Source organism: Capricornis sumatraensis, chromosome 17, assembly GCF_032405125.1.
Source record: "Capricornis sumatraensis isolate serow.1 chromosome 17, serow.2, whole genome shotgun sequence".
NCBI lineage: Eukaryota > Metazoa > Chordata > Mammalia > Artiodactyla > Bovidae > Capricornis > Capricornis sumatraensis.
In genome coordinates, this window is record NC_091085.1 from 4333387 (window position 1) to 4477565 (window position 144179).

Here is a 144179-nt window from a genome sequence, read left to right on the forward strand (position 1 = left end):
GGCACGTGGGACAGCCCTGTGGGAAAGCCTCGAGGGAAAGCCTCGAGGGAAAACCACAGATGCTTTGATCCACGCGAAGGGAAGCGTGACATTGCTGCTACAGCCTGGAAGGAAAGCGCACGTGCATGCCCCCACTCGAGACGAGGCCTGACTCCCCTGTGGAGACTCCAGAAGTACCCAAAGATCCATGTCAGCCCCTGAGAGGAATCCTCGGTCCCGGCCCTGACTCCACACAAGGTTTTTGGCCCCGGTATCGACGGGAGAGGAATCCCGAGAGGCCCCCTAGCAACTCGCATGGGGACTGGCCTCTCCTGAGGCCACCAGGGCGGGTCCCTAAGGTCCCCGTCGTAACTCCAGAACAGCTGCCGCAACTCGAGAAAATCCAGGAAGTTCTCCCTTCCAGGCGAGATTAGGCCTATTTCCGATGAGGCGTCTGGAGACTAATGACACCTAACCTCTGGAAATTCGAAAGGGTCTTTCACACCCTTGCTGCGACTCAAGAAGTTCACCGCCATACCCGTCTCCACTCGAGAGGAAGCACGATGGTCCCGCCCACATCCAGAGGAGCCCCGTTTCCCCCTCGTAGCTCGAGATGAGGTATCCTTTCCCTGCTTTCAACGGGAAAGAATTCCCGGCATTCCCGTCGCATCTCAAGAGGAGGCAATCTCAACAGGAAAGGCGAGAGGAACTCCATGGTCGTACCACCATTCCAAGAGTCCCCCAGATGTCTCAGTCCATTCCAGAGGAACCTCTTTGCACAGCACTGGCTCATCTTTCACGCCGAGGATCGACTCACACCACGGTGGCACGTGGGACAGCCCTGTGGGAAAGCCTCGAGGAAATCCTCGAGGGAAAACCACATATCCTTTGATCCACGCGACGGGAAGGGTGACATTTCTGCCACAGCCTGGAAGGAAAGCGCACGTGCATGCCCCCACTGGAGACGAGGCCTGACTCCCCTGGGGAGACTCCAGAAGTACCCAAAGATCCATGTCAGCCCCTGAGAGGAATCCTCGGTTCCGGCCCTGACTCCACACAAGGTTTTTGGCCCCGGTATCGACGGGAGAGGAATCCCGAGAGGCCCCCTCGCAACTCGCATGGGGACTGGCCTCTCCTGAGGCCACCAGGGCGGGTCCCTGAGGTCCCCGTCGTAACTCGAGAACACCTGCCGCAACTCGAGAAAATCCAGTAAGTTCTCCGTTCCAGGCGAGATGAGGCCTATTTCCGATGAGGCGTCTGGAGACTAATGACACCTAACCTCTGGAACTTCGAAAGGGTCTTTCACACCCTTGCTGCAACTCAAGAAGTTCACCGCCATACCCGTCTCCACTCGAGAGGAAGCACGATGGTCCCGCCCACATCCAGAGGAGCCCCGTTTCCCCCTCGTAGCTCGAGATGAGCGATCCTTTCCCTGCTTTCAACGGGAAAGAATTCGCTGTGTTCCCGTCGCATCTCAAAAGGAGGCACTCTCAACAGGAAAGTTGAGAGGAACTCCCTGGTCGTACCACCATTCCAAGAGTCCCCCAGATGTCTCAGTCCATTCCAGCGGAACCTCTGTGCCCTGTACCGGCTCATCTTTCACGCCAGGATCGACTCACACCACGGTGGCACGTGGGACAGCCCTGTGGGAAAGCCTCGAGGGAAAACCGCAGATCCTTTGATCCACGCGACGGGAAGCGTGACATTGCTGCTACAGCCTGGAAGGAAAGCGCACGTGCATGTCCCCACTCGAGACGAGGCCTGACTCCCCTGGGGAGACTCCAGAAGTACCCAAAGATCCATGTCAGCCCCTGAGAGGAATCCTCGGTTCCGGCCCTGACTCCACACAAGGTTTTTGGCCCTGGTATCGACGGGAGAGGAATCCCGAGAGGCCCCCTAGCAACTCGCATGGGGACTGGCCTCTCCTGAGGCCACCAGGGCGGGTCCCTGAGGTCCCCGTCGTAACTCGAGAACACCTGCCGCAACTCGAGAAAATCCAGGAAGTTCTCCCTTCCAGGCGAGATGAGGCCTATTTCCGATGAGGCGTCTGTAGACTAATGACACCTAACCTCTGGAACTTCGAAAGGGTCTTTCACACCCTTGCTGCAACTCAAGAAGTTCACCGCCATACCCGTCTCCACTCGAGAGGAAGCACGATGGTCCCGCCCACATCCAGAGGAGCCCCGTTTCCCCCTCGTAGCTCGAGATGAGGGATCCTTTCCCTGCTTTCAACGGGAAAGAATTCCCGGCGTTCCCGTCGAATCTCAAGAAGAGGCACTCTCAAAAGGAAAGGTGAGAGGAACTCCGTGGTCGTACCACCATTCCAAGAGTCCCCCAGATGTCTCAGTCCATTCCAGAGGAACCTCTTTGCCCTGCACTGGCTCATCTTTCACGCCGAGGATCGACTCACACCACGGTGGCACGTGGGACAGCCCTGTGGGAAAGCCTCGAGGGAAAGCCTCGAGGGAAAACCACAGATCCTTTGATCCACGCGACGGGAAGCGTGACATTGATGCTACAGCCTGGAAGGAAAGCGCACTTGCATGCCCCCACTCGAGACGAGGCCTGACTCCCCTGGGGAGACTCCAGAAGTACCCAAAGATCCATGTCAGCCCCTGAGAGGAATCCTCGGTTCCGGCCCTGACTCCACACAAGGTTTTTGGCCCCGGTATCGATGGGAGAGGAATCCCAGAGGCCCCCTAGCAACTCGCATGGGGATTGGCCTCTCCTGAGGCCACCAAGGCTGGTCCCTGTGGTCCCCGTCGTAACTCGAGAACACGTGCCGCAACTGGAGAAAATCCAGGAAGTTCTCCCTTCCAGGCGACATGAGGCCTATTTCCGATGAGGCGTCTGGAGGCTAATGACACCTAACCTCTGGAACTTCGACAGGGTCTTTCACACCCTTGCTGCAACTCAAGAAGTTCACCGCCATACCCGTCTCCTCTCGAGAGGAAGCACGATGGTCCCGCCCACATCCAATGGGGACCCGTTTCCCCCTCGTAGCTCGAGATGAGGGATCCTTTCCCTGCTTTCAACGGGAAAGAATTCCCGGCGTTCCCGTCGCATCTCAAGAGGAGGCACTCTCAACAGGAAAGGCGAGAGGAACTCCATGGTCGTACCACCATTCCATGAGTCCCCCAGATGTCTCAGTCCATTCCAGAGGAGCTTCTTTGCCCTGCACTGGCTCATCTTTCACACCGAGGATCGACTCACGCCACGGTGGCACGTGGGACAGCCCTGTGGGAAAGCCTCGAGGGACAGCCTCGAGGGAAAACCACAGATCCTTTGATAAATGAAACGGGAAGCGTGACATTCCTGCTACAGCCTGGAAGGAAAGCGCACGTGTATGCCCCTACTCGAGACGAGGCCTGACTCCCCTGGGGAGACTCCAGAAGTACCCAGAGATCCATGTCAGCCTCTGAGAGGAATCCTCGGTTCCGGCCCTGACTCCACACAAAGTTTTTGGCCCTGGTATCGACGGGAGAGGAATCCCGAGAGGCCCCGTAGCAACTCACATGGGGACTGACCTCTCCTGAGGCCACCAGGGCGGGTCAATGAGGTCCCCGTCGTAACTCTAGAACACCTGGCGCAACTCGAGAAAATCCAGGAAGTTCTCCCTTCCAGGCGAGATGAGGCCTATTTCCGATGAGGCGTCTGGAGACTAATGACACCTAACCTCTGGAACTACGAAAGGGTCTTTCACACTCTTACTGCAACTCAAGAAGTTCACCGCCATACCCGTCTCCACTCGAGAGGAAGCACGATGGTCCCGCCCACATCCAGAGGAGCCCTCTTTCCCCCTCGTAGGTCGAGATGAGGGATCCTTTCCCTGCTTTCAACGGAAAAGAATTCCCGGCGTTCCCGTCGCATCTCAAGAGGAGGCACTCTCAACAGGAAAGGCGAGAGGAACTCCATGGTCGTACCACCATTCCAAGAGTCCCCCAGATGTCTCAGTCCATTCCAGAGGAATCTCTTTGCCCTGCACTGGCTCATCTTTCACGGCGAGGATCGACTCACACCACGGAGGCACGTGGGACAGCCCTGTGGGAAAGCCTCGAGGGAAAGCCTCGTGGGAAAACCACAGATCCTTTGATCCACGCGACGGGAAGCGTGACATTGCTGCTACAGCCTGGAAGGAAAGCGCACGTGCATGCCCCCACTCGAGACGAGGCCTGACTCCCCTTGGGAGACTCCAGAAGTACCCAAAGATCCATGTCAGCCCCTGAGAGGAATCCTCGTTTCCGGCCCTGACTACACACAAGGTTTTTGGCCCCGGTATCGACGGGAGAGGAATCCCGAGAGGCCCCCTAGCAACTCGCATGGGGACTGTCCCCTCCTGAGGCCACCAGGGCGGGTCCCTGAGGTCCCCGTCGTAACTCAAGAGCACCTGCCGCAACTCGAGAAAATCCAGGAAGTTCTCCCTTCCAGGCGAGATGAGGCCTATTTCCGATGAGGCGTCTGGAGACTAATGACACCTAACCTCTGGAACTTCGAAAGGGTCTTTCACACCCTTGCTGCGAATCAAGAAGTTCACCGCCATACCCGTCTCCACTGGAGAGGAAGCACGATGGTCCCGCCCACATCCAGAGGATCCCCGTTTCCCCCTCGTAGCTCGAGATGAGGGATCCTTTCCCTGCTTTCAACGGGAAAGAATTCCCGGCGTTCCCGTCGCATCTCAAGTGGAGGCACTCTCAACAGGAAAGGCGAGAGGAACTCCATGGTCGTACCACCATTCCAAGAGTCCCCCAGATGTCTCAGTCCATTCCAGAGGAACCTCTTTGCCCTGCAATGGCTCATCTTTCACGGCGAGGATCGACTCACACCACGGTGGCACGTGGGACAGCCCTGTGGGAAAGCCTCCAGGGAAAGCCTTGAGGGAAAACCACAGATCCTTTGATCCAGGCCATGGGAAGCGTGACATTGCTGCTAAAGCCTGGAAGGAAAGCGCACGTGCATGCCCCCACTCGAGACGAGGCCTGACTCCCCTGGGGAGACTCCACAAGTACCCAAAGATACATGTCAGCCCCTGAGAGGAATCCTCGGTTCCGGCCCTGACTCCACACAAGGTTTTTGTCCCCGGTATTGACGGGAGAGGAATCCCGAGAGGCCCCCTTAGCAACTCGCATGGGGACTGGCCTCTCCTGAGGCCAACAGGGCGGGTCCCTGAGGTCCCCGTCGTAACTCGAGAACACATGCCGCAACTCGAGAAAATCCAGGAAGTTCTCCCTTCCAGGCGAGATGAGGCCTATTTCCGATGAGGCCTGTGGAGACTAATGACACCTAACCTCTGGAACTTCGAAAGGGTCTTTCACACCCTTGCTGCAACTCAAGAATTTCACCGCCATACCCGTCTCCACTCGAGAGGAAGAACGATAGTCCCGCCCACATCCAGAGGAGCCCCATTTCCCCCTCCTAGCTCGAGATGAGGGATCCTTTCCCTGCTTTCAACGGGAAAGAATTCCCGGCGTTCCCGTCGCATCTCAAAAGGAGGCACTCTCAACAGGAAAGGCGAGAGGAACTCCATGGTCGTACCACCATTCCAAGAGTCCCCCAGATGTCTCAGTCCATTCCAGAGGAAACTCTTTGCCCTGCACTGGCTCATCTTTCACCCCGAGGATCGACTCACACCACGGTGGCACGTGAGACAGCCCTGTGGGAAAGCCTCCAGGGAAAGCCTCGAGGGAAAACCACAGATCCTTTGATCCAGGCCACGGGAAGCGTGACATTGCTGCTAAAGCCTGGAAGGAAAGCGCACGTGCATGCCCCCACACGAGACGAGGCCTGACTCCCCTGGGGAGACTCCAGAAGTACCCAAATATCCATGTCAGCCCCTGAGAGGAATCCTCGGTTCCGGCCCTGACTCCACACAAGGTTTTTGGCCCCGGTATCGACGGGAGAGGAATCCCGAGAGGCCCCCTAGCAACTCGCATGGGGCCTGGCCTCTCCTGAGGCCACCAGGGCGGGTCCCTGAGGTCCCCATCGTAACTCGAGAACACCTGCCTCAACTCGAGAAAATCCAGGAAGTTCTCCCTTCCAGGCGAGATGAGGCCTATTTCCAATGAGGCGTCTGGAGACTAATGACACCAAACCTCTGGAACTTCGAAAGGGTCTTTCACACCCTTGCTGCAACTCAAGAAGTTCACCGCCATACCCGACTCCACTCGAGAGGAAGCACGATGGTCCCGCCCACATCCAGAGGAGCCCCGTTTCCCCCTCGTAGCTCGAGATGAGGGATCCTTTCCCTGCTTTCAACAGGAAAGAATTCCCGGCGTTCCCGTCGCATCTCAAGAGGAGGCACTCTCAACAGGAAAGGCGAGAGGAACTCCATGGTGGTAACACCATTCCAAGAGTCCCCCAGATGTCTCAGTCCATTCCAGAGGAACCTCTTTGCCCTGCACTGGCTCATCTTTCACGCCGAGGATCGACTCACACCACGGTGGCACGTGGGACAGACCTGTGGGAAAGCCTCGAGGGAAAGCCTCGTGGGAAAACCACAGATCCTTTGATCCACGCCACGGGAAGCGTGACATTGCTGCTACAGCCTGGAAGGAAAGCGCACGTGCCTGTCCCCACTCGAGACGAGGCCTGACTCCCCTGGGGAGACTCCGGAAGTAACCAAAGATCCATGTCAGCACCTGAGAGGAATCCTCGTTTCCGGCCCTGACTCCACACAAGGTTTTTGGACCCGGTATCGACGGGAGAGGAATCCCAGAGGCCCCCTAGCAACTCGCATGGGGACTGGCCTCTCCTAGGGCCACCAGGGCGGGTCAATGAGGTCCCCGTCGTAACTCGAGAACACCTGGCGCAACTCGAGAAAATCCAGGAAGTTCTCCCTTCCAGGCGAGATGAGGCCTATTTCCGATGAGGCGTCTGGAGACTAATGACACCTAACCTCTGGAACTACGAAAGGGTCTTTCACACCCTTGCTGCAACTCAAGAAGTTCACCGCCATACCCGTCTCCACTCGAGAGGAAGCACGATGGTCCCGCCCACATCCAGAGGAGCCCCCTTTCCCCCTCGTAGGTCGAGATGAGGGATCCTTTCCCTGCTTTCAACGGGAAAGAATTCCCGGCGTTCCCGTCGCATCTCAAGAGGAGGCACTCTCAACAGGAAAGGCGAGAGGAACTCCATGGTCGTACCACCATTCCAAGAGTCCCCCAGATGTCTCAGTCCATTCCAGAGGAATCTCTTTGCCCTGCACTGGCTCATCTTTCACGCCGAGGATCGACTCACACCACGGAGGCACGTGGGACAGCCCTGTGGGAAAGCCTCGAGGGAAAGCCTCGTGGGAAAACCACAGATCCTTTGATCCACGCGACGGGAAGCGTGACATTGCTGCTACAGCCTGGAAGGAAAGCGCACGTGCATGCCCCCACACGAGACGAGGCCTGACTCCCCTGGGGAGACTCCAGAAGTACCCAAAGATCCATGTCAGCCCCTGAGAGGAATCCTCGTTTCCGGCCCTGACTACACACAAGGTTTTTGGCCCCAGTATCGACGGGAGAGGAATCCCGAGAGGCCCCCTAGCAACTCGCATGGGGACTGGCCTCTCCTGAGGCCACCAGGGCGGGTCCCTGAGGTCCCCGTCGTAACTCAAGAGCACGTGCCGCAACTCGAGAAAATCCAGGAAGTTCTCCCTTCCAGGCGAGATGAGGCCTATTTCCGATGAGGCGTCTGGAGACTAATGACACCTAACCTCCGGAACTTCGAAAGGGTCTTTCACACCCTTGCTGCGAATCAAGAAGTTCACCGCCATACCCGTCTCCACTGGAGAGGGAGCACGATGGTCCCGCCCACATCCAGAGGATCCCCGTTTCCCCCTCGTAGCTCGAGATGAGGGATCCTTTCCCTGCTTTCAACGGGAAAGAATTCCCGGCGTTCCCGTCGCATCTCAAGTGGAGGCACTCTCAACAGGAAAGGCGAGAGGAACTCCATGGTCGTACCACCATTCCAAGAGTCCCCCAGATGTCTCAGTCCATTCCAGAGGAACCTCTTTGCCCTGCACTGGCTCATCTTTCACGCCGAGGATCGACTCACACCACGGTGGCACGTGGGACAGCCCTGTGGGAAAGCCTCGAGGGAAAACCGCAGATCCTTTGATCCACGCCACGGGAAGCGTGACATTGCTGCTACAGCCTGGAAGGAAAGCGCACGTGCATGCCCCCACTCGAGACGAGGCCTGACTCCCCTGGGGAGACTCCAGAAGTACCCAAAGATCCATGTCAGCCCCTGAGAGGAATCCTCGGTTCCGGCCCTGACTCCACAGGAGGTTTTTGGACCCGGTATCGACGGGAGAGGAATCCCGAGAGGCCCCCTAGCAACTCGCATGGGGACTGGCCTCTCCTGAGGAAAGCAGGGCGGGTCCCTGAGGTCACCGTCGTAACTCGAGAACACCTGCCGCAACTCGAGAAAATCCAGGAAGTTCTCCCTTCCAGGCGAGATGAGGCCTATTTCCGATGAGGCGTCTGGAGACTAATGACACCTTACCTCTGGAACTTCGAAAGGGTCTTTCACACCCTTGCTGCAACTCAAGAAGTTCACCGCCATACCCGTCTCCACTCGAGAGGAAGCACGATGGTCCCGCCCACATCCAGAGGAGCCCCGTTTCCCCCTCGTAGCTCGAGATGAGGGATCCTTTCCCTGCTTTCAACGGGAAAGAATTCCCGGCTTTCCCGTCGCATCTCAAGAGGAGGCACTCTCAACAGTAAAGGCGAGAGGAACTCCATGGTCGTACCACCATTCCAAGAGTCCCCCAGATGTCTCAGTCAATTCCAGAGGAACCTCTTTGCCGTGCACTGGCTCATCTTTCACGCCGAGGATCGACTCACACCACGGTGGCACGTGGGACAGCCCTGTGGGAAAGCCTCCAGGGAAACCCTCGAGGGAAAACCACAGATCCTTTGATCCACGCGACGGGAAGCGTGACATTGCTGCTAAAGCCTGGAAGGAAAGCGCACGTGCATGCCCCCACTCGAGACGAGGCCTGACTCCCCTGGGGAGACTCCACAAGTACCCAAAGATCCATGTCAGCCCCTGAGAGGAATCCTCGGTTCCGGCCCTGACTCCACCCAAGGTTTTTGGCCCCGGTATCGACGGGAGAGGAATCCCGAGAGGCCCCCTAGCAGCTCGCATGGGGACTGGCCTCTCCTGAGGCCACCAGGGCGGGTCCCTGAGGTCCCCGTCGTAACTCGAGAACACCTGCCGCAACTCGAGAAAATCCAGGAAGTTCTCCCTTCCAGGCGAGATGAGGCCTATTTCCGATGAGGCGTCTGGAGACTAATGACACCTAACCTCTGGAACTTCGAAAGGGTCTTTCACACCCTTGCTGCAACTCAAGAAGTTCACCGCCATACCCGACTCCACTCGAGAGGAAGCACGATGGTCCCGCCCACATCCAGAGGAGCCCCGTTTCCCCCTCGTAGCTCGAGATGAGGGATTCTTTCCCTGCTTTCAACGGGAAAGAATTCCCGGCGTTCCCGTCGCATCTCAAGAGGAGGCACTCTCAACAGGAAAGGCGAGAGGATCTCCATGGTCGTACCACCATTCCAAGAGTCCCCCATATGTCTCAGTCCATTCCAGAGGAACCTCTTTGCCCTGCACTGGCTCATCTTTCACGCCGAGGATCGACTCACACCACGGTGGCACGTGGGACAGCCCTGTGGGAAAGCCTCCAGGGAAAGCCTCGAGGGAAAAGAACAGATCCTTTGATCCAGGCCACGGGAAGCGTGACATTGCTGCTACAGCCTGGAAGGAAAGCGCACGTGCATGCCCCCACACGAGACGAGGCCTGACTCCCCTGGGGAGACTCCAGAAGTACCCAAATATCCATGTCAGCCCCTGAGAGGAATCCTCGGTTCCGGCCCTGACTCCACACAAGGTTTTTGGCCCCGGTATCGATGGGAGAGGAATCCCGAGAGGCCCCCTAGCAACTCGCATGGGGACTGGCCTCTCCTGAGGCCACCAGGGCGGGTCCCTGAGGTCCCCGTCGTAACTCGAGAACACCTGCCGCAACTCGAGAAAATCCAGGAAGTTCTCCCTTCCAGGCGAGATGAGGCCTATTTCCAATGAGACGTCTGGAGACTAATGACACCAAACCTCTGGAACTTCGAAAGGGTCTTTCACACCCTTGCTGCAACTCAATAAGTTCACCGCCATACCCCACTCCACTCGAGAGGAAGCACGATGGTCCCGCCCACATCCAGAGGAGCCCCGTTTCCCCCTGGTAGCTCGAGATGAGGGATCCTTTCCCTGCTTTCAACAGGAAAGAATTCCCGGCGTTCCCGTCGCATCTCAAGAGGAGGCACTCTCAACAGGAAAGGCGAGAGGAACTCCATGGTGGTAACACCATTCCAAGAGTCCCCCAGATGTCTCAGTCCATTCCAGAGGAACCTCTTTGCCCTGCACTGGCTCATCTTTCACGCCGAGGATCGACTCACACCACGGTGGCACGTGGGACAGACCTGTGGGAAAGCCTCGAGGGAAAGCCTCGTGGGAAAACCACAGATCCTTTGATCCACGCCACAGGAATCGTGACATTGCTGCTACAGCCTGGAAGGAAAGCACACGTGCCTGTCCCCACTCGAGACGAGGCCTGACTCCCCTGGGGAGACTCCGGAAGTAACCAAAGTTCCATGTCAGCACCTGAGAGGAATCCTCGTTTCCGGCTCTGACTCCACACAAGGTTTTTGGACCCGGTATCGACGGAGAGGAATCCCGAGAGGCCCCCTAGCAACTCGCATGGGGACTGGCCTCTCCTGAGGAAACCAGGGCGGGTCCCTGAGGTCCCCGTCGTAACTCGAGAACACCTGCCGCAACTCGAGAAAATCCAGGAAGTTCTCCCTTCCAGGCGAGATGAGGCCTATTTCCGATGAGGCGTGTGGAGACTAATGACACCTAACCTCTGGAACTTCGAAAGGGTCTTTCACACCCTTGCTGCAACTCAAGAAGTTCACCGCCATACCCGTCTCCACTCGAGAGGAAGCACGATAGTCCCGCCCACATCCAGAGGAGCCCCATTTCCCCCTCCTAGCTCGAGATGAGGGATCCTTTCCCTGCTTTAAACGGGAAAGAATTCCCGGCGTTCCCGTCGCATCTCAAGAGGAGGCACTCTCAACAGGAAAGGCGAGAGGAACTCCATGGTCGTACCACCATTCCAAGAGTCCCCCAGATGTCTCAGTCCATTCCAGAGGAACCTCTTTGCCCTGCACTGGCTCATCTTTCACGCCGAGGATCGACTCACACCACGGTGGCACGTGGGACAGCCCTGTGGGAAAGCCTCCAGGGAAAGCCTCGAGGGAAAACCACAGATCCTTTGATCCAGGCCACGGGAAGCGTGACATTGCTGCTAAAGCCTGGAAGGAAAGCGCACGTGCATGCCCCCACACGAGACGAGGCCTGACTCCCCTGGGGAGACTCCAGAAGTACCCAAATATCCATGTCAGCCCCTGAGAGGAATCCTCGGTTCCGGCCCTGACTCCACACAAGGTTTTTGGCCCCGGTATCGACGGGAGAGGAATCCCGAGAGGCCCCCTAGCAACTCGCATGGGGACTGGCCTCTCCTGAGGCCACCAGGGCGGGTCCCTGAGGTCCCCGTCGTAACTCGAAAACACCTGCCGCAACTCGAGAAAATCCAGGAAGTTCTCCCTTCCAGGCGAGATGAGGCCTATTTCCGATGAGGCGTCTGGAGACTAATGACACCTAACCTCTGGAACTTCGAAAGGGTCTTTCACACCCTTGCTGCTACTCAAGAAGTTCACCGCCATACCCGTCTCCACTCGAGAGGAAGCATGATGGTCCCGCCCACATCCAGAGGAGCCCCGTTTCCCCCTCGTAGCTCGAGATGAGGGATTCTTTCCCTGCTTTCAACGGGAAAGTATTCCCGGCGTTCCCGTCGCATCTCAAGAGGAGGCACTCTCAACAGGAAAGGCGAGAGGATCTCCATGGTCGTACCACCATTCCAAGAGTCCCCAGATGTCTCAGTCCATTCCAGAGGAACCTCTTTGCCCTGCACTGGCTCATCTTTCACGCCGAGGATCGACTCACACCACGGTGGCACGTGGGACAGCCCTGTGGGAAAGCCTCGAAGCAAAACCACAGATCCTTTGATCCAGGCCACGGGAAGCGTGACATTGCTGCTACAGCCTGGAAGGAAAGCGCACGTGCATGCCCCCAATTGAGACGAGGCCTGACTCCCCTGGGGAGACTCCAGAAGTACCCAAAGATCCATGTCAGCCCCTGAGAGGAATCCTCGGTTCCGGCCCTGACTCCACACAAGGTTTTTGGCCCCGGTATCGAAGGGAGAGGAATCCCGAGAGGCCCCCTAGCAACACGCATGGGGACTGGCCTCACCTGAGGCCACCAGGGCGGGTCCCTGAGGTCCCCATCGTAACTCGAGAACACCTGCCGCAACTCGAGAAAATCCAGGAAGTTCTCCCTTACAGGCGAGATGAGGCCTATTTCCGATGAGGCGTCTGGAGACTAATGACACCTAACCTCTGGAACTTCGAAAGGGTCTTTCACACCCTTGCTGCAACTCAAGAAGTTCACCGCCATACCCGTCTCCACTCGAGAGGAAGCACGATGGTCCCGCCCACATCCAGAGGAGCCCCGTTTGCCCCTCGTAGCTCGAGATGAGGGATCCTTTCCCTGCTTTCAACAGGAAAGAATTCCCGGCGTTCCCGTAGCATCTCAAGAGGAGACACTCTCAACAGGAAAGGCGAGAGGAACTCCATGGTCGTACCACCATTCCAAGAGTCCCCCAGATGTCTCAGTCCATTCCAGAGGAACCTCTTTGCCCTGCACTGGCTCATCTTTCACGCCGAGGATCGACTCACACCACGGTGGCACGTGGGACAGCCCTGTGGGAAAGCCTCGAGGGAAAACCACAGATCCTTTGATCCACGCGACGGGAAGTGTGACATTGCTGCTACAGCCTGGAAGGAAAGCGCACGTGCATGCCCCGACTCGTGACTAAGCCTGACGTCCCTGGGGAGACTCCAGAAGTACCCAAAGATCCATGTCAGCCCCTGAGGGGAATCCTCGGTTCCGGCCCTGACTCCACACAAGGTTTTTGGCCCCGGTATCGACGGGAGAGGAATCCCGAGAGGCCCCCTAGCAACTCGCATGGGGACTGGCCTCTCCTGAGACCACCAGAGCGGGTCCCTGAGGTCCCTGTCGTAACTCGAAAACACCTGCCGCAACTCGAGAAAATCCAGGAAGTTCTCCCTTCCAGGCGAGATGAGGCCTATTTCCGATGAGGCGTCTGGAGACGAATGACACCTAACCTCTGGAATTTCGAAAGGGTCTTTCACACCCTTGCTGCAACTCAAGAAGTTCACCGCCATACCCGTCTCCACTCGAGAGGAAGCACGATGGTCCCGCCCACATCCAGAGGAGCCCCGTTTCCCCCTCGTAGCTCGAAATGAGGGATCCTTTCCCTGCTTTCAACGGGAAAGAATTCCCGGCATTCCCGTCGCATCTCAAGTGGAGGCACTCTCAACAGGAAAGTCGAGAGCAACTCCATGGTCGTACCACCATTCCAAGAGTCCCCCAGATGTCTCAGTCCATTCCAGAGGAACCTCTTTGCCCTGCACTGGCTCATCTTTCACGCCGAGGATCGACTCACACCACGGTGACACGTGGGACAGCCCTGTGGGAAAGCCTCGAGGGAAAGCCTCGAGGGAAAACCACAGATCCTTTGATCCACGCGACGGGAAGCGTGACATTGCTGCTACAGCCTGGAAGGAAAGCGCACGTGCATGCCCCGACTCGTGACTAAGCCTGACGTCCCTGGGGAGACTCCAGAAGTACCCAAAGATCCATGTCAGCCCCTGAGAGGAATCCTCGGTTCCGGCCCTGATTCCACACAAGGATTTTGGCCCCGGTATCGACGGGAGAGGAATCCCGAGAGGCCCCCTAGAAACTCGCATGGTGACTGGCCTCTCCTGAGGCCACCAGGGCGGGTCCCTGAGGTCCCCGTCGTAACTCGAGAACACCTGCCGCAACTCGAGAAAATCCAGGAAGTTCTCCCTTCCAGGCGAGATGAGGCCTATTTCCGATGAGGCGTCTGGAGACTAATGACACCTAACCTCTGGAAATTCGAAAGGGTCTTTCACACCCTTGCGGCAATTCAAGAAGTTCACCGCCATACCCGTCTCCACTCGAGAGGAAGCACGATGGTCCCGCCCACATCCAGAGGAGCCCCGTTTCCCCCTCGTAGCTCGAGATGAGGGATCCTTTCCCTGCTTTCAACGGGAAAGAATTCACGGCGTTCCCGTCGCATCTCAAGAGGAGGCACTCTCAACAGGAAAGGCGAGAGGAACTCCATGGTCGTACCACCATTCCACGAGTCCCCCAGATGTCTCAGTCCATTCCAGAGGAACCTCTTTGCCCTGCACTGGCTCATCTTTCACACCAAGGATCGACTCACACCACGGTGGCACGTGGGACAGCCCTGTGGGAAAACCTTGAGGGAAAGCCTCGAGGGAAAACCACAGATCCTTTGATCTAGGGACGGGAAGCGTGAAATTGCTGCTACAGCCTGGAAGGAAAGCGCACGTGCATGCCCCCACTCGAGACGAGGCCTGACTCCCCTGGGGAGACTCCAGAAGTACCCAACGATCCATGTCAGCCCCTGAGAGGAATCCTCGGTTCCGGCCCTGACTCCACACAAGGTTTTTGGCCCCGGTATCGACGGGAGAGGAATCCCGAGAGGCCCCCTAGCAACTCGCATGGGGACTGGCCTCTCCTGAGGCCACCAGGGCGGGTCCCTGAGGTCCCCGTCGTAACTCGAGAACACCTGCCGCAACTCGAGAAAATCCAGGAAGTTCTCCCTTCCAGGCGAGATGAGGCCTATTTCCGATGAGGCGTCTGGAGACGAATGACACCTAACCTCTGGAATTTCGAAAGGGTCTTTCACACCCTTGCTGCAACTCAAGAAGTTCACCGCCATACCCGTCTCCACTCGAGAGGAAGCACGATGGTCCCGCCCACATCCAGAGGAGCCCCGTTTCCCCCTCGTAGCTCGAAATGAGGGATCCTTTCCCTGCTTTCAACGGGAAAGAATTCCCGGCATTCCCGTCGCATCTCAAGTGGAGGCACTCTCAACAGGAAAGTCGAGAGCAACTCCATGGTCGTACCACCATTCCAAGAGTCCCCCAGATGTCTCAGTCCATTCCAGAGGAACCTCTTTGCCCTGCACTGGCTCATCTTTCACGCCGAGGATCGACTCACACCACGGTGGCACGTGGGACAGCCCTGTGGGAAAGCCTCGAGGGAAAACCCCAGATCCTTTGATCCACGCGACGGGAAGCGTGACATTGCTGCTACAGCCTGTAAGGAAAGCGCACGTGCATGCCCAGACTCGTGACTAAGCCTGACGTCCCTGGGGAGACTCCAGAAGTACCCAAAGATCCATGCCAGCCCCTGAGAGGAATCCTCGGTTCTGGCCCTGACTCCACACAAGGATTTTGGCCCCGGAACCGACGGGAGAGGAATCCCGAGAGGCCACCTAGCAACTCGCATGGGGACTGGCCTTTCCTGAGGCCACCAGGGCGGGTCCCTGAGGTCCCCGTCGTAACTCGAGAACACCTGCCGCAACACGAGAAAATCCAGGAAGTTCTCCCTTCCAGGCGAGATGAGGCCTATTTCCGATGAGGCGTCTGGAGCCTAATGACACCTAACCTCTGGAACTTCGAAAGGGTCTTTCACACCCTTGCTGCAACTCAAGAAGTTCACCGCCATACCCGTCTCCACTCGAGAGGAAGCACGATGGTCCCGCCCACATCCAGAGGAGCCCCGTTTCCCCCTCGTAGCTCGAGGTGAGGGATCATTTCCCTGCTTTCAACGGGAAAGAATTCCCAGCGTTCCCGTCTCTTCTCAAGAGGAGGCACTCTCAACAGGAAAGGCGAGAGGAACTCCATGGTCGTACCACCATTCCACGAGTCCCCCAGATGTCTCAGTCCATTCCAGAGGAACCTCTTTGCCCTGCACTGGCTCATCTTTCACACCAAGGATCGACTCACACCACGGTGGCACGTGGGACAGCCCTGTGGGAAAACCTTGAGGGAAAGCCTCGAGGGAAAACCACAGATCCTTTGATCCAGGGACGGGAAGCGTGAAATTGCTGCTACAGCCTGGAAGGAAAGCGCACGTGCATGCCCCCACTCGAGACGAGGCCTGACTCCCCTGGGGAGACTCCAGAAGTACCCAACGATCCATGTCAGCCCCTGAGAGGAATCCTCGGTTCCGGCCCTGACTCCACACAAGGTTTTTGGCCCCGGTATCTACGGGAGAGGAATCCCGAGAGGCCCCCTAGCAACTCGCATGGGGACTGGCCTCTCCTGAGGCCACCAGGGCGGGTCCCTGAGGTCCCCGTCGTAACTCGAGAACACCTGCCGCAACTCGAGAAAATCCAGGAAGTTCTCCCTTCCAGGCGAGATGAGGCCTATTTCCGATGAGGCGTCTGGAGACGAATGACACCTAACCTCTGGAATTTCGAAAGGGTCTTTCACACCCTTGCTGCAACTCAAGAAGTTCACCGCCATACCCGTCTCCACTCGAGAGGAAGCACGATGGTCCCGCCCACATCCAGAGGAGCCCCGTTTCCCCCTCGTAGCTCGAAATGAGGGATCCTTTCCCTGCTTTCAACGGGAAAGAATTCCCGGCATTCCCGTCGCATCTCAAGTGGAGGCACTCTCAACAGGAAAGTCGAGAGCAACTCCATGGTCGTACCACCATTCCAAGAGTCCCCCAGATGTCTCAGTCCATTCCAGAGGAACCTCTTTGCCCTGCACTGGCTCATCTTTCACGCCGAGGATCGACTCACACCACGGTGGCACGTGGGACAGCCCTGTGGGAAAGCCTCGAGGAAAGCCTCGAGGGAAAACCACAGATCCTTTGATCCACGCCACGGGAAGCGTGACATTGCTGCTACAGCCTGGAAGGAATGCGCACGTGCATGCCCCCACTCGAGACGAGGCCTGACTCCCCTGGGGAGACTCCAGAAGTACCCAAAGATCCATGTCAGCCCCTGAGAGGAATCCTCGGTTCCGGCCCTGACTCCACACAAGGATTTTGGCCCCCGTATCGAAGGGAGAGGAATCCCGAGAGGCCCCCTAGCAACTCGCATGGGGACTGGCCTCTCCTGAGGGCACCAGGGCGGGTCCCTGAGGTCCCCGTCGTAACTCGAGAACACCTGCCGCAACTCGAGAAAATCCAGGAAGTTCTCCCTTCCAGGCGAGATGAGGCCTATTACCGATGAGGCGTCTGGAGACAAATGACACCTAACCTCTGGAACTTCGAAAGGGTCTTTCACACCCTTGCTGCAACTCAAGAAGTTCACCGCCATACACGTCTCCACTCGAGAGGAAGCTCGATGGTCCCGCCCACATCCAGAGGAGCCCCGTTTCCCCCTCGTAGCTCGAGATGAGGGATCCTTTCCCTGCTTTCAACGGGAAAGAACTCCCGGCTTTCCCTTCGCATCTCAAGAGGAGGCACTCTCAACAGGAAAGGCGAGAGCAACTCCATGGTCGTACCACCATTCCAAGAGTCCCCCAGATGTCTCAGTCCATTCCAGAGGAACCTCTTTGCCCTGCACTGGCTCATCTTTCACGCCGAGGATCGACTCACACCACGGTGGCACGTGGGACAGCCCTGTGGGAAAGCCTCGAGGGAAAGCCTCGAGGGAAAACCACAGATCCTTTGATCCACGCGACGGGAAGCGTGACATTGCTGCTACAGCCTGGAAGGAAAGCGCACGTGCATGCCCCCACTCGAGACGAGGCCTGACTCCCCTGTGGAGACTCCAGAAGTACCCAAAGATCCATGTCAGCCCCTGAGAGGAATCCTCGGTTCCGGCCCTGACTCCACACAAGGTTTTTGGCCCCGGTATCGACGGGAGAGGAATCCCGAGAGGCCCCCTAGCAACTCGCATGGGGACTGGCCTCTCCTGAGGCCACCAGGGCGGGTCCCTGAGGTCCCCGTCGTAACTCGAGAACACCTGCCGCAACTCGAGAAAATCCAGGAAGTTCTCCCTTCCAGCGAGATGAGGCCTATTTCCGATGAGGCGTCTGGAGACTAATGACACCTAACCTCTGGAACTTCGAAAGGGTCTTTCACACCCTTGCTGCAACTCAAGAAGTTCACCGCCATACCCGTCTCCACTCGAGAGGAAGCACGATGGTCCCGCCCACATCCAGAGGAGCCCCGTTTCCCCCTCGTAGCTCGAGATGTGGGATCCTTTCCCTGCTTTCAACGGGAAAGAATTCCCGGCGTTCCCGTCGCATCTCAAGAGGAGGCACTCTCAACAGGAAAGGCGAGAGGAAATCCATGGTCGTACCACCATTCCAAAGTCCCGCAGATTTCTCAGTCCATTCCAGAGGAACCTCTTTGCCCTGCACTGGCTCATCTTTCACGACGAGGATCGACTCACACCACGGTGGCACGTGGGACAGCCCTGTGGGAAAAGCCTTGAGGGAAAGCCTCGAGGGAAAACCACAGATCCTTTGATCCAGGGACGGGAAGCGTGAAATTGCTGCTACAGCCTGGAAGGAAAGCGCACGTGCATGCCCCCACTCGAGACGAGGCCTGACTCCCCTGGGGAGACTCCAGAAGTACCCAACGATCCATGTCAGCCCCTGAGAGGAATCCTCGGTTCCGGCCCTGACTCCACACAAGGATTTTGGCACCGGTATCGACGGGAGAGGAATCCCGAGAGGCCCCCAAGCAACTCGCATGGGGACTGGCCTCTCCTGAGGCCACCAGGGCGGGTCCCTGAGGTCCCCGTCGTAACTCGAGAACACCTGCCGCAACTCGAGAAAATCCAGGAAGTTCTCCCTTCCAGGCGAGATGAGGCCTATTTCCGATGAGGCGTCTGGAGACGAATGACACCTAACCTCTTGAACTTCGAAAGGGTCTCTCACACCCTTGCTGCAACTCAAGAAGTTCTCCGCCATACCCATCTCCACTCGAGAGGAAGCACGATGGTACCGCCCACATCCAGAGGAGCCCCGTTTCCCCCTCGTAGCTCGAGATGAGGGATCCTTTCCCTGCTTTCAACGGGAAAGAATTCCCGGCGTTCCCGTCGCATCTCAAGTGGAGGCACTCTCAACAGGAAACGCGAGAGGAACTCCATGGTCGTACCACCATTCCAAGAGTCCCCCAGATGTCTCAGTCCATTCCAGAGGAACCTGTTTGCCTTGCACTGGCTCATCTTCCACGCCGAGGATCGACTCACACCACGGTGGCACGTGGGACAGCCCTGTGGGAAAGCCTCGAGGGAAAGCCTCGAGGGAAAACCACAGATCCTTTGATCCACGCGACGGGAAGCGTGACATTGCTGCTACAGCCTGGAAGGAAAGCGCACGTGCATGCCCCCACTCGAGACGAGGCCTGACTCCCCTGGGGAGACTCCAGAAGTACCCAACGATCCATGTCAGCCCCTGAGAGGAATCCTCGGTTCCGGCCCTGACTCCAAACAAGGATTTTGGCCCCGGTATCGACGGGAGAGGAATCCCGAGAGGCCCCCTAGCAACTCGCATGGGGACTGGACTCTCCTGAGGCCACCAGGGCGGGTCCCTGAGGTCCCCGTCGTAACTCGAGAACACCTGCCGCAACTCGAGAAAATCCAGGAAGTTCTCCCTTCCAGGCGAGATGAGGCCTATTTCCGATGAGGCGTCTGGAGACTAATGACACCTAACCTCTTGAACTTCGAAAGGGTCTCTAACACCCTTGCTGCAACTCAAGAAGTTCTCCGCCATACCCATCTCCACTCGAGAGGAAGCACGATGGTCCCGCCCACATCCAGAGGAGCCCCGTTTCCCCCTCGTAGCTCGAGATGAGGGATCCTTTCCCTGCTTTCAACGGGAAAGAATTCCCGGCGTTCCCGTCGCATCTCAAGTGGAGGCACTCTCAACAGGAAAGGCGAGAGTAACTCCATGGTCGTACCACCATTCCAAGAGTCCCCCAGATGTCTCAGTCCATTCCAGAGGAACCTCTTTGCCCTGCACTGGCTCATCTTCCACGCCGAGGATCGACTCACACCACGGTGGCACGTGGGACAGCCCTGTGGGAAAGCCTCGAGGGAAAGCCTCGAGGGAAAACCACAGATCCTTTGATCCACGCGACGGGAAGCGTGACATTGCTGCTACAGCCTGGAAGGAAAGCGCACGTGCATGCCCCCACTCGAGACGAGGCCTGACTCCCCTGGGGAGACTCCAGAAGTACCCAAAGATTCATGTCAGCCCCTGAGAGGAATCCTCGGTTCCTGCCCTGACTCCACACAAGGTTTTTGGCCCCGGTATCGACGGGAGAGGAATCCCGAGAGGCCCCCTAGCAACTCGCATGGGGACTGGCCTCTCCTGAGGCCACCAGGGTGGGTCCCTGAGGTCCCCGTCGTAACTCGAGAACACCTGCCGCAACTCGAGAAAATCCAGGAAGTTCTCCCTTCCAGGCGAGATGAGGCCTATTTCCGATGAGGCGTCTGGAGACGAAAGACACCTAACCTCTGGAACTTCGAAAGGGTCTTTCACACCCTTGCTGCAACTCAAGAAGTTCACCGCCATACCCGTCTCCACTCGAGAGGAAGCACGATGGTCCCGCCCACATCCAGTGGAGCCCCGTATCCCCCTCGTAGCTCGAGATGAGGGATCCTTTCCCTGCTTTCAACGGGAAAGAATTCCCGGCGTTCCCGTCGCATCTCAAGAGGAGGCACTCTCAACAGGAAAGGCGAGAGGAACTCCATGGTCGTACCACCATTCCAAGAGTCCCCCAGATGTCTCAGTCCATTCCAGAGGAACCTCTTTGCCCTGCACTGGCTCATCTTTCACGCCGAGGATCGACTCACACCACGGGGGCACGTGGGACAGCCCTGTGGGAAAGCCTCGAGAGAAAACCACATATCCTTTGATCCACGCGACGGGAAGCGTGACATTGCTGCTACAGCCTGGAAGGAAAGCGCACGTGCATGCCCCGACTCGTGACTAAGCCTGACGTCCCTGGGGAGACTCCAGAAGTACCCAAAGATCCATGTCAGCCCCTGAGATGAATCCTCGGTTCCGGCCCTGACTCCACACAAGGTTTTTGGCCCCGGTATCGACGGGAGAGGAATCCCGAGAGGCCCCCTAGCAACTCGCATGGGGACTGGCCTCTCCTGAGACCACCAGAGCGGGTCCCTGAAGCCCCCGTCGTAACTTGAAAACACCTGCCGCAACTCGAGAAAATCCAGGAAGTTCTCCCTTCCAGGCGAGATGAGGCCTAATTCCGATGAGGCGTCTGGAGACGAAAGACACCTAACCTCTGGAATTTCTAAAGGGTCTTTCACACCCTTGCTGCAACTAAAGAAGTTCACCGCCATACCCGTCTCCACTGGAGAGGAAGCACGATGGTCCCGCCCACATCCAGAGGAGCCCCGTTTCCCCCTCGTAGCTCGAGATGAGGGATCCTTTCCCTGCTTTCAACGGGAAAGAATTCACGGCATTTCCGTCGCATCTCAAGAGGAGGCACTCTCAACAGGAAAGTCGAGAGCAACTCCATGGTCGTACCACCATTCCAAGAGTCCCCCAGATGTCTCAGTCCATTCCAGAGGAACCTGTTTGCCCTGCACTGTCTCATCTTTCACGCCGAGGATCGACTCACACCACGGTGGCACGTGGGACAGCCCTGTGGGAAAGCCTCGAGGGAAAGCCTCTAGGGAAAACCACAGATCCTTTGATCTACGCCACGGGAAGCGTGACATTACTGCTACAGCCTGGAAGGAAAGCGCACGTGCATGCCCCCACTCGAGAAGAGGCCTAACTCCCCTGGGGAAACTCCAGAAGTACCCAAAGATCCATGTCAGCCCCTGAGAGGAATCCTCGGTTCTGGCCCTGACTCCACACAAGGATTTTGGCCCCGGAACCGACGGGAGAGGAATCCCGAGAGGCCCCCTAGCAACTCGCATGGGGACTGGCCTCTCCTGAGGCCACCAGGGCGGGTCCCTGAGGTCCCCGTCTTAACTCGAGAACACCTGCCGCAACTCGAGAAAATCCAGGAAGTTCTCCCTTCCAGGCGAGATGAGGCCTATTTCCGATGAGGCGTCTGGAGACGAAAGACACCTAACCTCTGGAACTTCGAAAGGGTCTTTCACACCCTTGCTGCAACTCAAGAAGTTCACCGCCATACCCGTCTCCACTCGAGAGGAAGCACGATGGTCCCGCCCACATCCAGTGGAGCCCCGTATCCCCCTCGTAGCTCGAGATGAGGGATCCTTTCCCTGCTTTCAACGGGAAAGAATTCCCGGCGTTCCCGTCGCATCTCAAGAGGAGGCACTCTCAACAGGAAAGGCGAGAGGAACTCCATGGTCGTAGCACCATTCCAAGAGTCCCCCAGATGTCTCAGTCCATTCCAGAGGAACCTCTTTGCCCTGCACTGGCTCATCTTTCACGCCGAGGATCGACTCACACCACGGGGGCACGTGGGACAGCCCTGTGGGAAAGCCTCGAGAGAAAACCACATATCCTTTGATCCACGCGACGGGAAGCGTGACATTGCTGCTACAGCCTGGAAGGAAATCGCACGTGCATGCCCCGACTCGTGACTAAGCCTGACGTCCCTGGGGAGACTCCAGAAGTACCCAAAGATCCATGTCAGCCCCTGAGATGAATCCTCGGTTCCGGCCCTGACTCCACACAAGGTTTTTGGCCCCGGTATCGACGGGAGAGGAATCCCGAGAGGCCCCCTAGCAACTCGCATGGGGACTGGCCTCTCCTGAGACCACCAGAGCGGGTCCCTGAGGTCCCCGTCGTAACTTGAAAACACCTGCCGCAACTCGAGAAAATCCAGGAAGTTCTCCCTTCCAGGCGAGATGAGGCCTATTTCCGATGAGGCGTCTGGAGACGAAAGACACCTAACCTCTGGAATTTCTAAAGGGTCTTTCACACCCTTGCTGCAACTCAAGAAGTTCACCGCCATACCCGTCTCCACTCGAGAGGAAGCACGATGGTCCCGCCCGCATCCAGAGGAGCCCCGTTTCCCCCTCGTAGCTCGAGATGAGGGATCCTGTCCCTGCTTTCAACGGGAAAGAATTCCCGGCGTTCCCGTCGCATCTCAAGAGGAGGCACTCTAAACAGGAAAGGCGAGAGGAACTCCATGGTCGTACCACCATTCCAAGAGTCCCCCAGATGTCTCAGTCCATTCCAGAGGAACCTCTTTGCCCTGCACTGGCTCATCTTTCACGCCGAGGATCGACTCACACCACGGTGGCACGTGGGACAGCCCTGTGTGAAAGCCTCGAGGTAAAGCTTCGAGGGAAAACCACAGATCCTTTGATCCACGCGAAGGGCAGCGTTACATTGCTGCTACAGCATGGAAGGAAATCGCACGTGCATGCCCCCACTCGAGACGAGGCCTGACTCCCCTGGGGAGACTCCAGAAGTACGCAAAGATTCATGTCAGCCCCTGAGAGGAATCCTCGGTTCCGGCCCTGACTCCACACAAGGTTTTTGACCCCAGTATCGACGGGAGAGGAATCCCGAGAGGCCCCCTAGCAACTCGCATGGGGACTGGCCTCTCCTGACGCCACCAGGGTGGGTCCCTGAGGTCCCCGTCGTAACTCGAGAACACCTGCCGCAACTCGAGAAAATCCAGGAAGTTCTCCCTTCCAGGCGAGATGAGGCCTATTTCCGATGAGGCGTCTGGAGATTAATGACACCTAACCTCTGGAACTTCGAAAGGGTCTTTCACACCCTTGCTGCAACTCAAGAAGTTCACCGCCATACCCGTCTCCACTCGAGAGGAAGCACGATGGTCCCGCCCACATCCAGTGGAGCCCCGTATCCCCCTCGTAGCTCGAGATGAGGGATCCTTTCCCTGCTTTCAACGGGAAAGAATTCCCGGCGTTCCCGTCGCATCTCAAGAGGAGGCACTCTCAACAGGAAAGGCGAGAGGAACTCCATGGTCGTAGGACCATTCCAAGAGTCCCCCAGATGTCTCAGTCCATTCCGGAGGAACCTCTTTGCCCTGCACTGGCTCATCTTTCACGCCGAGGATCGACTCACACCACGGGGGCACGTGGGACAGCCCTGTGGGAAAGCCTCGAGGGAAAGCCTCGAGGGAAAACCACAGATCCTTTTATCCACGCGACGGGAAGCGTGACATTGCTGCTACAGCCTGGAAGGAAAGCGCACGTGCATGCTCCCACTCGAGACGAGGCCTGTCTCCCCTGGGGAGACTCCAGAAGTACCCAAAGATCCATATCAGCCCCTGAGAGGAATCCTCGGTTCCGGCCCTGACTCCTCACAAGGTTTTTGGCCCCGGTATCGACGGGAGAGGAATCCCGAGAGGCCCCCTAGCACCTCGCATGGGGACTGGCCTCTCCTGAGGCCACCAGAGCGGGTCCCTGAGGTCCCCGTCGTAACTCGAGAGCACCTGCCGCAACTCGAGAAAATCCAGGAAGTTCTCCCTTCCAGGCGAGATGAGGCCTATTTCCGATGAGGCGTCTGGAGACTAATGACACCTAACCTCTGGAACTTCGAAAGGGTCTTTCACACCCTTGCTGGGACTCAAGAAGTTCACCGCCATACCCGTCTCCACTCGAGAGGAAGAACGATGGTCCCGCCCACATCCAGAGAATCCCCGTTTCCCCCTCGTAGCTCGAGATGAGGGATCCTTTCCCTGCTTTCAACGGGAAAGAATTCCCGGCGTTCCCGTCGCATCTCAAGAGGAGGCACTCTCAACAGGAAAGGCGAGCGGAACTCCATGGTCGTACCACCATTCCAAGAGTCCCCCAGATGTCTCAGTCCATTCCAGAGGAACCTCTTTGCCCTGCACTGGCTCATCTTTCACGCCGAGGATCGACTCACACCACGGTGGCACGTGGGACAGCCCTGTGGGAAAGCCTCGAGGGAAAGCCTCGAGGGAAAACCAAAGATCCTTTGATCCACGCGACGGGAAGCGTGACATTGCTGCTACAGCCTGGAAGGAAAGCGCACGTGTATGCCCCCACTCGAGACGAGGCCTGAGTCCCCTGGGGAGACCCCAGAAGTACCCAAAGATACATGTCAGCCCCTGAGAGGAATTCTAGGTTCCAGCCCTGACTCCACTCAAGGTTTTTGGCCCCGGTATCTTCGGGAGAGGAATCCCGAGAGGCCCCTAGCACCTCGCATGGGGACTGGCCTCTCCTGAGGCCACCAGAGCGGGTCCCTGAGGTCCCCGTCGTAACTCGAGAACACCTGCCGAAACTAGAGAAAATCCAGGAAGTTCTCCCTTCCAGGCGAGATGAGGCCTATTTCCGATGAGGCGTCTGGAGACTAATGACACCTAACCTCTTGAACTTCGAAAGGGTCTTTCACACCCTTGCTGCAAGTCAAGAAGTTCACCGCCATACCCGTCTCCACTCGAGAGGAAGCACGATGGTCCCGCCCACATCCAGAGGAGCCCCGTTTCCCCCTCGTAGCTCGAGATGAGGGATCCTTTCCCTGCTTTCAACGGGAAAGTATTCCCGGCGTTCCCGTCGCATCTCAAGAGGAGGCACTCTCAACAGGAAAGGCGAGAGGAACTCCATGGTCGTACCACCATTCCAAGAGTCCCCCAGATGTCTCAGTCCATTCCAGAGGAACCTCTTTGCCCTGCACTGGCTCATCTTTCACGCCGAGGATCGACTCACACCATGGTGGCACGTGGGACAGCCCTGTGGGAAAGCCTCGAGGGAAAGCCTCGAGAGAAAACCACAGATCCTTTGATCCACGCGACGGGAAGCGTGACATTGCTGCTACAGCCTGGAAGGAAAGCGCACGTGCATGCCCCCACTCGAGACGAGGCCTGTCTCCCCTGGGGAGACTCCAGAAGTACCCAAAGATCCATATCAGCCCCTGAGAGGAATCCTCGGTTCCGGCCCTGACTCCTCACAAGGTTTTTGGCAACGGTATCGACGGGAGAGGAATCCCGAGAGGCCCCCTAGCAACTCGCATGGGGACTGGCCTCTCCTGAGGCCACCAGGACGGGTCCCTGAGGTCCCCGTCGTAACTCGAGAGCACCTGCCGCAACTCGAGAAAATCCAGGAAGTACTCCCTTCCAGGCGAGATGAGGCCTATTTCCGATGAGGCGTCTGGAGACTAATGACACCTAACCTCTGGAACTTCGAAAGGGTCTTTCACACCCTTGCTGCGACTCAAGAAGTTCACCGCCATACCCGTCTCCACTCGAGAGGAAGCACGATGGTCCCGCCCACATCCAGAGGATCCCCGTTTCCCCCTCGTAGCTCGAGATGAGGGATCCTTTCCCTGCTTTCAACGGGAAAGAATTCCCGGCGTTCCCGTCGCATCTCAAGAGGAGGCACTCTCAACAGGAAAGGCGAGAGGAACTCCATGGTCGTACCACAATTCCAAGAGTCCCCCAGATGTCTCAGTCCATTCCAGAGGAACCTCTTTGCCCTGCACTGGCTCATCTTTCACGCCGAGGATCGACTCACACCACGGTGGCACGTGGGACAGCCCTGTGGGAAAGCCTCGAGGGAAAGCCTCGAGGGAAAACCACAGATCCTTTGATCCACGCGACGGGAAGCGTGACATTGCTGTTACAGCCTGGAAGGAAAGCGCACGTGCATGCCCCCACTCGAGACGAGGCCTGACTCCCCTGGGGAGACTCCAGAAGTACCCAAAGATCCATGTCAGCCCCTGAGAGGAATCCTCGGTTCCGGCCCTGACTCCACACAAGGTTTTTGGCCCCGGTATCGTCGGGAGAGGAATCCCGAGAGGCCCCCTAGCACCTCGCATGGGGACTGGCCTCTGCTGAGGCCACCAGGGCGGGACCCTGAGGTATCCGTCGTAACTCGAGAACACCTGCCGCAACTCGAGATAATCCAGGAAGTTCTCCCTTCAAGGCGAGATGAGGCCTATTTCCGATGAGGCGTCTGGAGACTAATGACACCTAACCTCTGGAACTTCGAAAGGGTCTTTCACACCCTTGCTGCAACTCAAGAAGTTCACCGCCATACCCGTCTCCACTCGAGAGGAAGCACGATGGTCCCGCCCACATCCAGAGGAGCCCCGTTTCCCCCTCGGAGCTCGAGATGAGGGATCCTATCCCTGCTTTCAACGGAAAGAATTCCCGGCGTTCCCATCGCATCTCAAGAGGAGGCACTCTCAACAGGAAAGGCGAGAGGAACTCCATGGTCGTACCACCATTCCAAGAGTCCCCCAGATGTCTCAGTCCATTCCAGAGGAACCTCTTTGCCCTGCACTGGCTCATCTTTCACGCCGAGGATCGACTCACACCACGGTGGCACGTGGGACAGCCCTTTGGGAAAGCCTCGAGGGAAAGCCTCGAGGGAAAACCACAGATCCTTTGATCCAAGCCACGGGAAGCGTGACATTGCTGCTACAGCCTGGAAGGAAAGCGCACGTGCATGCCCCCACTCGAGACGAGGCCTGACTCCCCTGGGGAGACTCCAGAAGTACCCAAAGATCCATGTCAGCCCCTGAGAGGAATCCTAGTTTCCAGCCCTGACTCCACACAAGGTTTTTGGCCCCGGTATCGACGGGAGAGGAATCCCGAGAGGCCCCCTAGGAACTCGCATGGGGACTGGCCTCTATTGAGGCCACCAGAGCGGGTCCCTGAGGTCCCCGTCGTAACTCGAGAACACCTGCCGCAACTCGAGAAAATCCAGGAAGTTCTCCCTTCCAGGCGAGATGAGGCCTATTTCCGATGAGGCGTCTGGAGACTAATGACACCTAACCTCTGGAACTTCGAAAGGGTCTTTCACACCCTTGCTGCAAGTCAAGAAGTTCACCGCCATACCCGTCTCCACTCGAGAGGAAGCACGATGGTCCCGCCCACATCCAGAGGTGCCCCGTTTCCCCCTCGTAGCTCGAGATGAGGGATCCTTTCCCTGCTTTCAACGGGAAAGTATTCCCGGCGTTCCCGTCGCATCTCAAGAGGAGGCACTCTCAACAGGAAAGGCGAGAGGAACTCCATGGTCGTACCACCATTCCAAGAGTCTCCCAGATGTCTTAGTCCATTCCAGAGGAAGCTCTTTGCCCTGCACTGGCTCATCTTTCACGCCGAGGATCGACTCACACCACGGTGGCACGTGGGACAGCCCTGTGGGAAAGCCTCGAGGGAAAGCCTCGAGGGAAAACCACAGATCCTTTGATCCACGCGACGGGAAGCGTGACATTGCTGCTACAGCCTGGAAGGAAAGCGCACGTGCATGCCCCCACTCGAGACGAGGCCTGTCTCCCCTGGGGAGACTCCAGAAGTACCCAAAGATCCATATCAGCCCATGAGAGGAATCCTCGGTTCCGGCCCTGACTCCTCACAAGGATTTTGGCCCCGGTATCGACGGGAGAGGAATCCCGAGAGGCCCCCTAGCACCTCGCATGGGGACTGGCCTCTCCTGAGGCCACCAGAGCGGGTCCCTAAGGTCCCCGTCGTAACTCGAGAGCACCTGCCGCAACTCGAGAAAATCCAGCAAGTTCTCCCTTCCAGGCGAGATGAGGCCTATTTCCGATGAGGCGTCTGGAGACTAATGACACCTAACCTCTGGAACTTCGAAAGGGTCTTTCACACCCTTGCTGGGACTCAAGAAGTTCACCGCCATACCCGTCTCCACTCGAGAGGAAGAACGATGGTCCCGCCCACATCCAGAGAATCCCCGTTTCCCCCTCGTAGCTCGAGATGAGGGATCCTTTCCCTGCTTTCAACGGGAAAGAATTCCCGGCGTTCCCGTCGCATCTCAAGAGGAGGCACTCTCAACAGGAAAGGCGAGAGGAACTCCATGGTCGTACCACCATTCCAAGAGTCCCCCAGATGTCTCAGTCCATTCCAGAGGAACCTCTTTGCCCTGCACTGGCTCATCTTTCACGCCAAGGATCGACTCACACCACGGTGGCACGTGGGACAGCCCTGTGGGAAAGCCTCGAGGGAAAGCCTCGAGGGAAAACCACAGATCCTTTGATCCAAGCCACGGGAAGCGTGACATTGCTGTTACAGCCTGGAAGGAAAGCGCACGTGCATGCCCCCACTCGAGACGAGGCCTGAGTCCCCTGGGGAGACCCCAGAAGTACCCAATGATCCATGTCAGCCCCTGAGAGGAATTCTAGGTTCCAGCCCTGACTCCACTCAAGGTTTTTGGCCCCGGTATCTTCGGGAGAGGAATCCCGAGAGGCCCCTAGCACCTCGCATGGGGACTGGCCTCTCCTGAGGCCACCAGAGCGGGTCCCTGAGGTCCCCGTCGTAACTCGAGAACACCTGCCGAAACTCGAGAAAATCCAGGAAGTTCTCCCTTCCAGGCGAGATGAGGCCTATTTCCGATGAGGCGTCTGGAGACTAATGACACCTAAACTCTGGATCTTCGAAAGGGTCTTTCACACCCTTGCTGCAAGTCAAGAAGTTCACCGCCATACCCGTCTCCACTCGAGAGGAAGCACGATGGTCCCGCCCACATCCAGAGGAGCCCCGTTTCCCCCTCGTAGCTCGAGATGAGGGATCCTTTCCCTGCTTTCAACGGGAAAGTATTCCCGGCGTTCCCGTCGCATCTCAAGAGGAGGCACTCTCAACAGGAAAGGCGAGAGGAACTCCATGGTCGTACCACCATTCCAAGAGTCCCCCAGATGTCTCAGTCCATTCCAGAGGAACCTCTTTGCCCTGCACTGGCTCATCTTTCACGCCGAGGATCGACTCACACCACGGTGGCACGTGGGACAGCCCTGTGGGAAAGCCTCGAGGGAAAGCCTCGAGTGAAAACCACAGATCCTTTGATCCACGCGACGGGAAGCGTGACATTGCTGCTACAGCCTGGAAGGAAAGCGCACGTGCATGCCCCCACTCGAGACGAGGCCTGTCTCCCCTGGGGAGACTCCAGAAGTACCCAAAGATCCATATCAGCCCCTGAGAGGAATCCTCGGTTCCGGCCCTGACTCCTCACAAGGTTTTTGGCAACGGTATCGACGGGAGAGGAATCCCGAGAGGCCAACTAGCAACTCGCATGGGGACTGGCCTCTCCTGAGGCCACCAGGACGGGTCCCTGAGGTCCCCGTCGTAACTCGAGAGCACCTGCCGCAACTCGAGAAAATCCAGGAAGTACTCCCTTCCAGGCGAGATGAGGCCTATTTCCGATGAGGCGTCTGGAGACTAATGACACCTAACCTCTGGAACTTCGAAAGGGTCTTTCACACCCTTGCTGCGACTCAAGAAGTTCACCGCCATACCCGTCTCCACTCTAGAGGAAGCACGATGGTCCCGCCCACATCCAGAGGATCCCCGTTTCCCCCTCGTAGCTCGAGATGAGGGATCCTTTACCTGCTTTCAACGGGAAAGAATTCCCGGCGTTCCCGTCGCATCTCAAGAGGAGGCACTCTCAACAGGAAAGGCGAGAGGAACTCCATGGTCGTACCACCATTCCAAGAGTCCCCCAGATGTCTCAGTCCATTCCAGAGGAACCTGTTTGCCCTGCACTGGCTCATCTTTCACGCCGAGGATCGACTCACACCACGGTGGCACGTGGGACAGCCCTGTGGGAAAGCCTCGAGAGAAAGCCTCGAGGGAAAACCACAGATCCTTTGATCCACGCGACGGGAAGCGTGACATTGCTGTTACAGCCTGGAAGGAAAGCGCACGTGCATGCCCCCACTCGAGACGAGGCCTGACTCCCCTGGGGAGACTCCAGAAGTACCCAAAGATCCATGTCAGCCCCTGAGAGGAATCCTCGGTTCCGGCCCTGACTCCACACAAGGTTTTTGGCCCCGGTATCGTCGGGAGAGGAATCCCGAGAGGCCCCCTAGCACCTCGCATGGGGACTGGCCTCTCCTGAGGCCACCAGGGCGGGACCCTGAGGTATCCGTCGTAACTCGAGAACACCTGCCGCAACTCCAGAAAATCCAGGAAGTTCTCCCTTCAAGGCGAGATGAGGCCTATTTCCGATGAGGCGTCTGGAGACTAATGACACCTAACCTCTGGAACTTCGAAAGGGTCTTTCACACCCTTGCTGCAACTCAAGAAGTTCACCGCCATACCCGTCTCTACTCGAGAGTAAACACGATGGTCCTGCCCACATCCAGAGGAGGCCCGTTTCCCCCTCGGAGCTCGAGATGAGGGATCCTTTCCCTGCTTTCAACGGGAAAGAATTCCCGGCGTTCCCATCGCATCTCAAGAGGAGGCACTCTCAACAGGAAAGGCGAGAGGAACTCCATGGTCGTACCACCATTCCAAGAGTCCCCCAGATGTCTCAGTCCATTCCAGAGGAACCTCTTTGCCCTGCACTGGCTCATCTTTCACGCCGAGGATCGACTCACACCACGGTGGCACGTGGGACAGCCCTGTGGGAAAGCCTCGAGGGAAAGCCTCGAGGGAAAACCACAGATCGTTTGATCCAGGCGACGGCAAGAGTGACATTGCTGCTACAGCCTGGAAGGCAAGCGCAAGTGCATTCCCCCACTCGAGACGAGGCCTGACTCCCCTGGGGAGACTCCAGAAGTACCCAAAGATCCATGTCAGCCCCTGAGAGGAATCCTCGGTTCCGGCCCTGACTCCACACAAGGTTTTTGGCCCCGGTATCGACGGGAGAGGAATCCCGAGTGGCCCCCTAGCAACTCGCATGGGGACTGGCCTTTCCTGAGGCCACCAGGGCGGGTCCCTGAAGTCCCAATCGTAACTCGAGAACACCTGCCGCAACTCGAGAAAATCCAGGAAATTCTCCCTTCCAGGCGAAATGAGGCCTATTTCCGATGAGGCATCTGGAGAGTAATGACACGTAACCTCTGGAACTTCGAAAGGGTCTTTCACACCCTTGCTGCAACTTAAGAAGTTATCCGCCATACCCGTCTCCACTCGAGAGGAAGCACGATGGTCCCGCCCACATCCCGAGGAGACCCGTTTCCCCCTCGTAGCTCGAGATGAGGGATCCTTTCCCTGCTTTCAACGGGAAATAATTCCCGGCGTTCCCGTCGCATCTCAAGTGGAGGCACTCTCAACAGGAAAGGCGAGAGAAACTACATGGCCGTATCACCAATCCAAGAGTCCCCCAGATGTCTCATTCCATTCCAGAGGAAGCTCATTGCCCTGCACTGGCTCATCTTTCACGGCGAGGTCGAATCACACCAGAGTTACACGTGGGACAGCCCTGTGGGAAAGCTTCGAGGGAAAACCACCGATCCTTTGATACACGCCACGGGAAGCGTGACATTGCTGCAACAGCCTGGAAGGAAAGCACACGTGCATGCCCCCACTCGAGACGAGGCCTGACTCCCCTGTGGAGACTCCAGAAGTACCCAAAGGTCCATGTCAGACCATGAGAGGAATCCTCGGTTCCGGCCCTGACTCCACACAAGGTTTTTGGCCCCGGTATCGACGGGAGAGGAATCCCGAGAGGCCCCCTAGCAACTCGCATGGGGACTGGCCTTTCCTGAGGACACCAGGACGGGTCCCTGAGGTCCCCGTCGTTACTCGAGAACACCTGCCGCGACTCGAGAAAATCCAGGAAGTTCTCTCTTCCAGGCGAGATGAGGACTATTTCCGATGAGGCATCTGCAGACGAATGACACCTAACCTCTGGAACTTCGAAAGGGTCTTTCACACACTCATTGCAACTCAAGAAGTTCACCGCCATACCCGTCTCCACTCGAGAGGAAGCACAATGGTCCCGCCCACATCCAGAGGAGCCCCGTTTCCCCCTCGTAGCTCGAGATGAGGGATCCTTTCCCTGCTTTCAACGGGAAAGAATTCCCGGTATTCCCGTCGCATCTCAAGAGGAGGCACTCTCAACAGGAAAGGCTAGAGGAACTCCATGGTCGTATCACCATTCCAAGAGTCCCCGAGATGTCTCAGTCCATTCCAGAGGAACCTCTTTGCCCTGTACTGGCTCATCTTTCACGCCGAGGATCGACTCACACCACGGTGGCACGTGGGACAGCCCTGTGGGAAAGCCTCGAGGGAAAGCCTCGAGGGAAAACCACAGATCCTTTGATCCAGGCGACGGGAAGCGTGACATTGCTTCTACAGACTGGAAGGAAAGTGCAAGTGCATGCCCCCACTCGAGACGAGGCCTGACTCCCCTGGGGAGACTCCAGAAGTACCCAAAGATCCATGTCAGCCCCTGAGAGGAATCCTCGGTTCCGCCCCTGACTCCACACAAGGTTTATGGCCCCGATATCGACGGGAGAGGAATCCCGAGAGGCCCCCTAGCAACTCGCATGGGGACTGGCCTTTCCTGAGGCCACCAGGGCGGGTCCCTGAGGTCCCCGTCGTAACTCGAGAACACCTGCCGCAACTCGAGAAAATCCAGGATGTTCTCCCTTCCAGGCGAGAAGAGGCCTATTTCCGATGAGTCGTCTGGGGACTAATGACACCTAACCTCTGGAACTTCGAAAGGGTCTTTCACACCCTTGATGCAACTCAAGAAGTTCACCGCCATACCCGTCTCCACTCGAGAGGAAGCACGATGGTCCCGCCCACATCCAGAGGAGCGCCGCTTCCCCCTCATAGCTCGAGATGACGGATCCTTTCCCTGCTTTCAACGGGAAAGAATTCCCGGCGTTCCCGTCGCATCTCAAGAGGAGGCAATCTCAACAGGAAAGGCGAGAGGAACTCAATGGTCGTACCACCATTCCAAGAGTCCCCGAGATGTCTCAGTCCATTCCTGAGGAACCTCTTTGCCCTGCACTGGCTCATCTTTCACGCCGAGGATCGACTCACACCACGGTGGCACGTGGGACAGCCCTGTGGAAAAGCCTCGAGGGAAAGCCTCGAGGGAAAACCACAGATCCTTTGATCCACGCCACGGGAAGCGTGATATTGCTGCTACAGCCTGGAAGGAAAACGCACGTGCATGCCCCCACTCGAGACGAGGCCTGACTCCCCTGGGGAGACTCCAGAAGTCCCCAAAGATCCATGTCAGCCCCTGAGAGGAATCCTCGGTTCCGGCCCTGACTCCACACGAGGTTTTTGGCCCCGGTATCGACGGGAGAGGAATCCCGAGAGGCCCCCTAGCACCTCGCATGGGGACTGGCCTTTCCTGAGGCCACCAGGGCGGGTCCCTGAGGTCCCCGTCGTAACTCGAGAACACCTGCCGCAACTCGAGAAAATCCAGGAAGTTCTCCCTTCCAGGCGAGATGAGGCCTATTTCCGATGAGGCGTCTGGAGACGAATGACACCTAACCTCTGGATCTTCGAAAGGGTCTTTCACACCCTTGCTGCAAGTCAAGAAGTTCACCGCCATACCCGTCTCCACTCGAGAGGAAGCACGATGGTCCCGCCCACATCCAGAGGATCCCCGTTTCCCCCTCGTAGCTCGAGATGAGGGATCCTTTCCCTGCTTTCAACGGGAAAGAATTCCCGGCGTTCCCGTCGCATCTCAAGAGGAGGCACTCTCAACAGGAAAGGCGAGAGGAACTCCATGGTCGTACCACAATTCCAAGAGTCCCCCAGATGTCTCAGTCCATTCCAGAGGAACCTCTTTGCCCTGCACTGGCTCATCTTTCACGCCGAGGATCGACTCACACCACGGTGGCACGTGGGACAGCCCTGTGGGAAAGCCTCGAGGGAAAGCCTCGAGGGAAAACCACAGATCCTTTGATCCACGCGACGGGAAGCGTGACATTGCTGTTACAGCCTGGAAGGAAAGCGCACGTGCATGCCCCCACTCGAGACGAGGCCTGACTCCCCTGGGGAGACTCCAGAAGTACCCAAAGATCCATGTCAGCCCCTGAGAGGAATCCTCGGTTCCGGCCCTGACTCCACACAAGGTTTTTGGCCCCGGTATCGTCGGGAGAGGAATCCCGAGAGGCCCCCTAGCACCTCGCATGGGGACTGGCCTCTGCTGAGGCCACCAGGGCGGGACCCTGAGGTATCCGTCGTAACTCGAGAACACCTGCCGCAACTCGAGATAATCCAGGAAGTTCTCCCTTCAAGGCGAGATGAGGCCTATTTCCGATGAGGCGTCTGGAGACTAATGACACCTAACCTCTGGAACTTCGAAAGGGTCTTTCACACCCTTGCTGCAACTCAAGAAGTTCACCGCCATACCCGTCTCCACTCGAGAGGAAGCACGATGGTCCCGCCCACATCCAGAGGAGCCCCGTTTCCCCCTCGGAGCTCGAGATGAGGGATCCTATCCCTGCTTTCAACGGAAAGAATTCCCGGCGTTCCCATCGCATCTCAAGAGGAGGCACTCTCAACAGGAAAGGCGAGAGGAACTCCATGGTCGTACCACCATTCCAAGAGTCCCCCAGATGTCTCAGTCCATTCCAGAGGAACCTCTTTGCCCTGCACTGGCTCATCTTTCACGCCGAGGATCGACTCACACCACGGTGGCACGTGGGACAGCCCTTTGGGAAAGCCTCGAGGGAAAGCCTCGAGGGAAAACCACAGATCCTTTGATCCAAGCCACGGGAAGCGTGACATTGCTGCTACAGCCTGGAAGGAAAGCGCACGTGCATGCCCCCACTCGAGACGAGGCCTGACTCCCCTGGGGAGACTCCAGAAGTACCCAAAGATCCATGTCAGCCCCTGAGAGGAATCCTAGTTTCCAGCCCTGACTCCACACAAGGTTTTTGGCCCCGGTATCGACGGGAGAGGAATCCCGAGAGGCCCCCTAGGAACTCGCATGGGGACTGGCCTCTATTGAGGCCACCAGAGCGGGTCCCTGAGGTCCCCGTCGTAACTCGAGAACACCTGCCGCAACTCGAGAAAATCCAGGAAGTTCTCCCTTCCAGGCGAGATGAGGCCTATTTCCGATGAGGCGTCTGGAGACTAATGACACCTAACCTCTGGAACTTCGAAAGGGTCTTTCACACCCTTGCTGCAAGTCAAGAAGTTCACCGCCATACCCGTCTCCACTCGAGAGGAAGCACGATGGTCCCGCCCACATCCAGAGGTGCCCCGTTTCCCCCTCGTAGCTCGAGATGAGGGATCCTTTCCCTGCTTTCAACGGGAAAGTATTCCCGGCGTTCCCGTCGCATCTCAAGAGGAGGCACTCTCAACAGGAAAGGCGAGAGGAACTCCATGGTCGTACCACCATTCCAAGAGTCTCCCAGATGTCTTAGTCCATTCCAGAGGAAGCTCTTTGCCCTGCACTGGCTCATCTTTCACGCCGAGGATCGACTCACACCACGGTGGCACGTGGGACAGCCCTGTGGGAAAGCCTCGAGGGAAAGCCTCGAGGGAAAACCACAGATCCTTTGATCCACGCGACGGGAAGCGTGACATTGCTGCTACAGCCTGGAAGGAAAGCGCACGTGCATGCCCCCACTCGAGACGAGGCCTGTCTCCCCTGGGGAGACTCCAGAAGTACCCAAAGATCCATATCAGCCCATGAGAGGAATCCTCGGTTCCGGCCCTGACTCCTCACAAGGATTTTGGCCCCGGTATCGACGGGAGAGGAATCCCGAGAGGCCCCCTAGCACCTCGCATGGGGACTGGCCTCTCCTGAGGCCACCAGAGCGGGTCCCTAAGGTCCCCGTCGTAACTCGAGAGCACCTGCCGCAACTCGAGAAAATCCAGCAAGTTCTCCCTTCCAGGCGAGATGAGGCCTATTTCCGATGAGGCGTCTGGAGACTAATGACACCTAACCTCTGGAACTTCGAAAGGGTCTTTCACACCCTTGCTGGGACTCAAGAAGTTCACCGCCATACCCGTCTCCACTCGAGAGGAAGAACGATGGTCCCGCCCACATCCAGAGAATCCCCGTTTCCCCCTCGTAGCTCGAGATGAGGGATCCTTTCCCTGCTTTCAACGGGAAAGAATTCCCGGCGTTCCCGTCGCATCTCAAGAGGAGGCACTCTCAACAGGAAAGGCGAGAGGAACTCCATGGTCGTACCACCATTCCAAGAGTCCCCCAGATGTCTCAGTCCATTCCAGAGGAACCTCTTTGCCCTGCACTGGCTCATCTTTCACGCCAAGGATCGACTCACACCACGGTGGCACGTGGGACAGCCCTGTGGGAAAGCCTCGAGGGAAAGCCTCGAGGGAAAACCACAGATCCTTTGATCCAAGCCACGGGAAGCGTGACATTGCTGTTACAGCCTGGAAGGAAAGCGCACGTGCATGCCCCCACTCGAGACGAGGCCTGAGTCCCCTGGGGAGACCCCAGAAGTACCCAATGATCCATGTCAGCCCCTGAGAGGAATTCTAGGTTCCAGCCCTGACTCCACTCAAGGTTTTTGGCCCCGGTATCTTCGGGAGAGGAATCCCGAGAGGCCCCTAGCACCTCGCATGGGGACTGGCCTCTCCTGAGGCCACCAGAGCGGGTCCCTGAGGTCCCCGTCGTAACTCGAGAACACCTGCCGAAACTCGAGAAAATCCAGGAAGTTCTCCCTTCCAGGCGAGATGAGGCCTATTTCCGATGAGGCGTCTGGAGACTAATGACACCTAAACTCTGGATCTTCGAAAGGGTCTTTCACACCCTTGCTGCAAGTCAAGAAGTTCACCGCCATACCCGTCTCCACTCGAGAGGAAGCACGATGGTCCCGCCCACATCCAGAGGAGCCCCGTTTCCCCCTCGTAGCTCGAGATGAGGGATCCTTTCCCTGCTTTCAACGGGAAAGTATTCCCGGCGTTCCCGTCGCATCTCAAGAGGAGGCACTCTCAACAGGAAAGGCGAGAGGAACTCCATGGTCGTACCACCATTCCAAGAGTCCCCCAGATGTCTCAGTCCATTCCAGAGGAACCTCTTTGCCCTGCACTGGCTCATCTTTCACGCCGAGGATCGACTCACACCACGGTGGCACGTGGGACAGCCCTGTGGGAAAGCCTCGAGGGAAAGCCTCGAGTGAAAACCACAGATCCTTTGATCCACGCGACGGGAAGCGTGACATTGCTGCTACAGCCTGGAAGGAAAGCGCACGTGCATGCCCCCACTCGAGACGAGGCCTGTCTCCCCTGGGGAGACTCCAGAAGTACCCAAAGATCCATATCAGCCCCTGAGAGGAATCCTCGGTTCCGGCCCTGACTCCTCACAAGGTTTTTGGCAACGGTATCGACGGGAGAGGAATCCCGAGAGGCCAACTAGCAACTCGCATGGGGACTGGCCTCTCCTGAGGCCACCAGGACGGGTCCCTGAGGTCCCCGTCGTAACTCGAGAGCACCTGCCGCAACTCGAGAAAATCCAGGAAGTACTCCCTTCCAGGCGAGATGAGGCCTATTTCCGATGAGGCGTCTGGAGACTAATGACACCTAACCTCTGGAACTTCGAAAGGGTCTTTCACACCCTTGCTGCGACTCAAGAAGTTCACCGCCATACCCGTCTCCACTCTAGAGGAAGCACGATGGTCCCGCCCACATCCAGAGGATCCCCGTTTCCCCCTCGTAGCTCGAGATGAGGGATCCTTTACCTGCTTTCAACGGGAAAGAATTCCCGGCGTTCCCGTCGCATCTCAAGAGGAGGCACTCTCAACAGGAAAGGCGAGAGGAACTCCATGGTCGTACCACCATTCCAAGAGTCCCCCAGATGTCTCAGTCCATTCCAGAGGAACCTGTTTGCCCTGCACTGGCTCATCTTTCACGCCGAGGATCGACTCACACCACGGTGGCACGTGGGACAGCCCTGTGGGAAAGCCTCGAGAGAAAGCCTCGAGGGAAAACCACAGATCCTTTGATCCACGCGACGGGAAGCGTGACATTGCTGTTACAGCCTGGAAGGAAAGCGCACGTGCATGCCCCCACTCGAGACGAGGCCTGACTCCCCTGGGGAGACTCCAGAAGTACCCAAAGATCCATGTCAGCCCCTGAGAGGAATCCTCGGTTCCGGCCCTGACTCCACACAAGGTTTTTGGCCCCGGTATCGTCGGGAGAGGAATCCCGAGAGGCCCCCTAGCACCTCGCATGGGGACTGGCCTCTCCTGAGGCCACCAGGGCGGGACCCTGAGGTATCCGTCGTAACTCGAGAACACCTGCCGCAACTCCAGAAAATCCAGGAAGTTCTCCCTTCAAGGCGAGATGAGGCCTATTTCCGATGAGGCGTCTGGAGACTAATGACACCTAACCTCTGGAACTTCGAAAGGGTCTTTCACACCCTTGCTGCAACTCAAGAAGTTCACCGCCATACCCGTCTCTACTCGAGAGTAAACACGATGGTCCTGCCCACATCCAGAGGAGGCCCGTTTCCCCCTCGGAGCTCGAGATGAGGGATCCTTTCCCTGCTTTCAACGGGAAAGAATTCCCGGCGTTCCCATCGCATCTCAAGAGGAGGCACTCTCAACAGGAAAGGCGAGAGGAACTCCATGGTCGTACCACCATTCCAAGAGTCCCCCAGATGTCTCAGTCCATTCCAGAGGAACCTCTTTGCCCTGCACTGGCTCATCTTTCACGCCGAGGATCGACTCACACCACGGTGGCACGTGGGACAGCCCTGTGGGAAAGCCTCGAGGGAAAGCCTCGAGGGAAAACCACAGATCGTTTGATCCAGGCGACGGCAAGAGTGACATTGCTGCTACAGCCTGGAAGGCAAGCGCAAGTGCATTCCCCCACTCGAGACGAGGCCTGACTCCCCTGGGGAGACTCCAGAAGTACCCAAAGATCCATGTCAGCCCCTGAGAGGAATCCTCGGTTCCGGCCCTGACTCCACACAAGGTTTTTGGCCCCGGTATCGACGGGAGAGGAATCCCGAGTGGCCCCCTAGCAACTCGCATGGGGACTGGCCTTTCCTGAGGCCACCAGGGCGGGTCCCTGAAGTCCCAATCGTAACTCGAGAACACCTGCCGCAACTCGAGAAAATCCAGGAAATTCTCCCTTCCAGGCGAAATGAGGCCTATTTCCGATGAGGCATCTGGAGAGTAATGACACGTAACCTCTGGAACTTCGAAAGGGTCTTTCACACCCTTGCTGCAACTTAAGAAGTTATCCGCCATACCCGTCTCCACTCGAGAGGAAGCACGATGGTCCCGCCCACATCCCGAGGAGACCCGTTTCCCCCTCGTAGCTCGAGATGAGGGATCCTTTCCCTGCTTTCAACGGGAAATAATTCCCGGCGTTCCCGTCGCATCTCAAGTGGAGGCACTCTCAACAGGAAAGGCGAGAGAAACTACATGGCCGTATCACCAATCCAAGAGTCCCCCAGATGTCTCATTCCATTCCAGAGGAAGCTCATTGCCCTGCACTGGCTCATCTTTCACGGCGAGGTCGAATCACACCAGAGTTACACGTGGGACAGCCCTGTGGGAAAGCTTCGAGGGAAAACCACCGATCCTTTGATACACGCCACGGGAAGCGTGACATTGCTGCAACAGCCTGGAAGGAAAGCACACGTGCATGCCCCCACTCGAGACGAGGCCTGACTCCCCTGTGGAGACTCCAGAAGTACCCAAAGGTCCATGTCAGACCATGAGAGGAATCCTCGGTTCCGGCCCTGACTCCACACAAGGTTTTTGGCCCCGGTATCGACGGGAGAGGAATCCCGAGAGGCCCCCTAGCAACTCGCATGGGGACTTGCCTGTCCTGAGGCCACCAGGGCGGGTCCCTGAGGTCCCCGTCGTAACTCGAGAACACCTGCCGCAACTAGAGAAAATCCTGGAAGTTCTCCCTTCCAGGCGAGATGAGGCCTATTTCCGATGAGGTGTCTGGAGACTAATGACACCTAACCTCTGGAACTTCGAAAGGGTCTTTCACACCCTTGCTGCAACTCAAGAAGTTCACCGCCATACCCGTCTCCACTCGAGAGGAAGCACGATGGTCCCGCCCACATCCAGAGGAGCCCCGTTTCCCCCTCGGAGCTCGAGATGAGGGATCCTTTCCCTGCTTTCAACGGAAAGAATTCCCGGCATTCCCATCTCATCTCAAGAGGAGGCACTCTCAACAGGAAAGGCGAGAGGAACTCCATGGTTGTACCACCATTCCAAGAGTCCCCCAGATGTCTCAGTCCATTCCAGTGGAACCTCTTTGCCCTGCACTGGCTCATCTTTCACGCCGATGATCGACTCACACCACGGTGGCACGTGGGACAGCCCTGTGGGAAAGCCTCGAGGGAAAGCCTCGAGGGAAAACCACAGATCCTTTGATCCACGCGACGGGAAGCGTGACATTGCTGCTACAGCCTGGAAGGAAAGCGCACGTGCATGCCCCCACTCGAGACGAGGCCTGTCTCCCCTGGGGAGACTCCAGAAGTACCCAAAGATCCATATCAGCCCCTGAGAGGAATCCTCGGTTCCGGCCCTGACTCCTCACAAGGTTTTTGGCAACGGTATCGACGGGAGAGGAATCCCGAGAGGCCCACTAGCAACTCGCATGGGGACTGGCCTCTCCTGAGGCCACCAGGGCGGGTCCCTGAGGTCCCCGTCGTAACTCGAGAACACCTGCCGCAACTCGAGAAAATCCAGGAAGTTCTCCCTTCAAGGCGAGATGAGGCCTATTTCCGATGAGGCGTCTGGAGACTAATGACACCTTACCTCTGGAACTTCGAAAGGGTCTTTCGCACCCTTGCTGCAACTCAAGAAGTTCACCGCCATACCCGTCTCCACTCGAGAGGAAGCACGATGGTCCCGCCCACATCCAGAGGAGCCCCGTTTCCCCCTCGGAGCTCGAGATGAGGGATCCTTTCCCTGCTTTTCACGGGAAAGAATTCCCGGCGTTCCCATTGCATCTCAAGTGGAGGCACTCTCAACAGGAAAGGCGAGAGGAACTCCATGGTCGTACCACCATTCCAAGAGTCCCCCAGATGTCTCAGTCCATTCCAGAGAAACCTCTTTGCCCTGCACTGGCTCATCTTTCACGCCGAGGATCGACTCACACCACGGTGGCACGTGGGACAGCCCTGTGGGAAAGCCTCGAGGGAAAACCACAGATCCTTTGATCCACGCGAAGGGAAGCGTGACATTGCTGCTACAGCCTGGAAGGAAAGCGCACGTGCATGCCCCCACTCGAGACAAGGCCTGACTCCCCTGGGGAGACTCCAGAAGTACCCAAAGATCCATGTCACCCCTGAGAGGAATCCTCGGTTCCGGCCCTGACTCCACACAAGGTTTTTGGCCCCAGTATCGACGGGAGAGGAATCCCGAGAGGCCCCCTAGCAACTCGCATGGGGACTGGCCTCTCCTGAGGCCACCAGGGCAGGTCCCTGAGGTCCCCGTCGTAACTCGAGAACACCTGCCGCAACTCGAGAAAATCCAGGAAGTTCTCCCTTCCAGGCGAGAAGAGGCCTATTTCCGATGAGGCGTCTGGAGACTAATGACACCTAACCTCTGGAACTTCGAAAGGGTCTTTCACACCCTTGCTGCAACTCAAGAAGTTCACCGCCATACCCGTCTCCACTCGAGAGGAAGCACGATGGTCCCGCCCACATCCAGAGGAGCCCCGTTTCCCCCTCGTAGCTCGAAATGAGGGATCCTTTCCCTGCTTTCAACGGGAAAGAATTCCCGGCGTTCCCGTCGCATCTCAAGAGGAGGCACTCTCAACAGGAAAGGCGAGCGGAACTCCATGGTCGTACCACCATTCCAAGAGTCCCCCAGATGTCTCAGTCCATTCCAGAGGAACCTCTTTGCCCTGCACTGGCTCATCTTTCACGCCGAGGATCGACTCACACCACGGTGGCACGTGGGACAGCCCTGTGGGAAAGCCTCGAGGGAAAGCCTGGAGGGAAAACCACAGATCCTTTGATCCACGCCACGGGAAGCGTGACATTGCTGCTACAGCCTGGAAGGAAAGCGCACGTGCATGCCCCCACTCGAGACGAGGCCTGACTCCCCTGGGGAGACTCCAGAAGTACCCAAAGATGCATGTCAGCCCCTGAGAGGAATCCTCGGTTCCGGCCCTGACTCCACACAAGGTTTTTGGCCCCGGTATCGTCGGGAGAGGAATCCCGAGAGGCCGCTAGCACCTCGCATGGGGACTGGCCTCTCCTGAGGCCACCAGGGCGGGACCCTGAGGTATCCGTCGTAACTCGAGAACACCTGCCGCAACTCGAGAAAATCCAGGAAGTTCTCCCTTCAAGGCGAGATGAGGCCTATTTCCGATGAGGCGTCTGGAGACTAATGACACCTAACCTCTGGAACTTCGAAAGGGTCTTTCACACCCTTGCTGCAACTCAAGAAGTTCACCGCCATACCCGTCTCCACTCGAGAGGAAGCACGATGATCCCGCCCACATCCAGAGGAGCCCCGTTTCCGCCTCGGAGCTCGAGATGAGGGATCCTTTCCCTGCTTTCAACGGGAAAGAATTCCCGGCGTTCCCATCGCATCTCAAGAGGAGGCACTCTCAACAGGAAAGGCGAGAGGAACTCCATGGTCGTACCACCATTCCAAGAGTCCCCCAGATGTCTCAGTCCATTCCAGAGAAACCTCTTTGCCCTGCACTGGCTCATCTTTCACGCCGAGAATCGACTTACACCACGGTGGCACGTGGGACAGCCCTGTGGGAAAGCCTCGAGGGAAAACCACAGATCCTTTGATCCATGCGACGGGAAGCGTGACATTGCTGCTACAGCCTGGAAGGAAAGCGCACGTGCATGCCCCCACTCGAGACAAGGCCTGACTCCCCTGGGGAGACTCCAGAAGTAACCAAAGATCCATGTCACCCCTGAGAGGAATCCTCGGTTCCGGCCCTGACTCCACACAAGGTTTTTGGCCCCGGTATCGACGGGAGAGGAATCCCGAGAGGCCCCCTAGCAACTCGCATGGGGACTGGCCTCTCCTGAGGCCACGAGGGCGGGTCCCTGAGGTCCCCGTCGTAACTCGAGAACACCTGCCGCAACTCGAGAAAATCCAGGAAGTACTCCCTTCCAGGAGAGATGAGGCCTATTTCCGATGAGGCGTCTGGAGACTAATGACACCTAACCTCTGGAACTTCGAAAGGGCCTTTCACACCCTTGCTGCAACTCAAGAAGATCACCGCCATACCCGTCTCCACTCCAGAGAAAGCACTATGGTCCCGCCCACATCCAGAAAGCCCCGTTTCCCCCTCGTAGTTCGAGATGAGGGATCCTTTCCCTGCTTTCAACGGGAAAGAATTCCCGGCGTTCCCATCGCATCTCAAGAGGAGGCACTCTCAAAATGAAAGGCGAGAGGAACTCCATGGCCGTACCACCATTCCACGAGTCCCCCAGATGTCTCATTCCATTCCAGAGGAACCTCTTGTCCTGCACTGGCTCATCTTTCACAGCGAGGTCGACTCACACCACAGTGGCACGTGGGACAGCCCTGTGGGAAAGCCTCGAGGGAAAACCACCGATCCTTTGATCCACGCGACGGGAAGCGTGACATTGCTGCTACAGCCTGGAAGGAAAGCACACGTGCATGCCCCAACTCGAGAGGAGGCCTGACTCCCCTAGGGAGACTCCAGAAGTACCCAAAGATCCATGTCAGCCCCTGAGAGGAATCCTCGGTTCCGGCCCTGACACCACACAAGGTTTTTGGCCCCGGTATCGACGGGAGAGGAATCCCTAGAGGCCCTCTAGCAACTGGCATGAGGACTGGCCTCTCCTGAGGCCACCAGGGCGGGTCCCTGATGTCCCCGTCGTAACTCGAGAACACCTGCCGCAACTCGAGAAAATCCAGGAAGTTCTCCCTTCCAGGCGAGATGAGGCCTATTTCCGATGAGGCGTCCGGAGACGAATAACCCCTAACCTCGGGAACTTCGAAAGGGTCTTTCACACCCTTGCTGCAACTCAACAAGTTCACCGCCATACCCGTCTCCACTCGAGAGGAAGCACGATGGTCCCGCCCACATCCAGAGGAGCCCCGTTTCCCCCTCGTAGCTCGAGATGAGGGATCCTTTCCCTGCTTTCAACGGAAACGAATTCCCGGCGTTCCCGTTGCATCTCAAGAGGAGGCACTCTCAACAGGAAAGGCGAGCGGAACTCCATGGTCGTACCACCATTCCAAGAGTCCCCCAGATGTCTCAGTCCATTCCAGAGGAACCTCTTTGCCCTACACTGGCTCATCTTTCACGCCGAAGATCGACTCACACCACGGTGGCACGTGGGACAGCCCTGTGGGAAAGCCTCGAGGGAAAGCCTCGAGGGAAAACCACAGATCCTTTGATCCACGCGACGGGAAGCGTGACATTGCTGCTACAGCCTGGAAGGAAAGCGCACGTGCATGCCCCCACTCGAGACGAGGCCTGACTCCCCTGGTGAGACTCCAGAAGTACCCAAAGATCCATGTCAGCCCCTGAGAGAAATCCTCGGTTCCGGCCCTGACTCCACACAAGGTTTTTGGCCCCGGTATCGACGGGAGAGGAATCCCGAGAGGCCCCCTAGCAACTAGCATGGGGACTGGCCTCTCCTGTGGCCACCAGGGCGGGTCCCTGAGGTCCCCGTCGTAACTCGAGAACACCTGCCGCAACTCGAGAAAATCCAGGAAGATCTCCCTTCCAGGCGAGTTGAGGCCTATTTCCGATGAGGTGTCTGGAGACTAATGACACCTAACCTCTGGAACTTCGAAAGGGTCTTTCACACCCTTGATGCAACTCAAGAAGTTCACCGCCATACCTGTCTCCACTCGAGAGGAAGCACGATGGTCCAGCCCACATCCAGAGCAGTCCTGTTTCCCCCTCGAAGCTCGAGAGGAGGGATCCTTTCCCTGCTTTCAACGGGAACGAATTCCCGGCGTTCCCGTCGCATCTCAAGAGGAGGCACTCTCAACAGGAAAGGCGAGCGGAATTCCATGGTCGTACCACCATTCCAAGAGTCCCCCAAATGTCTCTGTCCATTCCAGAGGAACCTCTTTGCCCTGCACTGGCTCATCTTTCACTCCGAGGATCGACTCACACCACGGTGGCACGTGGGACAGCCCTGTGATAAAGCCTCGAGGGAAAGCCTAGAGGGAAAACCACAGATCCTTTGATCCACGCGACGGGAAGCGTGACATTGCTGCTACAGCCTGGAAGGAAAGCGCACGTGCATGCCCCCACTCGAGACGAGGCCTGACTCCCCTGGGGAGACTCCAGAAGTACCCAAAGATCCATGTCTGACCCTGAGAGGAATCCTCGGTTCCGGCCCTGACTCCACACAAGGATTTTCGCCCCGGTATCGACGGGAGAGGTATCCCGAGAGGCCCCCTAGCAACTCGCATGGGGACTGGCCTTTCATGAGGCCACCAGGGCGGGTCCCTGAGGTCCCCGTCGTAACTCGAGAACACCTGCCACAACTCGAGAAAATCCAGGAAGTTCTCCCTTCCAGGCGAGATGAGGCCTATTTCCGATGAGGTGTCTGGAGACTAATGACACCTAATCTCTGGAACTTCGAAAGAGTCTTTCACACCCTTGCTGCAACTCAAGAAGTTCACCGCCATACCCGTCTCCACTCGAGAGGAAGCACGATGGTCCCGCCCACATCCAGAGGAGCCCCGTTTCCCCCTCGTAGCTCGAGATGAGGGATCCTTTCCCTGCTTTCAACGGGAAAGAATTCCCGGCGTTTCAGTCGCATCTCAAGAAGAGGCACTCTCAACAGGAAAGGCGAGAGGAACTCCATGGTCGTACCACCATTTTAAGAGTCCCCCAGATGTCTCAGTCCATTCCAGAGGAACCTCTTTGCCCTGCACTGGCTCATCGTTGATGCCGAGGATCGACTCACACCACGGTGGCACGTGGGACAGCCCTGTGTGAAAGCCTCGAGGGAAAGCCTCGAGGGAAAACCACAGATCGTTTGATCCAGGCGACGGGAAGCGTGACATTGCTGCTACAGCTTGGAAGGAAAGCGCACGTCCATGCCACCACTCGAGACGAGGCCTGACTCCCCTGGGGAGACTCCACAAGTACCCAAAGATCCATGTCAGACCCGGAAAGGAATCCGCGGTTCCGGCCCTGAGTCCACACAAGGATTTTGGCCCCGGTATCGACGGGAGAGGAATCCCGAGAGGCCCTCTAGCAACTCGCATGGGGACTGGCCTTTCCTGAGGCCACCAGGGCGGGTCCCTGAGGTCCCCGTCGTAACTCGAAAACACCTGCCGCAACTCGAGAAAATCCAGGAAGTTATCCCTTCCAGCCGAGATGAGGCCTATTTCCGATGAGACATCTGGAGACTAATGACACCTAACCTCTGGATCTTCAAAAGGGTCTTTCACACCCTTGCTGCAACTAAGGAAGTTCACCGCCATACCCGTCTCCACTCGAGAGGAAGCACGATGGTCCCGCCCACATCCAGAGGGGCCCCGTTTCCCCCTCGTAGCTCGAGATGAGGGATCCTTTCCCTGCTTTCAACGGGAAAGAATTCCCGGCGTTCCCGTCGCATCTCAAGAGGAGGCACTCTCAACAGGAAAGGCGAGAGGAACTCCATGGTCGTACCACCATGCCAAGAGTCCCCCAGATGTCTCAGTCCATTCCAGAGGAACCTTTTTGCCCTGCACTGGCTCATCTTTCACGCCGAGGATCGACTCACACCACGGTGTCACGTGGGACAGCCCTGTGGGAAAGCCTCGAGGGAAAACCACAGATCCTTTGATCCACGCGACGGGAAGCGTGACATTGCTGCTACAACCTGGATGGAAAGCGCACGTGCATGCCCCCACTCGAGACGAGGCCTGACTCCCCTCGGGAGACTCTATAAAGACCCAAAGATCCATGTCAGCCCCTGAGAGGAATCCTCGGTTCCGGCCCTGACTCCACACAAGGTTTTTGGCCCCGGTATCTACGGGAGAGGAATCCCGAGAGGCCCCCTAGCAACTAGCATGGGGACTGGCCGTTCTTGAGGCCACCAGGGCGGGTCCCTGAGGTCCCCGTCGTAACTCGAGAACACCTGCCGCAACTCGAGAAAATCCAGGAAGTTCTCCCTTCCAGGCGAGATGAGGCCTATTTCCGATGAGGCGTCTGCAGACTAATGACACCTAACCTCTGGAACTTCGAAAGGGTCTTTCACACCCTTACTGTAACTCAAGAAGTTCACCGCCATACCCGTCTCCACTCGAGAGGAAGCACGATGGTTCCGCCCACATCCAGTGGAGCCCCGTTTCCCCCTCGTAGCTCGAGATGAGGGATCCTTTCCCTGCTTTCAACGGGAAAGAATTCCCGGCGTTTCCGTCGCATCTCAAGAGGAGGCACTCTCAACAGGAAAGGCGAGAGGAGCTCCATGGTCGTACCACCATTCCAAGAGTCCCCCAGATGTCTCAGTCCATTCCAGAGGAACCTCTTTGCCCTGCACTGGCTCATCTTTCACGCCGAGGATCGACTCACACCATGGTGGCACGTGGGACAGCCCTGTGGGAAAGCCTCGAGGGAAAGCCTAGAGGGAAAACCACAGATCCTTTGATCCACGCGACGGGAAGCTTGACATTGCTGCTACAGCCTGGAAGGAAAGCGCACGTGCATGCCCCCACTCGAGACGAGGCCTGACTCCCCTGGGGAGACTCCAGAAGTACCCAAAGATCCATGTCAGCCCCTGAGAGGAATCCTCGGTTCAGGCCCTGACTCCACACAAGGTTTTTGGCCCCGGTATCGACAGGAAAGGAATCCCGAGCGGCCCCCGAGCAACTCGCATGGGGACTGGCCTTTCCTGAGTCCCCAGGGCGGGTCCCTGAGGTCCCCGTCGTAACTCGAGAACACATGCCACAACTCGAGAAACTTCAGGAAGTTCTCCCTTCCAGGCGAGTTGAGGCCTATTTCCGATGAGGCGTCTGGAGACTTATGACACCTAACCTCTGGAACTTCGAAAGGGTCTTTCGCACCCTTGCTGCAACTCAAGAAGTTCACCGCCATACCCGTCTCCACTCGAGAGGAAGCACGATGGTCCCGCCCACATCCAGAGGAGCCCCGTTTCCCCCTCGGAGCTCGAGATGAGGGATCCTTTCCCTGCTTTCAACGGGAAAGAATTCCCGGCGTTCCCGTCGCATCTCAAGAGGAAGCACTCTCAACAGGAAAGGCGAGAGGAACTCCATGGTCGTACCACAATTCCAAGAGTCACCCAGATGTCTCAGGCTATTCGAGAGGAACCTCTTTGCCCTGCACTGGCTCATCTTTCACGCCGATGATCGACTCACACCACGGTGGCACGTGGGACAGCCCTGTGGGAAAGCCTCGAGGGAAAGCCTCGAGGGAAAACCACAGATCCTTTGATCCACGCGACGGGAAGCGTGACATTGCTGCTACAGCCTGGAAGGAAAGCGCACGTGCATGCCCCCACTCGAGACGAGGCCTGACTCCCCTGGGGAGACTCCACAAGTACCCAAAGATCCATGTCAGCCCCTGAGAGGAATCCTCGGTTCCGGCCCTGACTCCACACAAGGTTTTTGGCCCCGGTATCGACGGGAGAGGAATCCCGAGAGGCCCCCTAGCAACTCGCATGGGGACTGGCCTCTCCTGAGGCCACCAGGGCGGGTCCCTGAGGTCCCCGTCGTAACTCGAGAACACCTGCCGCAACTCGAGAAAATCCAGGAAGTTCTCCCTTCCAGGCGAGATGAGGCCTATTTCCGATGAGGCGTCTGGAGACTAATGACACCTAAACTCTGGAACTTCGAAAGGGTCTTTCACACCCTTGCTGCAACTCAAGAAGTTCACCGCCATACCCGTCTCCACTCGAGAGGAAGCACGATGGTCCCGCCCACATCCAGAGGAGACCCGTTTCCCCCTCGGAGCTCGAGATGAGGGATCCATTCCCTGCTTTCAACGGGAAAGAATTCCCGGCGTTCCCGTCACAACTCAAGAGGAGGCACTCTCAACAGGAAAGGCGAGAGGAACTCCATGGTCGTACCACCATTCCAAGAGTCCCCCAGATGTCTCAGTCCATTCCAGAGGAACCTCTTTGCCCTGCACTGGCTCATCTTTCACGCCGAGGATCGACTCACACCACGGTGGCACGTGGGACAGCCCTGTGGGAAAGCCTCAAGGGAAAGCCTCGATTGAAAACCACAGATCCTTTGATCCACGCGACGGGAAGCGTGACATTGCTGCTACAGCCTGGAAGGAAAGCGCACGTGCATGCCCCCACTCGAGATGAGGCCTGACTCCCCTGGGGAGACTCCAGAGGTACCCCAAGATCCATGTCAGCCCTTGAAAGGAATCCTCGGTTCCGGCCCTGACTCCACACAAGGTTTTTGGCCCCGGTATCGACGGGAGAGGAATCCCGAGAGGCCCCCTAGCATCTCGCATGGGGACTGGCCTTTCCTGAGGCCACTAGGCCGGTCCCTGAGGTCCCCGTCGTAACTGGAGAACACCTGCCACAACTCGAGAAAATCCAGGAAGTTCTCCCTTCCAGGCGAGATGAGGCCTATTTCCGATGAGGCGTCTGGAGACTAATGACACCTAACCTATGGAACTTCGAAAGGGTCTTTCACACCCTTGCTGCAACTCAAGTAGTTCACCGCCATACCCGTGTCGACTCGAGAGGAAGAATAATGGTCCCGCCCACATCCAGAGGAGCCCCGTTTCCCCATCGTAGCTCGAGATGAGGGATCCTTTCCCTGCTTTCAACGGGAAAGAATTCCCGGCGTTCCCATCGCATCTCAAGAGGAGGCACTCTCAACAGGAAAGCCGAGAGGAACTGCATGGTCGTACCACCATTTCAAGAGTCCCCCAGATGTCTCAGTCCATTCCACAGCAAACTCTTTGCCTTGCACTGGCTCATCTTTCCTGCTGAGGATCGAATCATACCACGTTGGCACGTGGGAGTGCCCTGTGGGAAAGCCTCAAGGGAAAGCCTGGAGGGAAATCCACAGATCTTTTGATCCACGCGACGGGAAGAGTGTCTTTGCTGCTTCAGCCTGGAAGGAAAGCTCACGTGCATGCCACCACTCGAGACGAGGCCTGACTCCCCTCGGGAGACTCCAGAAAGACCCAAAGATACATGTCAGCCCCTGAGAGTAATCCTCGGTTCCGGCCCTCACTCCACACAAGGATTTTGGTCCAGGTATCGACGGGAGAGGAATACCGAGAGGCACCCTAGCAACTCGCATGAGGACTGGCCTTTCCTGAGGCCACCATGGCGGGTCCCTGAGGTGCCCGTCGTAACTCGAGAACACCTGCTGCAACTCGAGAAAATCCAGGAAGTTCTCCCTTCCAGGCGAGATGAGACCTATTTCCGATGAGGCGTCTGGACACTAATGACACCTAACCTCTGGAACTTCGAAAGGGTCTTTCACACCCTTGCTGCAACTCAAGAAGTTCACCGCCATACCCGTCTCCACTCGAGAGGAAGCACGATCGTCCCACCCACAACCAGAGGAGCCCCGTTTCCCCCTCGTAGCTCGAGATGAGGGATCCTTTCCCTGCTTTTAATGGGAAAGAATTCCCGGTGTTCCTGTCGCATCTCAAGAGGAGGCACTCTCAACAGGAAAGGCGAGAGGAACTCCATGGTCGTACCACCATTCCAAGAGTCCCCCAGATGTCTCAGTCAATTCCAGAGCAACCTCTTTGCCCTGCACTGGCTCATCTTTCACGCCGAGGATCGACTCACACCACGGTGGCACGTGGGACAGCCCTGTGGGAAAGCCTCAAGGGAAAGCCTCGAGGGAAAACCACAGATCCTTTGATCCACGCGACGGGAAGCTTGACATTGCTGCTACAGCCTGGAAGGAAAGCGCACGTGCATGCCCCCACTCGAGACGAGGCCTGACTCCCCTGGGGAGACTCCAGAAGTACCCAAAGATCCATGTCAGCCCCTGAGAGGAATCCTCGGTTCCGGCCCTGACTCCACACAAGGTTTTTGGCCCCGGTATCGACGGGAGAGGAATCCCGTGCGGCCCCCTAGCAACTCGCATGGGGACTGGCCTCTCCTGAGGCAACCAGGGCGGGTCCCTGAGGTCCCCGTCGTAACTCGAGAACACCTGCCGCAACTCGAGAAATTCCAGGAAGTATTCCCGTCCAGGCGAGTTGAGGCCTATTTCCGATGAGGCCTCTGGAGACTAACGACACCTAACCTCTGGAACTTCGAAAGGGTCTTTCACACCCTTGCTGCAACTCAAGAAGTTCACTTCCATACCCGTCTCCACTCGAGAGGAAGCACGATGGTCCCGCCCACATCCAGAGGAGCCCCGTTTCCCCCTCGTAGCTCGAGATGAGGGATCCTTTCCCTGCTATCAACGGGAAATAATTCCCGGCGTTCCCGTCACATCTCAAGAGGAGGCACTCTCAACAGGAAAGGCGAGAGGAACTCCACGGTCGTACCACCATTCCAATAGTTCCCCAGATGTCTCAGTCCATTCCAGAGGAACCTTTTGCCCTGCACTGGCTCATCTTTCACGCCGAGCATCGTCTCACACCACGGTGTCACGTGGGACAGCCCTGTGGGAAAGCCTCGAGGGAAAACCACAGATCCTTTGATCCACGCGACGGGAAGCGTGACATTGCTGCTACAGCCTGGATGGAAAGCGCACGTGCATGCCCCCACTCGAGACGAGGCCTGACTCCCATCGGGAGACTCCAGAAAGACCCAAAGATCCATGTCAGCCCCTGAGAGGAATCCTCGGTTCCGGCCCTGACTCCACCCAAGGTTTTTGGCCCCGGTATCGACGGGAAAGGAATCCCGAGAGGGCCCCTAGCAACTCGCTAGTGGTCTGGCCTCTCCTGAGGCCACCAGGGCGGGTCGCTGAGGTCCCCGTCGTAACTCGAGAACACCTGCCGCAACTCGAGAAAATTCAGGAAGTTCTCCCTTCCAGGCGAGATGAGGCCTATTTCCGAAGAGGCGTCTGGAGCCTAATGACACGGAACCTCTGGAACTTCGAAAGGGTCTTTCACACCCTTGCTGCAACTCAAGAAGTTCACCGCCATACCCGTGTCGACTCGAGAGGAAGCATGATGGTCCCGCCCACATCCAGAGGAGCCCCGTTTCCCCCTCGTAGCTCGAGATGAGGGATCCTTTCCCTGCTTTCAACGGGAAAGAATTCCCGGCGTTTCCGTCGCATCTCAAGAGGAGGCACTCTCAACAGGAAAGGCGAGAGGAACTCCATGGTCGTACCACCATTCCAAGAGTCCCCGAGATTTCTCAGTCCATTCCAGAGGAACCTCTTTGACCTGCACTGGCTCATCTTTCACGCCGAGGATCGACTCACACCACGGTGGCACGTGGGACAGCCCTGTGGGAAAGCCTCGAGGGCAAACCACAGATCCTTTGATCCACGCAACGGGAAGCATGACATTGCTGCTACAGACTGGAAGGAAAGCGCACGTGCATGCCCCCACTCGAGATGAGGCCTGACTCCCCTGGGGAGACTCCAGAAGTACCCAAAGATCCATGTCAGCCCCTGAGAGGAATCCTCGGTTCCGGCTCTGACTGCACACAAGGTTTCTGGCCCCGGTATCGACGGGAGAGGAATACCGAGAGGCCCCCTAGCAACTAGCATGGGGACTGGCCGTTCCTGAGGCCACCAGGGCGGGTCCCTGAGGTCCCCGTCGTAACTCGAGAACACCTGCCGCAACTCGAGAAAATCCAGGAAGTTCTCCTTTCCAGGCGAAATGAGGCCTATTTCCGATGAGGCGTCTGGAGACTAATGACACCTAACCTCTGGAACTTCGAAAGGGTCTTTCACACCCTTGCTGCAACTCAAGAATTTCACCGCCATACCCGTCTCCACTCGAGAGGAAGCACGATGGTCCCGCCCACATCCAGAGGAGCCCCGTTTCCCCCTCGTAGCTCGAGATGAGGGATCCTTTCCCTGCTTTCAACGGGAAAGAATTCCCGGCGTTCCCGTCGCATCTCAAGAGGAGGCACTCTCAACAGGAAAGGCGAGAGGAACTCCATGGTCGTACCATCATTCCAAGAGTCCCCCAGATGTCTCAGTCCAATCTAGAGGAACCTCTTTGCCCTGCACTGGCTCATCTTTCACGCCGAGAATTGACTCACACCACGGTGGCACGTGGGACAGCCCTGTGGGAAAGCCTCGAGGGAAAATCACAGATCCTTTGATCCACGAGACGGGAAGCGTGACATTGCTGCTACTACCTGGAAGGAAAGCGCACGTGCATGCCCCCACTCGAGACGAGGCCTGACTCCCCTGGGGAGACTCCAGAAGTATCTAAAGATCCATGTCAGCCCCTGAGAGGAATCCTCGGTTTTGGCCCTGACTCCACACAAGGTTTTTGGCCCCGGTATCGACGGGAGAGGAATCCGGTGAGGCCCCCTAGCCACTCGCATGGGGCCTGGCCTCTCCTGTCGCCACCAGGGCGGGTCCCTGAGTTCCCCGTCGTAACTCGAGAACACCTGCCACAACTCGAGAAAATCCAGGAAGTTCTCCCTTCCAGGCGAGTTGAGGCCTATTTCCGATGAGGCATCTGGAGACTAATGACACCTAACCGCTGGAACTTCGAAAGGGTCTTTCACACCCTTGCTGCAACTCAAGAAGTTCACCACCACACCCGTCTCCACTCGAGAGGAAGCACGATGGTCCCGCCCACATCCAGAGGAGCCCCGTTTCCCCCTCGTAGCTCGAGATGAGGGATCCTTTCCCTGCTTTCAACGGGAAAGAATTCCCGGCGTTCCCGTCGCATCTCAAGAGGAGGCACTCTCAACAGGAAATGCGAGAGGAACTCCATGGTCGTACCACAATTCCAAGAGTCCCCCAGATGTCTCAGTCCATTCTAGAGGAACCTCTTTGCCCTGCACTGGCTCATCTTTCACGCCGAGGATCGACTCACACCACGGTGGCACGTGGGACAGCCCTGTGGGAAAGCCTCGAGGGAAAGCCTCGAGGGAAAACCACAGATCCTTTGATCCACGCGACGGGAACCGTGACATTGCTGCTACAGCCTGGAAGGAAAGCGCACGTGCATGCCCCCACTCGAGACGAGGCCTGACTCCCCTGGGAAGACTCCAGAAGTACCCAAAGATCCATGTCAGCCCCTGAGAGGAATCCTCGGTTCAGGCCCTGACTCCACACAAGTATTTTGGCCCCGGTATCGACGGGAGAGGAATCCCGAGAGGCCCCCTAGGAACTCGCAAGGGGACTGACCTTTCCTGAGGCCACCAGGGCGGGTCCCTGAGGTCCCCGTCGTAACTCGAGAACACCTGCCGCAACTCGAGAAAATCCAGGAAGTTATCCCTTCCAGGCGAGATGAGGCCTATTTCCGATGAGGCGTCTGTAGACTAATGACACGGAACCTCTGGAAGTTCGAAAGGGTCTTTCACACCCTTGCTGCAACTCAAGAAGTTCACCGCCATAACCGTCTCCACTCGAGAGGAAACATGATGGTCCCGTCCACATCCAGAGGAGCCCCGTTTGCCCCTCGTAGCTCGAGATGAGGGATCCTTTCCCTGCTATCAACGGGAAAGTATTTTCGGCGTTCCCGTCGCATCTCAAGAGGAGGCACTCTCAACAGGAAAGACGAGAGGAACTCCATGGTCGTACCACCATTCCAAGAGTCCCCGAGATTTCTCAGTCCATTCCAGAGGAACCTCTTTGCCCTGCACAGGCTCATCTTTAACGCCGAGGATCGACTCACACCACGGTGGTACGTGGGACAGCCCTGTGGGAAAGCCTCGAGGGAAAACCACAGATCCTTTGATCCACGCGACGGGAAGCATGACATTGCTGCTACAGCCTGGAAGGAAAGCGCACGTGCATGCCCCCACTCGAGACGAGGCCTGACTCCCCTGGGGAGACTCCAGAAGTACCCAAAGATCCATGTCAGCCCCTGAGAGGAATCCTCGGTTCAGGCCCTGACTCCACACAAGTTTTTTGGCCCCGGTATCGACAGGAGAAGAATCCCGAGAGGCCCCCGAGCAACTCGCATGGGGACTGGCCTTTCCTGAGGCCACCAGGGCGGGTCCCTGAGGTCCCCGTCGTAACTGGAGAACACCTGCCGCAACTCGAGAAAATCCAGGAAGTTCTCCCTTCCAGGCGAGATGAGGCCTATTTCCGATGAGGCGTCTGGACACTAATGACACCTTACCTCTGGAACTTCGAAAGGGTCTTTCACACCCTTGCTGCAACACAAGAAGTTCACCGCCATACCCGTGTCGACTCGAGAGGAAGCATGATGGTCCCGCCCACATCCAGAGGAGCCCCGTTTCCCCCTCGTAGCTCGAGATGAGGGATCCTTTCCCTGCTTTCAACGGGAAAGAATTCCCGGCGTTCCCGTCACATCTCAAGAGGAGGCACTCTCAACAGGAAAGGCGAGAGGAACTCCATGGTCGTACCACCATTCCAAGAGTCCCCCAGATGTCTCAGTCCACTCCAGAGGAACCTCTTTGCCCTGCACTGGCTCATCTTTCACGACGAGGATCGATTCACACCACGGTGTCACGTGGGACAGCCCTGTGGGAAAGCCTCAAGGGAAAGCCTCGATTGAAAACCACAGATCCTTTGATCCACGCGACGGGAAGCGTGACATTGCTGCTACAGCCTGGATGGAAAGCGCACGTGCATGCCCCCACTCGAGACGAGGCCTGACTCCCATCGGGAGACTCCAGAAAGACCCAAAGATCCATGTCAGCCCCTGAGAGGAATCCTCGGTTCCGGCCCTGACTCCACCCAAGGTTTTTGGCCCCGGTATCGACGGGAAAGGAATCCCGAGAGGGCCCCTAGCAACTCGCTAGGGGTCTGGCCTCTCCTGAGGCCACCAGGGCGGGTCGCTGAGGTCCCCGTGGTAACTCGAGAACACCTGCCACAACTCGAGAAAATCCAGGAAGTTCTCCCTTCCAGGCGAGATGAGGCCTATTTCCGATGAGGCGTCTGGAGACTAATGACAGCTAAACTCTGGAACTTCGAAAGGGTCTTTCACACCCTTGCTGCAACTAAAGAAGTTCACCCCCATACCCGTCTCCACTCGAGAGGAAGCACGATGGTCCCGCCCACATCCAGAGGAGCCCCGTTTCCACCTCGTAGCTCGAGATGAAGGATCCTTTCCCTGCTTTCAACGGGAAAGAATTCCCGGTGATCCTGTCGCATTTCAAGAGGAGGCACTCTCAACAGGAAAGGCGAGAGGAACTCCATGGTCGTACCACCATTCCAAGAGTCACCCAGATGTCTCAGTCCATTCCAGAGGAACCTCTTTGCCCTGCACTGGCTCATCTTTCACGCCGAGGATCGACTCACACCACGGTGGCACGTGGGACAGCCCTGTGGGAAAGCCTCGAGGGAAAGCCTCGAGGGAAAACCACAGATCCTTTGATCCACGCCACGGGAAGCGTGACATTGCTGCTACAGCCTGGAAGGAAAACGCACGTGCATGCCCCCACTCGAGACGAGGCCTGACTCCCCTGGGGAGACTCCAGAAGTACCCAAAGATCCATGTCAGCCCCTGAGAGGAATGCTCGGTTCCGGCCCTGACTCCACACAAGGTTTTTGGCCCCAGTATCGACGGGAGAGGAATCCCGAGAGGCCCCTAGCAACTCGCATGGGGACTGGCCTCTCCTGAGGCCACCAGGGCGGGTCCCTGAGGTCCCCGTCTTAACTCGAGAACACCTGCCGCAACCTGAGAAAAACCAGGAAGTTCTCCCTTCCAGGCGAGATGAGGCCTCTTTCCGATGAGGCGTCTGGAGACTAATGACACCTAACCTCTGGAACTTCGAAAGGGTCTTTCACACCCTTGCTGCAACTCAAGAAGTTCACCGCCATACCCGTCTCCACTCGAGAGGAAGCACGATGGTCCCGCCCACATCCAGAGGAGCCCCGTTTCCCCCTCGTAGCTCCAGATGAGGGATCCTTTCCCTGCTTTCAACGGGAAAGAATTCCCGGCGTTCCCGTCGCATCTCAAGAGGAGGCACTCTCAACAGGAAAGGCGAGAGGAACTCCATGGTCGTACCACCATTCCAAGAGTCCCCCGGATGTCTCAGTCCATTCCAGAGGAACCTCTTTGCCCTGCACTGGCTCATCTTTCACGCCGAGGATCGACTCACACCACGGTGGCACGTGGGACAGCCCTGTGGGAAAGCCTCGAGGGAAAGCCTCGAGGGAAAACCACAGATCCTTTGATCCATGCGATGGGAAGCGTGACATTGCTGCTACAGCCTGGAAGGAAAGCGCACGTGCATGCCCCCACTCGAGACGAGGCCTGACTCCCCTGGGGAGACTTCAGAAGTACCCAAAGATCCATGTCAGCCCCTGAGAGTAATCCTCGGTTCCGGCCCTGAATCCACACAAGGTTTTTGGCCCCGGTATCGACGGGAGAGGAATCCCGAGAGGCCCCCTAGCAACTCGCTAGGGGTCTGGCCTCTCCTGAGGCCACCAGGGCGGGTCGCTGAGGTCCCCGTCGTAACTCGAGAACACCTGCCACAACTCGAGAAAATTCAGGAAGTTCTCCCTTCCAGGCGAGATGAGGCCTATTTCCGATGAGGCGTCTGGAGCCTAATGACACGGAACCTCTGGAACTTCGAAAGGGTCTTTCACACCCTTGCTGCAACTCAAGAAGATCACCGCCATACTCGTGTCGACTCGAGAGGAAGCATGAAGGTCCCGCCCACATCCAGAGGAGCCCCGTTTCCCCCTCGTAGCTCGAGATGAGGGATCCTCTCCCTGCTTTCAACGGGAAAGAATTCCCGGCGTTTCCGTCGCATCTCAAGAGGAGGCACTCTCAACAGGAAAGGCGAGAGGAACTCCATGGTCGTACCACCATTCCAAGAGTCCCCCAGATGTCTCAGTCCATTCCAGAGGAACCTCTTTGCCCTGCACTGGCTCATCTTTCACGCCGAGGATCGACTCACACCACGGTGGCACGTGGGACAGCCCTGTGGGAAAGCCTCGAGGGAAAGCCTCGAGGGAAAACCACAGATCCTTTGATCCACGCGACGGGAACCGTGACATTGCTGCTACAGCCTGTAAGGAAAGCGCACGTGCATGCCCCCACTCGAGACGAGGCCTGACTCCCCTGGGGAGACTCCAGAAGTACCCAAAGACCCATGTCAGCCCCTGAGAGGAATCCTCGGTTCCGGCCCTGACTCCACACAAGTATTTTGGCCCCGGTATCGACGGGAGAGGAATCCCGAGAGGCCCCCTAGGAACTCGCAAGGGGACTGACCTTTCCTGAGGCCACCAGCTCGGGTCCCTGAGGTCCCCGTCGTAACTCGAGAACACCTGCCGCAACTCGAGAAAATCCAGGAAGTTCTCCCTTCCAGGCGAGATGAGGCCTATTTCCGATGAGGCGTCTGGAGACTAATGACACGGAACCTCTGGAAGTTCGAAAGGGTCTTTCACACCCTTGCTGCAACTCAAGAAGTTCACCGCCATAACCGTCTCCACTCGAGAGGAAACATGATGGTCCCGCCCACATCCAGAGGAGCCCCGTTTGCCCCTCGTAGCTCGAGATGAGGGATCCTTTCCCTGCTATCAACGGGAAAGTATTTTCGGCGTTCCCGTCGCATCTCAAGAGGAGGCACTCTCAACAGGAAAGACGAGAGGAACTCCATGGTCGTACCACCATTCCAAGAGTCCCCGAGATTTCTCAGTCCATTCCAGAGGAACCTCTTTGCCCTGCACTGCCTCATCTTTCACGCCGAGGATCGACTCACACCACGGTGGCACGTGGGACAGCCCTGTGGGAAAGCCTCGAGGGAAAACCACAGATCCTTTGATCCACGCGACGGGAAGCATGACATTGCTGCTACAGCCTGGAAGGAAAGCGCACGTGCATGCCCCCACTCGAGACGAGGCCTGACTCCCCTGGGAAGACTCCAGAAGTACCCAAAGATCCATGTCAGCCCCTGAGAGGAATCCTCGGTTCAGGCCCTGACTCCACACAAGTTTTTTGGCCCCGGTATCGAGAGGAGAGGAATCCCGAGAGGCCCCCGAGCAACTCTCATGGGGACTGGCCTTTCCTGAGGCCACCAGGGCGGGTCCCTGAGGTCCCCGTCGTAACTCGAGAACACCTGCCGCAACTCGAGAAAATTCAGGAAGTTCTCCCTTCCAGGCGAGATGAGGCCTATTTCCGATGAGGCGTCTGGAGCCTAATGACACGGAACCTCTGGAACTTCGAAAGGGTCTTTCACACCCTTGCTGCAACTCAAGAAGTTCACCGCCATACCCGTGTCGACTCGAGAGGAAGCATGAAGGTCCCGCCCACATCCAGAGGAGACCCGTTTCCCCCTCGTAGCTCGAGATGAGGGATCCTTTCCCTGCTTTCAACGGGAAAGAATTCCCGGCGTTTCCGTCGCATCTCAAGAGGAGGCACTCTCAACAGGAAAGGCGAGAGGAACTCCATGGTCGTACCACCATTCCAGGAGTCCCCGAGATTTCTCAGTCCATTCCAGAGGAACCTCTTTGACCTGCACTGGCTCATCTTTCACGCCGAGGATCGACTCACACCACGGTGGCACGTGGGACAGCCCTGTGGGAAAGCCTCGAGGGCAAACCACAGATCCTTTGATCCACGCAACGGGAAGCATGACATTGCTGCTACAGACTGGAAGGAAAGCGAACGTGCATGCCCCCACTCGAGATGAGGCCTGACTCCCCTGGGGAGACTCCAGAAGTACCCAAAGATCCATGTCAGCCCCTGAGAGGAATCCTCGGTTCCGGCCCTGACTGCACACAAGGTTTCTGGCCCCGGTATCGACCGGAGAGGAATACCGAGAGGCCCCCTAGCAACTAGCATGGGGACTGGCCGTTCCTGAGGCCACCAGGGCGGGTCCCTGAGGTCCCCGTCGTAACTCGAGAACACCTGCCGCAACTCGAGAAAATCCAGGAAGTTCTCCTTTCCAGGCGAAATGAGGCCTATTTCCGATGAGGCGTCTGGAGACTAATGACACCTAACCTCTGGAACTTCGAAAGGGTCTTTCACACCCTTGCTGCAACTCAAGAATTTCACCGCCATACCCGTCTCCACTCGAGAGGAAGCACGATGGTCCCGCCCACATCCAGAGGAGCCCCGTTTCCCCCTCGTAGCTCGAGATGAGGGATCCTTTCCCTGCTTTCAACGGGAAAGAATTCCCGGCGTTCCCGTCGCATCTCAAGAGGAGGCACTCTCAACAGGAAAGGCGAGAGGAACTCCATGGTCGTACCATCATTCCAAGAGTCCCCCAGATGTCTCAGTCCAATCCAGAGGAACCTCTTTGCCCGGCACTGGCTCATCTTTCACGCCGAGAATTGACTCACACCACGGTGGCACGTGGGACAGCCCTGTGGGAAAGCCTCGAGGGAAAATCACAGATCCTTTGATCCACGAGACTGGAAGCGTGACATTGCTGCTACAGCCTGGAAGGAAAGCGCACGTGCATGCCCCCACTCGAGACGAATCCTGACTCCCCTGGGGAGACTCCAGAAGTATCCAAAGATCCATGTCAGCCCCTGAGAGGAATCCTAGGTTTTGGCCCTGACTCCACACAAGGTTTTTGGCCCCGGTATCGACGGGAGAGGAATCCGGTGAGGCCCCCTAGCCACTCGCATGGGGCCTGGCCTCTCCTGTCGCCACCAGGGCGGGTCCCTGAGTTCCCCGTCGTAACTCGAGAACACCTGCCACAACTCGAGAAAATCCAGGAAGTTCTCCCTTCCAGGCGAGTTGAGGCCTATTTCCGATGAGGCATCTGGAGACTAATGACACCTAACCGCTGGAACTTCGAAAGGGTCTTTCACACCCTTGCTGCAACTCAAGAAGTTCACCACCACACCCGTCTCCACTCGAGAGGAAGCACGATGGTCCCGCCCACATCCAGAGGAGCCCCGTTTCCCCCTCGTAGCTCGAGATGAGGGATCCTTTCCCTGCTTTCAACGGGAAAGATTTCCCGGCGTTCCCGTCGCATCTCAAGAGGAGGCACTCTCAACAGGAAATGCGAGAGGAACTCCATGGTCGTACCACAATTCCAAGAGTCCACCAGATGTCTCAGTCCATTCCAGAGGAACCTCTTTGCCCTGCACTGGCTCATCTTTCACGCCGAGGATCGACTCACACCACGGTGGCACGTGGGACAGCCCTGTGGGACAGCCTCGAGGGAAAGCCTCGAGGGAAAACCACAGATCCTTTGATCCACGCGACGGGAACCGTGACATTGCTGCTACAGCCTGGAAGGAAAGCGCACGTGCATGCCCCCACTCGAGACGAGGCCTGACTCCCCTGGGGAGACTCCAGAAGTACCCAAAGACCCATGTCAGCCCCTGAGAGGAATCCTCGGTTCCGGCCCTGACTCCACACAAGTATTTTGGCCCCGGTATCGACGGGAGAGGAATCCCGAGAGGCCCCCTAGGAACTCGCAAGGGGACTGACCTTTCCTGAGGCCACCAGGGCGGGTCCCTGAGGTCCCCGTCGTAACTCGAGAACACCTGCCGCAACTCGAGAAAATCCAGGAAGTTATCCCTTCCAGGCGAGATGAGGCCTATTTCCGATGAGGCGTCTGTAGACTAATGACACGGAACCTCTGGAAGTTCGAAAGGGTCTTTCACACCCTTGCTGCAACTCAAGAAGTTCACCGCCATAACCGTCTCCACTCGAGAGGAAACATGATGGTCCCGCCCACATCCAGAGGAGCCCCGTTTGCCCCTCGTAGCTCGAGATGAGGGATCCTTTCCCTGCTATCAACGGGAAAGTATTTTCGGCGTTCCCGTCGCATCTCAAGAGGAGGCACTCTCAACAGGAAAGACGAGAGGAACTCCATGGTCGTACCACCATTCCAAGAGTCCCCGAGATTTCTCAGTCCATTCCAGAGGAACCTCTTTGCCCTGCACAGGCTCATCTTTAACGCCGAGGATCGACTCACACCACGGTGGTACGTGGGACAGCCCTGTGGGAAAGCCTCGAGGGAAAACCACAGATCCTTTGATCCACGCGACGGGAAGCATGACATTGCTGCTACAGCCTGGAAGGAAAGCGCACGTGCATGCCCCCACTCGAGACGAGGCCTGAATCCCCTGAGGAGACTCCAGAAGTACCCAAAGATCCATGTCAGCCCCTGAGAGGAATCCTCGGTTCAGGCCCTGACTCCACACAAGTTTTTTGGCCCCGGTATCGACAGGAGAGGAATCCCGAGAGGCCCCCGAGCAACTCGCATGGGGACTGGCCTTTCCTGAGGCCACCAGGGCGGGTCCCTGAGGTCCCCGTCGTAACTGGAGAACACCTGCCGCAACTCGAGAAAATCCAGGAAGTTCTCCCTTCCAGGCGAGATGAGGCCTATTTCCGATGAGGCGTCTGGACACTAATGACACCTTACCTCTGGAACTTCGAAAGGGTCTTTCACATTCTTGCTGCAACACAAGAAGTTCACCGCCATACCCGTGTCGACTCGAGAGGAAGCATGATGGTCCCGCCCACATCCAGAGGAGCCCCGTTTCCCCCTCGTAGCTCGAGATGAGGGATCCTTTCCCTGCTTTCAACGGGAAAGAATTCCCGGCGTTCCCGTCACATCTCAAGAGGAGGCACTCTCAACAGGAAAGGCGAGAGGAACTCCATGGTCGTACCACCATTCCAAGAGTCCCCCAGATGTCTCAGTCCACTCCAGAGGAACCTCTTTGCCCTGCACTGGCTCATCTTTCACGACGAGGATCGATTCACACCACGGTGGCACGTGGCACAGCCATGTGGGAAAGCCTCGAGCGAAAGCCTCGAGGGAAAACCACAGATCGTTTGATCCACGCGACGGGAAGCGTGACATTGCTGCTACAGCCTGGAAGGAAAGCGCACGTGCATGCCCCCACTCGAGACGAGGCCTGACTCCCCTGGGGAGACTCCACAAGTACCCAAAGATCCATGTCAGCCCCTGAGAGGAATCCTCGTTTACGGCGATGATTCCACACAAGTTTTGTGGCCCCGGTATCGACGGGAGAGGAATCCCGAGAGGCCCCCTAGCAACTCGCATGGGGACTGGCCTCTCCTGAGGCCACCAGGGCGGGTCCCTGAGGTCCCCGTCGTAACTCGAGAACACCTGCCGCAACTCGAGAAAATCCAGGAAGTTCTCCCTTCCAGGCGAGATGAGGCCTATTTCCGATGAGGCGTCTGGAGACAAATGACAACAAACCTCTGGAACTTCGAAAGGGTCTTTCACACCCTTGATGCAACTCATGAAGTTCACCTCCATACCCATCTCCACTCGAGAGGAAGCATGATGGTCCCGCCCACATCCAGAGGAGCCCCGTTTCCCCCTCGGAGCTCGAGATGAGGGATCATTTCCCTGCTTTCAACGGGAAAGAATTCCCGGCGTTCCCGACGCATCTCAAGAGGAGGCACTCTCAACAGGAAAGGCGAGAGGAACTCCATGGTCGTACCACCATTCCAAGAGTCCCCCAGATGTCTCAGTCCATTCCAGAGGAGCCTCTTTGCCCTGCACTGGCTCATCTTTCACGCCGAGGATCGACTCACACCACGGTGGCACGTGGGACAGCCCTGTGGGAAAGCCTCGAGGGAAAGCCTCGAGGGAAAACCACAGATCCTTTGATCCACGCGACGGGAAGCGTGACATTGCTGCTACAGCCTGGAAGGAAAGCGCACGTGCATGCCCCCACTCGAGACGAGGCCTGACTTCCCTGGGGAGACTCCAGAAGTACCCAAAGATCCATGTCAGCCCCTGAGAGGAATCCTCGGTTCCGGCCCTGACTGCACACAAGGTTTTTGGCCCCGGTATCGACGGGAGAGGAATGCCGAGAGGCCCCCTAGCAACTCGCATGGGCACTGGCCTCTCCTGAGGCCACCAGGGCGGGTCCCTGAGGTCCCCGTCGTAACTGGAGAACACCTGCCGCAACTCGAGAAAATCCAGGAAGTTCTCCCTTCCAGGCGAGATGAGGCCTGTTTCCGATGAGGCATCTGGAGACTAATGACACCTAACCTCTGGAACTTCGAAAGGGGCTTTCACACCCTTGCTGCAACTCAAGAAGTTCACTGCCATACCCGTCTCCACTCGAGAGGAAGCACGATGGTCCCGCCCACATCCAGAGGAGCCCCGTTTCCCCCTCGTAGCTCGAGATGAGGGATCCTTTCCCTGCTTTCAACGGGAAAGAATTCCCGGCGTTCCCGTCGCATCTCAAGAGGAGGCACTCTCAACAGGAAAGGCGAGAAGAACTCCATGGTCGTACCACCATTCCAAGAGTCCCCCAGATGTCTCAGTCCATTCCAGAGGAACCTCTTTGCCCTGCACTGGCTCATCTTTCACGCCGAGGATCGACTCACACCACGGTGGCACGTGGGACAGCCCTGTGGGAAAGCCTCGAGGGAAAGCCTCGAGGGAAAACCACAGATCCTTTGATCCACGCGACGGGAAGCGTGACATTGCTGCTACAGCCTGGAAGGAAAGCGCACGTGCATGCCCCGACTCGAGACGAGGCCTGAACTCCCCTGGGGAGACTCCAGAAGTACCCACAGATCCATGTCAGCCACTGAGAGGCATCCTCGGTTCCGGCCCTGACTCCACACAAGGTTTTTGGCCCCGGTATCGACGGGAGAGGAATCCCGAGAGGCCCCCTAGCAACTCGTATGGGGACTGGCCTCTCCTGAGGCCACCAGGGCGGGTCCCTGAGGTCCCCGTCGTAACTCAAGAACACCTGCCGCAACTCGAGAAAATCCATGAAGTTCTCCCTTCCAGGCGAGATGAGGCCTATTTCCGATGAGGTGTCTGGAGACTAATGACACCTAACCTCTGGAACTTTGAAAGGGTCTTTCACACCCTTGCTGCAACTCAAGAAGTTCACCGCCATACCCGTCTCCACTCGAGAGGAAGCACGGTCGTCCCGCCCACATCCAGAGGAGCCCCGTTTCCCCCTTGTAGCTCGAGATGAGGGATCCTTTCCCTGCTTTCAACGGCAAAGAATTCACGGCGTTCCCGTCGCATCTCAAGAGGAGGCACTCTCAACAGGAAAGGCGAGAGGAACTCCATGGTCGTACCACCATTCCAAGAGTCCCCCAGATGTCTCAGTCCATTCCAGAGGAATCTCTTTGCCCTGCACTGGCTCATCTTTCACGCCGAGGATCGACTCACACCACGGTGGCACGTGGGACAGCCCTGTGGGAAAGCCTCGAGGGAAAACCACAGATCCTTTGATCCACGCGACGGGAAGCGTGACATTGCTGCTACAGCCTGGAAGGAAAGCGCACGTGCACGCCCCCACTCGAGACGAGGCCTGACTCCCCTGGGGAGACTCCAGAAGTACCAGAGGAATCCTCGGTTCCAGCCCTGACTCCACACAAGGTTTTTGGCCCCGGTATCGACGGGAGAGGAATCCCGAGAGGCCCCCTAGCAACTCGCATGGGGAGTGGCCGTTCCTGAGGCCATCAGGGCGGGTCCCTGAGGTCCCCGTCGTAACTCGAGAACACCTGCCGCAACTCGAGAAAATCCAGGAAATTCTCCCTTCCAGGCGAGATGAGGCCTATTTCCGATGAGGCGTCTGGAGACTAATGACACCTAACCTCTGGAACTTCGAAAGGGTCTTTCACACCCTTGCTGCAACTCAAGAAATTCACCGCCATACCCGTCTCCACTCGAGAGGAAGCACGATGGTCCCGCCCACATCCAGAGGACCCCCGTTCCCCCTCGTAGCTCGAGATGAGGGATCCTTTCCCTGCTTTCAACGGGAAAGAATTCCCGGCGTTCCCGTCGCATCTCAAGAGGAGGCACTCTCAACAGGAAATGCGAGAGGAACTCCATGGTCGTACCACCATTCCAAGAGTCCCCCAGATGTCTCAGTCCATTCCAGAGGAACCTCTTTGCCCTGCACTGGCTCATCTTTCACGCCGAGGATCGACTCACACCAAGGTGGCACGTGGGACAGCCCTGTGGGAAAGCCTCGAGGGAAAAAAACAGATCCTTTGATCCACTCCACGGGAAGCGTGACATTGCTGCTACAGCCTGGAAGGAGGGCGCACGTGCATGCCCCCACTCGAGACGAGGCCTGACTCCCCTGGGGAGACTCCAGAAGTACCCAAAGATCCATATCAGCCCCTGAGAGGAATCCTCGGTTCCGGCCCTGACTCCACACAAGGTTTTTGGCCCCGGTATCGACGGGAGAGGAATCCCGAGAGGCCCCCTAGCAACTCGCATGGGGACTGGCCTCTCCTGAGGCCACCAGGGCGGGTCCCTGAGGTCCCCGTCGTAACTCGAGAACACCTGCCGCAACTCGAGAAAATCCAGGAAGTTCTCCCTTCCAGGCGAGATGAGGCCTATTTCCGATGAGGCGTCTGGAGACTAATGACACCTAACCTCTGGAACTTCGAAAGGGTCTTTCACACCCTTGCTGCAACTCAAGAAGTTCACCGCCATACCTGTCTCCACTCGAGAGGAAGCACGATGGTCCCGCCCACATCCAGAGGAGCCCCGTTTCCCCCTGCTAGCTCGAGATGAGCAATCCTTTCCCTGCTTTCAACGGGAAGGAATTCCCGGCGTTCCCGTCGCATCTCAAGAGGAGGCACTCTCAACAGGAAAGGCGAGAGGAACTCCATGGTCGTACCACAATTCCAAGAGTCCCCCAGATGTCTCAGTCCATTCCAGAGGAACCTCTTTGCCCTGCACTGGCTCATCTTTCACGCCGAGGATCGACTCACACCACGGTGCCACGTGGGATAGATCTGTGGGAAAGCCTCGAGGGAAAACCACAGATTCTTTGATCCACGCCACGGGAATCGTGACATTGCTGCTACAGCCTGGAAGGAAAGCGCACGTGCATTCCCCGACTCGAGACGAGGCCTGACTCCCCTGGGGAGACTCCAGAAGTACCCACAGATCCATGTCAGCCCCTGAGAGGAATCCTCGGTTTTGGCCCTCAATCCACACAAGGTTTTTGGCCCCGTTATCGACGGGAGAGGAATCCCGAGAGGCCCCCTTGCAACTTGCATGGGGACTGGCCTCTCCTGAGGCCACCAGGGCGGGTCCCTGAGGTCCCCGTCGTAACTCGAGAACACCTGCCGCAACTCGAGAAAATCCAGGAAGTTCTCCCTTCCAGTCGAGATGAGGCCTATTTCCGTTGAGGCGTCTGGAGACTAATGAAACCTAACCTCTGGAACTTCGAAAGGGTCTTTCACACCCTTGCTGCAACTCAAGAAGTTCACCGCCATACCCGTCTCCACTCGAGAGGAAGCACGGTCGTCCCGCCCACATCCAGAGGAGCCCCGTTTCCCCCTCGTAGCTCGAGATGAGGGATCCTTTCCCTGCTTTCAACGGGAAAGAATTCCCGGCGTTCCCGTCGCATCTCAAGAGGAGGCACTCTCAACAGGAAAGGCGAGAGGAACTCCATGGTCGTACCACCAATCCAAGAGTCCCCCAGATGTCTCAGTCCATTCCAGAGGAACCTCTTTGCCCTGCACTGGCTCATCTTTCACGCCGAGGATCGACTCACACCACGGTGGCACGTGGGACAGCCCTGTGGGAAAGCCTCGAGGGAAAGCCTCGAGGGAAAACCACAGATCCTTTGATGCACGCGACGGGAAGCGTGACATTGCTGCTACAGCCTGGAAGGAAAGCGCACGTGCATGCCCCCACTCGAGACGAGGCCTGACTCCCCTGGGGAGACTCCAGAAGTACCCAAAGATCCATGTCATCCCCTGAGAGGAATCCTCGGTTCCGGCCCTCACTCCACACAAGGTTTTTGACCCCGGTATCGACGGGAGAGGAATCCCGAGAGGCCCCCTTGAAACTCGCATGGGGACTGGCCTCTCCTGAGGCCACCAGGGCGGGTCCCTGAGGTCCCCGTCGTAACTCGAGAACACCTGCCGCAACTCGAGAAAACCCAGGAAGTTCTCCCTTCCTGGCGAGATGAGGCCTGTTTCCGATGAGGCGTCTGGAGACTAATGACACCTAACCTCTGGAACTTCGAAAGGGTCTTTCACACCCTTGCTGCAACTCAAGAAGTTCACTGCCATACCCGTCTCCACTCAAGAGGAAGCACGATGGTCCCGCCCACATCCAGAGGAGCCCCGTTTCCCCCTCGTAGCTCGAGATGAGGGATCCTTTCCCTGCTTTCAACGGGAAAGAATTCCCGGCGTTCCCGTCGCATCTCAAGAGGAGGCACTCTCAACAGGAAAGGCGAGAGGAACTCCATGGTCGTACCACCATTCCAAGAGTCCCCCAGATTTCTCAGTCCATTCCAGAGGAACCTCTTTGCCCTGCACTGGCTCATCTTTCACGCCGAGGATCGACTCACACCACGGTGGCACGTGGGACAGCCCTGTGGGAAAGCCTCGAGGGAAAGCCTCGAAGGAAAACCACAGATCATTTGATCCACGAGACGGGAAGCGTGGCATTGCTGCTACAGCCTGGAAGGAAAGCACACGTATGTGCCCCCACTCGAGACGAGGCCTGACTCCCCTGGGGAGACTCCAGAAGTACCAAAGATCCATGTCAGCCCCTGAGAGGAATCCTCGGTTCCGGCCCTGACTCCACACAAGTTTTTTGGCCCCGGTATCGACAGGAGAGGAATCCTGAGAGGCCCCCGAGCAACTCGCATGGGGACTGGCCTTTCCTGAGGCCACCAGGGCGGGTCCCTGAGGTCCCCGTCGTAACTCGAGAACACCTGCCGCAACTCGAGAAACTTTAGGAAGTTCTCCCTTCCAGGCGAGATGAGGCCTATTTCCGATGAGGCGTCTGGAGACTAATGACACGGAACCTCTGGAACTTCGAAAGGGTCTTTCACACCCTTGCTGCAACTCAAGAAGTTCACCGCCATAACCGTCTCCACTCGAGAGGAAACATGATGGTCCCGTCCACATCCAGAGGAGCCCCGTTTGCCCCTCGTAGCTCGAGATGAGGGATCCTTTCCCTGCTATCAACGGGAAAGTATTTTCGGCGTTCCCGTCTCATATCAAGAGGAGGCACTCTCAACAGGAAAGACGAGAGGAACTCCATGGTCGTACCACCACTCCAAGAGTCCCCCAGATGTTTCAGTCCATTCCAGAGGAACCTCTTTGCCCTGCACTAGCTCATCTTTCATGCCGAAGATCGACTCACACCACGGTGGCACGTGGGACAGCCCTGTGGGATAGCCTCGAGGGAAAGCCTAGAGGGAAAACCACAGATCCTTTGATCCACGCGACGGGAAGCGTGACATTGCTGCTACAGCCTGGAAGGAAAGCGCACGTGCATGCCCCCACTCGAGACGAGGCCTGACTCCCCTGGGGAGACTCCAGAAAGACCCAAAGATCCATGTCAGCCCCTGAGAGGAATCCTCCGTTCCGGCCCTGACTCCACACAAGGTTTTTGGCCCCGGTATCGACTGGAGAGGAATCCCGAGAGGCACCCTAGCAACTCGCATGGGGACTGGAGTTTCCTGAGGCCACCAGGTCTTGTCCCTGACGTCCCCGTCGTAACTCGAGAACACCTTCCGCAACTCGAGAAAATCCAGGAAGTTCTCCGTTCCAGGCGAGATGAGGCCTATTTCCGATGAGGCGTCTGGAGTCTAATGACAGCTAATCTCTGGGACTGCAATAGGGTCTTTCACACCCATGCTGCAACTCAAGAAGTTCACCGCCATACCCGTCTCCACTCGAGAGGAAGCACGATGGTCCCGCCCACATTCAGAGGAGCCCCGTTTTCCCCTCGTAGCTCGAGATGAGGGATCCTTTCCCTGCTTTCAACAGGAAAGAATTCCCGGCGTTCCCGTCGCATCTCAAGAGGAGGAACTCTCAACAGGAAAGGCGAGAGGAACTCCATGGTCGTACCACCATTCCAAGAGTCCCCCAGATGTCTCAGTCCATTCCAGAGGAACCTCTTTGCCCTGCACTGGCTCATCTTTCACGCCGAGGATCGACTCACACCACGGTGGCACGTGGGACAGCCCTGTGGGAAAGCCTCGAGGGAAAGCCTCGAGGGAAAACCACAGATCCCTTGATCCACGCGACGGGAAGCGTGACATTGCTGCTACAGCCTGGAAGGAAAGCGCACGTGCATGCCCCCACTCGAAACGAGGCCTGACTCCCCTGGGGAGACTCCAGAGGTACCCAAAGATCCATGTCAGCCCCTGAGAGGAATCCTCGGTTCCGGCCCTGACTCCCCACAAGTATTTTGGCCCCGGTATCGACGGGAGAGGAATCCCGAGAGGCCCCCTAGGAACTCGCAAGGGGACTGATCTTTCCTGAGGCCACCAGGGCGGGTTCCTGAGGTCCCCGTCGTAACTCGAGAACACCTGCCCCAACTCGAGAAAATCCAGGAAATTCTCCCTTCCAGGCGAGATGAGGCTTATTTCCGATAAGGCGTCTGGAGACTAATGACACGGAACCTCTGGAACTTCGAAAGGGTCTTTCACACCCTTGCTGCAACTCAAGAAGTTCACCGCCATACCCGTCTCCACTCGAGAGGAAACATGATGGTCCCGCCCACATCCAGAGGAGCCCCGTTTGCCCCTCGTAGCTCGAGATGAGGGATCCTTTCCCTGCTATCAACGGGAAAGTATTTTCGGCGTTCCCGTCGCATCTCAAGAGGAGGCACTCTCAACAGGAAAGACGAGAGGAACTCCATGGTCGTACCACCATTCCAAGAGTCCCCGAGATTTCGCAGTCCATTCCAGAGGAACCTCTTTGCCCTGCACTGGCTCATCTTTCACGCCGAGGATCGACTCACACCACGGTGGCACGTGGGACAGCCCTGTGGGAAAGCCTCGAGGGTAAACCACAGATCCTTTGATCCATGCGACGGGAAGCGTGACATTGCTGCTACAGCCTGGAAGGAAAGCGCACGTGCATGCCCCCACTCGAGACGAGGCCTGACTCCCCTGGGGAGACTCCAGAAGTACCCAAAGATCCATGTCATCCCCTGAGAGGAATCCTCGGTTCCGGCCCTGACTCCACACAAGGTTTTTGGCCCCGGTATCGACGGAAGAGGAATCCCGAGAAGCCCCCGAGCAACTCGTATGGGGACTGGCCTTTCCTGAGGCCACCAGGGCGGGTCCCTGAGGTCCCCGTCGTAACTCGAGAACACCTGCCGCAACTCGAGAAAATCCAGGAAGTTCTCCCTTCCAGGCGAGATGAGGCCTATTTCCGATGAGACGTCTGGAGACTAGTGACACCGAACCTCTGGAACTTCGAAAGGGTCTTTCACATCCTTGCTGCAACTCAAGAAGTTCACCGCCATACCCGTCTCCACTCGAGAGGAAGCACGATGGTCCCGCCCACATCCAGAGGAGCCCCGTTTCCCCCTCGGAGCTCGAGATGAGGGATCCTTTCCCTGCTTTCAACGGGAAAGAATTCCCGGCGTTCCCGTCGCATCTCAAGAGGAGGCACTCTCAACAGGAAAGGCGAGAGGAACTCCATGGTCGTACCACCATTCCAAGAGTCCCCCAGATGTCTCAGTCCATTCCAGAGGAGCCTCTTTTCCCTGCACTGGCTCATCTTTCACGCCGAGGATCGACTCACACCACGGTGGCACGTGGGACAGCCCTGTGGGAAAGCCTCGAGCGAAAGCCTCGAGGGAAAACCACAGATCCTTTGATCCACGCGACGGGAAGCGTGACATTGCTGCTACAGCCTGGAAGGAAAGCGCACGTGCATGCCCCCACTCGAGACGAGTCCTGACTCCCCTGGGGAGACTCCAGAAGTACCCAAAGATACATGTCAGCCCCTGAGAGGAATCCTCGGTTCCGGCCCTGACTCCACACAAGGTTTTTGGCCCCGGTATCGACGGGAGAGGAATCCCGAGAGGCCCCCTAGCAACTCGCATGGGGACTGGCCTCTCCTGAGGCCACCAGGGCGGGTCCCTGAGGTCCCCGTCGTAACTCGAGAACACCTGCCGCAACTCGAGAAAATCCAGGAAGTTCTCCCTTCCAGGCAAGATGAGGCCTATTTCCGATGAGGCGTCTGGAGACTAATGACACCTAACCTCTGGAACTTCGAAAGGGTCTTTCACACCCTTGCTGCAACTCAGGAATTTCACCGCCATACCCGTCTCCACTCGAAAGGAAGCACGATGGTCCCGCCCACATCCAGAGGAGCGCCGTTTCCCCCTCGTAGCTCGAGATGAGGGATCCTTTCCCTGCTTTCAACGGGAAAGAATTCCCGGCGTTCCCGTCGCATCTTAAGAGGAGGCACTCTCAACAGGAAAGGCGAGAGGAACTCCATGGTCATACCACCATTCCAAGAGTCCCCTAGATGTCTCAGTCCATTCCAGAGGAACCTGTTTGCCCTGCACTGGCTCATCTTTCAAGCCGAGGATCCACTCACACCACGGTGGCACGTGGGACAGCCCTGTGGGAAAGCCTCGAGGGAAAGCCTCGAGGGAAAACCACAGATCCTTTGATCCACGCGACGGGAAGCATGACATTGCTGCTACAGCCTGGAAGGAAAGCGCACGTGCATGCCCCCACTCGAGACGAGTCCTGACTCCCCTGGGGAGACACCAGAAGTACCCAAAGATCCATGTCAGCCCCTGAGAGGAATCCTCGGATCCGGCCCTGACTCCACACAAGGATTTTGGCCCCGGTATCGACGGGAGAGGAATCCCGAGAGGCCCCCTAGCAACTAGCATGGGGACTGGCCGTACCTGAGGCCACCAGGGCGGGTCCCTGAGGTCCCCGTCGTAACTCGAGAACACCTGCCGCAACTCGAGAAAATCCAGGAAGTTCTCCTTTCCAGGCGAAATGAGGCCTATTTCCGATGAGGCGTCTGGAAACTAATGACACCTAACCTCTGGAACTTCGAAAGGGTCTTTCACACCCTTGCTGCAACTCAAGAATTTCACCGCCATACCCGTCTCCACTCGAAAGGAAGCACGATGGTCCCGCCCACATCCAGAGGAGCCCCGTTTCCCCCTCGTAGCTCGAGATGAGGGATCCTTTCCCTGCTTTCAACGGGAAAGAATTCCTGGCGTTCCCGTCGCATCTTAAGAGGAGGCACTCTCAACAGGAAAGGCGAGAGGAACTCCATGGTCGTACCACCATTCCAAGAGTCCCCCAGATGTCTCAGTCCATTCCAGAGGAGCCTCTTTTCCCTGCACTGGCTCATCTTTCACGCCGAGGATCGACTCACACCACGGTGGCACGTGGGACAGCCCTGTGGGAAAGCCTCGAGCGAAAGCCTCGAGGGAATACCACAGATCCTTTGATCCACGCGACGGGAAGCGTGACATTGCTGCTACAGCCTGGAAGGAAAGCGCACGTGCATGCCCCCACTCGAGACGAGGCCTGACTCCCCTGGGGAGACTCCAGAAGTACCCAAAGATACATGTCAGCCCCTGAGAGGAATCCTCGGTTCCGGCCCTGACTCCACACAAGGTTTTTGGCCCCGGTATCGACGGGAGAGGAATCCCGAGAGGCCCCCTAGCAACTCGCATGGGGACTGGCCTCTCCTGAGGCCACCAGGGCGGGTCCCTGAGGTCCCCGTCGTAACTCGAGAACACCTGCCGCAACTCGAGAAAATCCAGGACGTTTTCCCTTCCAGGCAAGATGAGGCCTATTTCCGATGAGGCGTCTGGAGACTAATGACACCTAACCTCTGGAACTTCGAAAGGGTTTTTCACACCCTTGCTGCAACTCAAGAAGTTCACCGCCATACCCGTCTCCACTCGAGAGGAAGCACGATGTTCCCGCCCACATCCAGAGGAGACCCGTTTCCCCCTCGTAGCTCGAGATGAGGGATCCATTCCCTGCTTTCAACGGGAAAGAATTCCCGGCGTTCCCGTCGCATCTCAAGAGGAGGCACTCTCAACAGGAAAGGCGAGAGGAACTCCATGGTCGTACCACCATTCCAAGAGTCCCCCAGATGTCTCAGTCCATTCCAGAGGAGCCTCTTTCCCCTGCACTGGCTCATCTTTCACGCCGAGGATCGACTCACACCACGGTGTCACGTGGGACAGCCCTGTGGGAAAGCCTCGAGGGAAAGCCTCGAGGGAAAACCACAGATCCTTTGATCCACGCGACGGGAAGCGTGACATTGCTGCTACAGCCTAGAAGGAAAGCGCACGTGCATGCCCCCACTCGAGACGAGTCCTGACTCCCCTGGGGAGACTCCAGAAGTACCCAAAGATCCATGTCAGCCCCTGAGAGGAATCCTCGGTTCCGGCCCTGACTCCACACAAGGTTTTTGGCCCCGGTATCGACGGGAGAGGAATCCCGAGAGGCCCCCTAGCAACTCGCATGGGGACTGGATTCTCCTGAGGCCACCAGGGCGGGTCCCTGAGGTCCCCGTCGTAACTCGAGAACACCTGCCGCAACTCGAGAAAATCCAGGAAGTTCTCCCTTCCAGGCAAGATGAGGCCTATTTCCGATGAGGCGTCTGGAGACTAATGACACCTAAACTCTGGAACTTCGAAAGGGTCTTTCACACCCTTGCTGCAACTCAAGAAGTTCACCCCCATACCCGTCTCCACTCGAGAGGAAGCACGATGGTCCCGCCCACATCCAGAGGAGCCCCGTTTCCCCCTCGGAGCTCGAGATGAGGGATCCATTCCCTGCTTTCAACGGGAAAGAATTCCCGGCGTTCCCGTCGCATCTCAAGAGGAGGCACTCTCAACAGGAAAGGCGAGAGGAACTCCATGGTCGTACCACCATTCCAAGAGTCCCCCAGATGTCTCAGTCCATTCCAGAGGAGCCTCTTTTCCCTGCACTGGCTCATCTTTCAGGCCGAGGATCGACTCACACCACGGTGGCACGTGGGACAGCCCTGTGGGAAAGCCTCGAGGGAAAGCCTCGAGGGAAAACCACAGATCCTTTGATCAACGCCACGGGAAGCGTGACATTGCTGCTACAGCCTGGAAGGAAAGCGCACGTGCATGCCCCCACTCGAGACGAGGCCTGACTCCCCTGGGGAGACTCCACAAGTACCAAAAGATCCATGTCAGCCCCTGAGAGGAATCCTCGGTTCCGGCCCTGACTCCACACAAGGTTTTTGGTCCCGGTATAGACGGGAGAGGAATCCCGAGAGGCCCCCTAGCAACTAGCATGGGGACTGGCCGTTCCTGAGGCCACCAGGGCGGGTCCCTGAGGTCCCCGTCGTAAATCGAGAACACCTGCCGCAACTCGAGAAAATCCAGGAAGTTCTCCTTTCCAGGCGAAATGAGGCCTATTTCCGATGAGGCGTCTGGAAACTAATGACACCTAACCTCTGGAACTTCGAAAGGGTCTTTCACACCCTTGCTGCAACTCAAGAATTTCACCGCCATACCCGTCTCCACTCGAAAGGAAGCACGATGGTCCCGCCCACATCCAGAGGAGCGCCGTTTCCCCCTCGTAGCTCGAGATGAGGGATCCTTTCCCTGCTTTCAACGGGAAAGAATTCCCGGCGTTCCCGTCGCATCTTAAGAGGAGGCACTCTCAACAGGAAAGGCGAGAGGAACTCCATGGTCATACCACCATTCCAAGAGTCCCCTAGATGTCTCAGTCCATTCCAGAGGAACCTGTTTGCCCTGCACTGGCTCATCTTTCACGCCGAGGATCCACTCACACCACGGTGGCACGTGGGACAGCCCTGTGGGAAAGCCTCGAGGGAAAGCCTCGAGGGAAAACCACAGATCCTTTGATCCACGCGACGGGAAGCATGACATTGCTCCTACAGCCTGGAAGGAAAGCGCACGTGCATGCCCCCACTCGAGACGAGTCCTGACTCCCCTGGGGAGACACCAGAAGTACCCAAAGATCCATGTCAGCCCCTGAGAGGAATCCTCGGATCCGGCCCTGACTCCACACAAGGATTTTGGCCCCGGTATCGACGGGAGAGGAATCCCGAGAGGCCCCCTAGCAACTCGCATGGGGACTGGCCTCTCCTGAGGCCACCAGGGCGGGTCCCTGAGGTCCCCGTCGTAACTCGAGAACACCTGCCACAACTCGAGAAAATCCAGGAAGTTCTCCCTTCCAGGCGAGATGAGGCCTATTTCCCATGAGGCGTCTGGAGACTAATGACACCTAACCTCTGGAACTTCGAAAGGGTCTTTCACACCCTTGCTGCAACTCAAAAAGTTCACCGCCATACCCGTCTCCACTCGAGAGGAAGCACGATGGTCCCGCCCACATCCAGAGGAGCCCCGTTTCCCCCTCGTAGCTCGAGATGAGGGATCCTTTCCCTGCTTTCAACGGGAAAGAATTCCCGGCGTTCCCGTCGCATCTCAAGAGGAGACACTCTCAACAGGAAAGGCGAGAGGAATTCCATGGTCGTACCACCATTCCAAGAGTCCCCCAGATGTCTCAGTCCATTCCAGACGAAACTCTTTGCCCTGCACTGGCTCATCTTTCACGCCGAGGATCGACTCACACCACGGTGGCACGTGGGACAGCCCTGTGGGAAAGCCTCAAGGGAAAGCCTCGAGGGAAAACCACAGATCCTTTGATCCACGCCACAGGAAGCTTGACATTGCTGCTACAGCCTGGAAGGAAAGCGCACGTGCATGCCCCCACTCGAGACGAGGCCTGACTCCCCTGGGGAGACTCCAGAAGTACCCAAAGCCCCATGTCAGCCCCTGAGAGGTATCCTCGGTTCCGGCCCTGACTCCACACAAGTATTTTGGCCCCGGTATCGACGGGAGAGAAATCCCGAGAGGCCCCCTAGGAACTTGCATGGGGACTGGCCTTTCCTGAGGCCACCAGGGCGTTCCCTGAGGTCCCCGTCGTAACTGGAGAACACCTGCCACAACTCGAGAAAATCCAGGAAGTTCTCCCTTCCAGGCGAGATGAGGCCTATTTCCGATGAGGCGTCTGGACGCTAATGACACCTAACCTCTGGAACTTCGAAAGGGTCTTTCACACCCTTGCTGCAACTCAAGAAGTTCACCGCCATACCCGTGTCGACTCGAGAGGAAGCATGATGGTCCCGCCCACATCCAGAGGAGCCCCGTTTCCCCCTCGTAGCTCGAGATGAGGGATCCTTTCCCTGCTTTCAACGGGAAAGAATTCCCGGCGTTCCCGTCGCATCTCAAGAGGAGACACTCTCAACAGGAAAGGCGAGAGGAATTCCATGGTCGTACCACCATTCCAAGAGTCCCCCAGATGTCTCAGTCCATTCCAGACGAAACTCTTTGCCCTGCACTGGCTCATCTTTCACGCCGAGGATCGACTCACACCACGGTGGCACGTGGGACAGCCCTGTGGGAAAGCCTCAAGGGAAAGCCTCGAGGGAAAACCACAGATCCTTTGATCCACGCCACAGGAAGCTTGACATTGCTGCTACAGCCTGGAAGGAAAGCGCACGTGCATGCCCCCACTCGAGACGAGGCCTGACTCCCCTGGGGAGACTCCACAAGTACCAAAAGATCCATGTCAGCCCCTGAGAGGAATCCTCGGTTCCGGCCCTGACTCCACACAAGGTTTTTGGTCCCGGTATAGACGGGAGAGGAATCCCGAGAGGCCCCCTAGCAACTAGCATGGGGACTGGCCGTTCCTGAGGCCACCAGGGCGGGTCCCTGAGGTCCCCGTCGTAAATCGAGAACACCTGCCGCAACTCGAGAAAATCCAGGAAGTTCTCCTTTCCAGGCGAAATGAGGCCTATTTCCGATGAGGCGTCTGGAAACTAATGACACCTAACCTCTGGAACTTCGAAAGGGTCTTTCACACCCTTGCTGCAACTCAAGAATTTCACCGCCATACCCGTCTCCACTCGAAAGGAAGCACGATGGTCCCGCCCACATCCAGAGGAGCGCCGTTTCCCCCTCGTAGCTCGAGATGAGGGATCCTTTCCCTGCTTTCAACGGGAAAGAATTCCCGGCGTTCCCGTCGCATCTTAAGAGGAGGCACTCTCAACAGGAAAGGCGAGAGGAACTCCATGGTCATACCACCATTCCAAGAGTCCCCTAGATGTCTCAGTCCATTCCAGAGGAACCTGTTTGCCCTGCACTGGCTCATCTTTCACGCCGAGGATCCACTCACACCACGGTGGCACGTGGGACAGCCCTGTGGGAAAGCCTCGAGGGAAAGCCTCGAGGGAAAACCACAGATCCTTTGATCCACGCGACGGGAAGCATGACATTGCTCCTACAGCCTGGAAGGAAAGCGCACGTGCATGCCCCCACTCGAGACGAGTCCTGACTCCCCTGGGGAGACACCAGAAGTACCCAAAGATCCATGTCAGCCCCTGAGAGGAATCCTCGGATCCGGCCCTGACTCCACACAAGGATTTTGGCCCCGGTATCGACGGGAGAGGAATCCCGAGAGGCCCCCTAGCAACTCGCATGGGGACTGGCCTCTCCTGAGGCCACCAGGGCGGGTCCCTGAGGTCCCCGTCGTAACTCGAGAACACCTGCCACAACTCGAGAAAATCCAGGAAGTTCTCCCTTCCAGGCGAGATGAGGCCTATTTCCCATGAGGCGTCTGGAGACTAATGACACCTAACCTCTGGAACTTCGAAAGGGTCTTTCACACCCTTGCTGCAACTCAAAAAGTTCACCGCCATACCCGTCTCCACTCGAGAGGAAGCACGATGGTCCCGCCCACATCCAGAGGAGCCCCGTTTCCCCCTCGTAGCTCGAGATGAGGGATCCTTTCCCTGCTTTCAACGGGAAAGAATTCCCGGCGTTCCCGTCGCATCTCAAGAGGAGACACTCTCAACAGGAAAGGCGAGAGGAATTCCATGGTCGTACCACCATTCCAAGAGTCCCCCAGATGTCTCAGTCCATTCCAGACGAAACTCTTTGCCCTGCACTGGCTCATCTTTCACGCCGAGGATCGACTCACACCACGGTGGCACGTGGGACAGCCCTGTGGGAAAGCCTCAAGGGAAAGCCTCGAGGGAAAACCACAGATCCTTTGATCCACGCCACAGGAAGCTTGACATTGCTGCTACAGCCTGGAAGGAAAGCGCACGTGCATGCCCCCACTCGAGACGAGGCCTGACTCCCTGGGGAGACTCCAGAAGTACCCAAAGCCCCATGTCAGCCCCTGAGAGGTATCCTCGGTTCCGGCCCTGACTCCACACAAGTATTTTGGCCCCGGTATCGACGGGAGAGAAATCCCGAGAGGCCCCCTAGGAACTTGCATGGGGACTGGCCTTTCCTGAGGCCACCAGGGCGTTCCCTGAGGTCCCCGTCGTAACTGGAGAACACCTGCCACAACTCGAGAAAATCCAGGAAGTTCTCCCTTCCAGGCGAGATGAGGCCTATTTCCGATGAGGCGTCTGGACACTAATGACACCTAACCTCTGGAACTTCGAAAGGGTCTTTCACACCCTTGCTGCAACTCAAGAAGTTCACCGCCATACCCGTGTCGACTCGAGAGGAAGCATGATGGTCCCGCCCACATCCAGAGGAGCCCCGTTTCCCCCTCGTAGCTCGAGATGAGGGATCCTTTCCCTGCTTTCAACGGGAAAGAATTCCCGGTGTTCCCATCGCATCTCAAGAGGAGGCACTCTCAACAGGAAAGGCGAGAGGAACTCCATGGTCGTACCACCATTCCAAGAGTCCCCCAGATGTCTCAGTCCATTCCAGAGCAACCTCTTTGCCTTGCACTGGCTCTTCTTTCATGCCGAGGATCGAATCACACCACGTTGGCACGTGGGAGAGCCCTGTGGGAAAGCCTCAAGGGAAAGCCTGGAGGGAAATCCACAGATCCTATGATCTACGCGACGGGAAGAGTGTCTTTGCTGCTTCAGCCTGGAAGGAAAGCGCACGTGCATGCCACCACTCGAGTCGAGGCCTGACTGCCCTCGGGAGACTCCAGAAAGACCCAAAGATCCATGTCAGCCCCTGAGAGTAATCCTCGGTTCCGGCCCTCACTCCACACAACGTTTTTGGTCCAGGTATCGACGGTAAAGGAATACTGAGAGGCAACCTAGCAACTCGCATGAGGACTGGCCTTTCCTGAGGCCACCATGGCGGGTCCCTGAGGTCCCCGTCGTAACTCGAGAACACCTGCTGCAACTCGAGAAAATCCAGGAAGTTCTCCCTTCCAGGCGAGATGAGGCCTATTTCCGATGAGGCGTCTGGAGACTAATGACACCTAACCTCAGGAACTTCGACAGGGTCTTTCACACCCTTGCTGCAACTCAAGAAGTTCACCGCCATACCCGTCTCCACTCGAGAGGAAGCACGATGGTCCCGCCCACTTCCAGAGGAGCCCCGTTTCCCCCTCGTAGCTCAAGATGAGGGATCCTTTCCCTGCTTTCAACGGGAAAGAATTCCCGGCGTTTCCGTCGCATCTCAAGAGGAGGCACTCTCAACAGGAAAGGCGAGAGGAGCTCCATGGTCGTACCACCATTCCAAGAGTCCCCCAGATGTCTCAGTCCATTCCAGAGGAACCTCTTTGCCCTGTACTGGCTCATCTTTCAGGCCGAGGATCGACTCACACCACGGTGGCACGTGGGACAGCCCTGTGGGAAAGCCTCGAGGGAAAGCCTCGAGGGAAAACCACAGATCCTTTGATCCACGCGACGGTAAGCATGACATTGCTGCTACAGCCTGGAAGGAAAGCGCACGTGCATGCCCCCACTCGAGACGAGGCCTGACTCCCCTGGGGAGACTCCAGAAGTACCCAAAGATCCATGTCAGCCCCTGAGAGGAATCCTCGGTTCCGGCCCTGACTCCACACAAGGTTTTTGGCCCCGGTATCGACGGGAGAGGAATCCCGAGAGGCCCCCTAGCAACTAGCATGGGGACTGGCCGTTCCTGAGGCCACCAGGGCGGGTCCCTGAGGTCCCTGACGTAACTCGAGAACACCTGCCGCAACTCGAGAAAATCCAGGAAGTTCTCCTTTCCAGGCGAAATGAGGCCTATTTCCGATGAGGCGTCTGGAGACTAATGACACCTAACCTCTGGAACTTCGAAAGGTTCTTTCACACCCTTGCTGTAACTCAAGAATTTCACCGCCATACCCGTCTCCACTCGAGAGGAAGCACGATGGTCCCGCCCACATCCAGAGGAGCCCCGTTTCCCCCTCGTAGCTCGAGATGAGGGATCCTTTCCCTGCTTTCAACGGGAAAGAATTCCCGGCGTTCCCGTCGCATCTCAAGAGGAGGCACTCTCAACAGGAAAGGCGAGAGGAACTCCATGGTCGTACCACCATTCCAAGAGTCCCCCAGATGTCTCAGTCCAATCCAGAGGAACCTCTTTGCCCTGCACTGGCTCATCTTTCACGCCGAGAATCGACTCACACCACGGTGGCACGTGGGACAGCCCTGTGGGAAAGCCTCGAGGGAAAGCCTCGAGGGAAAACCACAGATCCTTTGATCCACGCCACGGGAAGCGTGACATTGCTGCTACAGCCTGGAAGGAAAGCACACGTGCATGCCCCCACTCGAGACGAGGCCTGACTCCCCTGGGGAGACTCCAGAAGTACCCAAAGATCCATGTCAGCCCCTGAGAGGAATGCTCGGTTCCGGCCCTGACTCCACACAAGGTTTTTGGCCCCGGTATCGACGGGAGAGGAGTCCCGAGAGGCCCCCTAGCAAATCGCATGGGGACTGGCCTCTCCTGAGGCCACCAGGGCGGGTCCCTGAGGTCCCTGTCGTAACTCGAGAACACCTGCTGCAACTCGAGAAAATCCAGGAAGTTCTCCCTTCCAGGCGAGATGAGGCCTATTTCCGATGAGGCGTCTGGAGACTAATGACACCTAACTTCTGGAACTTCGAAAGGGTCTTTCACACCCTTGCTGCAACTCAAGTAGTTCACCGCCATACCCGTCTCCACTCGAGAGGAAGCACGATCGTCCCACCCACAACCAGAGGAGCCCCGTTTCCCCCTCGTAGCTCGAGATGAGGGATCCTTTCCCTGCTTTAAATGGGAAAGAATTCCCGGTGTTCCTGTCGCATCTCAAGAGGAGGCACTCTCAACAGGAAAGGCGAGAGGAACTCCATGGTCGTACCACCATTCCAAGAGTCCCCCAGATGTCTCAGTCCATTCCAGAGGAACCTGTTTGCCCTGCACTGGCTCATCTATCACGCCGAGGATCGACTCACACCACGGTGTCACGTGGGACAGCCCTGTGGGAAAGCCTCGAGGGAAAGCCTCGAGGGAAAACCACAGATCCTTTGATCCACGCGACGGGAAGCAGGACATTGCCGCTACAGCCTTAAAGGAAAGCGCACGTGCATGCCCCCACTCGAGACGAGGCCTGACTCCCCTGGGGAGACTCCAGAAGTACCCAAATATCCATGTCAGCCCCTGAGAGTAATCCTCGGTTCCGGCCCTGACTCCAAACAAGGATTTTGGACCCGGTATCGACGGGAGAGGAATCCCGAGAGGCCCCGTAGCAACTCGCATGGGGACTGGCCTCTCCTGAGGCCACCAGGGCGGGTCCCTGAGGTCCCCGTCGTAACTCGAGAACACCTGCCACAACTCGAGAAAATCCAGGAAGTTCTCCCTTCCAGGCGAGATGAGGCCTATTTCCCATGAGGCGTCTGGAGACTAATGACACCTAACCTCTGGAACTTCGAAAGGGTCTTTCACACCCTTGCTGCAACTCAAAAAGTTCACCGCCATACCCGTCTCCACTCGAGAGGAAGCACGATGGTCCCGCCCACATCCAGAGGAGCCCCGTTTCCCCCTCGTAGCTCGAGATGAGGGATCCTTTCCCTGCTTTCAACGGGAAAGAATTCCCGGCGTTCCCGTCGCATCTCAAGAGGAGACACTCTCAACAGGAAAGGCGAGAGGAATTCCATGGTCGTACCACCATTCCAAGAGTCCCCCAGATGTCTCAGTCCATTCCAGACGAAACTCTTTGCCCTGCACTGGCTCATCTTTCACGCCGAGGATCGACTCACACCACGGTGGCACGTGGGACAGCCCTGTGGGAAAGCCTCAAGGGAAAGCCTCGAGGGAAAACCACAGATCCTTTGATCCACGCCACAGGAAGCTTGACATTGCTGCTACAGCCTGGAAGGAAAGCGCACGTGCATGCCCCCACTCGAGACGAGGCCTGACTCCCCTGGGGAGACTCCAGAAGTACCCAAAGCCCCATGTCAGCCCCTGAGAGGTATCCTCGGTTCCGGCCCTGACTCCACACAAGTATTTTGGCCCCGGTATCGACGGGAGAGAAATCCCGAGAGGCCCCCTAGGAACTTGCATGGGGACTGGCCTTTCCTGAGGCCACCAGGGCGTTCCCTGAGGTCCCCGTCGTAACTGGAGAACACCTGCCACAACTCGAGAAAATCCAGGAAGTTCTCCCTTCCAGGCGAGATGAGGCCTATTTCCGATGAGGCGTCTGGACGCTAATGACACCTAACCTCTGGAACTTCGAAAGGGTCTTTCACACCCTTGCTGCAACTCAAGAAGTTCACCGCCATACCCGTGTCGACTCGAGAGGAAGCATGATGGTCCCGCCCACATCCAGAGGAGCCCCGTTTCCCCCTCGTAGCTCGAGATGAGGGATCCTTTCCCTGCTTTCAACGGGAAAGAATTCCCGGTGTTCCCATCGCATCTCAAGAGGAGGCACTCTCAACAGGAAAGGCGAGAGGAACTCCATGGTCGTACCACCATTCCAAGAGTCCCCCAGATGTCTCAGTCCATTCCAGAGCAACCTCTTTGCCTTGCACTGGCTCTTCTTTCATGCCGAGGATCGAATCACACCACGTTGGCACGTGGGAGAGCCCTGTGGTAAAGCCTCAAGGGAAAGCCTGGAGGGAAATCCACAGATCCTATGATCTACGCGACGGGAAGAGTGTCTTTGCTGCTTCAGCCAGGAAGGAAAGCGCACGTGCATGCCACCACTCGAGTCGAGGCCTGACTGCCCTCGGGAGACTCCAGAAAGACCCAAAGATCCATGTCAGCCCCTGAGAGTAATCCTCGGTTCCGGCCCTCACTCCACACAAGGTTTTTGGTCCAGGTATCGACGGTAAAGGAATACCGAGAGGCAACCTAGCAACTCGCATGAGGACTGGCCTTTCCTGAGGCCACCATGGCGGGTCCCTGAGGTCCCCGTCGTAACTCGAGAACACCTGCTGCAACTCGAGAAAATCCAGGAAGTTCTCCCTTCCAGGCGAGATGAGGCCTATTTCCGATGAGGCGTCTTGAGACTAATGACACCTAACTTCTGGAACTTCGAAAGGGTCTTTCACACCCTTGCTGCAACTCAAGAAGTTCACCGCCATACCCGTCTCCACTCGAGAGGAAGCACGATCGTCCCACCCACAACCAGAGGAGCCCCGTTTCCCCCTCGTAGCTCGAGATGAGGGATCCTTTCCCTGCTTTCAATGGGAAATAATTCCCGGTGTTCCCGTCGCATCTCAAGAGGAGGCACTCTCAACAGGAAAGGCGAGAGGAACTCCATGGTCGTACCACCATTCCAAGAGTCCCCCAGATGTCTCAGTCTATTCCAGAGCAACATCTTTGCCCTGCACAGGCTCATCTTTCACGCCGAGGATCGACTCACACCACGGTGGCACGTGGGACAGCCCTGTGGGAAAGCCTAGAGGGAAAACCACAGATCCTTTGATCCACGCGACGGGAAGCGTGACATTGCTGCTACAGCCTGGAAGGAAAGCGCACGTGCATGCCCCCACTCGAGACGAGGCCTGACTCCCCTGGGGAAACTCCAGAAGTACCCAAAGATCCATGTCAGCCCCTGAGAGGAATCCTCGGTTCCGGCCCTGACTCCACACAAGGTTTTTGGCCCCGGTATCGACGGGAGAGGAATCCCGAGAGGCCCCCTAGCAACTCGCATGGGGACTGGCCTTTCCTGAGGACACCAGGGCGTGTCCCTGAGGTCCCCGTCGTAACTCGAGAACACCTGCCGCAACTCGAGAAAATCCAGGAAGTTCTCCCTTCCAGGCGAGATGAGGCCTATTTCCGATGAGGCGTCTGGAGACTAATGACACCGAACCTCTGGAACTTCGAAAGAGTCTTTCACACCCTTGCTGCAACTCAAGAAGTTCACCGCCATACCCGTCTCCACTCGAGAGGAAACACGATGGTCCCGCCCACATCCAGAGGAGCCCCGTTTCCCCCTCGTAGCTCGAGATGAGGGATCCTTTCCCTGTTATCAACGGGAAAGAAATCCCAGCGTTCCCGTCGCATCTCAAGATTAGGCACTCTCAACAGGAAAGATGAGAGGAACTCCTTGGTCGTACCACCATTCCAAGAGTCCCCGAGATTTCTCAGTCCATTCCAGAGGAAACTCTTTGCCCTGCACTGGCTCATCTTTCACGCCGAGGATCGACTCACACCACGGTGGCTCGTGGGACAGCCCTGTGGGAAAGCCTCGAGGGTAAACCACAGATCCTTTGATCCACGCGACGGGAAGCGTGACATTGCTGCTACAGCCTGGAAGGAAAGCGCACGTGCATGCCCCCACTCGAGACGAGGACTGACTCCCCTGGGGAGACTCCAGAAGTACCCCAAGATCCATGTCAGCCCCTGAGAGGAATCCTCGGTTCCGGCCCTGACTCCACACAAGGTTTTTGGCCCCGGTATCGACGGGAGAGTAATCCCGAGAGGCCCCCTGGCACCTCGCATGGGGACTGGCCTTTCCTGAGGCCACCAGGCCGGTCCCTGAGGTCCCCGTCGTAACTGGAGAACACCTGCCGCAACTCGAGAAAATCCAGGAAGTTCTCCCTTCCAGGCGAGATGAGGCCTATTTCCGATGAGGCGTCTGGACACTAATGACACCTAACCTCTGGAACTTCGAAAGGGTCTTTAACACCCTTGCTGCAACTCAAGTAGTTCACCGCCATACCCGTCTCCACTCGAGAGTTAACACGATCGTCCCACCCATAACCAGAGGAACCCCGTTTCCCCCTCGTAGCTCAAGATGAGGGATCCTTTCCCTGCTTTAAATGGGAAAGAATTCCGGGGTTCCCGTCGCATCTCAAGAGGAGGCACTCTCAACAGGAAAGGCAAGAGGAACTCCATGGTCGTAACACCATTCCAAGAGTCCCCCAGATGTCTCAGTCCATTCCAGAGGAACCTCTTTGCCCTGCACTGGCTCATCTTTCACGCCGAGGATCGACTCACACCACGGTGGCACGTGGGACAGCCCTGTGGGAAAGCCTCTAGGGAAAGCCTCGAGGGAAAACCACAGATCCCTTGATCCACGCGACGGGAAGCGTGACATTGCTGCTACAGCCTGGAAGGAAAGCGCACGTGCATGCCCCCACTCGAGACGAGGCCTGACTCCCCTGGGGAGACTCCAGAAGTACCCAAAGATCCATGTCAGCCCCTGAGAGGAATCCTCGGTTCCGGCCCTGACTCCACACAAGGTTTTTGGCCCCGGTATCTATGGGAGAGGAATCCCGAGAGGCCCCCTAGCAACTCGCATGGGGACTGGCCTCTCCTGAGGCCACCAGGGCGGGTCCCTGAGGTCCCCGTAGTAACTCGAGAACACCTGCCGCAACTCGAGAAAATCCAGGAAGTTCTCCCTTCCAGGCGAGATGAGGCCTATTTCCGATGAGACGTCTGGAGACTAATGACACTGAACCTCTGGAACTTCGAAAGGGTCTTTCACACCCTTGCTGCAACTCAAGAAGTTCACCGCCATACCCGTTTCCACTCGAGAGGAAGCACGATGGTCCCGCCCACATCCAGAGGAGCCCCGTTTCCCCCTCGTAGCTCGAGATGAGGGATCCTTTCCCTGCTATCAACGGGAAAGAAATCCCAGCGTTCGCGTCGCATCTCAAGATGAGGCACTCTCAACAGGAAAGGGGAGAGGAGCTCCATGTTCGTACCACCATTCCAAGAGTCCCCCAGATGTCTCAGTCCATTCCAGAGGAACCTCTTTGCCCTGTACTGGCTCATCTTTCACGCCGAGGATCGACTCACACCACGGTGGCACGTGGGACAGCCCTGTGGGAAAGCCTCGAGGGAAAGCCTCGAGGGAAAACCACAGATCCTTTGATCCACGCGACGGGAAGCATGACATTGCTGCTACAGCCAGGAAGGAAAGTGCACGTGCATGCCCCCACTCGAGACGAGGCCTGACTCCCCTGGGGAGACTCCAGAAGTACCCAAAGATACATGTCAGCCCCTGAGAGGAATCCTCGGTTCCGGCCCTGACTCCACACAAGGTTTTTGGCCCCGGTATCGACGGGAGAGGAATCCCGAGAGGCCCCCTAGCAACTAGCATGTGGACTGGCCGTTCCTGAGGCCACCAGGGCGGGTCCCTGAGGTCCCCGTCGTAACTCGAGAACACCTGCCGCAACTCGAGAAAATCCAGGAAGTTCTCCTTTCCAGGCGAAATGAGGCCTATTTCCGATGAGGCGTCTGGAGACTAATGACACCTAACCTCTTGAACTTCGAAAGGGTCTTTCACACCCTTGCTGCAACTCAAGAATTTCACCGCCATACCCGTCTCCACTCGAGAGGAAGCACGATGGTCCCGCCCACATCCAGAGGAGCCCCGTTTCCCCCTCGTAGCTCGAGATGAGGGATCCTTTCCCTGCTTTCAACGGGAAAGAATTCCTGGCGTTCCCGTTGCATCTCAAGAGGAGGCACTCTCAACAGGAAAGGCAAGAGGAACTCCATGGTCGTACCACCATTCCAAGAGTCCCCCAGATGTCTCAGTCCATTCCAGAGGAACCTCTTTGCCCTGCACTGGCTCATCTTTCACGCCGAGAATCGACTCACACCACGGTGGCACCTGGAACAGCCCTGTGGGAAAGCCTCGAGGGAAAACCACAGATCCTTTGATCCACGCCACGGGAAGCGTGACATTTCTGCTACAGCCTGGAACGAAAGTGCACGTGCATGCCCCCACTCGAGACGAGGCCTGACTCCCCTGGGGAGACTCCACAAGTACCCAAAGATTCATGTCAGCCCCTGAGAGGAATCCTCGGATCTGGCCCTGACTCCACACAAGGTTTTTGGCCCCGGTATCGACGGGAGAGGAATCCAGAGAAGCCCCCTAGCAACTCGCATGGTGACTGGCCTCTCCTGAGGCCACCAGGGCGGGTCCCTGAGGTACCCGTCGTAACTCGAGAACACCTGCCGCAACTCGAGAAAATCCAGGAAGTTCTCCCTTCCAGGCGAGATGAGGCCTATTTCCGATGAGGCGTCTGGAGACTAATGACACCTAACCTCTGGAACTTCGAAAGGGTCTTTCACACCCTTGCTGCAACTCAAGAAGTTCACCGCCATACCCGTCTCCACTCGAGAGGAAGCACGATGGTCCCGCCCACATCCAGAGGAGCCCCGTTTCCCCCTCGTAGCTCGAGATGAGGGTTCCTTTCCCTGCTTTCAACGGGAACGAATTCCAGGCGTTCCCGTCGCATCTCAAGAGGAGGCACTCTCAACAGGAAAGGCGAGAGGAGCTCCATGGTCGTACCACCATTCCAAGAGTCCCCCAGATGTCTCAGTCCATTCCAGAGGAACCTCTTTGCCCTGTACTGGCTCATCTTTCACGCCGAGGATAGACTCACACCTCGGTGGCACGTGGGACAGCCCTGTGGGAAAGCCTCGAGGGAAAGCTTCGAGGGAAAGCCTGGAGGGAAAACCACAGATCCTTTGATCCACGCGACGGGAAGCGTGACATTGCTGCTACAGCCTGGAAGGAAAGCGCACGTGCATGCCCCCACTCGAGACGAGGCCTGACTCTCCTGGGGAGACTCCAGAAGTACCCAAAGATCCATGTCAGCCCCTGAGAGGAATCCTCGGTTCCGGCCCTGACTCCACACAAGGTTTTTGGCCCCGGTATCGACGGGAGAGGAATCCCGAGAGGCCCCCTAGCAACTAGCATGGGGACTGGCCGTTCCTGAGGCCACCAGGGCGGGTCCCTGAGGTACCCGTCGTAACTCGAGAACACCTGCCGCAACTCGAGAAAATCCAGGAAGTTCTCCCTTCCAGGCGAGATGAGGCCTTTTTCCGATGAGGCGTCTGGAGACTAATGACACCTAACCTCTGGAACTTCGAAAGGGTCTTTCACACCCTTGCTGCAACTCAAGAAGTTCACCGCCATACCCGTCTCCACTCGAGAGGAAGCACGATGGTCCCGCCCACATCCAGAGGAGCCCCGTTTCCCCCTCGTAGCTCGAGATGAGGGATCCTTTCCCTGCTTTCAACGGGAAAGAATTCCCGGCGTTTCCGTCGCATCTCAAGAGGAGGCACTCTCAACAGGAAAGGCGAGAGGAGCTCCATGGTCGTACCACCATTCCAAGAGTCCCCCAGATGTCTCAGTCCATTCCAGAGGAACCTCTTTGCCCTGTACTGGCTCATCTTTCACGCCGAGGATCGACTCACACCACGGTGGCACGTGGGACAGCCCTGTGGGAAAGCCTCGAGGGAAAACCACAGATCCTTTGATCCACGAGACGGGAAGCGTGACATTGCTGCTACATCCTGGAAGGAAAGCGCACGTGCATGCCCCCACTCGAGACGAGGCCTGACTCCCCTGGGGAGACTCCAAACGTACCCAAAGATCCATGTCAGCCCCTGAGAGGAATCCTCGGTTCCGGCCCTGACTGGACACAAGGATTTTGGCCCCGGTATCGATGGGAGAGGAATCCCGAGAGGCCCCCTAGCACCTCGCATGGGGACTGGCCTCTCCTGAGGCCACCAGGGCGGGACCCTGAGGTCCCCGTCGTAACTCGAGAACACCTGCCACAACTCGAGAAAATCCAGGAAGTTCTCCCTTCCAGGCGAGATGAGGCCTATTTCCGATGAGGTGTCTGGAGACTAATGACACCTAACCTCTGGAACTTCGAAAGGGTCTTTCACACCCTTGCTGCAACTCAAGAAGTTCACTGCCATACCCGTCTCCACTCGAGAGGAAGCACGATGGTCCTGCCCACATCCAGAGGAGCCCCGTTTCCCCCTCGGAGCTCGAGATGAGGGATCCTTTCGCTGCTTTCAACAGGAAAGAATTCCTAGCGTTCCCGTCGCATCTCAAGAGGAGGCACTCTCAACAGGAAAGGCGAGAGGAAATCCATGGTCGTACCACCATTCCAAGAGTCCCCCAGATGTCTCAGTCCATTCCAGAGGAACCTCTTTGCCCTGCACTGGCTCATCTTTCACGCCGAGGATCGACTCACACCACGGTGGCACGTGGGACAGCCCTGTGGGAAAGCCTCGAGGGAAAGCCTCGAGGGAAAACCACAGATCCTTTGATCTACGCGACGGGAAGCGTGACATTGCTGCTACAGCCTGGAAGGAAAGCGCACGTGCATGCCCCCACTCGAGACGAGGCCTGACTCCCCTGGGGAGACTCCACAAGTACACAAAGATCCATGTCAGACCCTGAGAGGAATCCTCGGTTCTGGCCCTGACTCCGCACAAGGTTTTTGGCCCCGGTATCGACGGGAGAGGAATCCCGAGAGGCCCCCTAGCACCTCGCATGGGGACTGGCCTCTCCTGAGTCCACCAGGGCGGGTCCCTGAGGTCCGCGTCGTAAATCGAGAACACCTGCCGCAACTCGAGAAAATCCAGGAAGTTCTCCCTTCCAGGCGAGATGAGGCCTATTTCCGATGAGGCGTCTGGAGACTAATGACACCTAACCTCTGGAACTTCGAAAGGGTCTTTCACACCCTTGCTGAAAGTCAAGAAGTTCACCGCCATGCCCGTCTCCACTCGAGAGGAAGCACGATGGTCCCGCCCACATCCAGAGGAGCCCCTTTTCCCGCTCGTAGCTCGAGATGAGGGATCCTTTCCCTGCTTTCAACGGGAAAGAATTCCCGGCGTTCCCGTCGCATCTCAAGAGGAGGCACTCTCAACAGGAAAGGCGAGAGGAACTCCATGGTCGTACCACCATTCCAAGAGTTCCCCAGATGTCTCAGTCCATTCCAGAGGAACCTCTTTGCCCTGCACTGGCTCATCTTTCACGCCGTGGATCGACTCACACCACGGTGGCACGTGGGACAGCCCTGTGGGAAAGCCTCGAGAGAAAGCCTCGAGGGAAAACCACAGATCCTTTGATCCACGCGACGGGAAGCGTGACATTGCTGCTACAGCCTGGAACGAAAGCGCACGTGCATTCCCCCACCCGAGACGAGGCCTGACTCCCCTGGGGAGACTCCACAAGTACCTAAAGATCCATGTCAACCCCTGAGAGGAATCCTCGGATCTGGCCCTGACTCCACACAAGGTTTTTGGCCCCGGTATCGATGGGAGAGGAATCCCGAGAGGCCCCCTAGCACCTCGCATGGGGACTGGCCTCTCCTGAGGCCACCAGGGCGGGTCCCTGAGGTCCCCGTCGTAACTCGAGAACACCTGCCGCAACTCGAGAAAATACAGGAAGTTCTCCCTTCCAGGCGAGATGAGGCCTATTTCCGATGAGGCGTCTGGAGACTAATGACACCTAACCTCTGGAACTTCGAAAGGGTCTTTCACACCCTTGCTGCAACTCAAGAAGTTCACCGCCATACCCGTCTCCACTCGAGAGGAAGCACGATGGTCCCGCCCACATCCAGAGGAGCCCCGTTTCCCCCTCGTAGCTCGAGATGAGGGTTCCTTTCCCTGCTTTCAACGGGAACTAATTTCAGGCGTTCCCGTCGCATCTCAAGAGGAGGCACTCTCAACAGGAAAGGCGAGAGGAGCTCCATGGTCGTACCACCATTCCAAGAGTCCCCCAGATGTCTCAGTCCATTCCAGAGGAAACTCTTTGCCCTGTACTGGCTCATCTTTCACGCCGAGGATCGACTCACACCTCGGTGGCACGTGGGACAGCCCTGTGGGAAAGCCTCGAGGGAAAGCATCGAGGGATAGCCTCGAGGGAAAACCACAGATCCTTTGATCCACGCGACGGGAAGCATGACATTGCTGCTACAGCCTGGAAGGAAAGCGCACGTGCATGCCCCCACTCGAGACGAGGCCTGACTCTCCTGGGGAGACTCCAGAAGTACCCAAAGATCCATGTCAGCCCCTGAGAGGAATCCTCGGTTCCGGCCCTGACTCCACACAAGGTTTTTGACCCCGGTATCGATGGGAGAGGAATCCCGAGAGGCCCCCTAGCAACTAGCATGGGGACTGGCCGTTCCTGAGGCCACCAGGGCGGGTCCCTGAGGTCCCCGTCGTAACTCGAGAACACCTGCCGCAACTCGAGAAAATCCAGGAAGTTCTCCCTTCCAGGCGAGATGAGGCCTATTTCCGATGAGGCCTCTGGAGACTAATGACACCTAACCTCTGGAACTTCGAAAGGGTCTTTCACACCCTTGCTGCAACTCAAGAAGTTCACCGCCATACCCGTCTCCACTCGAGAGGAAGCACGATGGTCCCGCCCACATTCAGAGGAGCCCCGTTTCCCCCTCGTAGCTCGAGATGAGGGATCCTTTCCCTGCTTTCAACGGGAAAGAATTCCCGGCGTTTCCGTCGCATCTCAAGAGGAGGCACTCTCAACAGGAAAGGCGAGAGGAGCTCCATGGTCGTACCACCATTCCAAGAGTCCCCCAGATGTCTCAGTCCATTCCAGAGGAACCTCTTTGCCCTGCACTGCCTCATCTTTCACGCCGAGGATCGACTCACACCACGGTGGCACGTGGGACAGCCCTGTGGGAAAGCCTCGAGGGAAAGCCTCGAGGGAAAACCACAGATCCTTTGATCCACGCGACGGGAAGCATGACATTGCTGCTACAGCCTGGAAGGAAAGCACACGTGCATGCCCCCACTCGAGACGAGGCCTGACTCCCCTGGGGAGACTCCAGAAGTACCCAAAGATACATGTCAGCCCCTGAGAGGAATCCTCGGTTCCGGCCCTGACTCCACACAAGGTTTTTGGCCCCGGTATCGACGGGAGAGGAATCCCGAGAGGCCCCCTAGCAACTAGCATGTGGACTGGCCGTTCCTGAGGCCACCAGGGCGGGTCCCTGAGGTCCCCGTCGTAACTCGAGAACACCTGCCGCAACTCGAGAAAATCCAGGAAGTTCTCCTTTCCAGGCGAAATGAGGCCTATTTCCGATGAGGCGTCTGGAGACTAATGACACCTAACCTCTGGAACTTCGAAAGGGTCTTTCACACCCTTGCTGCAACTCAAGAATTTCACCGCCATACCCGTCTCCACTCGAGAGGAAGCACGATGGTCCCGCCCACATCCAGAGGAGCCCCGTTTCCCCCTCGTAGCTCGAGATGAGGGATCCTTTCCCTGCTTTCAACGGGAAAGAATTCCCGGCGTTCCTGTCGCATCTCAAGAGGAGGCACTCTCAACAGGAAAGGCGAGAGTAACTCCATGGTCGTACCACCATTCCAAGAGTCCCCCAGATGTCTCAGTCCATTCCAGAGGAACCTCTTTGCCCTGCACTGGCTCATCTTTCACGCCGAGAATCGACTCACACCACGGTGGCACGTGGGACAGCCCTGTGGGAAAGCCTTGAGGGAAAACCACAGATCCTTTGATCCACGAGACGGGAAGCGTGACATTGCTGCTACAGCCTGGAAGGAAAGCGCACGTGCATGCCCCCACTCGAGACGAGGCCTGACTCCCCTGGGGAGACTCCAGAAGTACCCAAAGATCCATGTCAGCCCCTGAGAGGAATCCTCGGTTCCGGCCCTGACCGCACACAAGGATTTTGGCCCCGGTATCGATGGGAGAGGAATCCCGAGAGGCCACCTAGCACCTCGCATGGGGACTGGCCTCTCCTGAGGCCACCAGGGCGGGTCCCTGAGGTCCCCGTCGTAACTCGAGAACACCTGCCGCAACTAGAGAAAATCCAGGAAGTTCTCCCTTCCAGGCGAGATGAGGCCTATTTCCGATGAGGCGTCTGGAGACTAATGACACCTAACCTCTGGAACTTCGAAAGGGTCTTTCACACCCTTGCTGCAACTCAAGAAGTTCACCGCCATACCCGTCTCCACTCGAGAGGAAGCACGATGGTCCCGCCCACATCCAGAGGAGCCCCGTTTCCCCCTCGGAGCTCGAGATGAGGGATCCTTTCCCTGCTTTCAACGGGAAAGAATTCCCGGCGTTCCCGTCGCATCTCAAGAGGAGGCACTCTCAACAGGAAAGGCGAGAGGAACTCCATGGTCGTACCACCATTCCAAGAGTCCCCCAGATGTCTCAGTCCATTCCAGAGGAACCTCTTTGCCCTGCACTGGCTCATCTTTCACGCCGAGGATCGACTCACATCACGGTGGCACGTGGAACAGCCCTGTGGGAAAGCCTCGAGGGAAAGCCTCGAGGGAAAACCACAGATCCTTTGATCCACGCGACGGGAAGCGTGACATTGCTGCTACAGCCTGGAAGGAAAGCGCACATGCATGCCCCCACTCGAGACGAGGCCTGACTCCCCTGGGGAGACTCCACAAGTACACAAAGATCCATGTCAGCCCCTGAGAGGAATCCTCGGTTCTGGCCCTGACTCCGCACAAGGTTTTTGGCCCCGGTATCGACGGGAGAGGAATCCCGAGAGGCCCCATAGCACCTCGCATGGGGACTGGCCTCTCCTGAGGCCACCAGGGCGGGTCCCTGAGGTCCGCTTCGTAACTCGAGAACACCTGCCGCAACTCGAGAACATCCAGGAAGTTCTCCCTTCCAGGCGAGATGAGGCCTATTTCCGATGAGGCGTCTGGAGACTAATGACACCTGACCTCTGGAACTTCGAAAGGGTCTTTCACACCCTTGCTGCAACTCAAGAAGTTCACCGCCATACCCGTCTCCACTGGAGAGGAAGCACGATGGTCCCGCCCACATCCAGAGGAGCCCCGTTTCCCCCTCGTAGCTCGAGATGAGGGATCCTTTCCCTGCTTTCAACGGGAAAGAATTCCCGGCGTTCCCGTCGCATCTCAAGAGGAGGCACTCTCAACAGGAAAGGCGAGAGGAACTCCATGGTCGTACCACCATTCCAAGAGTCCCCCAGATGTCTCAGTCCATTCCAGAGGAACCTCTTTGCCCTGCACTGGCTCATCTTTCACGCAGAGGATCGACTCACATCACGGTTGCACGTGGAACAGCCCTGTGGGAAAGCCTCGAGGGAAAGCCTCGAGGGAAAACCACAGATCCTTTGATCCACGCAACGGGAAGCGTGACATTGCTGCTAGAGCCAGGAAGGAATGCCCACGAGCATGCCCCCACTAGAGACGAGGCCTGACTCCCCTGGGGAGACTCCACAAGTACCCAAAGATCCATGTCAGCCCCTGAGAGGAATCCTCGGATCCGGCCCTGACTCCACAGAAGGTTTTTGGCCCCGGTATCGACGGGAGAGGAATCCAGAGAGGCCCCCTAGCAACTCGCATGGGGACTGGCCTCTCCTGAGGCCACCAGGGCGGGTCCCTGAGATACCCGTCGTAACTCGAGAACACCTGCCGCAACTCGAGAAAATCCAGGAAGTTCTCCCTTGCAGGCGAGATGAGGCCTATTTCCGATGAGGCCTCTGGAGACTAATGACACCTAACCTCTGGAACTTCGAAAGGGTCTTTCACACCCTTGCTGCAACTCAAGAAGTTCACCGCCATACCCGTCTCCACTCGAGAGGAAGCATGAAGGTCCCGCCCACATCCAGAGGAGCCCCGTTTCCCCCTCGTAGCTCGAGATGAGGGATCCTTTCCCTGCTTTCAACGGGAACGAATTCCCGGTGTTCCCGTCGCATCTCAAGAGGAGGCACTCTCAACAGGAAAGGCGAGAGGAACTCCATGGTCGTACCACCATTCCAAGAGTCCCCCAGATGTCTCAGTCCATTCCAGAGGAACCTCTTTGCCCTGCACTGGCTCATCTTTCACGCCGATGATCGACTCCCACCACCGTGGCATGTGGAACAGCCCTGTGGGAAAGCCTCGAGGGAAAGCCTCGAGGGAAAACCACAGATCCTTTGATCCACGCGACGGGAAGCGTGACATTGCTGCTACAGCCTGGAAGGAAAGCGCACGTGCATGCCCCCCCTCGAGACGAGGCTTGACTCCCCTGGAGAGACTCCAGACAGACCCAGAGATACATGTCAACCCCTGAGAGGAATCCTCGGTTTCGGCCCTGACTCCACAGAAGGATTTTAGCCCCGGTATCGACGGGAGAGGAATCCGGAGAGGCCCCCTAGCAACTCTCCAGGGGACTAGCCTTTCCTGAGGCCACCAGGTCGGGTCCCTGAGGTCCCCGTCGTAACTCGAGAACACCTGCCGCAACTCGAGAAAATCCAGGAAGTTCTCCCTTCCAGGAGAGATGAGGCCTATTTCCGATGAGGCCTCTGGAGACTAATGACACCTAACCTCTGGAACTTCGAAAGGGTCTTTCACACCCTTGCTGCAACTAAGGAAGTTCACCGCCATACCCGTCTCCACTCGAGAGGAAGCACGATGGTCCCGCCCACATCCAGAGGAGCTCCGTTTCCACCTTGTAGCTCGAGAGGAGGGATCCTTTCCCTGCTTTCAACGGGAAAGAATTCCCAGCGTTCCCGTCGTGTCTCAAGCGGAGGCACTCTCAACAGGAAAGGCGAGAGGAACTCCATGGTCGTACCACCATTCCAAGAGTCCCCCAGATGTCTCAGTCCATTACAGAGGAACCTCTTTGCCCTGCAGTGGCTCATCATTCACGCCGAGGATCGACTCACACCACGGTGGCACGTGGGACAGCCCTGTGGGAAAGCCTCGAGGGCAAGGCTCGAGGAAAACCACAGATCCTTTGATCCACGCCACGGGAAGCGTGACATTGCTGCTAAAGCCTGGAAGGAAAGTGCACGTGCATGCCCCCTCACGAAACGAGGCCTGTCTCCCCTGTCGAGACTCCAGAAGTATCCAAAGATCCATATCAGCCCCTGAGAGGAATCCTCGGTTCCGGCCCTGAATCCACACAAGGTTTTTGGCCCCGGTATCGACGGGAGAGGAATCCCGAGAGGCCCCCTAGCAACTCGCATGGGGACTGGCCTCTCCTGAGGCCACCAGGGCCGGTCCCTGAGGTCCCCGTCGTAACTCGAGAACACCTGCCGCAACTCGAGAAAATCCAGGAAGTTCTCCCTTCCAGGCGAAATGAGGCCTATTTCCGTTGAGGCGTCTGGAGACTAATGACACCTAACCTCTGGAACTTCGAAAGGGTCTTTCACACCCTTGCTGCGACTCAAGAAGTTCACCACCATACCCGTCTCCACTCGAGAGGAAGCACGATGGTCCCGACCACATCCAAAGGAGCCCCGTTTCCCCCTCGTAGCTCGAGATGAGGGATCCTTTCCCTGCTTTCAACGGGAAAGAATTCCCTGCGTTCCCGTCGCATCTCAAGAGGAGGCACTCTCAACAGGAAAGGCGAGAGGAACTCCATGGTCGTACCACCATTCCAAGAGTCCCCCAGATGTCTCAGTCCATTCCAGAGGAACCTCTTTGCCCTGCACTGGCTCATCTTTCACGCCGAGGATCGACTCACACCACGGTGGCACGTGGGACAGCCCTGTGGGAAAGCCTCGAGGGAAAGCCTCGAGGGAAAACCACAGATCCTTTGATCCACGCGACGGGAAGCGTGACATTGCTGCTATAGCCTGGAAGGAAAGCGCACGTGCATGCCCCCACTCGAGACGAGGCCTGACTCCCCTGGGGAGACTCCAGAAGTACCCAAAGATCCATGTCAGCCCCTGAGAGGAATCCTCGGTTCCGGCCCTGACTCCACACAAGCTTTTTGGCCCCGGTATCGACGGGAGAGAAATCCCGAGAGGCCCCCTAGCAACTCGCATGGGGACTGGCCTCTCCTGAGGCCACCAGGGCCGGTCCCTGAGGTCCCCGTCGTAACTCCAGAACACCTGCCGCAACTCGAGAAAATCCAGGAAGTTCTCCCTTCCAGGCGAGATGAGGCCTATTTCCGATGAGGCCTCTGGAGACTAATGACACCAAACCTCTGGAACTTCGAAAGGGTCTTTCACACCCTTGCTGCAACTCAAGAAGTTCACCGCCATACCCGTCTCCACTCGAGAGGAAGCACGATGGTCCCGCCCACATCCAGAGGAGCCCCGTTTCCCCCTCCTAGCTCGAGATGAGGGATCCTTTCCCTGCTTTCAACGGGAAAGAATTCCCGGCGTTCCCGTCGCATCTCAAGAGGAGGTACTCTCAACAGGAAAGGCGAGAGGAACTCCATGGTCGTACCACCATTCCAAGAGTCCCCCAGATGTCTCAGTCCATTCCAGAGGAACCTCTTTGCCCTGCACTGGCTCATCTTTCACGTCGAGGATCGACTCACACCACGGTGGCACGTGGGACAGCCCTGTGGGAAAGCCTCGAGGGAAAGCCTCGAGGGAAAACCACAGATCCTTTGATCCACGCGACGGGAAGCGTGACATTGCTGCTACAGCCTGGAAGGAAAGCGCACGTGCATGCCCCCACTCGAGACGAGGCCTGACTCCCCTGGGGAGACTCCAGAAGTACCCAAAGATCCATGTCAGCCCCTGAGAGGAATCCTCGGTTCCGGCCCTGACTCCACACAAGCTTTTTGGCCCCGGTATCGACGGGAGAGGAATCCCGAGAGGCCCCCTAGGAACTCGCATGGGGACTGGCCTCTCCTGAGGCCACCAGGGCCGGTCCCTGAGGTCCCCGTCGTAACTCGAGAACACCTGCCGCAACTCGTGAAAATCCAGGAAGTTCTCCCTTCCAGGCGAGATGAGGCCTATTTCCGATGAGGCCTCTGGAGACTAATGAAACCAAACCTCTGAAACTTCGAAAGGGTCTTTCACACCCTTGCTGCAACTCAAGAAGTTCACCGCCATACCCGTCTCCACTCGAGAGGAAGCACGATGGTCCCGCCCACATCCAGAGGAGCCCCGTTTCCCCCTCCTAGCTCGAGATGAGGGATCCTTTCCCTGCTTTCAACGGGAAAGAATTCCCGGCGTTCCCGTCGCATCTCAAGAGGAGGCACTCTCAACAGGAAAGGCGAGAGGAACTCCATGGTCGTACCACCATTCCAAGAGTCCCCCAGATGTCTCAGTCCATTCCAGAGGAAACTCTTTGCCCTGCACTGGCTCATCTTTCACGCCGAGGTTCGACTCACAACACGGTGGCACGTGGGACAGCCCTGTGGGAAAGCCTCGAGGGAAAGCCTCGTGGGAAAACCACAGATCCTTTGATCCACGCGACGGGAAGCGTGACATTGCTACTACAGCCTGGAAGGAAAGCGCACGTGCATGCCCCCACTCGAGACGAGGCCTGACTCCCCTGGGGAGACTCCAGAAGTACCCAAAGATCCATGTCAGCCCCTGAGAGGAATCCTCGGTTCCGGCCCTGACTCCACACAAGCTTTTTGGCCCCGGTATCGACGGGAGAGGAATCCCGAGAGGCCCCCTAGCAACTCGCATGGGGACTGGCCTCTCCTGAGGCCACCAGGGCCGGTCCCTGAGGTCCCCGTCGTAACTCGAGAACAGCTGCCGCAACTCGAGAAAATCCAGGAAGTTCTCCCTTCCAGGCGAGATGAGGCCTATTTCCGATGAGGCCTCTGGAGACTAATGACACCAAACCTCTGGAACTTCGAAAGGGTCTTTCACACCCTTGCTGCAACTCAAGAAGTTCACCGCCATACCCGTCTCCACTCGAGAGGAAGCATGATGGTCCCGCCCACATCCAGAGGAGCCCCGTTTCCCCCTCGGAGCTCGAGATGAGGGATCCTTTCCCTGCTTTCAACGAGAAAGTATTCCCGGCATTCCCGTCGCATCTCAAGAGGAGGCACTCTCAACAGGAAAGGCGAGAGGAACTCCATTGTCGTACCACCATTCCAAGAGTCCCCCAGATGTCTCAGTCCATTCCAGAGGAACCTCTTTGCCCTGCACTGGCTCATCTTTCACGCCGAGGATCGACTCACGCCACGGTGGCACGTGGGACAGCCCTGTGGGAAAGCCTCGAGGGAAAACCACAGATCCTTTGATCCACGAGACGGGAAGCGTGACATTGCTGCTACATCCTGGAAGGAAAGCGCACGTGCATGCCCCCACTCGAGACGAGGCCTGACTCCCCTGGGGAGACTCCAAACGTACCCAAAGATCCATGTCAGCCCCTGAGAGGAATCCTCGGTTCCGGCCCTGACTGGACACAAGGATTTTGGCCCCGGTATCGATGGGAGAGGAATCCCGAGAGGCCCCCTAGCACCTCGCATGGGGACTGGCCTCTCCTGAGGCCACCAGGGCGGGACCCTGAGGTCCCCGTCGTAACTCGAGAACACCTGCCACAACTCGAGAAAATCCTGGAAGTTCTCCCTTCCAGGCGAGATGAGGCCTATTTCCGATGAGGTGTCTGGAGACTAATGACACCTAACCTCTGGAACTTCGAAAGGGTCTTTCACACCCTTGCTGCAACTCAAGAAGTTCACTGCCATACCCGTCTCCACTCGAGAGGAAGCACGATGGTCCCGCCCACATCCAGAGGAGCCCCGTTTCCCCCTCGGAGCTCGAGATGAGGGATCCTTTCGCTGCTTTCAACAGGAAAGAATTCCTAGCGTTCCCGTCGCATCTCAAGAGGAGGCACTCTCAACAGGAAAGGCGAGAGGAAATCCATGGTCGTACCACCATTCCAAGAGTCCCCCAGATGTCTCAGTCCATTCCAGAGGAACCTCTTTGCCCTGCACTGGCTCATCTTTCACGCCGAGGATCGACTCACACCACGGTGGCACGTGGGACAGCCCTGTGGGAAAGCCTCGAGGGAAAGCCTCGAGGGAAAACCACAGATCCTTTGATCTACGCGACGGGAAGCGTGACATTGCTGCTACAGCCTGGAAGGAAAGCGCACGTGCATGCCCCCACTCGAGACGAGGCCTGACTCCCCTGGGGAGACTCCACAAGTACACAAAGATCCATGTCAGACCCTGAGAGGAATCCTCGGTTCTGGCCCTGACTCCGCACAAGGTTTTTGGCCCCGGTATCGACGGGAGAGGAATCCCGAGAGGCCCCCTAGCACCTCGCATGGGGACTGGCCTCTCCTGAGTCCACCAGGGCGGGTCCCTGAGGTCCGCGTCGTAAATCGAGAACACCTGCCGCAACTCGAGAAAATCCAGGAAGTTCTCCCTTCCAGGCGAGATGAGGCCTATTTCCGATGAGGCGTCTGGAGACTAATGACACCTAACCTCTGGAACTTCGAAAGGGTCTTTCACACCCTTGCTGAAAGTCAAGAAGTTCACCGCCATACCCGTCTCCACTCGAGAGGAAGCACGATGGTCCCGCCCACATCCAGAGGAGCCCCTTTTCCCGCTCGTAGCTCGAGATGAGGGATCCTTTCCCTGCTTTCAACGGGAAAGAATTCCCGGCGTTCCCGTCGCATCTCAAGAGGAGGCACTCTCAACAGGAAAGGCGAGAGGAACTCCATGGTCGTACCACCATTCCAAGAGTTCCCCAGATGTCTCAGTCCATTCCAGAGGAACCTCTTTGCCCTGCACTGGCTCATCTTTCACGCCGAGGATCGACTCACACCACGGTGGCACGTGGGACAGCCCTGTGGGAAAGCCTCGAGAGAAAGCCTCGAGGGAAAACCACAGATCCTTTGATCCACGCGACGGGAAGCGTGACATTGCTGCTACAGCCTGGAACGAAAGCGCACGTGCATTCCCCCACTCGAGACGAGGCCTGACTCCCCTGGGGAGACTCCACAAGTACCTAAAGATCCATGTCAACCCCTGAGAGGAATCCTCGGATCTGGCCCTGACTCCACACAAGGTTTTTGGCCCCGGTATCGATGGGAGAGGAATCCCGAGAGGCCCCCTAGCACCTCGCATGGGGACTGGCCTCTCCTGAGGCCACCAGGGCGGGTCCCTGAGGTCCCCGTCGTAACTCGAGAACACCTGCCGCAACTCGAGAAAATACAGGAAGTTCTCACTTCCAGGCGAGATGAGGCCTATTTCCGATGAGGCGTCTGGAGACTAATGACACCTAACCTCTGGAACTTCGAAAGGGTCTTTCACACCCTTGCTGCAACTCAAGAAGTTCACCGCCATACCCGTCTCCACTCGAGAGGAAGCACGATGGTCCCGCCCACATCCAGAGGAGCCCCGTTTCCCCCTCATAGCTCGAGATGAGGGTTCCTTTCCCTGCTTTCAACGGGAACTAATTTCAGGCGTTCCCGTCACATCTCAAGAGGAGGCACTCTCAACAGGAAAGGCGAGAGGAGCTCCATGGTCGTACCACCATTCCAAGAGTCCCCCAGATGTCTCAGTCCATTCCAGAGGAAACTCTTTGCCCTCTACTGGCTCATCTTTCACGCCGAGGATCGACTCACACCTCGGTGGCACGTGGGACAGCCCTGTGGGAAAGCCTCGAGGGAAAGCATCGAGGGATAGCCTCGAGGGAAAACCACAGATCCTTTGATCCACGCGACGGGAAGCATGACATTGCTGCTACAGCCTGGAAGGAAAGCGCACGTGCATGCCCCCACTCGAGACGAGGCCTGACTCTCCTGGGGAGACTCCAGAAGTACCCAAAGATCCATGTCAGCCCCTGAGAGGAATCCTCGGTTCCGGCCCTGACTCCACACAAGGTTTTTGACCCCGGTATCGATGGGAGAGGAATCCCGAGAGGCCCCCTAGCAACTAGCATGGGGACTGGCCGTTCCTGAGGCCACCAGGGCGGGTCCCTGAGGTCCCCGTCGTAACTCGAGAACACCTGCCGCAACTCGAGAAAATCCAGGAAGTTCTCCCTTCCAGGCGAGATGAGGCCTATTTCCGATGAGGCCTCTGGAGACTAATGACACCTAACCTCTGGAACTTCGAAAGGGTCTTTCACACCCTTGCTGCAACTCAAGAAGTTCACCGCCATACCCGTCTCCACTCGAGAGGAAGCACGATGGTCCCGCCCACATTCAGAGGAGCCCCGTTTCCCCCTCGTAGCTCGAGATGAGGGATCCTTTCCCTGCTTTCAACGGGAAAGAATTCCCGGCGTTTCCGTCGCATCTCAAGAGGAGGCACTCTCAACAGGAAAGGCGAGAGGAGCTCCATGGTCGTACCACCATTCCAAGAGTCCCCCAGATGTCTCAGTCCATTCCAGAGGAACCTCTTTGCCCTGTACTGGCTCATCTTTCACGCCGAGGATCGACTCACACCACGGTGGCACGTGGGACAGCCCTGTGGGAAAGCCTCGAGGGAAAGCCTCGAGGGAAAACCACAGATCCTTTGATCCACGCGACGGGAAGCATGACATTGCTGCTACAGCCTGGAAGGAAAGCACACGTGCATGCCCCCACTCGAGACGAGGCCTGACTCCCCTGGGGAGACTCCAGAAGTACCCAAAGATACATGTCAGCCCCTGAGAGGAATCCTCGGTTCCGGCCCTGACTCCACACAAGGTTTTTGGCCCCGGTATCGACGGGAGAGGAATCCCGAGAGGCCCCCTAGCAACTAGCATGTGGACTGGCCGTTCCTGAGGCCACCAGGGCGGGTCCCTGAGGTCCCCGTCGTAACTCGAGAACACCTTCCGCAACTCGAGAAAATCCAGGAAGTTCTCCTTTCCAGGCGAAATGAGGCCTATTTCCGATGAGGCGTCTGGAGACTAATGACACCTAACCTCTGGAACTTCGAAAGGGTCTTTCACACCCTTGCTGCAACTCAAGAATTTCACCGCCATACCCGTCTCCACTCGAGAGGAAGCACGATGGTCCCGCCCACATCCAGAGGAGCCCCGTTTCCCCCTCGTAGCTCGAGATGAGGGATCCTTTCCCTGCTTTCAACGGGAAAGAATTCCCGGCGTTCCTGTCGCATCTCAAGAGGAGGCACTCTCAACAGGAAAGGCGAGAGTAACTCCATGGTCGTACCACCATTCCAAGAGTCCCCCAGATGTCTCAGTCCATTCCAGAGGAACCTCTTTGCCCTGCACTGGCTCATCTTTCACGCCGAGAATCGACTCACACCACGGTGGCACGTGGGACAGCCCTGTGGGAAAGCCTCGAGGGAAAACCACAGATCCTTTGATCCACGAGACGGGAAGCGTGACATTGCTGCTACAGCCTGGAAGGAAAGCGCACGTGCATGCCCCCACTCGAGACGAGGCCTGACTCCCCTGGGGAGACTCCAGAAGTACCCAAAGATCCATGTCAGCCCCTGAGAGGAATCCTCGGTTCCGGCCCTGACCGCACACAAGTATTTTGGCCCCGGTATCGATGGGAGAGGAATCCCGAGAGGCCACCTAGCACCTCGCATGGGGACTGGCCTCTCCTGAGGCCACCAGGGCGGGTCCCTGAGGTCCCCGTCGTAACTCGAGAACACCTGCCGCAACTCGAGAAAATCCAGGAAGTTCTCCCTTCCAGGCGAGATGAGGCCTATTTACGATGAGGCGTCTGGAGACTAATGACACCTAACCTCTGGAACTTCGAAAGGGTCTTTCACACCCTTGCTGCAACTCAAGAAGTTCACCGCCATACCCGTCTCCACTCGAGAGGAAGCACGATGGTCCCGCCCACATCCAGAGGAGCCCCGTTTCCCCCTCGGAGCTCGAGATGAGGGATCCTTTCCCTGCTTTCAACGGGAAAGAATTCCCGGCGTTCCCGTCGCATCTCAAGAGGAGGCACTCTCAACAGGAAAGGCGAGAGGAACTCCATGGTCGTACCACCATTCCAAGAGTCCCCCAGATGTCTCAGTCCATTCCAGAGGAACCTCTTTGCCCTGCACTGGCTCATCTTTCACGCCGAGGATCGACTCACATCACGGTGGCACGTGGAACAGCCCTGTGGGAAAGCCTCGAGGGAAAGCCTCGAGGGAAAACCACAGATCCTTTGATCCACGCGACGGGAAGCGTGACATTGCTGCTACAGCCTGGAAGGAAAGCGCACATGCATGCCCCCACTCGAGACGAGGCCTGACTCCCCTGGGGAGACTCCACAAGTACACAAAGATCCATGTCAGCCCCTGAGAGGAATCCTCGGTTCTGGCCCTGACTCCGCACAAGTTTTTGGCCCCGGTATCGACGGGAGAGGAATCCCGAGAGGCCCCATAGCACCTCGCATGGGGACTGGCCTCTCCTGAGGCCACCAGGGCGGGTCCCTGAGGTCCGCTTCGTAACTCGAGAACACCTGCCGCAACTCGAGAAAATCCAGGAAGTTCTCCCTTCCAGGCGAGATGAGGCCTATTTCCGATGAGGCGTCTGGAGACTAATGACACCTGACCTCTGGAACTTCGAAAGGGTCTTTCACACCCTTGCTGCAACTCAAGAAGTTCACCGCCATACCCGTCTCCACTGGAGAGGAAGCACGATGGTCCCGCCCACATCCAGAGGAGCCCCGTTTCCCCCTCGTAGCTCGAGATGAGGGATCCTTTCCCTGCTTTCAACGGGAAAGAATTCCCGGCGTTCCCGTCGCATCTCAAGAGGAGGCACTCTCAACAGGAAAGGCGAGAGGAACTCCATGGTCGTACCACCATTCCAAGAGTCCCCCAGATGTCTCAGTCCATTCCAGAGGAACCTCTTTGCCCTGCACTGGCTCATCTTTCACGCAGAGGATCGACTCACATCACGGTTGCACGTGGAACAGCCCTGTGGGAAAGCCTCGAGGGAAAGCCTCGAGGGAAAACCACAGATCCTTTGATCCACGCAACGGGAAGCGTGACATTGCTGCTAGAGCCTGGAAGGAATGCCCACGTGCATGCCCCCACTAGAGACGAGGCCTGACTCCCCTGGGGAGACTCCACAAGTACCCAAAGATCCATGTCAGCCCCTGAGAGGAATCCTCGGATCCGGCCCTGACTCCACACAAGGTTTTTGGCCCCGGTATCGACGGGAGAGGAATCCAGAGAGGCCCCCTAGCAACTCGCATGGGGACTGGCCTCTCCTGAGGCCACCAGGGCGGGTCCCTGAGATACCCGTCGTAACTCGAGAACACCTGCCGCAACTCGAGAAAATCCAGGAAGTTCTCCCTTGCAGGCGAGATGAGGCCTATTTCCGATGAGGCCTCTGGAGACTAATGACACCTAACCTCTGGAACTTCGAAAGGGTCTTTCACACCCTTGCTGCAACTCAAGAAGTTCACCGCCATACCCGTCTCCACTCGAGAGGAAGCATGAAGGTCCCGCCCACATCCAGAGGAGCCCCGTTTCCCCCTCGTAGCTCGAGATGAGGGATCCTTTCCCTGCTTTCAACGGGAACGAATTCCCGGTGTTCCCGTCGCATCTCAAGAGGAGGCACTCTCAACAGGAAAGGCGAGAGGAACTCCATGGTCGTACCACCATTCCAAGAGTCCCCCAGATGTCTCAGTCCATTCCAGAGGAACCTCTTTGCCCTGCACTGGCTCATCTTTCACGCCGATGATCGACTCCCACCACCGTGGCATGTGGAACAGCCCTGTGGGAAAGCCTCGAGGGAAAGCCTCGAGGGAAAACCACAGATCCTTTGATCCACGCGACGGGAAGCGTGACATTGCTGCTACAGCCTGGAAGGAAAGCGCACGTGCATGCCCCCCCTCGAGACGAGGCTTGACTCCCCTGGAGAGACTCCAGACAGACCCAGAGATCCATGTCAACCCCTGAGAGGAATCCTCGGTTTCGGCCCTGACTCCACAGAAGGATTTTAGCCCCGGTATCGACGGGAGAGGAATCCGGAGAGGCCCCCTAGCAACTCTCCAGGGGACTAGCCTTTCCTGAGGCCACCAGGTCGGGTCCCTGAGGTCCCCGTCGTAACTCGAGAACACCTGCCGCAACTCGAGAAAATCCAGGAAGTTCTCCCTTCCAGGAGAGATGAGGCCTATTTCCGATGAGGCCTCTGGAGACTAATGACACCTAACCTCTGGAACTTCGAAAGGGTCTTTCACACCCTTGCTGCAACTAAGGAAGTTCACCGCCATACCCGTCTCCACTCGAGAGGAAGCACGATGGTCCCGCCCACATCCAGAGGAGCTCCGTTTCCACCTTGTAGCTCGAGAGGAGGGATCCTTTCCCTGCTTTCAACGGGAAAGAATTCCCAGCGTTCCCGTCGCATCTCAAGCGGAGGCACTCTCAACAGGAAAGGCGAGAGGAACTCCATGGTCGTACCACCATTCCAAGAGTCCCCCAGATGTCTCAGTCCATTCCAGAGGAACCTCTTTGCCCTGCACTGGCTCATCTTTCACGCCGAGGATCGACTCACACCACGGTGGCACGTGGGACAGCCCTGTGGGAAAGCCTCGAGGGAAAGCCTCGAGGGAAAGCCTCGAGGGAAAACCACAGATCCTTTGATCCACGCGACGGGAAGCGTGACATTGCTGCTACAGCCTGGAAGGAAAGCGCACGTGCATGCCCCCACTCGAGACGAGGCCTGACTCCCCTGGGGAGACTCCAGAAGTACCCAAAGATCCATGTCAGCCCCTGAGAGGAATCCTCGGTTCCGGCCCTGACTCCACACAAGCTTTTTGGCCCCGGTATCGACGGGAGAGAAATCCCGAGAGGCCCCCTAGCAACTCGCATGGGGACTGGCCTCTCCTGAGGCCACCAGGGCCGGTCCCTGAGGTCCCCGTCGTAACTCCAGAACACCTGCCGCAACTCGAGAAAATCCAGGAAGTTCTCCCTTCCAGGCGAGATGAGGCCTATTTCCGATGAGGCCTCTGGAGACTAATGACACCAAACCTCTGGAACTTCGAAAGGGTCTTTCACACCCTTGCTGCAACTCAAGAAGTTCACCGCCATACCCGTCTCCACTCGAGAGGAAGCACGATGGTCCCGCCCACATCCAGAGGAGCCCCGTTTCCCCCTCCTAGCTCGAGATGAGGGATCCTTTCCCTGCTTTCAACGGGAAAGAATTCCCGGCGTTCCCGTCGCATCTCAAGAGGAGGTACTCTCAACAGGAAAGGCGAGAGGAACTCCATGGTCGTACCACCATTCCAAGAGTCCCCCAGATGTCTCAGTCCATTCCAGAGGAACCTCTTTGCCCTGCACTGGCTCATCTTTCACGTCGAGGATCGACTCACACCACGGTGGCACGTGGGACAGCCCTGTGGGAAAGCCTCGAGGGAAAGCCTCGAGGGAAAACCACAGATCCTTTGATCCACGCGACGGGAAGCGTGACATTGCTGCTACAGCCTGGAAGGAAAGCGCACGTGCATGCCCCCACTCGAGACGAGGCCTGACTCCCCTGGGGAGACTCCAGAAGTACCCAAAGATCCATGTCAGCCCCTGAGAGGAATCCTCGGTTCCGGCCCTGACTCCACACAAGCTTTTTGGCCCCGGTATCGACGGGAGAGGAATCCCGAGAGGCCCCCTAGGAACTCGCATGGGGACTGGCCTCTCCTGAGGCCACCAGGGCCGGTCCCTGAGGTCCCCGTCGTAACTCGAGAACACCTGCCGCAACTCGTGAAAATCCAGGAAGTTCTCCCTTCCAGGCGAGATGAGGCCTATTTCCGATGAGGCCTCTGGAGACTAATGAAACCAAACCTCTGAAACTTCGAAAGGGTCTTTCACACCCTTGCTGCAACTCAAGAAGTTCACCGCCATACCCGTCTCCACTCGAGAGGAAGCACGATGGTCCCGCCCACATCCAGAGGAGCCCCGTTTCCCCCTCCTAGCTCGAGATGAGGGATCCTTTCCCTGCTTTCAACGGGAAAGAATTCCCGGCGTTCCCGTCACATCTCAAGAGGAGGCACTCTCAACAGGAAAGGCGAGAGGAACTCCATGGTCGTACCACCATTCCAAGAGTCCCCCAGATGTCTCAGTCCATTCCAGAGGAAACTCTTTGCCCTGCACTGGCTCATCTTTCACGCCGAGGTTCGACTCACAACACGGTGGCACGTGGGACAGCCCTGTGGGAAAGCCTCGAGGGAAAGCCTCGTGGGAAAACCACAGATCCTTTGATCCACGCGACGGGAAGCGTGACATTGCTACTACAGCCTGGAAGGAAAGCGCACGTGCATGCCCCCACTCGAGACGAGGCCTGACTCCCCTGGGGAGACTCCAGAAGTACCCAAAGATCCATGTCAGCCCCTGAGAGGAATCCTCGGTTCCGGCCCTGACTCCACACAAGCTTTTTGGCCCCGGTATCGACGGGAGAGGAATCCCGAGAGGCCCCCTAGCAACTCGCATGGGGACTGGCCTCTCCTGAGGCCACCAGGGCCGGTCCCTGAGGTCCCCGTCGTAACTCGAGAACAGCTGCCGCAACTCGAGAAAATCCAGGAAGTTCTCCCTTCCAGGCGAGATGAGGCCTATTTCCGATGAGGCCTCTGGAGACTAATGACACCAAACCTCTGGAACTTCGAAAGGGTCTTTCACACCCTTGCTGCAACTCAAGAAGTTCACCGCCATACCCGTCTCCACTCGAGAGGAAGCATGATGGTCCCGCCCACATCCAGAGGAGCCCCGTTTCCCCCTCGGAGCTCGAGATGAGGGATCCTTTCCCTGCTTTCAACGAGAAAGTATTCCCGGCATTCCCGTCGCATCTCAAGAGGAGGCACTCTCAACAGGAAAGGCGAGAGGAACTCCATTGTCGTACCACCATTCCAAGAGTCCCCCAGATGTCTCAGTCCATTCCAGAGGAACCTCTTTGCCCTGCACTGGCTCATCTTTCACGCCGAGGATCGACTCACACCACGGTGGCACGTGGGACAGCCCTGTGGGAAAGCCTCGAGGGAAAACCACAGATCCTTTGATCCACGCGACGGGAAGCGTGACATTGCTGCTACAGCCTGGAAGGAAAGTGCACGTGCATGCCCCCACTCGAGACGAGGCCTGACTCCCCTGGGGAGACTCCAGAAGTACCCAAAGATCCATGTCAGCCCCTGAGAGGAATCCTCGGTTCCGGCCCTGACTCCTCACAAGGTTTTTGGCCCCGGTATCGACGGGAGAGGAATCCCGAGAGGCCCCCTAGCAACTCGCATAGGGACTGGCCTCTCCTGAGGCCACCAGGGCGGGTCCCTGAGGTCCCCGTCGTAACTCGAGAACACCTGCCGCAACTCGAGAAAATCCAGGAAGTTCTCCCTTCCAGGCGAGATGAGGCCTATTTCCGATGAGGCGTCTGGAGACTAATGACACCTTACCTCTGGAACTTCGAAAGGGTCGTTCACAGCCTTGCTGCAACTCAAGAAGTTCACCACCATACCCATCTCCACTAGAGAGGAAGCACGATGGTCCCGCCCACATCCAGAGGAGCCCCGTTTCCCCCTCGTAGCTCGAGATGAGGGATCCTTTCCCTGCTTTCAACGGGAAAGAATTCCCGGCGTTCCCGTCGCATCTCAAGAGGAGGCACTCTCAAGAGGAAAGGCGAGAGGAACTCCATGGTCGTACCACCATTCCAAGAGTCCCCCAGATGTCTCAGTCCATTCCAGAGGAACCTCTTTGCCCTGCACTGGCTCATCTTTCACGCCGAGGATCGACTCACACCACGGTGGCACGTGGGACAGCCCTGTGGGAAAGGCTCGAGGGAAAGCCTCGAGGGAAAACCACAGATCCTTTGATCCACGCGACGGGAAGCGTGACATTGCTGCTACAGCCTGGAAGGAAAGCGCACGTGCATGCCCCCACTCGAGACGAGGCCTGACTCCCCTGGGGAGATTCCAGAAGTACCCAAAGATCCATGTCAGCCCCTGAGAGGAATCCTCGGTTCCGGCCCTGACTCCACACAAGCTTTTTGGCCCCGGTATCGACGGGAGAGGAATCCCGAGAGGCCCCCTAGGAACTCGCATGGGGACTGGCCTCTCCTGAGGCCACCAGGGCCGGTCCCTGAGGTCCCCGTCGTAACTCGAGAACACCTGCCGCAACTCGAGAAAATCCAGGAAGTTCTCCCTTCCAGGCGAGATGAGGCCTATTTCCGATGAGGCCTCTGGAGACTAATGACACCAAACCTCTGAAACTTCGAAAGGGTCTTTCACACCCTTGCTGCAACTCAAGAAGTTCACCGCCATACCCGTCTCCACTCGAGAGGAAGCACGATGGTCCCGCCCACATCCAGAGGAGCCCCGTTTCCCCCTCCTAGCTCGAGATGAGGGATCCTTTCCCTGCTTTCAACGGGAAAGAATTCCCGGCGTTCCCGTCGCATCTCAAGAGGAGGCACTCTCAACAGGAAAGGCGAGAGGAACTCCATGGTCGTACCACCATTCCAAGAGTCCCCCAGATGTCTCAGTCCATTCCAGAGGAAACTCTTTGCCCTGCACTGGCTCATCTTTCACGCCGAGGTTCGACTCACAACACGGTGGCACGTGGGACAGCCCTGTGGGAAAGCCTCGAGGGAAAGCCTCGAGGGAAAACCACAGATCCTTTGATCCACGCGACGGGAAGCGTGACATTGCTGCTACAGCCTGGAAGGAAAGCGCACGTGCATGCCCCCACTCGAGACGAGGCCTGACTCCCCTGGGGAGACTCCAGAAGTACCCAAAGATCCATGTCAGCCCCTGAGAGGAATCCTCGGTTCCGGCCCTGACTCCACACAAGCTTTTTGGCCCCGGTATCGACGGGAGAGGAATCCCGAGAGGCCCCCTAGCAACTCGCATGGGGACTGGCCTCTCCTGAGGCCACCAGGGCCGGTCCCTGAGGTCCCCGTCGTAACTCGAGAACAGCTGCCGCAACTCGAGAAAATCCAGGAAGTTCTCCCTTCCAGGCGAGATGAGGCCTATTTCCGATGAGGCCTCTGGAGACTAATGACACCTAACCTCTGGAACTTCGAAAGGGTCTTTCACACCCTTGCTGCAACTCAAGAAGTTCACCGCCATACCCGTCTCCACTAGAGAGGAAGCACGATGGTCCCGCCCACATCCAGAGGAGCCCCGTTTCCCCCTCGTAGCTCGAGATGAGGGATCCTTTCCCTGCTTTCAACGGGAAAGAATTCCCGGCGTTCCCGTCGCATCTCAAGAGGAGGCACTCTCAACAGGAAAGGCGAGAGGAACTCCATGGTCGTACCACCATTCCAAGAGTCCCCCAGATGTCTCAGTCCATTCCAGAGGAACCTCTTTGCCCTGCACTGGCTCATCTTTCACGCCGAGGATCGACTCACACCACGGTGGCACGTGGGACAGCCCTGTGGGAAAGCCTCGAGGGAAAGCCTCGAGGGAAAACCACAGATCCTTTGATCCACGCGACGGGAAGCGTGACATTGCTGCTACAGCCTGGAAGGAAAGCGCACGTGCATGCCCCCACTCGAGACGAGGCCTGACTCCCCTGGGGAGACTCCAGAAGTACCCAAAGATCCATGTCAGCCCCTGAGAGGAATCCTCGGTTCCGGCCCTGACTCCACACAAGCTTTTTGGCCCCGGTATCGACGGGAGAGGAATCCCGAGAGGCCCCCTAGCAACTCGCATGGGGACTGGCCTCTCCTGAGGCCACCAGGGCCGGTCCCTGAGGTCCCCGTCGTAACTCGAGAACACCTGCCGCAACTCGAGAAAATCCAGGAAGTTCTCCCTTCCAGGCGAGATGAGGCCTATTTCCGATGAGGCGTCTGGAGACTAATGACACGTAACCTCTGGAACTTCGAAAGGGTCTTTCACACCCTTGCTGCAACTGAAGAAGTTCACCGCCATACCCGTCTCCACTCGAGAGGAAGCACGATGGTCCCGCCCACATCCAGAGGAGCCCCGTTTCCCCCTCGTAGCTCAAGATGAGGGATCCTTTCCCTGCTTTCAACGGGAAAGAATTCCCGGCGTTCCCGTCGCATCTCAAGAGGAGGCACTCTCAACAGGAAAGGCGAGAGGAACTCCATGGTCGTACCACCATTCCAAGAGTCCCCCAGATGTCTCAGTCCATTCCAGAGGAACCTCTTTGCCCTGCACTGGCTCATCTTTCACGCCGAGGATCGACTCACAACACGGTGGCACGTGGGACAGCCCTGTGGGAAAGCCTCGAGGGAAAGCCTCGAGGGAAAACCACAGATCCTTTGATCCACGTGACGGGAAGCGTGACATTGCTGCTACAGCCTGGAAGGAAAGCGCACGTGCATGCCCCCACTCGAGACGAGGCCTGACTCCCCTGGGGAGACTCCAGAAGTACCCAAAGATCCATGTCAGCCCCTGAGAGGAATCCTCGGTTCCGGCCCTGACTCCAATCAAGGTTTTTGGCCCCGGTATCGACGGGAGAGGAATCCCGAGAGGCCCCCTAGCAACTCGCATGGGGACTGGCCTCTCCTGAGGCCACCAGGGCGGGTGCCTGAGTTCCCCGTCGTAACTTAAGAACACCTGCCGCAACTCGAGAAAATCCAGGAAGTTCTCCCTTCCAGGCGAGATGAGGCCTATTTCCGATGAGGCGTCTGGAGACTAATGACACCTAACCTCTGGAACTTTGAAAGGGTCTTTCACACCCTTGCTGCAACTCAAGAAGTTCTCCGCCATACCCGTCTCCACTCGAGAGGAAGCACGATGGTCCCGCCCACATCCAGAGGAGCCCCGTTTCCCCCTCGGTGCTCGAGATGAGGGATCCTTTCCCTGCTTTCAACGGGAAAGAATTCCCGGCGTTCCCGTCGCATCTCAAGAGGAGGCACTCTCAACAGGAAAGGCGAGAGGATCTCCATGGTCGTACCACCATTCCAAGAGTCCCCCAGATGACTCAGTCCATTCCAGAGGAACCTCTTTGCCCTGCACTGGCTCATCTTTCACGCCGAGGATCGACTCACACCACGGTGGCACGTGGGACAGCCCTGTGGGAAAGCCTCGAGGGAAAGCCTCGAGGGAAAACCACAGATCCTTTGATCCACGCGACGGGAAGCGTGACATTGCTGCTACAGCCTGGAAGGAAAGCGCACGTGCATGCCCCCACTCGAGACGAGGCCTGACTCCACTGGGGAGACTCCAGAAGTACCCAAAGATCCATGTCAGCCCCTGAGAGGAATCCTCGGTTCCGGCCCTGACTCCACACAAGGTTTTTGGCCCCGGTATCGACGGGAGAGGAATCCCGAGAGGCCCCGTAGCAACTCGCATGGGGACTGGCCTCTCCTGAGGCCACCAGGGCGGGTCCCTGAGGTCCCCGTCGTAACTCGAGAACACGTGCCGCAACTCGAGAAAATCCAGGAAGTTCTCCCTTCCAGGCGAGATGAGGCCTATTTCCGATGAGGCCTCTGGAGACTAATGACACCAAACCTCTGGAACTTCGAAAGGGTCTTTCACACCCTTGCTGCAACTCAAGAAGTTCACCGCCATACCCGTCTCCACTCGAGAGGAAGCACGATGGTCCCGCCCACATCCAGAGGAGCCCCGTTTCCCCCTCGGAGCTCGAGATGAAGGATCCTTTCCCTGCTTTCAACGGGAAAGAATTCCCGGCGTTCCCGTCGCATCTCAAGAGGAGGCACTCTCAACAGGAAAGGCGAGAGGAACTCCATGGTCGTATCACCATTCCAAGAGTCCCCCAGATGTCTCAGTCCATTCCAGAGGAACCTCTTTGCCCTGCACTGGCTCATCTTTCACGCCGAGGATCGACTCACAACACGGTGGCACGTGGGACAGCCCTGTGGGAAAGCCTCGAGGGATAGCCTCGAGGGAAAACCACAGATCCTTTGATCCACGCGACGGGAAGCGTGACATTGCTGCTACAGCCTGGAAGGAAAGCGCACGTGCATGCCCCCACTCGAGACGAGGCCTGACTCCCCTGGGGAGACTCCAGAAGTACCCAAAGATCCATGTCAGCCCCTGAGAGGAATCCTCGGTTCCGGCCCTGACTCCACACAAGCTTTTTGGCCCCGGTATTGACGGGAGAGGAATCCCGAGAGGCCCCCTAGCAACTCGCATGGGGACTGGCCTCTCCTGAGGCCACCAGGGCCGGTCCCTGATGTCCCCGTCGTAACTCGAGAACACCTGCCGCAACTCGAGAAAATCCAGGAAGTTCTCCCTTCCAGGCGAGATGAGGCCTATTTCCGATGAGGTGTCTGGAGACTAATGACACCTAACCTCTGGAACTTCGAAAGGGTCTTTCACACCCTTGCTGCAACTCAAGAAGTTCACCGCCATACCCGTCTCCACTCGAGAGGAAGCACGATGGTCCCGCCCACATCCAGAGGAGCCCCGTTTCCCCCTCGGAGCTCGAGATGAGGGATCCTTTCCCTGCTTTCAACGGGAAAGAATTCCCGGCGTTCCCATCGCATCTCAAGAGGAGGCACTCTCAACAGGAAAGGCGAGAGGAACTCCATGGTCGTACCACCATTCCAAGAGTCCCCCAGATGTCTCAGTCCATTGCAGAGAAACCTCTTTGCCCTGCACTGGCTCATCTTTCACGCCGAGGATCGACTCACACCACGGTCGCACGTGGGACAGCCCTGTGGGAAAGCCTCGAGGGAAAGCCTCGAGGGAAAACCACAGATCCTTTGATCCACGCGACGGGAAGCGTGACATTGCTCCTAAAGCCTGGAAGGAAAGCGCACGTGCATGCCCCCACTCGAGACGAGGCCTGACTCCCCTGGGGAGACTCCAGAAGTACCCAAAGATCCATGTCAGCCCCTGAGAGGAATCCTCGGTTCCGGCCCTGACTCCACACAAGGTTTTTGGCCCCGGTATCGACGGGAGAGGAATCCCGAGAGTCCCCCTAACAACTCGCATGGGGACTGGCCTCTCCTGAGGCCACCAGGGCGGGTCCCTGAGGTCCCCGTCGTAACTCGAGAACACCTGCCGCAACTCGAGAAAATCCAGGAAGTTCTCCCTTCCAGGCGAGATGAGGCCTATTTCCGATGAGGCGTCTGGAGACTAATGACACCTAACCTCTGGAACTTCGAAAGGGTCTTTCACACCATTGCTGCAACTCAAGAAGTTCACCGCCATACCCGTCTCCACTCGAGAGGAAGCACGATGGTCCCGCCCACATCCAGAGGAGCCCCGTTTCCCCCTCGTAGCTCGAGATGAGGGATCCTTTCCCTGCTTTCAATGGGAAAGAATTCCCGGCGTTCCCGTCGCATCTCAAGAGGAGGCACTCTCAACAGGAAAGGCGAGAGGAACTCCATGGTCGTACCACCATTCCAAGAGTCCCCCAGATGTCTCAGTCCATTCCAGAGGAACCTCTTTGCCCTGCACTGGCTCATTTTTACGCCGAGAATCGACTCACACCACGGTGTCACATGGGACAGCCCTGTGGGAAAGCCTCGAGGGAAAGCCTCGAGGGAAAACCACAGATCATTTGATCCACGCGACGGGAAGCGTGACATTGCTGCTACAGCCTGGAAGGAAAGTGCACGTGCATGCCCCCACTCGAGACGAGGCCTGACTCCCCTGGGGAGACTCCAGAAGTACCCAAAGATCCATGTCAGCCCCTGAGAGGAATCCTCGGTTCCGGCCCTGACTCCACACAAGGTTTTTGGCCCCGGTATCGACGGGAGAGGAATCCCGAGAGGCCCCCTAGCAACTCGCATGGGGACTGGCCTCTCCTGAGGCCACCAGGGCGGGTCCCTGAGGTCCCCGTCGTAACTCGAGAACACCTGCCGCAACTCGAGAAAATCCAGGAAGTTCTCCCTTCCAGGCGAGATGAGGCCTATTTCCGATGAGGCGTCTGGAGACTAATGAGACCTTACCTCTGGAACTTCGAAAGGGTCTTTCACAGCCTTGCTGCAACTCAAGAAGTTCACCACCATACCCTGCCGGAAGCCAGTGTGAGGAATCCCGCCCGTGACAAGGTCATGAGGAAGGAAGCTGACATACGCAAGGCGTGCTCAGACTTCAGGGACCCATCTGGATATTCCTAAGCATGTACCCCAGCAAAAATCTGCTGGCTTTTTTGCTCTGCTTTTCCACTTTTCTGATATTCTCTGGAAAAAAGTCAATTCAGGGTTTTAGTCTTCTGCATTTGAAAGGGATGTTTCAGTTAAACCCCTCTGATAGCTCTCTAGTCTGCCTAACAGGTTCCCCAGACCTCTTACAGCTTGTGAATTGCTTACAGCCCCCCAACCGCGAGAGGCACAAAGCTTACAGCTTGTGAATTGCTTATAGCCCCCCAACCGCGGGAGGCACAAAGCTTAAAAGCATCTTAAAGATACAGAGCCTTTTCTAAAGAGTTAAAAATTATATTGGTAGAGGGTTTTCACTGTTGACTCAAGGATTGCTGCCAGACCTCCTTATTCTTTATCTTTTAGGCACCTGGAAGGATGTTAATGTAAGCAGGATGTAGAAAAAGATACATAGTAGTTTTGATGTTAGCAACACTAGACTTTTGAGTTAATTGCTTCTCTTTTGCTATAAATCACTGCACTCCCTCTACTTGTTATAAGTTGCTGTATCCTTGCTGTCTAAGAATGTAACTTTCTTTAGTGCTTTCCGAGAGTGGCACCAGACCTTGGGAAGATCAACACAAATAAGTCTTGTGGTTGACAAACCCTTATCAGAAAAAAGGCTGTAAAATGTTAATTGGCCCTTTTGGTTGGAAGATGATGTAAATTACCTAAGACTTGTGTATACAATTAGGTATGCAGAGAGAAAAGCCTGGTTTTGATAAGAGTCTGGACTGCTAACGCTGCATAACTTTGTGTTACCCATTGATCTCCATGTTTTATCAAAAGTATAAAAGGCCTTCTGAACAATAAAGGACGGGACCAGATTCTCAGACCAGTTTCTCGGACTAGTCTCGGCCTGGTTTCTTGGGAATCTGGCTCCCCCCGTGTCTCTCTCTCTCTCTCTTTTTCTCTCCCTTTTCTTCCCTCTGCTCTTTACTTTAATTTCAGGCTGAATTTCCATCTGGGGCGCGGAGGCTCGCCAGGTCTACTTATTTGCCCTGGTTATTAAGATCCGCGAGAAAGGGAGCTTAAGGCGAGGCACCCTTAGATATTCAAGCGGGCACCGGTGGCCCAACGTAGATGGTGCAAATTCCTTGTCTGGAATTTTATTGGTCTTCCGCGTAAACCAAGCTATTCAGCCCTCTTTCTCCACTTAATCTTCCTACTGCACTACAGTTTCTTAATCTAATCTTATATTAATAAATAAACAAGTCTTTCCACGCCAACGCCGTCCACCCTTCGAATTCCCTGGATCCACCGGGGCTGGACCCCGGCAAGTGGCGCCCGGAACAGGCTATTCGAAGGTAGGTTCCTCGGAGCAAAAGCTCCCCCCGGAGCACTCTCTGTAGCTCCCCCCGGAGCACTCTCTGTTGCTCCCCCCGGAGCACTCTCTGTTGCTCCCCCCCGGAGTGACTTAATCACTCCCCCCGGAGTACTTTCGGGTACTCCCCCAGTGTTGAGTGTTCGGGACGGCTAGGACCCCACTCAGGGTGCCGCGGACCCCCCTGTAGGATAGACAGGGTGAGGAGGAGTGGGAAGTGTTCAAGGGTTTAAGAGAAACCTGGTGCTCTAGAGGTTGAAAAGAAACCTGCTATCTTAGGGTTGAAAACAAAACCCCCCTCGCCAAAGGTAAAACCTTTTTGTTGAGGTAGACTTTTCTATAAGACTTAATTTTCTGACATGGGTAACAGTGAATCAAAAGAAAGACAGCTTTTTACAGGAGTAATCTTGCAGTTACTAACTAAACGAGGAATTAAAGTTAAAAAATCCAATATTCATTCATTTTTTTCCTTTGTACAAGAACAGTGTCCCTGGTTTCCAGAAGAAGGCACTGTTAACTTAGACACCTGGGAGAGAGTAGGAAAACAACTAAAAACTTACCATGCTGAACATGGCTCACAAAAGGTGCCTACTGACGCCTTTTCCTTATGGAATATAATTAGGGACGCTCTAGACCCTGCCCCTGAATCTGAAAAGGTACATCTTAAAGAGGAAAGTGCAGAGAAAAAGGTATCTATCGAAGAGGAGAGTGATGAAAAGGAGGCTACACCTAACTATCGGCAGTTGAGTCAAATGATAGCTGCAATGACTGCCCAAGAAAAGGTAATAGATAGAGATGACAAAAAAGAGCAGCTTTCAGATGAGGAAGATTTGGAAGAGGAAGTAAGTCAAGATCATTCTGATGAGGACTGGTCTTTATTAAATAAAGATGCTCCAAGGAGTTTAAGAGAAACTTCTCCAATTAGATTATCTGCTCCAAAGAGCTTAATAAAAACTTCCCCAACCAGACCACCTGCTTCCACAAATTCAAGAGAAATTTCCTTAATTAAGCCTTCTGCTTCCAGAGGCTCAAGACAAATGTCCCCCATCAGATTATATGCACCTGAGAGTTTAAGGCCAGATTCCCCAGATAAAACATCCGTAAGACCTAAACACAGAACGGATAAAAAATTCCCAAAGTACGAAGAAAGTGACATAGGACACCCCTTGCCCCCCCCTCCCTATAAGGGTGAGGGGCCTCCACTAGAAGCTCCCCGAAGAAGAGTTTTCTCTAGCCCAGATGATGAACTTGATCCCCACCTTGAGGCTTGTTTCCCCATAATATTTGGTGGAAGTGGTGGGAGAACAGCCCCCCACTGGGAACCCATTCCAATGAAAATGATTAAAGAACTCAAACAGGCTTGTGCTTTGTATGGGCCTAAAGCCCCGTACACTGTATCATTGGTGGAAGCTTTAGCGGGCAGATGGATGACACCCCATGACTGGAAGACAGTCGCTAAAGCTTGTCTGTCTGGAGGTCAATATGTACTTTGGAGAACTGAATATGAAGATCTAGCCCAAAAACAGGCTGATGCTAACCAAAAATATGGCCCAAGATATATTATAAAAAATATGTTGGCAGGGACTAATGATTTTGGAACACTTAGAGATCAAATGGGATTAGATAAAACCACTTTAGATCAAGTAACCGCCTGCGCCCTTGGGGCTTGGCGTTTGTTGCCTGAAGGGAAAGAATCTACCTCTTCCTTCTCAAATGTTAAACAAAAACCAGAAGAGCCATATGAAGACTTTATATCAAGACTTGCAGAGGCAGTCAACAGAGTAATTTCCAACACTGAGGCAGCTAGTATATTGATAAAACAACTGGCATTTGAAAATGCTAATTCTACCTGCCAGGCCATTTTACGTCCTATTAAAAAAACTGGGGAAATAATAGATTATATCAGGCAATGTGCAGATGTAGGACCAGCGATGATGCAGGGCGTTGCCATAGCTGCAGCCATAAAGGGAAATTCTTACCAGCAGGCAGTACAGTCCTTTTTTACAAATAGAAATAACCCGTCAAAGAGTCATTCCAGTAGTCCAGGCCAGAATATTGGTTTATCCAAGGCCTGCTTCTCTTGCGGACGGGAAGGGCACCTTATGCGAGCTTGTCCCCAAAAAGCAGCCGGTTCTTCTCTGCCGAATTCTCCCTCCCCGGCTGTGCCTACTAATCTCCCTAGATCTCTCTGCCCTCGTTGTCAAAAAGGATATCACTGGGCAAAAGAATGTAGGTCACAATTCCATAGAAATGGAGCCTTTTTGGGCCCCGACCAGCAGTCGGGAAACGGATTGAGGGGCCAGCCTCAGGCCCCGACAACAATTGGGGCAGCCTCACTGAACCCATTCATTCCCTTCGTCCCATCGCAGAACTCATCAGAGCAACCCCAGGCAGCGCAGGACTGGACCTCAGTTCCACCACCTCAGCAATATTAACACCAGATAGCCCCACTGTAAAAATACCTACAGGAGTTAAAGGCCCATTACCAACAGGTTTAGTAGGAATTATACTAGGCAGAAGTTCCTTAGCTATGCAAGGTCTCACAATCATCCCTGGAGTAATTGACTCAGATTATACAGGAGAAATCCAGATAATGATTTCACCCCCAACTAAAACTTTCCAAATACATCAGGGACAAAGAATAGCCCAACTTTTGCTTTTGCCTTACCACACTGCAATTGGGCGCACAGCTACTCAAAATGAAAGGCAGGATAAAGGATTTGGGTCTAGTGATATGGTTTTTTGGATAACAGAAATTACTCAGAAACGTCCTATGAAGACTATCCTGATTAATGGCAAGTCTATTGTGGGGTTATTAGACACAGGAGCAGATGTTTCTTGCATTTCAGGAAAAGACTGGCCCAGCTCCTGGCCCACACATACTACTGAAAATAACTTGGTGGGGATAGGAAGAGCCCCCACAATAGCCAAAAGTGCAAAAATTTTAGATTGGCAATTTGAGGATACCCGTGGAACTTTCCAACCTTATGTCGTTCCTTCGCTCCCCCTTACCCTGTGGGGGAGGGACGTGCTATCTCAAATGGGAGTGTTACTTTTTAGCCCTGATGATAAAGTGACCTCTCAGATGTTGCAGATGGGCTATGATCCATCAAAAGGATTGGGTAAACAACAGACAGGAATAATTGAGCCAATTTGCCCAACTCCTCGCAAGCTACGTGCTGGATTGGGATATCCAAATTTATAATTGAGGCCATTGTTTTTGCTGCCGACCCCATCACATGGAAATCTCAAGATCCGGTGTGGGTAGAACAGTGGCCTCTGCATAAGGAAAAATTATTGGCAGCTAAAGCATTAATCTTTGAACAATTAGAATTGGGACATATTGAGCCCTCCAATAGCCCCTGGAACACTCCTATTTTTGTCATTAAGAAAAAATCTGGTAAATGGCGACTTTTACAGGATTTGAGAGCTATTAATGCCACCATGGAGGACATGGGGGCCTTACAGCCTGGGCTCCCTTCCCCAGTAGCCGTTCCAGAGGGATATAATATAATTATTATTGATTTACAAGATTGTTTTTTCACTATTCCCTTAAATCCTGAGGATAAAAAGCGATTTGCCTTTAGTCTGCCATCAGAAAATCTTAAACAGCCTTATTTACGGTTTCAGTGGAAGGTTCTGCCTCAGGGAATGAAAAATAGCCCTACTTTATGCCAAAAATTTGTTAATGCCGCTCTAGAAGATACTAGGGCTAAATATGAATACGTGTATATGATTCACTATATGGATGATATTTTAATAGCTCATCCTGATAGAGTTCACCTGCAGACTGTGCTCCAGGACCTGACCCAGGCATTGACAGACAGAGGCCTAAAAATTGCCCCAGAAAAAATTCAAATCAATCCGCCCATAACTTACTTAGGAAGAGTCATAAATTCGGAAACGGTGACTCATACCCCGCTGCAATTGAGAAAAGACCATCTTATTACTTTAAATGATTATCAAAAACTCTTAGGTGATATTAATTGGATTAGACCATATTTAAAATTAACCACTGCCGAATTAAAACCTCTTTTTAACACTTTACGCGGGGATCCTGATCCAACCTCAAAAAGACAATTAACAGCTGAGGCTCAAGAAGCCCTAGGCAAAGTAGAAGCAGCCTTATCAAATAGCTATGTAAAAAGAATTGATTTGACGATGACGTGGCAGTTCCTTTGCCTAGCTACTCCAACGGCGCCTACGGGAGTTCTGTGGCAACGCGGCCCTTTAGAATGGATCCATCTTCCTACCCAAGCTAAAAAAGTCGTGGCTTCTTATCCTGGTTTAATTGCCACATTAATGCTAAAAGGAAGGAAGCGGAGCATTGAATTGTTTGGTAAAGAGCCATCAGAGATTGTAATTCCATATAATAAGGAGCAGCTTGATGCTCTTTTAATGTTTGATGAAGACTGGCAGATTGCCATAGGGAATTACTGTGGTCAAATTTTGCATCATTTACCCTCGCATGTTTTACTAAATTTTATGTCTAACCATCCAGTTATTTTTCCTGTCCGGTGTAAACAGTTCCCTATTTCAGATGCTCAGGTAGTCTTTACTGATGGATCGGCTAACGGTAGAGCCTCTATAGTCACAAGAGATCATCAAAAACTTTTGGAAACACAAGAAACTTCAGCTCAAAGGGCTGAAATCACAGCTGTTATTGAGGCCTTTGTTATGTTTGCGGAGAAAGAATTTAACCTTTATTCTGACTCTCAGTATGTGGTCAGGCTGTTTCCACACATTGAGACTGCAGTTTTGCCTGAAAACAAAACTGCTATCTTCCATTTGTTAACTAAACTGCAGCAGCAAATATGGAAAAGAAATCGGGCGTTCTTTATCGGCCACATTCGGGCTCATTCCGGCCTGCCTGGCCCTTTAAATGCTCTCAATGAATTGGCAGATTCGTTAACCAGGATTTCAGTGGCTTCTGTTTTTGAAGAAGCTCGAGCTTCTCACTCACTTCATCACCAAAATGCCACTGCCTTACGATACCAGTTTCAAATTCCTCGAGAATCTGCCCGAGAGATTGTTCGTTCTTGTTCACATTGTCCTACTACCGTGAATGCTTTGCCTCTGGGAGTTAACCCTCGCGGTCTCAAACCTAATGCACTCTGGCAAATGGATGTAACCCATGTCTCTTCATTTGGAAAACTGTCTTTTGTTCATGTAACTGTAGATACCTTCTCTCATGTTATTATTGCCACTGCTCGTACAGGGGAAGCAGTTAAAGATGTAATACAACATCTTTTTACATGCTTTTCCTATCTGGGCTTGCCAAAAGCTTTAAAAACTGATAATGCTCCTGCTTACACTTCTAAATCTTTTCAGCAATTCTGTACAAGATTTCAAATTAAACATAACACCGGCATCCCTTATAACCCACAAGGACAAGCCATTGTGGAAAGAGCACATCAAACACTGAAAATCCATATTCAAAAACTAAAAGAAGGGGAATTTAAATATAGTTCCCCCCATCAGATTTTGCAACATGCTCTTTTCGTAATAAATAACTTAAATGCTGATTCATCCGGAAACACTGCAATGCTTCGCCATTGGTGCCCAGAGCAATTGAATGCAAAACCATTAGTAAAATGGAGGGACCTTCTTTCCGGACAATGGAAAGGTCCTGACCCCTTATTAACCAATGGGCGAGGGTATGCTTGTGTTTTTCCACAGGACGCGGACGCTCCGATTTGGGTTCCAGACAGACTAATTCGCCATGTCTCAGCTCCCCGGATACCAGAATCCCCCGCCACCGCGATCTCTAAAAAGGAAGAAACTCCCTCTTCCCCCGCTCCCTCCGCCAGCACGGGAAACGCCGCTGACCCCAGGACAGCTGACATTGGAGATCCCGGATAGGCGCGGATCGGAGCCACCCACTGGACAGATGTCACGACTTCAGATACAGGATATTGCACCCCCTGATTTTTTGCCTCGCAGGAATCCATTAGGACGCCCAGCTCAGTCAACCCAACAAGCCTCCTTGCCCACCTGGGGACAGATTAAAGCTCTCTGTCGCCAGGCACAGGGGATAGCTACCCTACAGGGATCGTCAGTCTCTCCTGAAAAGGTGTTTATTGCCATGCTTGCCTTGCTCTCTTGCCAGGTAAGCGCTGCTCCCATTCCAACCAAATATTGGGCGTTTCTCCCGGATCCTCCAACTTTCCAAGTTGTTACTTGGAACAGTGACCCCATACGAGTTAGTACAGACCAGCCTCGCCTTTTGGGAGGATCTTATACTTCCTATACAAAAGACCAATACCCTATTAATTTCAATTATACCTTTAAAGGACTAGCAGATGATTTTCCTGTCTGCTTTAATTTTCCTCCTGGCCTTACAGGAGACTTCTTTACCAAGACAGGATGCGTTGGAGCCTCCACAAAAGCAGTTATGACAGATTCCCCAACCTCTAAATTTGCATCTATAGGGGATCGGTCTGCTTGGATATTACGAGCCCGTATGCCTGGGGTCCTTGGCCCCTATAAGTCTTTGTCTCTCAAAACTCCATCAGAATATCCAAATTGTGATGATGTTGCTCCCTCAGATGTTATTTGGAAAACTATAGATGATCATTCAGGATATCCGATTTGGAAATCTTGTATTTATAATTCGAGAGTAGATTACAATATGCCGGGAGGAAGAAATTGTGCGATTCAGGACTGGAGCAACCCAAATCCAGGTCAAGACCCTGAGTCTGACGATGACTTTATCAATAGATTGGATAATTGGAAAGAATATTCAATTTCTTGGCCGTTAGTTGCCACCAGACGGCATCATAACCAATTTGTTCCCCCTATGCTGTCTTATATAACTAGAGGTAAAACCTTTTGGCAGCCAGAAATTTGGAGAGCCCTTGCGGCTACCGCCCCTATTATTTTAATCCGACCAAAAAATACCTCTATTTACTCTATTTTAGCTTGTCTACCCTCTCCTTATGTTTTTCTTTTCACTAATGATTCTGAAAGACTTAACATACAATTGAATTATACAGGTGGACCCCATGTAGTGTCTTGTGAACAATGTATGCTTTCATCCTGTTTAACTCCTCAATATAAAGTTTGCTCTTTCATGGTTTTAAAACGTCCGCCCTATCTCATGGTACCTGTAACTGTAGCCACGTATTGGTATGATAACCATGGCCTAGCTGTACTGCAACAGCTACAAGATTTAATGCGAACACGACGGTTTGTGGGCTTACTTGTTTTGGGAATATCAGCTTTGATAACCGCAATTACTTCTGTTACTGTGGCGGCATTATCATTGTCTCAACAAGTGTATACTGCCCAATATGTTGACACCGTATCCAAAAATGTTTCTCTAACGCTGGCAACCCAGGAAATTATAGATAGGAAGCTAGAAATAAGGATTGATGCCTTAGAAGAAGCAGTAATGCATATTGGGAATGAATTACAGAGTCTGAAAATGAAATTGGCTCTTTCATGTCATGCCGATTACCGGTGGATATGTGTTACATCCCTGAAAGTAAATGAGACAGATTTTAAATGGGAGAGGGTCAAAAATCATATTTTAGGTGTCTGGAACAGCTCAGATATTAGTTTAGATTTAGGGAAACTTCATAATCAGATTCAGACCTTGGAACACTCCCGATTAGATTTTACCGCCACAGGAGAAGCCAATGACTTTTTCCACACCTTCTCTGACTTCATTTCTGGAAAAACTCTTCTGACTACTGTCTCTAGCTATGCTGCTGTGGGTGCCATAATCCTGCTCCTTGTAATCGTGCTTCCTTGTGTTGTCAGGACTCTTCGGCAGAGCATTCGGAATCTCGCGACTGAACTGCACCTAATTTTTTTAAAAAACTAATAAAGAAGGGGGAGTTGCCGGAAGCCAGTGTGAGGAATCCCGCCCGTGACAAGGTCATGAGGAAGGAAGCTGACATACGCAAGGCGTGCTCAGACTTCAGGGACCCCTCTGGATATTCCTAAGCATGTACCCCAGCAAAAATCTGCCGGCTTTTGTGCTCTGCTTTTCCACTTTTCTGATATTCTCTGGAAAAAAGTCAATTCAGGGTTTTAGTCTTCTGCATTTGAAAGGGATGTTTCAGTTAAACCCCTCTGATAGCTCTCTAGTCTGCCTAACAGGTTCCCCAGACCTCTTACAGCTTGTGAATTGCTTACAGCCCCCCAACCGCGAGAGGCACAAAGCTTACAGCTTGTGAATTGCTTACAGCCCCCCAACCGCGGGAGGCACAAAGCTTAAAAGCATCTTAAAGATACAGAGCCTTTTCTAAAGAGTTAAAAATTATATTGGTAGAGGGTTTTCACTGTTGACTCAAGGATTGCTGCCAGACCTCCTTATTCTTTATCTTTTAGGCACCTGGAAGGATGTTAATGTAAGCAGGATGTAGAAAAAGATACATAGTAGTTTTGATGTTAGCAACACTAGACTTTTGAGTTAATTGCTTCTCTTTTGCTATAAATCACTGCACTCCCTCTACTTGTTATAAGTTGCTGTATCCTTGCTGTCTAAGAATGTAACTTTCTTTAGTGCTTTCCGAGAGTGGCACCAGACCTTGGGAAGATCAACACAAATAAGTCTTGTGGTTGACAAACCCTTATCAGAAAAAAGGCTGTAAAATGTTAATTGGCCCTTTTGGTTGGAAGATGATGTAAATTACCTAAGACTTGTGTATACAATTAGGTATGCAGAGAGAAAAGCCTGGTTTTGATAAGAGTCTGGACTGCTAACGCTGCATAACTTTGTGTTACTCATTGATCTCCATGTTTTATCAAAAGTATAAAAGGCCTTCTGAACAATAAAGGACGGGACCAGATTCTCAGACCAGTTTCTTGGACTAGTCTCGGCCTGGTTTCTTGGGAATCTGGCTCCCCCCGTGTCTCTCTCTCTCTCTCTTTTTCTCTCCCTTTTCTTCCCTCTGCTCTTTACTTTAATTTCAGGCTGAATTTCCATCTGGGGCGCGGAGGCTCGCCAGGTCTACTTATTTGCCCTGGTTATTAAGATCCGCGAGAAAGGGAGCTTAAGGTGAGGCACCCTTAGATATTCAAGCGGGCACCGGTGGCCCAACGTAGATGGTGCAAATTCCTTGTCTGGAATTTTATTGGTCTTCCGCGTAAACCAAGCTATTCAGCCCTCTTTCTCCACTTAATCTTCCTACTGCACTACAGTTTCTTAATCTAATCTTATATTAATAAATAAACAAGTCTTTCCACGCCAACGCCGTCCACCCTTCGAATTCCCTGGATCCACCGGGGCTGGACCCCGGCAATACCCGTCTCCACTAGAGAGGAAGCACGATGGTCCCGCCCACATCCAGAGGAGCCCCGTTTCCCCCTCGTAGCTCGAGATGAGGGATCCTCTCCCTGCTTTCAACGGGAAAGAATTCCCGGCGTTCCCGTCGCATCTCAAGAGGAGGCACTCTCAACAGGAAAGGCGAGAGGAACTCCATGGTCGTACCACCATTCCAAGAGTCCCCCAGATGTCTCAGTCCATTCCAGAGGAACCTCTTTGCCCTGCACTGGCTCATCTTTCATGCCGAGGATCGACTCACACCACGGTGGCACGTGGGACAGCCCTGTGGGAAAGCCTCGAGGGAAAGCCTCGAGGGAAAACCACAGATCCTTTGATCCACGCGACGGGAAGCGTGACATTGCTGCTACAGCCTGGAAGGAAAGCGCACGTGCATGCCCCCACTCGAGACGAGGCCTGACTCCCCTGGGGAGACTACAGAAGTACCCAAAGATCCATGTCAGCCCCTGAGAGGAATCCTCGGTTCCGGCCCTGACTCCACACAAGGTTTTTGGCCCCGGTATCAACGGGAGAGGAATCCCGAGAGGCCCCCTAGCAACTCGCCTAGGGACTGGCCTCTCCTGAGGCCACCAGGGCGGGTCCCTGAGGTCCCCGTCGTAACTCGAGAACACCTGCCGCAAGTCGAGAAAATCCAGGAAGTTCTCCCTTCCAGGCGAGATGAGGCCTATTTCCGATGAGGCGTCTGGAGACTAATGACACCTAACCTCTGGAACTTCGAAAGGGTCTTTCACACCCTTGCTGCAAATCAAGAAGTTCACCGCCATACCCGTCTCCACTCGAGAGGAAGCACGATGGTCCCGCCCACATCCAGAGGAGCCCCGTTTCCCCCTCCTAGCTCGAGATGAGGGATCCTTTCCCTGCTTTCAACGGGAAAGAATTCCCGGCCTTCCCGTCGCATCTCAAGAGGAGGCACTCTCAACAGGAAAGGCGAGAGGAACTCCATAGTCGTACCACCATTCCAAGAGTCCCCCAGATGTCTCAGTCCATTCCAGAGGAACCTCTGTGCCCTGCACTGGCTCATCTTTCACGCCGAGGATCGACTCACACCACGGTGGAACGAGGGACAGCCCTGTGGGAAAGCCTCGAGGGAAAACCACAGATCCTTTGATCCACGCGACGGGAAGCGTGACATTGCTGCTACAGCCTGGAAAGAAAATGCACGTGCATGCCCCCACTCGAGACGAGGCCTGAATCCCCTGTGGAGACTCCAGAAGTACCCAAAGATCCATGTCAGCCCCTGAGAGGAATCCTCGTTTCCGGCCCTGACTCCACACAAGGTTTTTGGCCCCGGTATCGATGGGAGAGGAATCCCGCGAGGCCCCCTAGCAACTCGCATGTGGACTGGCCTCTCCTGAGGCCACCAGGGCGGGTCCCTGAGGTCCCCGTCGTAACTCGAGAACACCTGCCGCATCTCGAGAAAATCCAGGAAGTTCTCCCTTCCAGGCGAGATGAGGCCTATTTCCGATGAGGCGTCTGGAGACTAATGACACCTAACCTCTGGAACTTCGAAAGGGTCTTTCACACCCTTGCTGCAACTCAAGAAGTTCACTTCCATACCCGTCTCCACTCGAGAGGAAGCAGGATGGTCCCGCCCACATCCAGAGGAGCCCCGTTTCCCCCTCGTAGCTCGAGATGAGGGATCCTTTGCCTGATTTCAACAGGAAAGAATTCCCGGCGTTCCCGTCGCATCTCAAGAGGAGGCACTCTCAACAGGAAAGGCGAGAGGAACTCCATGGTGGTACCACCATTCCAAGAGTCCCCCAGATGTCTCAGTCCATTCCAGAGGAAGCTCTTTGCCCTGCACTGGCTCATCTTTCACGCCGAGGATCGACTCACACCACGGTGGCACGTGGGACAGCCCTGTGGGAAAGCCTCGAGGGAAAGCCTCGAGGGAAAACCACAGATCCTATGATCCACGCGACGGGAAGCGTGACATTGCTGCTACAGCCTGGAAGGAAAGCGCACGTGCATGCCCCCACTCGAGACGAGGCCTGACTCCCCTGGGGAGACTCCAGAAGTACCCAAAGATCCATGTCAGCCCCTGAGAGGAATCCTCGGTTCCGGCCCTGACTCCACACAAAGTTTTTGGCCCCGGTATCGACGGGAGAGGAATCCCGAGAGGCCCCCTAGCAACTCGCATAGGGACTGGCCTCTCCTGAGGCCACCAGGGCGGGTCCCTGAGGTCCCCGTCGTAACTCGAGAACACCTGCCGCAACTCGAGAAAATCCAGGAAGTTCTCCCTTCCAGGCGAGATGAGGCCTATTTCTGATGAGGCGTCTGGAGACTAATGACACCTAACCTCTGGAACTTCGAAAGGGTCTTTCACACCCTTGCTGCAACTCAAGAAGTTCACCGCCATACCCGTCTCCACTCGAGAGGAAGCACGATGGTCCCGCCCACATCCAGAGGAGCCCCGTTTCCCCCTCGTAGCTCGAGATGAGGGATCCTTTTCCTGCTTTCAACGGGAAAGAATTCCCGGCGTTCCCGTCGCATCTCAAGAGGAGGCACTCTCAACAGGAAAGGCGAGAGGAACTCCATGGTCGTACCACCATTCCAGGAGTCCCCCAGATGTCTCAGTCCATTCCAGAGGAACCTCTTTGCCCTGCACTGGCTCATCTTTCACGCCGAGGATCGACTCACACCACGGTGGCACGTGGGACAGCCCTGTGGGAAAGCCTCGAGGGAAAGCCTCGAGGGAAAACCACAGATCCTTTGATCCACGCGACAGGAAGCGTGACATTGCTGCTACAGCCTGGAAGGAAAGCGCACGTGCATGCCCCCACTCGAGACGAGGCCTGACTCCCCTGGGGAGACTCCAGAAGTACCCAAAGATCCATGTCAGCCCCTGAGAGGAATCCTCGGTTCCGGCCCTGACTGCACACAAGGTTTTTGGCCCCGGTATCGACGGGAGAGGAATCCCGAGAGGCCCCCTAGCACCTCGCATGGGGACGTGCCTCTCCTGAGGCCACCAGGGCGGGTCCCTGAGGTCCCCGTCGTAACTCGAGAACACCTGCCGCAACTCGAGAAAATCCAGGAAGTTCTCCCTTCCAGGCGAGATGAGGCCTATTTCCGATGAGGCGTCTGGAGACTAATGACACCTAACCTCTCGAACTTCGAAAGGGTCTTTCACACCCTTGCTGCAACTCAAGAAGTTCACCGCCATACCCGTCTCCACTCGAGAGGAAGCACGATGGTCCCGCCCACATCCAGAGGAGCCCCGTTTCCCCCTCGTAGCTCAAGATGAGGGATCCTTTCCCTGCTTTCAACGGGAAAGAATTCCCGGCGTTCCCGTCGCATCTCAAGAGGAGGCACTCTCAACAGGAAAGGCGAGAGGAACTCCATGGTCGTACCACCATTCCAAGAGTCCCCCAGATGTCTCAGTCCATTCCAGAGGAAGCTCTTTGCCCTGCACTGGCTCATCTTTCACGCCGAGGATCGACTCACACCACGGTGGCACGTGGGACAGCCCTGTGGGAAAGCCTCGAGGGAAAACCACAGATCCTTTGATCCACGCCACGGGAAGCGTGACATTGCTGCTACAGCCTGGAAGGAAAGCGCACGTGCATGCCCCCACTCGAGACGAGGCCTGACTCCCCTGGGGAGACTCCAGAAGTACCCAAAGATCCATGTCAGCCCCTGAGAGGAATCCTCGGTTCCGGCCCTTACTCCACACAAGGTTTTTGGCCCCGGTATCGACGGGAGAGGAATCCCGAAAGGCCCCCTAGCACCTCGAATGGGGACTGGCCTCTCCTGAGGCCACCAGGGCGGGTCCCTGAGGTCCCCGTCGTAACTTGAGAACACCTGCCGCAACTCGAGAAAATCCAGGAAGTTCTCTCTTCCAGGCGAGATGAGGCCTATTTCCGATGAGGCGTCTGGAGACTAATGACACCTAACCTCTGGAACTTCGAAAGGGTCTTTCACACCCTTGCTGCAACTCAAGAAGTTCACCGCCATACCCTTCTCCACTCGAGAGGAAGCACGATGGTCCCGCCCACATCCAGAGGAGCCCCGTTTCCCCCTCGTAGCTCGAGATGAAGGATCCTTTCCCTACTTTCAACGGGAAAGAATTCCCGGCGTTCCCGTCGCATCTCAAGAGGAGGCACTCTCAACAGGAAAGGCGAGAGGAACTCCATGGTCTTACCACCATTCCAAGAGTCCCCCAGATGTCTCAGTCCATTCCAGAGGAACCTCTTTGCCTTGCACTGCCTCATCTTTCACGCCGAAGATCGACTCACACCACGGTGGGACGTGGGATAGCCCTGTGGGAAAGCCTCGAGGGAAAGCCTCGAGGGAAAACCACAGATCCTTTGATCCACGCGACCGGAAGCGTGACATTGATGCTACAGCCTGGAAGTAAAGCGCACGTGCATGCCCCGACTCGAGACGAGGCCTGACTCCCCTGGGGAGACTCCAGAAGTACCCAAAGATCCATGTCAGCCCCTGAGAGGAATCCTCGGTTCCGGCCCTGATGCCACACAAGGTTTTTGGCCCCGGTATCGACGGGAGAGGAATCCCGAGAGGCCACCTAGCAACTCGCATGGGGACTGGCCTCTCCTGAGGCCACCAGGGCGGGTCCCTGAGGTCCCCGTTGTAACTCGAGAACACCTGCCGCAACTCGAGAAAATCCAGGAAGTTCTCCCTTCCAGGCGAGATGAGGCCTATTTCCGATGAGGCTTCTGGAGACTAATGACACCTAACCTCTGGAATTTCGAAAGGGTGTTTCACACCCTTGCTGCAACTCAAGAAGTTCACCGCCATACCCGTCTCCACTCGAGAGGAAGCACGATGGTCCCGCCCACATCCAGAGGAGCCCCGTTTCCCTCTCGGAGCTCGAGATGAGGGATCCTTTCCTGCTTTCAACGGGAAGGAATTCCCGGCGTTCCCGTCGCATCTCAAGAGGAGGCACTCTCAACAGGAAAGGCGAGAGGAACTCCATGGTCGTACCACCATACAAAGAGTCCCCCAGATGTCTCAGTCCATTCCAGAGGAACCTCTTTGCCCTGCACTGGCTCATCTTTCACGCCGAGGATCGACTCACACCACGGAGGCACGTGGGACAGCCCTGTGGGAAAGCCTCTAGGGAAAGCCTCGAGGGAAAACCACAGATCCTTTGATGCACGCGACGGGAAGCGTGACATTGCTGCTACAGCCTGGAAGGAAAGCGCACGTGCATGCCCCCACTCGAGACGAGGCCTGACTCCCCTGGGGAGACTCCAGAAGTACCCAAAGATCCATGTCAGCCCCTGAGAGGAATCCTCGGTTCCGGCCCTGACTCCACACAAGGTTTTTGGCCCCGGTATCGACGGGAGAGGAATCCCGAGAGGCCCCCTAGCACCTCGCATGGGTACTGGCCTCTGCTGAGGCCACCAGGGCGGGTCCCTGAGGTCCCGGTCGTAACTCGAGAACACCTGCCGCAACTCGAGAAAATCCAGGAAGTTCTCCCTTCCAGGCGAGATGAGGCCTATTTCCAATGAGTCGTCTGGAGACTAATGACACCTAACCTCTGGAAATTCGAAAGGGTCTTTCACACCCTTGCTGCAACTCAAGAAGTTCACCGCCATACCCGTCTCCACTCGAGAGGAAGCACGATGGTCCCGCCCACATCCAGAGGAGCCCCGTTTCCCCCTCGTATCTCGAGATGAGGGATCCTTTCCCTGCTTTCAACGGGAAAGTATTCCCGGCGTTCCCGTCGCATCTCAAGAGGAGGCACTCTCAACAGGAAAGGCGAGAGGAACTCCATGGTCCTACCACCATTCCTAGAGTCCCCCAGATGTCTCAGTCCATTCCAGAGGAACCTCTTTGCCCTGCACTGGCTCATCTTTCACGCCGAGGATCGACTCACACCACGGAGGCACGTGGGACAGCCCTGTGGGAAAGCCTCGAGGGAAAGCCTCGAGGGAAAACCACAGATCCTTTGATCCACGCGACGGGAAGCGTGACATTGCTGCTACAGCCTGGAAGGAAAGCGCACGTGCATGCCCCCACTCGAGACGAGGCCTGACTCCCGTGGGGAGACTCCAGAAGTACCCAAAGATCCATATAAGCCCCTGAGAGGAATCCTCGGTTCCGGCCCTGACTGCACACAAGGTTTTTGGCCCCGGTATCGACGGGAGAGGAATCCCGAGAGGCCCCCTAGCACCTCGCATGGGGACTGGCCTCTCCTGAGGCCACCAGGGCGGGTCCCTGAGGTCCCCGTCGTAACTCGAGAACACCTGCCGCAACTCGAGAAAATCCAGGAAGTTCTCCTTCCAGGCGAGATGAGGCCTATTTCCGATGAGTCGTCTGGAGACTAATGACACCTAACCTCTGGAAATTCGAAAGGGTCTTTCACACCCTTGCTGCAACTCAAGACGTTCACCGCCATACCCGTCTCCACTCGAGAGGAAGCACGATGGTCCCGCCCACATCCAGAGGAGCCCCGTTTCCCCCTCGTAGCTCAAGATGAGGGATCCTTTCCCTGCTTTCAACGGGAAAGAATTCCCGGCGTTCCCGTCGCATCTCAAGAGGAGGCACTCTCAACAGGAAAGGCGAGAGGAACTCCATGGTCGTACCACCATTCCAAGAGTCCCCCAGATGTCTCAGTCCATTCCAGAGGAACCTCTTTGCACTGCACTGGCTCATCTTTCACGACGAGGATCGACTCACACCACGGTGGCACGTGGGACAGCCCTGTGGGAAAGCCTCGAGGGAAAACCACAGATCCTTTGATCCACGCCACGGGAAGCGTGACATTGCTGCTACAGCCTGGAAGGAAAGCTCACGTGCATGCCCCCACTCGAGACGAGGCCTGATTCCCCTGGGGAGACTCCAGAAGTACCCAAAGATCCATGTCAGCCCCTGAGAGGAATCCTCGGTTCCGGCCCTTACTCCACACAAGGTTTTTGGCCCCGGTATCGACGGGAGACAAATCCCGAAAGGACCCCTAGCACCTCGAATGGGGACTGGCCTCTCCTGAGGCCACCAGGGCGGGTCCCTGAGGTCCCCGTCGTAACTCGAGAACACCTGCCGCAACTCGAGAAAATCCAGGAAGTTCTCTCTTCCAGGCGAGATGAGGCCTATTTCCGATGAGGCGTCTGGAGACTAATGACACCTAACCTCTGGAACTTCGAAAGGGTCTTTCACACCCTTGCTGCAAATCAAGAAGTTCACCGCCATACCCTTCTCCACTCGAGAGGAAGCACGATGGTCCCGCCCACATCCAGAGGAGCCCCGTTTCCCCCTCGTAGCTCGAGATGAAGGATCCTTTCCCTACTTTCAACGGGAAGGAATTCCCGAGGTTCCCGTCGCATCTCAAGAGGAGGCACTCTCAACAGGAAAGGCGAGAGGAACTCCATGGTCTTACCACCATTCCAAGAGTCCCCCAGATGTCTCAGTCCATTCCAGAGGAACCTCTTTGCCCTGCACTGCCTCATCTTTCACGCCGAAGATCGACTCACACCATGGTGGGACGTGGGATAGCCCTGTGGGAAAGCCTTGAGGGAAAGCCTCGAGGGAAAACCACAGATCCTTTGATCCACGCGATGGGAAGCGTGACATTGCTGCTACAGCCTGGAAGTAAAGCGCACGTGCATGCCCCGACTCGAGACGAGGCCTGACTCCCCTGGGGAGACTCCAGAAGTACCCAAAGATCCATGTCAGCCCCTGAGAGGAATCCTCGGTTCCGGCCCTGACTCCACACAAGGTTTTTGACCCCGGTATCGACGGGAGAGGAATCCCGAGAGGCCCCCTAGCAACTCGCATGGGGACTGGCCTCTCCTGAGGCCACCAGGGCGGGTCCCTGAGGTCCCCGTTGTAACTCGAGAACACCTGCCGCAACTCGAGAAAATCCAGGAAGTTCTCCCTTCCAGGCGAGATGAGGCCTATTTCCGATGAGGCATCTGGAGACTAATGACACCTAACCTCTGGGACTTCGAAAGGGTCTTTCACACCCTTGCTGCAACTCAAGAAGTTCACCGCCATACCCGTCTCCACTCGAGAGGAAGCACGATGGTCCCGCCCACATCCAGAGGAGCCTCGTTTCCCCCTCGTAGCTCGAAATGAGGGATCCTTTCCCTGCTTTCAACGGGAAAGAATTCCCGGTGTTCCCGTCGCATCTCAAGAGGTGGCACTCTCAACAGGAAAGGCGAGAGGAACTCCATGGTCGTACCACCATTCCACGAGTCCCCCAGATGTCTCAGTCCATTCCAGAGGAACCTCTTTGCCCTGCACTGGCTCATCTTTCACGCCGAGGATCGACTCACACCACGGTGGAACGTGGGACAGCCATCTGGGAAAGCCTCGAGGGAAAGCCTCGAGGGAAAACCACAGATCCTTTGATCCATGCGACGGGAAGCGTGACATTGCTGCTACAGCCTGGAAGGAAAGCGCACGTGCATGCCCCAACTCGAGACGAGCCCTGACTCCCTTGGGGAGACTCCAGAAGTACCCAAAGATCCATGTCAGCCCCTGAGAGGAATCCTCGGTTCCGGCCCTGACTCCACACAAGGTTTTTGGCCCCGGTATCGACGGGAGAGGAATCCCGAGAGGCCCCCTAGCAACTCCCATGGGGACTGGCCTCTCCTGAGGCCACCAGGGCGGGTCCCTGAGGTCCCCGTCGTAACTCGAGAACACCTGCCGCAACTCGAGAAAATCCAGGAAGTTCTCCCTTCCAGGCGAGATGAGGCCTATTTCCGATGAGGCGTCTGGAGACTAATGACACCTAAACTCTGGAACTTCGAAAGGGTCTTTCACACCCTTGCTGCAACTCAAGAAGTTCACCGCCATAACCGTCTCCACTCGAGAGGAAGCACGATGGTCCCGCCCACATCCAGAGGAGCCCCGTTTCCCCCTCGTAGCTCGAGATGAGGGATCCTTTCCCTGCTTTCAACGGGAAAGAATTCCCGGCGTTCCCGTCGCATCTCAAGAGGAGGCACTCTCAACAGGAAAGGCGAGAGGAACTCCATGGTCGTACCACCATTCCAAGAGTCCCCCAGATGTCTCATCCATTCCAGAGGAACCTCTTTGCCCTGCACTGGCTCATCTTTCACGCCGAGGATCGACTCACACCACGGTGGCACGTGGGACAGCCCTGTGGGAAAGCCTCGAAGGAAAGCCTCGAGGGAAAACCACAGATCCTTTGATCCACGCGACGGGAAGCGTGACATTGCTGCTACAGCCTGGAAGGAAAGTGCACGTGCATGCCCCGACTCGAGACGAGGCCTGTCTCCCCTGGCGAGACTCCAGATGTACCCAAAGATCCATATCAGCCCCTGAGAGTAATCCTCGGTTCCGTCCCTGACTCCACACAAGGTTTTTGGCCCCGGTATCGACGGGAGAGGAATCCCGAGAGGCCCCCTAGCAACTCGCATGGGGACTGGCCTCTCCTGAGGCCACCAGGGCGGGTCCCTGAGGTCCCCGTCGTAACTCGAGAACACCTGCCGCAACTCGAGAAAATCCAGGAAGTTCTCCCTTCCAGGCGAGATGAGGCCTATTTCCGATGAGGCGTCTGGAGACTAATGACACCTAACCTCTGGAACTTCGAAAGGGTCTTTCACACCCTTGCTGCGACTCAAGAAGTTCACCGCCATACCCGTGTCCACTCGAGAGGAAGCACGATGGTCCCGCCCACATCCAGAGGAGCACCGTTTCCCCCTCGTAGCTCGAGATGAGGGATCCGTTCCCTGCTTTCAACGGGAAAGAATTCCCGGCATTCCTGTCGCATCTCAAGAGGAGGCACTCTCAACAGGAAAGGCGAGAGGAACTCCATGGTCGTACCACCATTCCAAGAGTCCCCCAGATGTCTCAGTCCATTCCAGAGGAACCTCTTTGCCCTGCACTGGCTCATCTTTCACGCCGAGGATCGACTCACACCACGGTGGCACGTGGGACAGCCCTGTGGGAAAGCCTCGAGGGAAAGCCTCGAGGGAAAACCACAGATCCTTTGATCCACGCCACGGGAAGCGTGACATTGCTGCTACAGCCTGGAAGGAAAGTGCACGTGCATGCCCCGACTCGAGACGAGGCCTGTCTCCTCTGGCGAGACTCCAGATGTACCCAAAGATCCATGTCAGCCCCTGAGAGGAATCCTCGGTTCCGGCCCTGACTCCACACAAGGTTTTTTTCCCCAGTATCGACGGGAGAGGAATCCCGAGAGGCCCCCTAGCAACTCGCATGGGGACTGGCGTCTCCTGAGGCCACCAGGGCGGGTCCCTGAGGTCCCCGTCGTAACTCGAGAACACCTGCCGCAACTCGAGAAAATCCAGGAAGTTCTCCCTTCCAGGCGAGATGAGGCCTATTTCCGATGAGGCGTCTGGAGACTAATGACACCTAACCTCTGGAACTTCGAACGAGTCTTTCACACCCTTGCTGCAACTCAAGAAGTTCACCGCCATACCCGTGTCCACTCAAGAGGAAGCACGATGGTCCCGCCCACATCCAGAGGAGCACCGTTTCCCCCTCGTAGCTCGAGATGAGGGATCCTTTCCCTGCTTTCAACGGGAAAGAATTCCCGGCGTTCCCGTCGCATCTCAAGAGGAGGCACTCTCAACAGGAAAGGCGAGAGGAACTCCATGGTCGTACCACCATTCCAAGAGTCCCCCAGATGTCTCAGTCCATTCCAGAGGAACCTCTTTGCCCTGCACTGGCACATCTTTCACGCCGAGGATCGACTCACACCACGGTGGCACGTGGGACAGCCCTGTGGGAAAGCCTCGAGGGAAAGCCTCGAGGGAAAACCACAGATCCTTTGATCCACGCCACGGGAAGCGTGACATTGCTGCTACAGCCTGGAAGGAAAGCGCACGTGCATGCCCCCACTCGAGACGAGGCCTGACTCCCCTGGGGAGACTCCAGAAGTACCCAAAGATCCATGTCAGCCCCTGAGAGGAATCCTCGGTTCCGGCCCTGACTCCACCAAAGGGTTTTGGCCCCGGTATCGACGGAAGAGTAATCCCGAGAAGCCCCCTAGCAACTCGCATGGGGACTGGCCTCTCCTGAGGCCACCAGGGCGGGTCCCTGTGGTCCCCGTCGTAACTCGAGAACACCTGCCGCAACTCGAGAAATCCAGGAAGTTCTCCCTTCCAGGCGAGATGAGGCCTATTTCCGATGAGGCGTCTGGAGACTAATGACACCTAAATTCTGGAACTTCGAAAGGGTCTTTCACACCCTTGCTGCAACTCAAGAAGTTCACCGCCATACCCGTGTCCACTCAAGAGGAAGCACGATGGTCCCGCCCACATCCAGAGGAGCACCGTTTCCCCCTCGTAGCTCGAGATGAGGGATCCTTTCCCTGCTTTCAACGGGAAAGAATTCCCGGCGTTCCCATCGCATCTCAAGAGGAGGCACTCTCAGCAGGAAAGGCGAGAGGAACTCCATGGTCGTACCACCATTCCAAGAGTCCCCCAGATGTCTCAGTCCATTCCAGAGGAACCTCTTTGCACTGCACTGGCTCATCTATCACGCCGAGGATCGACTCACACCATGGTGGCACGTGGGACAGCCCTGCGGGAAAGCCTCGATGGAAAGCCTCGAGGGAAAACCACAGATCCTTTGATCCACGCCACGGGAAGCGTGACATTGCTGCTACAGCCTGGAAGGAAAGCGCACGTGCATGCCCCCACTCGAGACGAGGCCTGACTCCCCTGGGGAGACTCCAGAAGTACCCAAAGATCCATGTCAGCCCCTGAGAGGAATCCTCGGTTCCGGCCCTGACTCCACCAAATGTTTTTGGCCCCGGTATCGACGGGAGAGGAATCCCGAGAGGCCCCCTAGCAACTCGCATGGGGCCTGGCCTCTCCTGAGGCCACCAGGGCGGGTCCCTGAGGTCCCCGTCGTAACTCGAGAACACCTGCCGCAACTCGAGAAAATCCAGGAAGTTCTCCCTTCCAGGCGAGATGAGGCCTATTTCCGATGAGGCGTCTGGAGACTACTGACACCTAAACTCTGGAACTTCGAAAGGGTCTTTCACACCCTTGCTGCAACTCAAGAAGTTCACCGCCATACCCGTCTCCACTTGAGAGGAAGCACGATGGTCCCGCCCACATCCAGAGGAGCCCCGTTTCCCCCTCGTAGCTCGAGATGAGGGATCCTTTCCCTGCTTTCAACGGGAAAGAATTCCCGGGGTTCCCGTCGCACCTCAAGAGGAGGCACTCTCAAAAGGAAAGGCGAGAGGAACTCCATGGTCGTACCACCATTCCAAGAGTCCCCCAGATGTCTCAGTCCATTCCAGAGGAAGCTCTTTGCCCTGCACTGGCTCATCTTTCACGCCGAGGATCGACTCACACCACGGTGGCACGTGGGACAGCCCTGTGGGAAATCCTCGAGGGAAAGCCTCGAGGGAAAACCACAGATCCTTTGATCCACGCGACGGGAAGCGTGACATTGCTGCTACAGCCTGGAAGGAAAGTGCACGTGCATGCCCCGACTCGAGACGAGGCCTGTCTCCCCTGGCGAGACTCCAGATGTACCCAAAGATACATATCAGCCCCTGAGAGGAATCCTCGGTTCCGGCCCTGACTCCTCACAAGGTTTTTGGCCCCGGTATCGACGGGAGAGGAATCCCGAGAGGCCCCCTAGCAACTCACATGGGGACTGGCGTCTACTGAGGCCACCAGGGCGGGTCCCTGAGGTCCCCGTCGTAACTCGAGAACACCTGCCGCAACTCGAGAAAATCCAGGAAATTCTCCCTTCCAGGCGAGATGAGGCCTATTTCCAATGAGGCGTCTGGAGAGTAATGACACCTAACCTCTGGGACTTCGAAAGGGTCTTTCACACCCTTGCTGCAACTCAAGAAGTTCACCGCCATACCCGTGTCCACTCAAGAGGAAGCACGATGGTCCCGCCCACATCCAGAGGAGCACCGTTTCCCCCTCGTAGCTCGAGATGAGGGATCCTTTCCCTGCTTTCAACGGGAAAGAATTCCCGGCGTTCCCGTCGCATCTCAAGAGGAGGCACTCTCAACAGGAAAGGCGAGAGGAACTCCATGGTCGTACCACCATTCCAAGAGTCCCCCAGATGTCTCAGTGCATTCCAGAGGAACCTCTTTGCCCTGCACTGGCTCATCTTTCACGCCGAGGATCGACTCACACCACGGTGGCACGTGGGACAGCCCTGTGGGAAAGCCTCGAGGGAAAGCCTCGAGGGAAAACCACAGATCCTTTGATCCACACGACGGGAAGCGTGACATTGCTGCTACAGCCTGGAAGGAAAGCGCACGTGCATGCCCCCACTCGAGACGAGGCCTGACTCCCCTGGGGAGACTCCAGAAGTACCCAAAGATCCATGTCAGCCCCTGAGAGGAATCCTCGGTTCCGGCCCTGACTCCACCAAAGGGTTTTGGCCCCGGTATCGACGGAAGAGTAATCCCGAGAAGCCCCCTAGCAACTCGCATGGGGACTGGCCTCTCCTGAGGCCACCAGGGCGGGTCCCTGTGGTCCCCGTCGTAACTCGAGAACACCTGCCGCAACTCGAGAAATCCAGGAAGTTCTCCCTTCCAGGCGAGATGAGGCCTATTTCCGATGAGGCGTCTGGAGACTAATGACACCTAAATTCTGGAACTTCGAAAGGGTCTTTCACACCCTTGCTGCAACTCAAGAAGTTCACCGCCATACCCGTGTCCACTCAAGAGGAAGCACGATGGTCCCGCCCACATCCAGAGGAGCACCGTTTCCCCCTCGTAGCTCGAGATGAGGGATCCTTTCCCTGCTTTCAACGGGAAAGAATTCCCGGCGTTCCCATCGCATCTCAAGAGGAGGCACTCTCAGCAGGAAAGGCGAGAGGAACTCCATGGTCGTACCACCATTCCAAGAGTCCCCCAGATGTCTCAGTCCATTCCAGAGGAACCTCTTTGCACTGCACTGGCTCATCTATCACGCCGAGGATCGACTCACACCATGGTGGCACGTGGGACAGCCCTGCGGGAAAGCCTCGATGGAAAGCCTCGAGGGAAAACCACAGATCCTTTGATCCACGCCACGGGAAGCGTGACATTGCTGCTACAGCCTGGAAGGAAAGCGCACGTGCATGCCCCCAGTCGAGACGAGGCCTGACTCCCCTGGGGAGACTCCAGAAGTACTCAAAGATCCATGTCAGCCCATGAGAGGAATCCTCGGTTCCGGCCCTGACTCCACCAAAGGTTTTTGGCCCCGGTATCGACGGGAGAGGAATCCCGAGAGGCCCCCTAGCAACTCGCATGGGGACTGGCCTCTCCTGAGGCTACCAGGGCGGGTCCCTGAGGTCCCCGTCGTAACTCGAGAACACCTGCCGCAACTCGAGAAAATCCAGGAAGTTCTCCCTTCCAGGCGAGATGAGGCCTATTTCCGATGAGGCGTCTGGAGACTAATGACACCTAACCTCTGGAACTTCGAAAGGGTCTTTCACACACTTGCTGCGACTCAAGAAGTTCACCGCCATACCCGTCTCCACTCGAGAGGAAGCACGATGGTCCCGCCCACATCCAGAGGAGCCCCGGTTCCCCCTCGTAGCTCGAGATGAGGGATCCTTTCCCTGCTTTCAACGGGAAAGAATTCCCGGTGTTCCCGTCGCATCTCAAGAGGAGGCACTCTCAACAGGAAAGGCGAGAGGAACTCCATGGTCGTACCACCATTCCAAGAGTCCCCCAGATGTCTCAGTCCATTCAAGAGGAACCTCTTTGCCCTGCACTGGCTCATCTTTCACGCTGAGGATCGACTCACACCACGGTGGCACGTGGGACAGCCCTGTGGGAAAGCCTCGAGGGAAAGCCTCGAGGGAAAACCACAGATCCTTTGATCCACGCGACGGGAAGCGTGACATTGCTGCTACAGCCTGGAAGGAAAGTGCACGTGCATGCCCCGACTCGAGACGAGGCCTGTCTCCCCTGGCGAGACTCCAGATGTACCCAAAGATCCATAGCAGCCCCTGAGAGGAATCCTCGGTTCCGGCCCTGACTCCACACAAGGTTTTTGGCCCCGGTATCGACGGGAGAGGAATCCCGAGAGGCCCCCTAGAAACTCACATGGGGACTGGCGTCTACTGAGGCCACCAGGGCGGGTTCCTGAGGTCCCCGTCGTAACTCGAGAACACCTGCCGCAACTCGAGAAAATCCAGGAAATTCTCCCTTCCAGGCGAGATGAGGCCTATTTCCAATGAGGCGTCTGGAGACTAATGACACCTAACCTCTGGAACTTCGAAAGGGTCTTTCACACCCTTGCTGCAACTCAAGAAGTTCACCGCCATACCCGTGTCCACTCAAGAGGAAGCACGATGGTCCCGCCCACATCCATAGGAGCACCGTTTCCCCCTCGTAGCTCGAGATGAGGGATCCTTTCCCTCCTTTAACGGGAAAGAATTCCCGGCGTTCCCGTCGCATCTCAAGAGGAGGCACTCTCAACAGGAAAGGCGAGAGGAACTCCATGGTCGTACCACCATTCCAAGAGTCCCCCAGATGTCTCAGTGCATTCCAGAGGAACCTCTTTGCCCTGCACTGGCTCATCTTTCACGCCGAGGATTGACTCACACCACGGTGGCACGTGGGACAGCCCTGTGGGAAAGCCTCGAGGGAAAGCCTCGAGGGAAAACCACAGATCCTTTGATCCACGCGATGGGAAGCGTGACATTGCTGCTACAGCCTGGAAGGAAAGCGCACGTGCATGCCCCCCCTCGAGACGAGGCCTGACTCCCCTGGGGAGACTCCAGAAGTACCCAAAGATCGATGTCGCCCCTGAGAGGAATCCTCGGTTCCGGCCCTGACTCCACCAAAGGGTTTTGGCCCCGGTATCAACGGAAGAGTAATTCCGAGAGACCCCCTAGCAACTCGCATGGGGACTGGCCTCTCCTGAGGCCACCAGGGCGGGTCCCTGAGGTCCCCATCGTAACTCGAGAACACCTGCCGCAACTCGAGAAATCCAGGAAGTTCTCCCTTCCAGGCGAGATGAGGCCTATTTCCGATGAGGCGTCTGGAGACTAATGACACCTAAACTCTGGAACTTCGAAAGGGTCTTTCACACCCTTGCTGCAACTCAAGAAGTTCACCGCCATACCCGTGTCCACTCAAGAGGAAGCACGATGGTCCCGCCCACATCCAGAGGAGAACCGTTTCCCCCTCGTAGCTCGAGATGAGGGAACCTTTCCCTGCTTTCAACGGGAAAGAATTCCCGGCGTTCCCGTCGCATCTCAAGAGGAGGCACTCTCAGCAGGAAAGGCGAGAGGAACTCCATGGTCGTACCACCATTCCAAGAGTCCCCCAGATGTCTCAGTCCATTCCAGAGGAACCTCTTTGCCCTGCACTGGCTCATCTATCACGCCGAGGATCGACTCACACCATGGTGGCACGTGGGACAGCCCTGTGGGAAAGCCTCGATGGAAAGCCTCGAGGGAAAACCACAGATCCTTTGATCCACGCCACGGGAAGCGTGACATTGCTGCTACAGCCTGGAAGGAAAGTGCACGTGCACGCCCCGACTCGAGACGAGGCCTGTCTCCCCTGGGGAGACTCCAGAAGTACCCAAAGATCCATGTCAGCCCCTGAGAGGAATCCTCGGTTCCGGCCCTGACTCCACACAAGGTTTTTGGCCCCGGTATCGACGGGAGAGGAATCCCGAGAGGCCCCCTAGCAACTCGCATGGGGACTGGCGTCTCCTGAGGCCACCAGGGCGGGTCCCTGAGGTCCCCGTCGTAACTCGAGAACACCTGCCGCAACTCGAGAAATCCAGGAAGTTCTCCCTTCCAGGCGAGATGAGGCCTATTTCCGATGAGGCGTCTGGAGACTAATGACACCTAACGTCTGGAACTTCGAAAGGGTCTTTCACACCCTTGCTG